At 48.8% G+C, this 138,391-nt stretch overlaps 9 protein-coding genes, 1 long non-coding RNA gene and 3 pseudogenes across 13 annotated transcripts; 7 read left to right on the forward strand and 6 right to left on the reverse strand.

Moving 5' to 3' along the window:
• Positions 1 to 2,991: 2,991 nt before the first annotated feature.
• On the reverse strand, positions 2,992 to 4,545 carry LOC110299362 (D-3-phosphoglycerate dehydrogenase pseudogene; annotated as a pseudogene).
• Positions 4,546 to 7,758: 3,213 nt separating this feature from the next.
• On the forward strand, positions 7,759 to 14,934 carry CUNH19orf85 (chromosome unknown C19orf85 homolog). Its single transcript, XM_029479053.1, has 2 exons — positions 7,759 to 7,931; positions 14,421 to 14,934. The coding sequence occupies exons 1-2, from the start codon at positions 7,759 to 7,761 to the stop codon at positions 14,932 to 14,934; spliced, it is 687 nt and encodes a 228-aa protein (XP_029334913.1).
• Positions 14,935 to 18,141: 3,207 nt separating this feature from the next.
• LOC110298127 (isochorismatase domain-containing protein 2A) lies at positions 18,142 to 33,122 on the reverse strand. Its single transcript, XM_021167155.3, has 6 exons — positions 32,978 to 33,122; positions 22,624 to 22,770; positions 22,287 to 22,496; positions 22,026 to 22,096; positions 21,816 to 21,933; positions 18,142 to 18,458 (listed from the first exon to the last, which is right to left on the reverse strand). The coding sequence occupies exons 2-6, from the start codon at positions 22,759 to 22,761 to the stop codon at positions 18,375 to 18,377; spliced, it is 621 nt and encodes a 206-aa protein (XP_021022814.1). The 5' UTR covers positions 22,762 to 22,770; positions 32,978 to 33,122; the 3' UTR covers positions 18,142 to 18,374.
• A 1,979-nt stretch (positions 33,123 to 35,101) lies between these two features.
• On the reverse strand, positions 35,102 to 44,906 carry LOC147003747 (uncharacterized). The gene is made up of 3 exons (XR_015048039.1): positions 44,723 to 44,906; positions 39,321 to 39,539; positions 35,102 to 35,551 (listed from the first exon to the last, which is right to left on the reverse strand). It is a non-coding gene; the product is annotated as an uncharacterized LOC147003747 (long non-coding RNA).
• Positions 44,907 to 45,053: 147 nt separating this feature from the next.
• Positions 45,054 to 66,132, forward strand: LOC110298780 (isochorismatase domain-containing protein 2B). The gene is made up of 6 exons (XM_021168226.3): positions 45,054 to 45,195; positions 59,538 to 59,678; positions 59,837 to 60,046; positions 60,245 to 60,315; positions 61,519 to 61,636; positions 65,726 to 66,132. The coding sequence occupies exons 2-6, from the start codon at positions 59,541 to 59,543 to the stop codon at positions 65,819 to 65,821; spliced, it is 633 nt and encodes a 210-aa protein (XP_021023885.1). The 5' UTR covers positions 45,054 to 45,195; positions 59,538 to 59,540; the 3' UTR covers positions 65,822 to 66,132.
• Positions 52,520 to 52,864, reverse strand: LOC110298782 (large ribosomal subunit protein eL36 pseudogene; annotated as a pseudogene).
• Positions 65,866 to 66,490, forward strand: LOC147003748 (uncharacterized; annotated as a pseudogene).
• On the forward strand, positions 66,368 to 85,836 carry Shisa7 (shisa family member 7). 3 transcript variants are annotated; one of them, XM_021168224.3, is made up of 6 exons: positions 66,368 to 66,486; positions 74,708 to 75,408; positions 77,060 to 77,214; positions 79,638 to 79,688; positions 80,464 to 80,613; positions 81,108 to 85,836. In XM_021168224.3, exons 2-6 carry the CDS (start codon positions 74,729 to 74,731, stop codon positions 81,746 to 81,748), a joined length of 1,677 nt encoding a protein of 558 aa, XP_021023883.1. In that variant the 5' UTR covers positions 66,368 to 66,486; positions 74,708 to 74,728; the 3' UTR covers positions 81,749 to 85,836. The 3 variants fall into 3 exon arrangements, with proteins under 3 accessions (XP_021023883.1, XP_021023884.1, XP_085698532.1); XM_085842406.1 differs by lacking the exon at positions 66,368 to 66,486 and adding an exon at positions 68,111 to 68,296; XM_021168225.3 differs by lacking the exon at positions 79,638 to 79,688.
• Positions 85,837 to 99,869: 14,033 nt separating this feature from the next.
• Ube2s (ubiquitin conjugating enzyme E2 S) lies at positions 99,870 to 104,275 on the forward strand. 2 transcript variants are annotated; one of them, XM_021168473.3, is made up of 4 exons: positions 99,870 to 100,126; positions 100,735 to 100,882; positions 101,680 to 101,870; positions 103,806 to 104,275. In XM_021168473.3, exons 1-4 carry the CDS (start codon positions 100,124 to 100,126, stop codon positions 104,133 to 104,135), a joined length of 672 nt encoding a protein of 223 aa, XP_021024132.1. In that variant the 5' UTR covers positions 99,870 to 100,123; the 3' UTR covers positions 104,136 to 104,275. The 2 variants fall into 2 exon arrangements, with proteins under 2 accessions (XP_021024132.1, XP_085698533.1); XM_085842407.1 differs by lacking the exon at positions 99,870 to 100,126 and adding an exon at positions 100,158 to 100,280.
• Positions 104,276 to 116,473: 12,198 nt separating this feature from the next.
• On the reverse strand, positions 116,474 to 118,129 carry Rpl28 (ribosomal protein L28). The gene is made up of 5 exons (XM_021168471.3): positions 117,998 to 118,129; positions 117,597 to 117,685; positions 117,388 to 117,511; positions 116,830 to 116,948; positions 116,474 to 116,604 (listed from the first exon to the last, which is right to left on the reverse strand). The coding sequence occupies exons 1-5, from the start codon at positions 118,071 to 118,073 to the stop codon at positions 116,515 to 116,517; spliced, it is 498 nt and encodes a 165-aa protein (XP_021024130.1). The 5' UTR covers positions 118,074 to 118,129; the 3' UTR covers positions 116,474 to 116,514.
• Positions 118,130 to 121,351: 3,222 nt separating this feature from the next.
• Tmem238 (transmembrane protein 238) lies at positions 121,352 to 126,152 on the forward strand. Its single transcript, XM_021166998.2, has 2 exons — positions 121,352 to 121,984; positions 126,045 to 126,152. Exon 1 carries the CDS (start codon positions 121,447 to 121,449, stop codon positions 121,975 to 121,977), a length of 531 nt encoding a protein of 176 aa, XP_021022657.1. The 5' UTR covers positions 121,352 to 121,446; the 3' UTR covers positions 121,978 to 121,984; positions 126,045 to 126,152.
• Positions 126,153 to 127,019: 867 nt separating this feature from the next.
• Tmem190 (transmembrane protein 190) lies at positions 127,020 to 128,321 on the reverse strand. The gene is made up of 5 exons (XM_021166997.3): positions 128,260 to 128,321; positions 128,108 to 128,143; positions 127,467 to 127,592; positions 127,295 to 127,379; positions 127,020 to 127,209 (listed from the first exon to the last, which is right to left on the reverse strand). The coding sequence occupies exons 1-5, from the start codon at positions 128,315 to 128,317 to the stop codon at positions 127,020 to 127,022; spliced, it is 495 nt and encodes a 164-aa protein (XP_021022656.1). The 5' UTR covers positions 128,318 to 128,321.
• A 6,763-nt stretch (positions 128,322 to 135,084) lies between these two features.
• Il11 (interleukin 11) lies at positions 135,085 to 138,343 on the forward strand. Its single transcript, XM_021167000.3, has 4 exons — positions 135,085 to 135,202; positions 135,311 to 135,397; positions 135,489 to 135,650; positions 137,986 to 138,343. Exons 1-4 carry the CDS (start codon positions 135,200 to 135,202, stop codon positions 138,154 to 138,156), a joined length of 423 nt encoding a protein of 140 aa, XP_021022659.1. The 5' UTR covers positions 135,085 to 135,199; the 3' UTR covers positions 138,157 to 138,343.
• The last annotated feature ends 48 nt before the right edge of the window (positions 138,344 to 138,391 follow it).

The following is a 138,391-nucleotide window of genomic DNA, read 5'->3' on the forward strand; positions in this document are numbered from 1 at the left end:
GCACAAAATAGGTAATATGTATGAGAGAGAGAGAGAGAGAGAGAGAGATCCAGAGAACCCGCCTTTGATTTCTAGAATTCACAACAGTGGCTCACAACTGTAACTCCAGTCCCACAGAACTCTCCCTAGACAACGTGGACACAGGCACAGACATGAGTGTGGTAAAACACATACACATAAAAAGAAATGTATTATTTAAGTTCAAAGTCTCGCCTGAGATTCAAGGCAGCCCTTAGCTCTGAGGCCCTGCAAAGTCAAAAAGAAAGTTCCATGATTCTGATATACAGTGACACAATAAACACCCTGTAGGGTCCGAAAGTCGCTGAAGACTTCAGACTCAGTTAGTATGCAAAGACAGTTTATTCTAGAGAAACAACCAGCATGCAGAAGTCAAATATTTTTCAAAACATTGACCCCAGACAAAGGTGCATAGGCTTCCTTCTTATAGGGGGACTGTCAGGAAGGATCAGGTAATCTAAAATTTCATTGGTGAGTGCTAGGTTGGGGGGTCACGGGTGGTCAGTGGCCTGCATTCCTATGTCATGAACGTTTAACTATAGGATGAGGTAGGGCTGCCCAGTGCGGATGGCCCATTCTGAGATAAAGTATTTCCCCATTTTTGTGGTTATCCCCAGGTCTTCTTTGGGAAGAGTTTTATGACCTTGTTTCTGTATTTTATGGTCTGTTCCTGGAGCTGGTGCCTAATTGCTTTCTTTTCAAAGTCAGGCCTGGTCCTTAAATGAAGACAAATGGGGTTTATGTTGCCCTTTCAATTCCCATTCCAAAATGGGGGAGTGGGAAGATAGGAAAAACCAAAACAAAACACCCAAACCCAGCAGGGCAAACATTAGACCCTGTACTTCCACTGCCGCAGCAGGGCACATGACATCCTGTGGGCTTTGTTGCAGCATGCATGGCCTCCGTGGACGCTCTACATTCTTGGTTTCTCCAGCGTCCTCAGGTTCCCATCTTGTGGAAGACATCACTTCCACAACTTCATACATGGTCCACTCAAGGTCTTTGTAGTGATTTGAAACAAAATGGCCTCCATAGGCTCATAGGGAGTGACAGTATTAGGAGGTGTGGCCTTGGAGGAGGTGTGGCTTTGTTGGAGGAAGTGTGTCACTAGGGGGTGGGCTTCAAGGTCTTCAAAGCTCAAGCCAGTTCACTTCCTGAATGCAGAACGCTGAGTTCCTCCACCACCATGAATGTCTGCATGCTACCATGTTTCCTAAGATGATAATGGACTAAACCTCTGAACCTGTAAGCCAGCCCCAATTAAATGTTCTCCTTTGTAAGAGTTGCCGGGATCGTGGTATCTGTTCACAGCAATAGAAACTCCACTCTTAGCAGGTAAAATAAGGTTTTCTGGAATACAAGCACTCTGGTACTGGTTAACTGAGATGGGGCCTTAAGTGGTTACCGAGCGTGGGTGGGGGTGGGAGGGGTAGCATATACAGCGTGGATACACTAGACACAGGATTTGTTTTCTAATTGCAGTGGATGGCATACTGTTCCATACTGTTCAGAACAGAATGTAAATTAAGATGATGAATGATTTAATTCTGGAATTTTCCACGTGGTATTTGAAGACCAAGATTGATTGTCTAAAACTAGAGAGACCTCAGATTACACGAGGCTGCGGGGGGTGGGGTGACGGGGTTCCAGGAATTCTCACACAAATGGAAACAAGAAAAGGGGGCCTGGGACCTTGAGCTGGACCACCCAACATCAGTATAGATATTTTTGCGCCCCCTGGCGGAGCATCCCCAAGTTGCAAGCTGTGTGCTCAGGCTGGACATGGCTTGGAAACAGAGGAGCTCGTGGATGTTTCTCTTGGCTGCTACGAACAAGGAATCCAGGTCAACTTCTGGAGCTGAGCTAGCAAAAATGCTGTATTAGCTACAGCAGTGGTGGCCCCTGGCTGGCCCTGGAAGTGTGAGCCTTTCATTCGACTCTGGAGAGATCTGAGAGTACACTTCTAGCAACTCTGGACCAAGGAATTCCAGCCTTCCCCCACCTACCAAGATTTGTAAAAAATAGACTTTATCTGGACGTGGAGACAAGCCTCCCTAAGGAACCACCCATAGGACCTAGGTGTTAACAGCTCTGAGGGGAAAGGTTTCCTTGACACAGTGTTGCAGTTCCGCTATCCTGGAAGTTAGGCACCAAGAAATACCACAAAGTCGCACTATACATCAAATCTTACACAAGAGATTTACTGGGAAAGACACAAGAGGGTGGCTGCCTCTGCTCAGGTGAGAAGCAGCAAAGAACTGGACAGGAAGCGGGCTTCATATAGAATTTCCTGGGTGGGAGGGTCAGAACTTTCTAAGTCTGGGCTTGATGGGATTCTCTGGTCTCTTCTTGGGCTTGTTTGTTTGTTTGTTTGACCTTTCCTTTCCTCTGTAGGACAGAGCTTGGCTGCTTGCATCTCTATGGGCTGGAAATGGCCTTTATGGTTGTTAGTCTAGGGGCAGGGCCTGGCCACTGGCTCTCCTCCAGGGACTTATACTCAAAAGGGTGGTTCACTTTAAGATAATATACTTTTTCTTCCCTGAATTCTCTCCCACTGATGCAGTCTCAGGTTCAGCTGGGTCTGTGTGCTTCCTTAGAAAGGAATAAATAACTGTTTTTCCTTTCTTCTTTTTCCTTCAGATTCTAGCCAGAGCCTGAGTGTGCTCTTAAACTTCCTCACCATGGCTTTGGACTTCCTTGCTCTGCTGTGTGGCTTGGCTACCTGCTGTCTTGTGGCTGACTTCCCAGTTCATCTTCTCCCTCCCTTCTCCTCCTCTTCCTCCTCCTGACAACTGTGAGCTTTACAGCTTGCCTGCTCTGGGACTTCTTTTCTTTTCTTTTTTTGAGTTAGATTCTTTACTAGGTATTAGTGCAGGCAGATGCCCTGGTTCTGCGATCCCCTCTCCCTTTTAGGTCAGGGTGAGCAGGTTTCTTCAGAAGAGCCTGTGGGGCTAAGACTTCTGAACCCCATGGTCAGAAGCAGAACTGGAAAGCTTCAAATACATGCTGCTTCCATGCTTCCAGGCTGGGCAGCAGGGAGGAGAGGCCAGGGCTCTCCATCAGACACCTTGGAGGCTTGGTAGGACAGCAGCTGTACACCCGCCTCTGCCGGGAGGCCGATCACAGTGGGCAGCATCACAGGGTTGGAGGGCTGAGCTGGGAACATGAGCAGGGGTTGGCCCCTGCATAGTGGCACCTCTGGTCTGAAAACAGTTCCGTTGAGCACCTGCAGCATTTGTGTGGTGCCCTAGACCAAGCCCACAGCTTGGTAGGAAGTACCTGTCAGGGCCACAGTCAGGAGGCATTCCCCGCAGCCCTGCTCCCCTGGAACCCCAGGGTTGTGGAAGATGGTGACATTGAGGCCAGTCTCTTTCACCAGTAGCTTAGCGTTCACCAAGTTCATGTCTGCCTGCTTGGATGCTTCTCTCAGAAGGCCGACAATGACTACAGGGCTTCAGAGATGTTCCTTGTGTAACCATCTGGATGGTCCCTTTAGGGGAGCCAGCCCAGGCGTGCATCAGCGTGCCCAATGCTTCTGCCAGACTAATCCAAGGCTTAGTGTGTAGAGAGAAGGCACTGGTAAAGGGCCTGAGCGTTCACGACCCCTGTTAGAGATTTCCCCTTCACCATGTCCACAAACTGGACTGCGATTTCCTCCCCACAGCGGCTCTGGGCCTCCTTGGTGCTGGCACCCAGGTGGGGACAGCTGATGATGTTCTCGTGGTCCACTAAGGCCCGGTAGTGGCTCTTCTGTAAATATATCCAGTGCAGCCCCAGCACACTGACCAGACTGCAGGGCACCTTCATCCACAATGCCTCCTCGAGCACAGTTCACCACTCGCACGCCTTTCTTGCACTGAGCAAAGGTGCTGTCATTCAGCAAGCCTGTGGTGCAAGGCAGGAGAGGGGTAGGGACAGTTATGAAGTCACAGAGAGGCCAGATCTCCTCCAGCGGCAGCTGCTGAACACCAAAGGAGGCCGCGACTTCAGGAGAAATGATGGGGTCATATCCTACAGTCTTCATTCCAAAGGACTGCATTCAGGTGGCCACCTCTCTTCTGATTCTGCCTAGGCCAAGAATTCCCAGTATCTTCCCATTCAGTTCTGTTCTATGACCTTCTTCTGGTCCCATTTGCCATCTTTAATTGAAGCCGTTGCCTGGAGAATCTGCCTGGCCAGGCACATGATCATCCCACAGGTGAGCTCCGCAGCACTGAGGCTGTTCCCATTAGGGTTGTTCATGACTAGGATGCCCTTCCTCGTGGCAGCCTACAGATCCACATTGTCCACGCCTGTGCCAGCCCTGCCCACCACCTGGAGCTTCTCTGCTGCATTGATGACAATAGCAGTGACCTTAGTAGCTGACCGGACAATAATGCCTTCACAGTCCTGCAGCTCGGCTGTCAGCTCCTTCTTGCTCAAGTTCTGCTTCTCCACCACCTGCAGCCCTCCATCTTACAGGATCTTCCGGCAGCAGGGCTCCAGGCTGTCACTGATGAGTACTTTGCGCAGATTTGCGAAGGCCATTGCTAGAGTCAAGCCTTACAATCAGTTGCTCTGGGTGGGCAGAAGCACTTAGTTCAGGAAACTGCAGGCAAGGGCTGGCTCCGGTGACTGGGCAGGAATTTTCTTTTCTTTTTTTTTTTTTTTTAAGAAAGATCTATTTAGCTGGGCGTGACGGCACACGCCTTTAATCCCAGCACTTGGGAGGCAGAGGCAGGTGGATTTCTGAGTTCGAGGCCAGCCTGGTCTACAGAGTGAGTTCCAGGACAGCCAGGGCTACACAGAGAAATCCTGTCTTGAAAAACAAAACAAAACAAAAAAACCAAAAACAACAACAGCAAAAAAAAAAGACCTATTTATTATTATATGTAAGTACACTGTAGCTGTCTTCAGACACACCAGAAGAGGCCATCAGATCTCATTACGGATGGTTGTGAGCCACCATGTGGTTGCTGGGATTTGAACTCAGGACCTTCAAAGAGCAGTCGATGCTCTTAACCGCTGAGCCATCTTGCCAGCCCCCAGGGATTTTCTTTTTAAGCTCTAATAAATTGTCCTTGTGTTTCCATCTGGATCCTTCCTTCCCCCCCCCCCCACTCCCCCGACAGGGTTTCTCTGTATAGCCCTGGCTGTCCTGGAACTCACTTTGTAGACCAGGCTGGCCTCGAACTCAGAAACCCGCCTGCCTCTGCCTCCCAAGTGCTGGGATTAAAGGCGTGCGCCACCATCGCCCGGCAATCTAGGTCTTTTCTTAATTCTTTTTTTTTTTTTTAAGAGATTAGCTATTTTATGTATGTATGCGTGTATTTTATGTATTGTATGTACATGAGTGTTCATGAACACCAGTAGAGAGCATCAGATCCCATTATTGGTGGTTGCGAGCCACTGTGTGGTTGCTGGGAATTGAACTCAGGACCTCTGGAAGAGCAGTCAGTGCTATTAATGGCTGAGCCACCTCTCTAGGCCCTTCTTAATTCTTTTATTAATGAAACTAAGGACTTCATGAGGGGACCCTGATTTCCCCTTCCCTGAATCATATGATAGCTCTGCTGAGGTACCTCAAGAGACCTGGTAGTATGTCTGTTCTGCCTTTAAATTCTTTAAATCAGCAGAGAAAATGAACCTGTATCATCTTCATCACTATATGGTAACACACACTCGCGCACACACACACACACTCGCACACTCACACGCGCACGCACACACACACGCACACACATACACACACACGCACACACACACTCGCACACTCACACGCGCACGCACACACACACACACGCACACACACACACGCACACATGCACACACACACTCGCACACTCACACGCGCACGCACACACACACTCACACACGCACACACACTCGCACACACACACACACACTCGCACACTCACACGCGCACGCACACACACACTCACACACGCACACACACATACACACACACGCACACATGCACACACACACTCGCACACTCACACGCGCACGCACACACACACTCACGCACACACACTCGCACACACACACACACACACTCGCACGCACACACACACTCACACACGCACACACACATACACACACACACGCACACATGCACACACACACATACACATGCAGAGAGAGAGAGAGAGAGAGAGAGAGAGAGAGAGAGAGGGAGAGAGAGGGAGAGAGGGAGAGAGAGGCCCCAGCAGGAGTGAGGAACTTCAGGGCCATTCCCAGCCACACACTGAATGAAAATGAGGACCTGAGGACCTGACTGTTCCTTAATGTGGTTGAAGAGAAGGTCTTATGGCAGATATCAGGGAGAGCACAGCCAGAGGCATCTGGAAGAGTCCAGACTAAACAGGGCCATGGGGCTCAGGGGAGGAAGAGAAGGAAAGATAGAGGGGACAGGGAGAGCCCATGGAAACCGAGAGAGCTTGTGGACCAGGGGGGTGCCAAAATGGCTGAGTTATATAGGAATAGGAAGCTGGGGAAAGAGAAGTGAAGCCCAGGCCCTGGGCTGGAGAGGTTTAGGGGTGCGGGAGGAGTGAGAGGTGCTGGGGGGAGCCACAGGGATTGTGGGAGACTTGCCCTGGGTTTCTTTGGGACCTGACATTTTAAGTTGAAAGCCAGCCTTGACAACATAAGAATTACATAAGACCCTGTCTCAAAAATGAAATGAAATAAAGCCCAAGAGACACAAGGAGTCTAAGAGACCCTGAGAGGAGCCAAAAAAGGCCAACATGGTGAAAGACAGGATCAGAGACACTAGAGAAGAGGGAAGGACAGGCGAGATACACAGGAAGGGACAGTATAAGAATGAAGAAGATTGACAGCCATGAAGCTAGTGAGAATTCAGGAACTTTTAGAGGTGGGAGAGATGGAGGGACCTAATTCAGGAAGAATTTCAAGGAACTAGAGGCACCAGGGTGTTTGGAGACCCTGACTATCCCCAAATAGACACTTGTCACAGAGGCTGGTCCTGTCTCTCAACAGCAGAAGCCAAGCCACGTTTGGCTCACAGCCTCTCCTTCAGCCAGGGCTCCAGTACCCTCCATCCGAAATGGCACTCACATATACACACCCTCACACAGACATACACTTATATAATTATTTAAACAACCCAGAATCCCTTGCGGGAGAACCTCGGAGGTGTTCAGTTCTCCCCACCCCTGGAGTCTGAAACCTGGCTCCCTCATGGTTCTCAGGATTCAGACGCTAGAGTCTGGTCCCCTCACAAAGAAGTAGGCCTTGGGGTGGGGTAGTCTGAGGGTGATGGGCTTATGTGGGGTGCTTGACCCACCCCGGATCCTTCTTCCAGCCACCAGCGATCCCCTCCCCGCGTCTCCTTTTCAAAGGCACTCAACATTAATCGCTGAGGTTGACTCTGTGCCTAGCCCTGCCTTGCTAAAGAGGCTTTTGTCCCCTTAATTGGCTATCTCTAAGAGCCTTTCTCCGCCTCAGCACCCACGCGCCCCTGCTTTATATCCCAGGCCCAACTATGTGTTAATTGGGCATGTAAGACATGTGCGGAACACCCCCTCCCCTCCCTGCCCCTGGCCTTCCTATATGAGCCCCTCACCTGCAGTCATCCGAGTCCAGCATCTGCAGTGGGACAGGCACATCGGGAGGGCTCACCTTAATTACCAGGGTGGTTTTCCATTCTGTAACGCCAGACCTTGAGGCCATATGCTCCTGTCCCATCTTGGGTTTTTGGGGTGATTTCTGATCTGCATTGTGACTCCTAAGCAACCGGCCATGCACCCTGGATCCCCTGCAGCCCCTGGGGTCTCTGAGCCTGGACCCCGAGAGCTGTGTGCCTTTGTGAGCGGGGCTTCGGCCCACATGCTGCGGGCCCTGCAACCCAGGCGTATTCGGCCTTCCAAACGCAGACCCAACCACCGGAGGTTTCTACACAACCAGATCTGCAGGTAAGGGGTGCTGGGAAGAGGCACAGGGTGGACACCGGGAAAACCTCAGGCTGATTTTAGCACCATTTTGCGTGCATTACTGTGTGCTTTCTGTGCTGAGTCAACACCCATCGCTCAGCAAAGCCAGTGAAAGCTTTACAGAGCCTGAGTCCAGGTGTGGGGGGGACAGAAGGTAAGAATGGCTCGAGTAAATAAGTGTAGCCAGGCACTGTGGCACGGGACTGTAATCGTAACACTCCCGAGGACGAGGCAGAGGGACTGCTGCGAGTTTGCCTAGCATGTGAGAGGCCAGCCAGGTTAGGTAACAAGATTCTGCCTCAAAAATAAATAAATAAATAAATAAATAAATAAATAAATAAATGAGAGGGCATGGCACCACCATGTGGATAAGCATTGAAAAGAAGATTTCAGACAAAGTAGGTCTCAGCTGTTCAGCCAGAACCCATAAATTGAGAAGTCCAACAAAGCTGCCAGGCAGGAACCGGCAGAGAGGCTGTGGCTAACAGGGAAGAGGCTCCCTCTGGAGAGGATGAAAGCCCTAGAGCTAATTAGAGGCCTTGGTTGTACAAGATAGTGAACACTGGTCAGATGTGGCAACACACGCCTATAACCCCAACAGGCTGAGGCAGGAGGATTGCTGCTCATTCCATCCCAGCCATTCTCGGCTACAGGGTGAGAGGGTAGGTGTAAGGGGACTGATGGATTTTGGGAAGGTAAGTGTGTGTTATAGATTAGTAGGAAAGGAGCTGCAGTTTTGAACTATGTATTTTAAATTGTTATAAGTAGGCTCATCAAACATCTGAGTTTCAAAAGTGGAATGAGTTGGACTGTGAGGTTTTTCCCTCATCAGCCATATTTACCCGGCCTCTGGACAGTTCACTTTCTCACGTGGCACCGTATATCAATGGTCCTCAACTTGTAGATCCAGACCCATTTGGGGTTCACATATAAGCTATTCTGCATATCAGATATTGACATTAGAAAATTTTCCATTATGAAATAGCAAGGAAATAGTTTTATGGTTGGTTGGGGGCCAGCATGACATGAGGAACTGCATTAAAGGACTGTAGCATCAGGAAGTTTGAGAACCACTGCCATATATGGTATGTTAAGGTTTCTTTGTAATTGGCATATGCTGTGTATGTGCAAAACAAAATACCTTTTAAATTAAAACAGGAATCATAACAATCGACACATTTTTCCCAGAGAGAAGTCATGGTTCTTATTATTCCTGTAGTATAATAATTTAAGCTGGACAGACAGACAGCTCAGTGGTTAACAGCACTGATGCTCTTCCAGAGGCCCTGGGTTCAGTTCCTAACACCCACATGGCAGCTCACAAGTATAACTCCGGTTCTGGAGGGTGGGAGGATCTGATGCCCTCATATCTATGCACATAAAATAAAATTGAAATAAATTATTTTTAAAAAATTCAAGCTCGGAGAAGCTAGAGAGATGGTTCAGGGCTAGAGGGGTGACTGCTCTCCCATACATTCCCTGCACATATGCATGTCAGGGGGCTCACAGCTACTGCAGTTCCAGGAGTTCTGAAGCCCTCTTCTGGTTTTCACGGGCAACTACACTCACACGCACATATCGCCTGCACCCTCCCACATACAGACAGACCATATATCTAATTAAAGAGAAATCTTTTTAAATGCCATATATGGAGCCCCTTGAAAAAGTGTCAGTCAGTTGTCCAGAGGTCAGGTGAATATGGCCAACAAGGCAAAGCCTCATAGCCCAATTCCTTCCACTTTTGAAAATCGGATACTTCACGAGAAGTCCAGTAGTGCCACGGAAAAGAGGTGGGCCTTTTCTGCTGGCCAGTGCCAGCTGCAAGAGTCGACGTTTTGGGTGCATCTCATGGATCTGCTGAGCATGTTTCTCAGATGTAATGGTTTTGCTGGGATTGAAAAAGCTTAGGGGGTCAGACTGGCTGCAGATCACTTAACAGTGAGTGACCTGTGATCTTTTTTTTCTCCACGTTAGCTTTGGGATGTGCTGAACTGGCCACTGCCTGTTGTTGTGTAGAACACACTTTTCATTGCATGCCACAGTCCAAAGAAACAGTTCTTGGGCCCGGTGTGGTATTCCTTGCCTTTAATTCCAGCATTTGTGAGGCAGAGGCAGGGGGAGTTCTATGAGTAGAGGCCAGCCTGGTCTACAGAGTGAGTTCCAGGACAGCCAAGGCTACATGGTGAGACCTTGTCTCAAACAAAAACAACAACAAATCTTTCTATGTTGTATAGAAGGACATGGTTTTACAAAAAAAATATTTATTTATTTGTATTTATACAAGTACACTGTTGCTGTCTTCAGACACCCCAGAAGACTGCATTGAACCCCATTACAGATGGTTGTGAGCCATCATGTGGTTGCTAGGGATTGAACTCAGAATCTCTGGAAGAGCAATCAGCGTTCTTAACTGCTGAAACATCTCTCCAGCCCCTAAAACTTCTTGAAAAACAACAACAAAAGAAAGAAAGAGAGAAAGAAAGAAGGAAGAAAGAAAGAAAGAAAGAAATGAAACAACTTTTTATTTTCGAGACAGGGTTTCTCAGTGTAGCCCTGGCTGTCCTGGAACTCACTCTGTAAACCAGGCTGGCGTCGAACTCAGAGATGTGCCTGCCACCCTCCTGAGAGCTGGGATCAGAGCTTTGTGCCACCACACCTTGCAAACCCAACGTCTGGAGTCACCATGGTTCTGTTTGTTCCTTACCAGTTCCTGGGCCAGATGCATGATTGCGGTGACAAGTTGTCTCCTCTGCTTCTCTGCTTTGTTTGTTTGTTGTTTGTTTTTGTACTCGAATTTTAAAAAAATCACTCAGGCCAGGCATCTAAACCCAGCACTTGGAGGGGAGAGGCAGGCAAATCTCTTAAGTTCGAGGCCAGCCTGATTTACAGAGTGAGTTCCAGGACAGCCTGAACTACACAGAGAAACCCTGTCTCAAAAAAAGACAAAACAAACAAATTTTTAAAAATCAAAAACAAGAAATCACTGATGTTTACTGTTTATTCATTGCCATTTCCATAGTACAAGAGCTACAAATAATAAACTAGCAAAGCGACATAAAGTGAGAAATCTGAGTTGAAATGATGTTTTAACGTATCAACATTTATTAACAATGTATTCCAATATCAAACCTCAAGTTGAAATAATACTAAGCAGAAACTATTTTGCACCAACCTTGGAGCAGCGTGAATGAAGTTCAGGTTTCATCTTCATTGTAGTATAAATGTAAGCAAGGTAGTACAGCCTGTAATTATAGTGCCCAGCGGGTGGAGGCACAAAGATGGGGAGCTCAAAAATAAAAGATCTGGGATATCCCAAGTGCCATTGAGTTCACTGAACACTTCTTTTCTCCCTAAAAACAAAGGGTTTGTGTGTTCCAGGCAGGCCTCAAACACAATTATATAACAAAGAATGACCTTGCACTCCTGATCCAACTGCTTCGACCTCCTGGAATTACAGGTGTACTTCATGTCAGCTCAATGAGCCTAGAGGATCGGGAACTCAAGGTCCTCCTCTGCTACACAAGGACTTTACGTCTAACCTGGGCTATACACAAGACACTATCAAAACAAACAAAAAATGGCAAATTTTGCTGTTATGTAAAATATATGATGAGTACACTACACTGTTGCTGTCTTCAGACACACACCAGATAGAGGGCATGGGATCCCATTACAGATGGTTGTGAGCCATCATGTGGTTGCTGAGGATTGAACTCAGGACCTTTGGAAGAGCAGTCAGTGCTCTTAACCTCTGAGGCATCTCTCCAGTCCCCATGATAAAGTATTTCTATGTCCTGGTACTCACTATGTCAGCCAGATTGGTATCAACCACCCACCAATCTTCCTGCTTCAGCCTCCAAGAGAATCGACATTATATATGTGGAGCTTCGTGCCCAGCTTATAATTTAATATTCTCTCTCTCTCTCTCTCTCTCTCTCTCTCTCTCTCTCTCTCTGTCTGTCTGTCTCCCTCCCTCTATTTCCTGTTCTGTCTCTGGAATCTTTACTTTACTAACATGGGATCTCCAGGCTGTTTTCAAATCCAGTATGTGGCCAAGGATGGCATTGAACTCCATTTTCAAGTGCTGGGACTACAGCTGTGTGCTGTTGCACCGGCCATGAACGGCCATTAAGGGAAATAAAGCTAGCCTGAGAAGACTTGCCTCTAATTCTCCTGCATTCTAGTCGATTATGTGTAGACTTAATCACAGGTTTGGCTTTTCCCAGGCTTTAAAATTTCAATTTCAGAAATTAGTATACAAAGTACCTGGTTTCCTTATGGGATTTTCTTTCTCCCTTTCTTTTCTTTTCTTTTTGGTTTTTTGTTTGTTTGTTTGTTTGTTTTTTTGTGTTTTTTGTTTTTGTTTTATGAGACAGGGTTTCTCTATGTAGCCCTGGCTGTCCTGGAACTCACTCTGTAGGCCAGGCTGGCCTCGAACTCAGAGATCTGCCTGCCTCTGCCTCCCGAGTGCTGGGATTAAAGGCGTGCGCCACCATGCCCCGCTGTCCTTATGGGATTTTCTTACCTTTTCTAAAAGGCAGGCGGATTTCTGAGTTCGATGCCAGCCTGGTCTACAGAGTGAGTTCCAGGACAGCCAGGGCTATACAGAGAAACCCTGTCTCGAAAAACCAAAAAAAAAAAAAAAAAAAAAAAAAAAAGATTTATTTATTTTATGTGAATGTTTTTGCCTGTCTGTATGTGGGTCTGTGCACCACATGGGTGCAGTGCCCCCAGAGACCAGAAGAGGGCGTCAGGTCCATTGGCACTGGAGCTACAGATGCTTGTAAACCTCCCAGTGCTTGCTGTGAATGGAATCTGGGCCCTCTGCAAGAGCAGCCTGTGCTGTTAACCACTGAGCCATCTCTCCAGCCCCACCTCTGGCATTTTCACACACAGTTGGGATACCCTGTGTGCAGTTTGACGTTGACTGCTGTACCATCAGAGAGCTGAGTGCTGGCTGGATTTGGGTACTGTTAATCTGGATCATTACCTGCCTCCGTATTTTGTCAACATCCTTCTCTCCCTGGCCTGTTGATTGGTTTAGTAAAGTGCTGACGGCAATAGTTGAAGCGGGGGCGGAACTTCCAGGCAGAGAGAACTAGCCACACGGGTGGTGGGCTAAGATTAAATTAGATGAGCTAGCTGGGAGGTAGCCCAAGCTAAAGGCCTAAGTTCTTGTAGATATTAATAAGTGTCTGCGTCATTATTTAACCACTGGCAGGTCCAGAAATTCTCGGATCAACCCAAGGTGGGTGGGATCAACCCAATCTACACACGTAGATCCCACCCACCTTTGTCTCCCTGCGCTACCCTCACTTGTACCCTTCCGCCCATAGTCTTCCTCTTCCCCCTCTGCATCACAGGCGTTCTACTACCCCCTCCATCTGCATCTTCTGCCCTTGGAGCTTCATTGGTCCCGCCTTGTGCCTTTTCAAGTTTCCTGGTCTCGACACACGCTCACTCCCACAGAAATATACATATATACAGATTAGCAGCTATGGGACAGCTAGATGGCTCAGCAGGTAAAGGTACTTGCAACCAAGCCTGACTTACTGAGTAAAGTTCCAGGAACAGGGCTGAAGAGATAGCAGTAGTTAACTTGCTGCTCTTCCAGCGAGCCAGAAATCAGTTCTCAGCACACATGCCCTGTGGCTCACAACTGTCTATATCCCTCCCCTGGCCTCCACAGTCACCCAGATACACTCACACAAATACATAGACATTAAAAAAACAAACAAAAACCCCCAGAAACTCACATAAAGCTGTCCTCTAACTTTCACGTGTGGTGTGGAGAGAGGGGGAGGGAGGAGGTAGAGGGAGCATACACACACACACAAATAAATGTAAAAAAGTTATTTAAGATAATAACAAAAATTAATTTTTAGAAATAAAAGAATTCGGGGAAACACAATTCAGCCCCAGCTGTTTGTGAAATCCATCCACGTGACCGCTAGGGAGGTGGGAGTGCGAGGAGTGTTGGAGCTTCTGGCAAGAGACAGGTGGGCGTGGGCAGAATTGAAGAAAGCTCGCTTAACAATACGGCGGTGCACCGCTGGCCCACGGCTCCCGTTTGCGATTATTGATTGGAAAGGCTCTCTTTCCCCGAGACATTAAATTTTCATATACTGGAATAGGGTTATGATAAATCTTCACTGTCAAGACGTGCCCAGGATTGGGCTAAAGGAACTTCCTTGTGCGGTGCACAACCCTACAGCAATCAGAACTTCCCAGGGAAGACGTATTAACCTGTCAGACTCAAGGAAATGAAGGCGGGGCCAGGAAAATAACGGGTAATGGGGGTTGGGGGAATGGGCCTGAAAAGAAGAGACTCTTCTCCAGATGAAGCACAGGGCAGGGAAGGGAGAGCCGGGAGGGCGGAGCTAAGAAGAGGGTCTTTGTAGGCGTACAACTGAATACAACTGAATCTCTCCTCCTCTCCTCCCTCCCTCGCTCCTCCCCCTCCCTCTCCAGGGAGTTTGCCAAGATTGAAGCCGCCACCCAGCACCTGGCTCTGACCATCCTGTCTCAAAAAGCCCCTGCCCAGAGACCACCGTTCCGAAGGCCACCTCCGCCGCCTCCGTCCCCCTTCCTGGGGGTGGCGTGTGCAGAGGCTCCCATGGAAGCGCCCCACGGCAGCCCCAGCCTGAGCCCAGTTGCCCTAGACACCTCAACCCTTGATCTCTTTGATGACATTCTGCTCACTCCTAACCGCCCCTTGGTGACTCCTGACAGCTTCTGCCAGACTCTCGCTGCTGGTAACCCCCAGGTGGCATCCGATTTCATCTCTCATGCTCTGGGCCCAGGAGACCAGGGACAGCCAACCCCAATACAGGCTCCAAGGTTCTCCAATCTTCTGCTCCCTCCCCAGAATGCCCAAGGGGGCATCTTGGAGCCTGCAGCTCTAGGCTGTGGTTGGGTAGACAGTTGGGAGGCACCTTATGCCTGTGATCCTCAGGGAATCCTGGACAGCTGGGGAACCCTTTGAAACCCAATCAACACAGGCCAAATCCGTCTCAGGCCCAGCCAACCTCCCTGCTCCTGACAGATGTAAGAATATTGCGCAGTTGGTAGAGTGCCTGGCTAACATGCAAGAAGCCAGGATTCCATGCCCAGAACCCTATACATGTGTAAAATAAACCAAGCCCAGGCTCCCACTGTGAACCACAATCCAGAGCTCCCAGACCCACGGCCATCTCTCTCCACTTTGAGACTAACCCCTGCATATCTCCTGCATATCACATAGGAACAGGATGGAGAACTCTGGGAGGATCTCTGGCCATTCATTTTCCTTTTCCCTTCTTCCTTCCCAGTGGATGGGTCCCCCACCCCACCCTCTCTCTCCCTCTCTCTCTCTCTCTCTCACACACACACACACACACACACACCTGTTCTTTGCTTGGCGTCTGCTCTGTCTCGACAGTTTCTCAATTCCACAGAGCATTGCTATGGATCAGGCCCAGGCCTTGGTGTCAAGACTCTGCAGACAAGATCCCGGTCTCTGTGGGTACATCAAGCACACGAACCTGCAGAGAGCTTCAGACAGCAAGATCAATTTCCAGTTTTTGATTGGAATGAGCATTAGGACACAAAATATGTGGCTGACCGAGAGAGAGGACTATTGGACATTGCATGATCAGAGAAGGTGGGGAACGCTAAGCAGAATCAGGCTGTAGGAAGGCATGGATCCTGGGGCAGGAACTGCACAGCCAAGACCCTGAGGTGGGACTCTGAGGCCACTAAGACAGGTCGATGTAGCTGGAGAGTTCTGAGTTTGTAAGAGGTGTGAATTGGAGAAAAACCTAGTTTTTATGGTAGGTTATTAGGTTTTTTGTTTGTTTTCTTTTTAGACAGTGCTGGGATTGTGGGCCTGTGATATGCCTCCCTCCCCTCTCTTAGGATTTCCCCAAAATGCTCTAGTCTGTCTATCCTGACCAGGGCAGGTCTCACCTTCCTATGTGTACTTGTGTCCTGTGTCCTTGGGGTGGGGTGGGAGTGCTGCCCCGTCCTTCTCCAGCTCTCAGATCCAGAGGGAGACCTGGGATTCCTCAGTAAGGAGCTGCAGGGGTTGGGCTCCAGGCCTCTCAGACTCAGAGCTGGCAAGCGGTGGCTACTGCCAGTGGCTAGGAGAGCCAGCCCAGCCCCAGCCGCTGGTTAGCAAGCCAGGCAGGACCTGCGCACAAGCTTGTGGTTTGAGAATGCTCCACCAGGGGGCTCCGGTGTCTCTAAATCACGCCGGCTGGGTGCTGGCTTTATGGTTTGAGGGCTGAAAGTCATAGAGCAGTCTCCCTTTCCCTGTCCTGAGTTCCCATGATGCACTTATGTGTAGAGTCTGGGAGTGTAGCAGCCAGCAAGATTATACCTGGAAGACCTGGGGAGGAAGATCTCCACAAACAAGCAAATGAGAAAATGCCAGCTCAGGAGAGGCATTGGGGGCCCCGAAATACAGTGATATGGAGGTGGGGGAGGGGTTGCCTCAATGAGAACACCCTCTTTGAGGGTGTCACACATCCATGAAATCCGAGGTGGTCTTTGGTTTTCAAGGCCAGCATTTCTGACCTGCAGACCCAGTCCTAAGAGGCTTGAGATAAGATCTATGCTGGGCTGTGTTTCCTGTATCAGGTTCCCGGGGGCTGGGAGACATGAGGAGGAGGATCGAGTGCTTCTCCTTCAGTCAGCTGACTCATCATCCTACAAAGACATCAATGGATAGACAAGGGCCGTCCACCGAATCAGCTCGCGCTCTCTCCAGAAAGCGATTACAAAGAACTTGGACTTGGAATCTGAGATGTCCCAGGAAATGCAGTGATTCCCTCCCTCCCTCCCTCCCTCCCTCCCTCCCTCTCTCCCGCCCTCCCTCATGTAATCCACAGTCTCTCTAGTTTTAGTTCAATTGGTGTTGGTCTTCAAATACCGCACAGAAGATTCCAGAAATAAAGCATTCGTCTTAATTTACATTCTGTTCTGAACAGTATGGAACAGTATGCCATCCACTGGCAAATATTATGCTGTTAGAAAACAAATCCTGGGGGCTAGAGAGATGGCTCAGTGGTTAAGAGCACTGATTGCTCTTCCGAAGGTCCAGAGTTCAAATCCCAGCAACCACATGGTGGTTCACAACCATTTGTAATTGGATCTGATGCTCTCTTCTGGTGTATGTGTGAAGATAGCTGCAGTGTACTCATATAAATAATAAAAAAATAAATCTTAAGGAAAAAAAAAGGAAAGAAAACAAATCCTGTGTCTAGTGTATCCACACTGTATATGCTATCCCCCAGGTAATCACTTAGGCACCATCTCAGTTAACAGAAGGGCTGTCCCAGTTCCACGGTGCTTGTGTTCCAGGCACCCTTATTTTACCTGCTGAGAGTGGTGACCGGTATAAAAAGGCAAACTCACTTGGAAGACTTTCTCCTGAGAAGTGCATCTGTCTCTTCAATGGCATCTCCGACACCCGGGTGACTCCACTTCACCCTAAGCTTCCTCTCCATAGCTTTATGGACCGCCCGTGCAAGGGCTTCATGAGGGAAACCTGTCCCTGCCACACTGTCTGGTCTTCCAGGCCCTTCTCTGGCACCTCGGTGCAAACCTGCACAACTTGGATGTGAGGGCCTGCCTCGTGGAGAGGGGCCAGCGGGGTTGTACTATCTGAGATGGGGTGTATGGCTGGTTTTGTGTGTCAATTGGACACAAGCTAGACTCATCCGAGAGAAAACAGCCTCAGGTGAGGGACCGTCTGCATGAGATCCAGCTATAAAGCATTTCTCAGTTAGTGATCAGTGTGGAAGGTCATAGCCCATTGTGGGGTTGCCAGGCAGTTCTGGACTCTATAAGAAAGCAGGCTGAGCAAACCATGGGACGCAAGGCAGTAAATAGCACACTTCCGTGACCTCTGCATCAGCTCCTGCTTCTGGTTCCAGCTATGATCTGGTAAGTGTATGCCAAGTAAACCCTTTCCTCCCCAACCTGCTTTTTCATCATCGTGCTTTGTCTCAGCAGCCGAAACCCTAAGACAAGGGGACAGCCAGAAACTCTTCAAGACGCACACACTGCCTGTCATGCAGATGTGGCCTCTGTTGGCCCAGCCTGGAGGTGGGAAGAGGCACCCCCCTCTCCTCAACCTCCAAAGACCCATCTCCTTCTCTCACCTGCACACCCCCAGTAGCCCCTGGGACACCCCACAAACGCAATAGTGTTTCAGTTCACAGCAACATCAATGTTTACTCAGAATATGGGTCCCAGTCTGTGACACTTTTTTGCCCTTTGCTTATGAGGTAGACCTCTCTTCAGTCAACCCCCGCCCCCACCCCTTCTAGCACTCAGGAGTCTCATTTGCTTTTCAGGACCAGCAGTTCACCCCTCCTCTCCCGTAGGGCAGATGCTCCCACCGATGACAGAGTAAGTCTTGTCTCAGTCATGGCCTGGAGTTCAGCAAGAGGTGAGGGGGTTCTGGCCTTGGAAGAGGCCCAGCAGCCCGCTGTCTGGGACCGGCTCCTTAATGATCTTCTGAATCTGTGGAGAGAGGTCAAGAAGTTAAGAAGCCTCACGTCTCTCATCCTCCTGGCAGCCTCTCGCCCCAAGCCAATCACTCTGCTAAAACGTTCTCCCGGAGGCTGGAGAGCCGGCTTGGCCGTTCAGAGCATCTTCCGTTCTTGCAGAAGGTCTGGGTTCAGTTCCCACCTCCCACATGGCTGCCTGCAACTCTAACTCCAGTCCCAAAGGATCCAGGGCCGTGCTCTGGACTCCTTGGGCACTGCACACATGATTTGCAAAACACATATACAGGCAAAGCCTCCACATACATAAAGTAAACTAGAAACAGTTTTAATGTATCCTGAGGCTAGACATGGAGGGGCATACCTTCAACGTAGAGCTTAGGAGGCAGAAGCAAGCAATAGCTCTGATGTTGAAGCCAGCCTGATCTACAATTAGAGTTTCAGAGCAGCCATGGTTATATAGTAAAAGCCCCTGTCCTAAAAAGTGGGGGATCCCCTGGGAATGGACTGGGGATAAGATTCAGTGAATGAGACATGTGTGCAAGTGTTAAGACTCAAGTTCTGATGCCCAGAACCCACATAAACGCTCGCTGGGCAGGGCCTGCTGTAATGCCAGCCTCTAAATCCCAGAGCAAGCTGGCTAGTGAGAAGCTACCCACATCCTCAGGCTCCAGGTTCGACAGTCAGGCCTTGCCTGTATGTATACGGCAGAAGAGCGGTCAAGGAAGGTTCCAGACGTGAACCTCACGCCTCGTCACGCATACACATCTCACCACATGCATGCAAATGTTCACGTACACCCACTCTGCACACAGGCCCACAAAAATGGAAGAAAAGAAAAATGGCGTTTTAATCTACTTCTTGAAGTACCTGCCTGGTTGAGCTAATTGCCCGCCATCTTGGTCTGCTCTGTTGCCCTGGACCATTAGTGGTGGACAGCTCTCTCTTGGGGTCTCTTCCTCTTCTTCATTAATCTTATCTTCCCCATCATTCCATTAGGCCCTCAGCTCCTGCACAGGGCCAAACTGTGCCCAAAACCCTTGACTCATTTACAACAACTCCCTCTTGGACAGGAGTAATGAAGCACATTAGCCATTGGTTAATCTCCAGAAATCCAAAGTGTGTATGTCCACGGCCTCCACTCTGGCTGCCACACCATCTCCAGTAGGATCTGTGTGACAAGTTCCACAGGCTGAGGCCATTGACCTCAAAAGGGGGAGGCCTCCTAGAACCAGTTGTGGAACTCTTCACTGGAGAAAAATTATTGAGCTGTGGTTCTCATGGCAATCTATCTGTTTTGTTTTCTCTTATTCCTTTTCTTTTCTTTCCTTTTCTTTTTTAGATTTATTTATTTATTTATTTAATGTATATGAGTACACTGTAGCTGTCTTCAGACACACCAGAAGAGGGCATCAGATCCCATTACAGATGGTTATGAGCCACCATGTGGTTTCTGGGAGTTGAACTCAGGACCTCTGTGAAGAGCAGTAGGTACTCTTAACTGCTTAGCCATTTCTCCAGCCATCTCTCCAGCCCCCTCTTATTCCTTTTCTTATTTAAATGTTCCTGGTAGCCTAGGCCAAGATCTTAAATAAGAATAATGGGTAAGAAACCATCCCTAGAGATGGGGCCACTAACATGACCTTATCCCCAGGGAAACCAACGCTTTACTTTCTAAATCATTTACAAAACTATTATGATAAAAATTTTCCCAACAATAAAATTTCATATGGCTACACTTGTGTGTCATCGAAGGTGGATTTTGGTACATGGTAAAGAAAGCCTTAATTAGAAAGAATTAAAATAGCTGAAATTTATACATTGAAGATTATAAAAAAATCAGGCATTAGATGTTAAATAATAATTGATCATGGGGCTGGAGAGTTAGTTCAGCGGTTAAGAGCACTGACCATAAAAGATTTATTAACCTGCTCCTGGAAATATGTCACTAGCCTTGGATGACAGCCCCCACTGAATACATCCTTTTAGAATTATTATATTTTGATGATTTTTTTTTCTTTTAAGATTTATTTATTTATTATATGTAAGTGCATTGTAGCTGTCTTCAGACACTCCAGAAAAGGGAGTCAGATCTCGTTACGGATGGTTGTGAGCCACTATGTGGTTCCTGGGATTTGAACTCCAGACCTTTGGAAGAGCAGTCAGGTGCTCTTAGCCACTGAGCCATCTCTCCAGCCCTTGATGATTTATAATGATGTTACCTGTTCTGTTTGTGATTCACTGAATACATAGTTTCAGAGTTGTAATACTTGGATGATGTTTGTGTTTTACTGTGCCAAATGATTTTGTTGGTATCTGTGATTGTTTCACTGGATACAGTTCCTAAGAGATGTACTGTTTGGTTTTTTAATGTATAAAATCCCCTGCTTGAGAGCTGCAGAATACACTCAGATTCAAACTGCCTCTGTGTTTGTTTCTGTTTGTCACCGCCGAATCCTTACCCACCTAGCTTCAAGGACCCTCATTCCAGGGACCCCCATACCTGACTGGGGTGGTCCATGACACTGGTGAAGGCCCACTACTGCTTTCAGGATCCTGAAGGGGCCTTCCGGCTGGTCACACTGCTCCATTCTGCCTAATGTAACGCTGTTGTTTCAGCCTGCCTGGCCCCTGGATGTTTCAGAAGCCTACAGAAGTTTTATTCCTCAGTAAAGCATGATGGTGCATATTTGTCATCCCAGTTTTCAGAAGGCTGAGGCAGGAGAATTGCCATGAGTTTGAGGCCAGCCTGAGCTACAGAGTAAGACTGTCTCAAAGAGGAAAAAAAACAAACAAACAAAAAGCAAAAAAAAAAAAAAAAAAAAAACCAACAACAACAACAAAACAAAAAGGCCAGGGCCAACAACATGGCTCAGCGAGCACAGATTTGTCTTCAGGGAAGACCTGTGTTCTGTCCTGGGAACCCATGTGGGTGACTCCTTCAAGTGAGCTTGTGCACATAAACACACAAACACACACACACACAAAGACACACACGCATGCACGCATGCACACACATGCTACAGTGTGAATAAAATAAATGAAGAAACCACCCTGGGTAGTGTTGGTATGCTTGGGAGGCAGAGACGGGTGGATCTGAGCTGGAGACCAGCTTGATCTACAGAACCAGTTCCAGGACATCCAGAGACACCCTGTCTCAAAAGAACCAAACCAAACCAACAAAAACAACAAGAAGCCAGCTGGGTGTAGTGGTGAGTGCCTGAAATCACCAGGGAGGCAGAGGCAGGAAGAGCAGAAGTTTAAACTCACCCTTGACTACACAGTGTGTCCAAGGCTAGCCTGGCACACAGGAAACCCTATATCAAAAGGAGGGGTATTTCTTCTATTCACAGAAGCCCAAAGGGCCCAGTACCTTCTTGAACTGGGGGTGGGAGGCATCCCTCACAAGCTGCAGAATGAGCGATTCGCTGGTGGCGAGGAAAGCTCCACTCTGTCTCATCCGGGCCAGTGCCACCAGCCGGTCAACCTGGCTGCAGGAGAGAGGGAGAGAGGACGGGTGTGCACGCTGTGGTGCACCCGACGACACACATGGCAGGCGCCATCCCCACAGAGACCCTCTCACCTTCGAGAAGAACAGGCGTCCACCACTACATGAACCTGCAGTCCCCGGTGAAGTAGGTCCAGAGCCGTGTTCTAAGGGCAGAGAGATCAGGTCCAGCCCCAGAGCACAAACAGGGCTCCCAGTGAGGGATTGGGGAGTCCAAGTCAGAACTGGGTACTACTGGGAATGAGGATGAGGAAGGCTCAGCCAGGGCCCCAGAGCAGGAGGGAGGGCCAGGAGGTGAGGATGGGGAATCGAGGGGACAGGCAAGGAGGGTCTCACCAAGATGCAGGCTTGGGTCTCGATGCCACAGAGTAGCACAGACTGAAGCTGGGACCTGCCATCTAGCTCCTTCTGTAAGGCGGGTACCATACTGAAGCACGTCTTACTCACTGGCCGAATGCCCTGAGCGCCCAGCTCAGGAACTGTGGGGCCCAGGCCTTCTGGGTACTGCTCTGTCAGCACAATGGGGACATCTAGCAGCCGGGCCACCTACGTGGGGAAAGAGACAAAAGGCTGGATCTCAGGGATGAGGGCTGGGGACTGGATTCCTGTGGTCTGAGGGGAGAGGGCTTGGGCTTGGACCCCTGGGTCTTGAAAAGAAGAGGGCGCTACATACCTTAAGCATCCGAGCAGCCACTGACACGATCTGTGGGAAGTAGGCTATGCTAGGACGAAACTTCTCCTGTAAGTCACACAGGAACAGGATGGAGGACTCTGGGAGGATCCGGCCCAGGCTAGCCCTGGCTGCTGCCATTTCCTAGGGCTGGACAGAGGGACAGTGGGCAGGGTCAGGTGAGGACTCCAGAGATTCCGAGAAGTGCTTAGTAAATGTGTGGTTTTGACACAGCACGGCCACGTCAAGAGCCAAACCCTCAGAACAATGAATGCTGAAATGGGCAAAGCCTTCACCAAATCTGAGCATGAATATTGACAATGTGTGCAGGAAACGTCCACCAAAGCTTTCTCCCTACCCCTGGTGTTTGTGGCCTGCAGACTGCCCTCTACAGAGACTGCTCCTACTGAGATCAGCTAGCCTGCCTCCTTGTTTATCCACATGTAGGAAGTCTACCTCCCTGCTCAACTGTGTGGTGGTGGTGTGAATGGGCTTGGCCCCCATAGATTCATGTGTTTGAATGCTTGGCCTATAGGGAGTGTCACAATTGGGAATACAGCCCTGTTGGAGTAGGTGTGGCCTTATTGGAGGAAGTGTGTCACTGTGGAGGTGGGCTTTGAGACCTTCCTCCTGGCTGCCTGGAAGTAAAGTCTTCTGGAGGCCTTCTGATCAAGATGCAGAACTCTCAGCTCCTCCTGCTTCTTGCCTGCCTGGATGCTGCCTTGTTTCTCACCTTGATGATAATGGACTGAACCTCTGAACCTGTAAGCCAGCCCTAATTAAATGTCCTTTATAAGACTTGCCTCGGTCATGGTGTCTCTTTACAGCAATGGAAACCTTAACTAAGACACCATGGATAAAACCACTGTTGCCTTCTGGGACTTGGGAAGATTCTCACACATGGCAGATTACCCAGTTATAGAAACTAAGGAAAACCTAGTAGGCGTTACAACGCTGGTGAACCCCAAAAGGACTATATTCAGGAAAAGGGCCCATAACAAAGGCCATGACTGTAACTTCCACACTCAGGAGGCTGAGCCAGGGGGATCACTGAGTGTTCAAGGCCAGCCTGTGGCTAAAAAGAGAGTTCCAAGTCTACCAGGAATATGGAATAAGACCTTGTCTTTAAAAGCCAATGAAGGAGCTGGAGAGATGGCTCAGCAGTTACAAGCACTGGCTGCTCTTGCAGAGGACCTGGGTATGATTCCCAGCAACCTCCCGGCAGCTCACAACCATCTGTAACTTTAGTACCAGGGCACTCGGTGACCTCTTCTGGCCTCTGAAATGCCAGGCAATGATGTGGTCCACTGATATACATGAGGGTAAAATACCCATACACATAAAATAATTAAATTTTTTAAGAGAAAGATGTTGAAAATAGGAAATCAATAAAACAATGTTAAAATAAAATAAAGTTTAAATGTGCAGAGGGCATATTCATGTGTGTACCACATCATGTGTGTAACATTGTTAACCTCGGAACAGAGCGTTTTCACCACGGCAAGTAGAAACCCTGCATCCATTAACAGTCACCTTAAATCCCTTCCTCCCTATCCCCTGGCTGTCTGTATCTGTGGCTTTGCTTGTTTTGGCCATTTATTTTTTAATTTGTGTGTGTGTGTGTGTGTGTGTCCTTGCTCCTGTGTACACATGCACTCATGGGCACATGTGCATGCATGTGTAGTCACAGGAGGATGGCCAGTATCTTTTTCTCTTGCTCTCCACCTTATTACCTTGGGCAAGGTCCTCACTAAACCAGCGTCACTCCGCACACCATGGCTGAGGTCACAAAGCACATACAACCATGCCCAGCTTTTACATCAGCACTGGGAATCTGAACATACACTGACTTTCTATGCAGTGTTCACGCATCTATGACACGTACTTCACTGAATGAGCCATCTCCCCACACAGGCTAGTGAAGACACCTGCCCAGTAACACTTTTGCAAGAGGAAAACCTGTGTTCCAAAGGGGCCAGGACGTTTGTCCTCACTTCCCCTGAATGGAGTCTGTCCACCCACAGGATCTGAGGCTTCACAGACAGTGGCATGTGTCAGCTAGTGTTCTTAGGAGGCTGTGCTGTTGCAGAGTCCTCAGACTGCTGCACGACTCAGGGCTCCTGCTGGCCTTTCCCACTGTGTGTGTGGACTTGTTTGTGCTCATTCACCATTGATTCATTCAGAGGGATATGGAGACGCAGGCACTTAAGGAGGGGGAGACAATGAAAGAGGTGCACACCCAACAGAGGGGACACTGAGGGAGGTGCATACCCAACAAAGGGGACACTAGGGAGGTGCACACCCAACAGAGGGGACACTGAGGGAGGTGCATACCCAACAAAGGGGACACTAGGGAGGTGCACATCCAACAGGGGGAACACTGAGGGAGGTGCACACACAACAGAGGGAACACTAGGGAGGTGGTGGTAAGCAACAGACTTTTTTAAAAGCTAAGTTGTAAGGACACCAATATTTATTATTACCAAAACTCAGGCCAGGCACAGTGGCACAGGCCTTTGATCCCAGCACTCAGAAAGTAGAGACAGGCAGATCTCACTGAGTTCAATATTAGCCTGTTCTATGTAGCAAGTTCTAGGGCAATCAGCTCCATAGAGCTTCATAGAGAGACTGTCTTAGTTAGGGTGTTATCACTGTGAAGAGACACCATGACCAAGGCAACTCTTATAAAGGACAATATTTCACTGGGGCTGGCTTACAGGTTCAGAGATTCAGTCCATTATTATCATGTCGGGAAGCATGGCAGCAGCCAGACAGGCGTGGTGCTGGAGGAGGAGCTGAGAGTTCTACATATTTTTCCAAAGGCCACCAGGAGAAGACTGTGTTCCAGGCAGTGAGGAGGAGGGTCTCAAAGCCCACCCCCACAGTGACACACTTCCTCCATCAAGGCCACACCTCCAACAGGATCACTCCTTTATGGGTCAAGCATGTTTAAAAACAACAGTTGGGGAGGGCGATGTAGCTCACTTGATGGAGTGCTGGCCTATCATACACAAAACCCTGGACTCAGTCCCCAAACCTGTACAAACTGGGCATGGTGGTACATGCTTTCATCCTGGCACTATGGAGATGGAGGCAGAGATGGGAAGACATGAATTGTCGTCAGTTACATATTGAGTTTAAGGCCAGCCTGGATTCCATCAGACCCACTCTCACCTGACCTCCCAATCCCACCCTCCAACCCATCAATGCGTCTATCGTAAGAAATACATTTTCTTGCCAAGCCTGGTGCTGCACAAAGCACGCATAGAAACATACTGACTGCTACAGGCTTCTGGCATGAGTACTGGGAATTCCAACTTCCTCACACTTGTGTGCAGGCACGTTCCCTCCTGAGCGATCTCCCAGCCTTAGGTAATGTATTCTATCTGTAAAGGTGGCAGTGGTAGTAATGTGGACAGCAGTAGAGGACAGCAACTTAAAGGTGTGCGCCAGCACTGCCTGGCTTTGTGGAATAGTGTTTGTTTGTTTGTTTTTGAGACAGGGTTTCTCTGGGTAGCCCTGGCTGTCCTGGAACTCATTTTGTAGACCAGGCTGGCCTTGACCTCAGAAATCTGCCTGCCTCTGCCTCCCAAGTGCTGGGATTAAAGGTATGTGCCACCACCTGGTGCTATTTATTTATTTTAAATACAAAGTCTCACTATGTGAGTCTGGCAGGCCTCCAATGCTTGGCTCAGTCTCCTGAGTCCTGAGAAACAACCACGGACTACCACATCCTGCACAGTTACTCTAATTTTGCAGCAGCGTTCCTCTCTCTCTCTCTCTCTCTCTCTCTCTCTCTCTCTCTCTTCCTTTCTTCCTCTCTCCCTCCTTCCCCCCTTTCTCTTTCTTTCTTTCTTTCTTTCTTTCTTTCTTTCTTTCTTTCTTTCTCTCTTTCTTTCTCTCTTTCTTTCTTTCTTTCTTTCTTTCTCTCTCTCTCTCTCTCTCTCTCTTTCTCTCTCTCTCTCTCTTTCTTTCTTTCTTTCTTTCTTTCTTTCTTTCTTTCTTTCTTTCTTTCTTTCTTTCTTTCTTTCTTTCTTTCCTTTCTTCAGATCAGCACTGCTCTACTAGAGGCCATGCTACCTCTCAGAACCGCAGAGGTCACTCCGGCCACCAAAATACCAGCCGAGACCTGAGGACTTGCAGGCCACCAGAACCACAAGCCACTCCAGCCTGAAGATCAGAAAGGAAACAGCAAGCCGGGTGGTGGTGGCGCACGCCTTTAATCCCAGCACTTGGGAGGCAGAGGCAGGAGGATTTCTGAGTTCGAGGCCAGCCTGGTCTACAGAGTGGGTTCCAGGACAGCCAGGGCTACACAGAGAAACCCTGTCTCAAAAAACAAAACAAAACAAAACAAAAAAACAAAAAAAACCCAAAAACCAAAAAACCCAAACAAACAAAAACCAAATATCAAGGAAACCTGAGACAATATGAAAAGGCCAAACCTAAGAATAGGAACAGAAAATAGTTTCAACAAAACCATAGGGAAAAATCCCAACCTAAAGAAAAAGATGCCCAGCTGGGCGTGGTGGTGCATGTCTTTAATCCCAGCACTCGGGAGGCCGAGGCAGGCGGATTTCTGAGTTCGAGGCCAGCCTGGTCTACAAAGTGAGTTCCAGGACAGCCAGGGCTATACAGAGAAACCCTGTCTTGAAAAACCAAAAAAAAAAAAAAAAAAAAAAGAAAAGAAAAGAAAAGAAAAGAAAAAGATGCCCATAAAAGCACAAGAAGCTTACAGAATTACAGAAGACTAAAGAGATTGGACCAGAAAAGTAAGTCCCCCATCACATAATAATCAAAACACTACATGTACAGAACTAAGAAAGAACATTGAAAGCTCCAAGGGATAAAGGCCAAGTAGCATAGAAAGGTAGACTCTAAGAGCCAGAAGGGCCTTGACCCCAAGAGACCACAGATGCCAGCCCATACTACTACACACAGCAAAACTTTCAATCACTATACATGGAGAAAACAAGATCTTCCACAACAAAGCCAAAAATAAACAATATCTATCCACACATGCAGCCCTACAGAAGATACTAGAAAAAAACTCCAACTGAAGAACGTTAAGAAGCACAGGAAATAATTTCTCAGTAGCAAAACTAAAGAAAGGAAACACACACACACCACCATCACCACCACCATCACCACCACCACCACCATCACCACCACCACCATCACCACCACCATCACCACCATCACCACCACCACCATCACCACCACCACCACCACCATCACCATCATCACCACCATCACCACCATCACCACCACCACCACCATCACCATCACCACCACCATCACCACCACCATCACCACCACCACCACCACCACCACCATCACCACCATCACCACCACCATCACCAACATCACCACCACCACCACCACCATCACCACCACCACCATCACCATCACCACCACCATCACCACCACCATCACCACCACCACCACCACCACCACCACCATCACCACCATCACCACCACCATCACCAACATCACCACCACCACCACCACCACCACCATCACCACCACCACCACCACCACCATCACCACCACCACCACCACCACCACCATTACCACCACCACCACCACCATCACCACCACCACCACCACCATCACAACCACAACCAATAATAAAATGAACAATCACTAGTCACTAATCTCTCAATATCAATAGACTTAATTCCCCAGTAAAAAGACACAGACAACAGAAGAGATGAAACGGACCTGCCTGCCTCCTTCTGAATATAGAACACATCTCAGGAACAAACATAGTCATCACCTCACAGTCACGGGTTGAAAAAAAGTTGTTTCCAATCAAATGGAGACAAGAAACAGGCTGGTGTAATGATTCTAATATTTAACAAAATAGATTACAAACCAAAAGTAATCAAAAGAAATGGTGAAAGACATTTCATACTCATCAAACGGAAAAACCCACCAATATGATAACTCGATTCTGGACATCTATGCCCTAAACGAGCACCTTCATCTGTAAAAAAAAAATAATAATAAAAAAATTACTGAAGCTTAAATCACACATCGAACCCCACACATTAATAGTAGGAGACCTCAATTCATGATAAAAGACTTGGAGAGATTAGAGATACAAGGCACATACCTAAACAAATAACAGTAGTTTACAGCAAGTATAGCCAACATCAAATTAGGTTGAGAAAAACACAAAGCTCTTCCACTAAAATCAGGAATAAGGACAAGGCTGTCCACTCTTGACATATCTACTTAATATATTACTTTAAGTTCTAGGTAGAGCAATAGACAACTAAAGGGAATCAAGGGGATACAAATTGGAAAGGAAGAATTCAAAGTATCACTATTTGCAGATGATATGATAGTATACATAAGTGACCCCAAGAATTCTATCAGGGAACGCCTACACTTGCTACACCTTCAGCAAGGTGGCTGGATACAAGCTTAACTAAAATAAAAAAACAATTCAGTAGCCCCCTTTATACAAATGATAAATGGCCTGAGAGAAAAAGAAATCAGGGGAAACAACAGCCTTCACAATAGTCGCAAATAATATAAAATATCTCAGTGTAGCTCTAACCAAGCAAGTGAAAGATCTATAGGACAAGAACTTCAAATCTTTGAAAAAAGAAATTGAAGAAGATATCAGAAGATGGAAAGATCTCCCATGCAGATGGATTGGCAGAATTAACACAATAACAATGGCCATCCTACCAAAGGCAATCTATAGAATCAATGCAACCCTCACCAAAATGCCAACACAATTCTTTACAGACCTTAAAAGAGTAAGTCTCAACTTTATATGGAAAAACAAAAAAGCCCAGGAGAGCCCAAACAATCCTAAACAATAAAAGAACTTCTGGAGGAATCCCTCTCCCTGATCTCAAGCTGCACCACAGAACAACAGTGATGAAAACCACAGTGTTGTCATAAAAACAGACAACTTCAGCAATGGAGTGGAACTGAAGACCCACATTTAAAACCACACACCTGGGCTGGAGAGATGGCTCAGCAGTTAAGAGCACTGACTGCTCTTCCAAAGGTCCTGAGTTCAAATCCCAGCAACCACATGGTGGCTCACAACCATCCATAATGAGATCTGATGCCCTCTTCTGGTGTGTCAGAAGACAGCTACAGTGTACTTACATATAATAAAAATAAATAAATCTAAAAAAAAAAAAAGTTCGAAGCCAGCCTGATCTACAGAGTGAGTTCCAGGACAGCCAGAGCTACACAGAGAAACCCTGTCTCAAAACAAAACAAAACAAACAAACAAACAAACAAAACCCTATGGAAACTTGATTTTTTTTTTTGTTTGTTTTTTGTTTTTTGTTTTTCGAGACAGGGTTTCTCTGTATAGCCCTGGCTGTCCTGGTACTCACTTTGTAGACCAGGCTGGCCTCGAACTCAGAAATCCGCCTGCCTCTGCCTCCCGAGTGCTGGGATTAAAGGCATGCGCCACCACGCCCGGCGAAACTTGATTTTTGACAAAGCCAAAAACCATGCAGTGCGAAAAGAAAACATCTTCAACAAATGGTGCAGGTCTAATTGAATGTCTCCATGTTGAAGAATGCAAATAGATATCACCATATCTATCCATATCTATCACCCTGCACAAAACTCAAGTCCTGCTCAATATAAAACCAGGTACACTACATCTAAGAGAAGAGAAAGTGGGAAATACCCTAGCACACATTGGCAGTGGAGACAGCTCCCTGAACAGAACCCCAATGGCTACTGGTGTAGATCAACAGTCGACAAATGGGGCCTCATGAAAGCTTCTGTGAGGCGAAGGGCACTGGCAATAGGACAAATCAGTAGCCTGCAGACTGGGAAAAGATCTTCACCAACTCCACATGTGATAGAGGGCTAATATCCAAAATGTATAAAGAACTCAACAGACACCAACACACCAAATAACCCAATTAAAAAATGGAGTACAAATCCAAACAGAATTCTCAACAGAGGAATCTCAAATGGCTGAGAAGCACTTAAAGAAATGTTCAATACCCTTAGTCATCAGGCAAACGTAAATCAAAACAACCCTGAGATTACATTTTACACCCTTCAGAATAGCTACGATCAAAAACATCAAGGGACAGTACACGCTGGCAAGGATGCACACCAAGGGAAACACTCCTCTATTGCTGCAGCGTGCACACTTGTACAACACCTTAGAAATCAATATGGTGCTTTCCTGGAAAATTTAGAATCAATCTGTGGTGGTTTGTACATGCTTGGCCCAGGGAGTAGCACTATTAGGAGATGTAGCCTTGTTGGAGTAGGTGTGTCACTGTGTGTGTGTGGGGGGGGGGCTTTGAGACCCCCATCTTAGCTGCCTGGAAGCCAGTATCCTGCTAGCAGCCTTCAGATGAAGATGTAGAACTCTCAGCTTCTCCTGCACCATGCCTGCCTGGATACTGCCATGCTTCTGCCTTGATGATAATGGACTGAACCTCTGAACCTGTAAGCCAGCCCCAATTAAATGTTGTTCTTTATAAGAGTTGCCTTGGTCATGGTGTCTGTTCACAGCAGTGAAACCCTGACTAAGACACAATGTACCTCAATACCCAACTATACCATTCCTGGGCATATACCCAAGGGATGGTACATCCCGGTCATGGATGGATCTTGAACACACGGATGGAACTAGAAAAATATCTTCCTTAGAGAGGCAACTCAGGTCCAGAAAGACAAACATAGTATGTACTTACTTATAGGTGGACATTAGTAAAGGACAACCATGCTACAATCCACAAACCCAGAGAAGCTACGTAACAAGGAGGGCTCAAGGGGAGGCAAAATATCAAGGGGGAGACTGGAGGTGGGCAGGGACAGGAACAGGGATCAGGTGGGGAAGGACACAGGGACAGAGCATTGGGAGAGACAACTGGAACTGGGGGCATCTCAGGAACAAGCTAGAAGCCTCGTGTAATGGAAACTCCCAGCAATCTAGAAGGTTGACCCTAGCTAAGACTCCTAGCAAGGGGGTGGGGATATGGAGCCTGAACCAGCCATCTCCTGTAATCAGACAAGACTCCCAGTGGAGGGATTAGAATAACAACCCAGCCACAAAACCTCTGACCTACAACTTGTCCTGCCCACAAGATGTGTTGGGGTAAAGGTGGCCCAGAAATGATGGGAGTAGCCAACCAATGACTGGCCCAGCTTGAGACCCAAGCCACCAGAGGGAGCCCACCCCACTACCTGGGAGGCTAGATAGCCCAGAGACCTAGGATAGAACCAAACACTCCTGGCAGCAATAAATAAATATTTTTAAAAATTGAGATTCCTAATGGTATAGATTGGTGCTTGGCCCAGCTGTCTTCAGAGACACTTTATCCAGCAACTTATGGAAAGAGATGAAGAGAACCACAACCAAAACATTAGGAAGAACTTGGGGAGTCCTGCAGAAAAGAAGGGGAGATTGCAGGAGTCAGAGAGGTCAAGGACAACAAGACAACCCACAGAATCAACTAACCTGGGCTCATAGGGGCTCACAGGGACTGAACCAGCAACCAGGGAGCCTGCATGGGACTGATATAGGCCCTCTACATATGTGTTTGGGCTGTGCAGCTTGGTCTTCTAGTGGAACTCCTAACAGTGGGAGAGGGGCTGTCTCTGACTCTTTCCTGCTCTTGGGACCCTTTCCTCATCCTGAGCGGCCTTCTCCAGCCTTAATACTAGGGGAGGTGCCCAGTCTTACTGCAATTTGATATGCTATGTTTGGTTGGTGTCTGAGGGCAGGCATGCCCTTTTCGAAAAGAAAGATCAGTGGAGGGGAGGAGGGTTGTTGTGGAGGGAAGGAGGGGAAACTGCAGTCGAGATGTAGTATCTGAGAGAATAAAAGAGAAAGAAAAAGATCAGGCCAGCTAGATATGATCTGCAGACAAAACGGAACCTGGGTGAGAGCTGGGACAGAGAATAACCAATCTAAGAGAGACAATGAAAGAGTGGAGGTGGGGCGCATATGTGAAAAGGGAAGAGGGTGTCTAGACTGGAGAGAGATTTAGGGACATCGTGGGGGTCCTGGAAGGAGGCCTCAGCTCAGTAAAGGAAACCTGTCTTAGGCTGGGGTAAGTGACCTCCTGTGGACAGAGTGAGGATGAGGCTGCTTAATTGGGCAAGTGGTTACTGCACACCACTACAGGAACCCAGATTTCTAAGCTGTGTGTCTCTGGGTCGCTTTTCTTCTTGGAAGAAATAGGCGTGAGAATCGCCCACTCCTGGGGCTGATACAAAACTTAGCTCTGGAGAAGCCTGAAGTTCCCCCATGATGATCAACCCTGAGACCAACTGGAGCCCCTCCTCAGCTGGACACCCCGCAAACCTTCCGTTTCCTCCGTCTGTAAGGATGGGCAGTTGGACTTACCCGGCGGTACCAGGTTCGAATCTAGCAAGCCCCTCCACTAGGTCCCTTCAGCGCACTCTCCCCCACTGGACTGTCACTGGTTCCGGGCTGGGTCACCGTTTCGCCCACTTTGGACACGAGGTCTGCTCCCATTACGTATCTACCCCTCCCTCCCGAGCAGGCCAATCAGCTCGCGCCTCGGCTGCGCCCTGTAAGGGGAGGGGCGGCTAAGGCGGGTCAGTCATGAGAATCTGATTGGTCCGCAGAGGCCTAAGGGGTGGAGAGATAGCGCACAGAACCAATGAAGAGCCGATGAGGGCTTGAGTGGCGGCCCCTGCCGAGCGCTCAGATTCTAACTGGGAATGAAGGTAGAGGTTATCAGGTTGCACCTTGTCTTATTGCTGCGCCTCACAAATATGGAGTTACAACCTGGCTCTCTTATCTGAGCACCATCATGGGCTACACAGTGAAAGCCTGCTCCCTGAACCCCACTAAAAGACTGGCTTGCAGGGTTCAGCAAGGTCTGGACCTGATTTCTGTAGAAATCTCTAGGACCCTTATTTTGGAAGAAGAGAACTGAGTCCTGCAACTTGTCTTCTGACCTCTGCAGACCTGATGTGGCGCAGGCACGTATGCAAAGACAGAAACACACACACCACAGAATAAATAGATGGAAAAAATTAAGTAGATACAACTCAGGGAAAGCCAGACAAAACTTCCTTGGCCTCTGCTCATGCCATTGCATGAATCTCTGGATTCTATGAATTCTGCACAGGCCAGGCTTCCTGTTCCCGGGAGTCATTTGGGCCTCAATTTCACCCCTCTGGAGGGAGCCCTGGAGTAGGGTGTGAGCCTGGAGGTGAAGTGATTGACCTGTGGCCTGGAGGTGCTGGCACCCCTCTGAGACAGGGTCCCTCTCTTTCCAGCCAATGCAACCCCTCCCACGTCTCCATTTAAAAGCCCTCAACATTAATCGCTGAGGTTGACTCTGTGCCTAGTCTGGCCTTGCTAAAGAGGCTTTTGTTCCCCTAATTGGCTATCTATCTCCAGGCACTTTCCTCTGCCTCTGCACCCACACACTGTCCATTTTATACTCAGGCCCAGTTATGTGTTAATTGGTCATGTAGGAGACGCCCAAAGAGCACCCTCCCCTCTTGTCTGCACTTTGTCTTTCTGTATCAGTTCTTAACCAGCAAGCCACAGGCTCCAGAGTCTACCCATCTACCCTATAAGACAGGCACGGTATTAGGGCTCACCTGCACTCCCAGGCTGACCTCTCATTCTGGAACCATCAGCCATCCAGTCCTTTGCACACTTGAGGAGTGTGCTCTGATCTGTACTTCTCCTTCAGAACATTCAGCCGTGCATCCTAGAGCCCGTGCAGTCCCTCGCGGTCTCTCAACTGGGCCCTGAGATCTGTATGCAGTGAGACTTCTGTTCACATTCCATGGGGCTGCAGCCCAGGGACACCTGGTCCCCACAGCTGGAGGCCCGACTGCTGGAGGTTCCTATACAGCCAGATTTTCAGAGTAGCTGGCAGGAGGCCCCAAGGCGAGGCTCCAGCACTACTAGCATGCATTTATTGTATAACTACTGTATACAAGGCCCCAGAACTCAACACTGAGCAAAGTCAACGAAAGCTCCAGAGGCTGTCTCTAGGGCAGTGATTCTCAACCTGTGGGTCGAAACCCCTTTGGGGAGGAGTCAATGACCTTTCCACTGGGGTTACATGTCAGATATCCTGCAAACCAGATATTTACATTACAAATCATAACAGGAGAGAATTACATTTATGAAGTAGCAATGAAAATAATTTTATGGTTGTGGATCACCACAACGTGATGAACTGTATTAAAGGGTTGCAGCATTAAGAAGGCTGAGGACCACTGATATATGTATGGGCTAGTAGGAGGTAAAAAGTGGCCCAATTAACTCTCTTTTAAGATTATTTTTAAGTCAATTTATTTATTCATTTTACATCCCAATATCAGCCCCCTCCTCCCAGTAACCCCTCAAGCAAGTCCTCCCCCCATTCCATCTTCCACCCCCCCACCCTGTCATCCCTCACTAGCCCCCCTCCCTGCACACCAGGTTGCTGTGGGACTAGGTGCATCCTCTCCCACTGAGGCCAGCTAAGGTGGTCCATTTAGGAGTACAAGACCCACAGGCAGGCAGGTAACAGGCTCAGGGAAGCCCCCACGCCAGTCGTTGGGGGATCCGCATGAAGGACAAGCTTTTTGTATGCTACATATGTGCAGAGGGCCTAGGCCCAGCCAGTGCTCAGTCTGTGGTTGGTGATTCAGTCTCCGGGAACAGTGATGCACAACTTTAATCCCAGCATGCTGCATATTTTTATTGGGTAGGACATGAACACCTGCTCCCCTTCCCCACAAAGGGCTCCAAAGCAAGACTGCATAACAAGAAGATTCAACTTGGCAAGTCAATGAGATTATTGGGCCTACTTGTAGAGCAGAGGGAGGAATCACTTAAAGGAGCTTGGGTGATCCCAAAACAGCCTCACCACTGTCAAAGTCTCACTAAGCACCAAGGATGACTTTCATTCTTATGTGCACTGGTGTGAAGGCGTCAGATCCCCTGGAAATGGAGTTACAGACAGGTGTGAGCTGGGAATTGAACCTAGGTCCTTTGGGAGAGCCACCAGTGCTCTTCACCACTGAGCCATCTCTCCAGCCCCTCCTCTTTACACTACATTCCATGGGTATACTCTGCCATCTCCTGAGACCGCAAGACAACGTCGTGAAGCTGTGGCGGAAATACAACTAAGACAGACGCACGGGAACAAGTGGTTGGAAACTCAGAGGAGTGTCTAACAGTCCTCCCACCTCCTTCTGTGTGGGAGCACCGCTGAACACAATGTCAATCAGCTCCCAGAAGTGGCCACAGCCACTCCGACGAATACGGCAATGACTGCTAGGCTCAAAGGACAGCATTCCACTACAGTGATGGCAATGATGGTGGTGGTACTAATGATGGTGGCAGGGTGCAGGGATATGGTGGTGATAATGGTGATGGCCATGACATAATACTGATTAGTGTAATGTTGGTGGTGATCGTGGTGACATAGTGTACTGGCTGGTTTTGGGTGTCAACTTGACACAGGCTGGAGTTATCACAGAGAAAGGAGCTTCAGTTTGGGAAGTGCCTCCACGAGACCCAGCTGTAAGGCATTTTCTCAATTAGTGATCAAGGGGGAAGGGCCCCTTGTGGGTGGGACCATCTCTGGGCTGGTAGTCTTGGGTTCTAGAAGAGAGCAGGCTGAGCAAGCCAAGGGGAAGCAAGCCAGTAAGGAACATCCCTCCATGGCCTCTGCATCAGCTCCTGCTTCCTGACCTGTTTGAGTTCCAGTCCTGACTTCCTTCAGTGATGAACAGCAATGTGGAAGTGTAAGCTGAATAAACCCTTTCCTCCCCAACTTGCTTCTTGGTCATGATGTTTGTGCAGGAATAGAAACCCTGACTAAGACACATAGTGATGGCATCTACAGTTGTGTGACATTTATCATGAGTCAGAGCTAAGCAATTCAATATGGACTCACAGTGAGTTAGTACTCCCTCATATTGGGTGCTAACTTGTTCAGCTCCGCACCAATCCCAGAAGGTGGATGCTAATTAACCCTCACTTTAGATGGGGAGATTTAGGGGGCAGAGAAGTAAAGGGCTTGACCAAGGACCTACTTTTCTATAAAGAGGGGACTCACCTAGATACCCCAAATCTTAGGCCCCAAGTTTGAGTAAATGGGAGCCCAATACCCCAGGCCTTGCTTCTTCCAGGACTTCCAGTCATCATCTACTGCCAAAGAAGAAACCAGTTTCCTGGAACAGCTCAGAGCTAAACTCTTAGCTTGCAGAGTCTCTCAGCAACCTCTTTGGATGTTCCTCTCAATCCAGTCCCCAGCGACATGAGGGTGCCTTTTGCAGGTTCTTGGTCTCGATTATTAATAAATAAATAAGTAAATAATAGACTCGGAGAGGCTGTCACTACATAGTGGTGAGAGAGCTCTTGGGGCATAAAGTACATTTTTATCAAGAGGATTATTCTATTTTGTTTTGTTTGAGACTGGGTCTCATGGATCCCAGGGTGGCCTCCAATTCACTAAATATTTGAGGATAACCTTGAACTCTTGACCCTTTGGCTTCTGCTTCTGACTCCCAAGTTCTGAAATTACAGGCATATGCCACCAGGGAACCTAGGGTCCTGAGCATGCTACATAAAAAGTTAAAAAACAGCTAAAGGGGGAACACTAAATGGCTTGCCAGATAAAAGCGATTGCCAGAAGCTGGAAAGAACCCAGATGCCCCTCAACAGAGGAATGGATACAAAAAAATGTGGTACATTTACACAATGGAGTACCACTCAGCTATCAAAAAGAATGAATTTATGAAATTCCTAGGCAAATGGTTGGACCTGGAGGGCATCATCCTGAGTGAGGTAACACAATCACAAAAGAACTCAAATGATATGTACTCACTGATAAGTGGATATTAGCCCAGAAACTTAGTATACCCGAGATATAAGAGACAATTTGTAAAACACATGAAACTGAAGAAGATCGAAGACCAAAGTGTGGACACTTTGCCCCTTCTTCGAATTGGAAACAATCACCCATGGAAGGAGTTACAGAGACAAAGTTTGGAGCTGAGACAAAAGGATGGACCATGTAGAGACTGCCATATCCAGGGATCCATCCCATAATTAGCCTCCAAACGATGACACCATTGCATACACTAGCAAGCATTTGCTGAAAGGACCCTGATATAGCTGTCTCTTGTGAGACTATGCCGGGGCCTACAGAAGTGGATGCTCACAGTCAGCTATTGGATGGATCACAAGGCCCCCAGTGGAGGAGCTAGAGAAAGTATCCAAGGAGCTAATGAGATCTGCAACCCTGTAGGTGCAACAACATTATGAACTAACCAGTACCCCGGAGCTCTTGACTCTAGCTGCATATGTATCAAAAGATGGCCTAGTTGGCCATCACTAGAAAGAGAGGCCCATTGGACATGCAAACTTTATATGCCCCAGTACAGGGGAACGCCAGGGCCAAAAATGGGAATGGGGGGGTATGCAAGTAGGAGGGAGGGTATGGGGGACTTTTGGGATAGCATTGGAAATGTAATTGAGGAAAATATGTAATAAAAAAATATTAATTAAAAAAAACTGAAAAAAAAAAAAAAGCGATTGCCACAAACCCTGATGACCTGAGGTCAATCCCCATGACCCACATGAAGGTGGAAAGAAGAGCAGCAACTTCACAAAGTTGTCGCCTGATCTCCACATATGCACACAGTTGGTCGCAAGCACACAGTTAGGCACACGCACCCACCCATACACAATAATAATAACTCATTTTTTAAAGAACTCTATGTCCTAGGATGATAAGCATACCCGCCCCATGCCAGCTTCTGTCTCTGCTCCCCAGGGTCCCAGGCCTCCCACACACAAGCCTTTAGGCACAGGTAGCAAAACTCGCTTTCCCATGGGCTCTGTCTCAGACTAAAAATATCAAGGTCAGAAGTGGCTATCCGGCTATCCTCAGCATTTTCCCCAGGTCCGCCCTCAGGCCCTGCTTCCCCGGGGATTACCCGGTATTTCTGCTATAAATTTTCATCATCTTATTATAAAACATTTCAAACTTGCAGAAAAGTTCAGGCCATTGTCTGATGGAGTGATGGAGTGGGTGTCATAAACAAACAATATATATTTGTACATAATGTCTTAGTCAGGGTTTCTATTCCTGCACAAACATCATGACCAAGAAGCAAGTTGGGGAGGAAAGGGTTTATTCAGCTTACACTTCCACATTGCTGTTCATCACTGAAGGAAGTCAGGACTGGAACTCAAACAGGTCAGGAAGCAGGAGCTGACGCAGAGGCCATGGAGGGATGTTCCTTACTGGCTTGCTTCCCCTGGCTTGCTCAGCCTGCTCTCTTCTAGAACCCAAGACTACCAGCCCAGAGATGGTCCCACCCACAAGGGGCCCTTCCCCCTTGATCACTAATTGAGAAAATGCCTTACAGCTGGATCTCATGGAGGCACTTCCCCAAATGAAGCTCCTTTCTCTGTGATAACCCCAGCCTGTGTCAATTTGACACATAAAACCAGCCAGTACACATATATATTTGATGTGTGTGTGTGTCAGTGCGTCAGCACACATATATATTTGATGTGTGTGTGTGTGTGTGTGTGTGTGTGTGTGTGTGAGTGCCAGGCAAGAGGATCAGGAGTTCAAGGTCATCCTTGACTACATATGGAGTTTCAGGGCAACCCAAACTACATGAAATCCTGTCAGACAGACAGACAGACAGACAGACAGACAGACAGACAGACAGACAGACAGACAGACCTAGGCCAGCAGCAGCAGCAGCAACTCAGCTTCACCTGGGAACTTGTTAGGAACATGCATTCTCAGGCCCGCAGACCCAGAAGTTGTGGTGCCAGCTAGGACCTCTGATGTGTGCCCAGGTCTTGTCAGTGGCAGAGGATCCTGGGAACTCAGCTCTATCCTGCCTCCTGCTGCAGACTGAGTTCTTTTCTGAGACTGCACTTGATTAAGCTGGGATTCCTGCCATTGCAACAGAAAAGAATTTCAGGGGAAGTCAGAGTTTATTGGGGAGAGATGTTTAAGCATGGATGTTAATAGAAAGGAAAGTTCTGGAAAAGGATAGTCCTCACCCACGTATAAGTGTGGGATTCTCAGAGAACCCAGTGTGAATGCCCAGCCCTCCTCCCTCCCTTCCTTATTTTCTTCCTTTCCTTCTATTTTATGTGACTGAGTTTCATGATTCTGGTGGCTTGTGAAGTTACATTGTTTAAAGGGTCTGATGTATTATTGCAGGCTGGCCTCAAACTCACTGTGTGGCTGAGGATGGCCTTGAACTTCTGACTCTCCGGCCTCCGCGTCCCAAGCCCTGGGATTACCATACACACTATCACATCTGGCCTTGTGCTGACACGTATGGAACACAGGCATTCATGAGTGCTAGTCAAGCCAACATAGCTACATCCTAGAACAACAGAGCTACTTCCTAGAACAGAGCTACTTCCTAAAACAGAGCTACTTCCTATAATGGCTCAAGGGACTATTTATTTATTTGTATTATTTTCTAGACAAGGTTTCTCTGTGTAACCTTGGCAGTCCTAGAACTTGCTCTATAGACCAGGCTAGCCTCTAAATCAGAGATCACCCTGCCTCTGACTCCTGAGTGCTGGGATTAAAGGCGTGAGCTACTACTGCATGGCTCAAAGGTCTTTTAAAATTACATTTATTGTTCTGTGGTGGGGTGGGGGTGGGTACACTATAGGCATGCCACAGCCTGTATATGGAGATAAGATGATCTGGGAGTTTTGTTTCTGTCCTACCATGTGTGCCCTGGGAATCGAACTCAGGTCATTCACCTTGGTAGCAAACACCTGTACCTGCTGAGACATCTCTACATCCCCTTCTCATCTACTTGTAGAAATTTTGTATGTGAATACACATGTGAACCACTGGAAAGACCAGAAGAGGCATCAAAATGCGTGAAAGTCAAGATACAGGTGGTTATGAGCCATCACGTGGGTTCTGGGAACTTAATTCAGGTCCTCTGCAAGAGCAGTACTTGCTCTAACCACTGACCCATCCCTCTAGCCTCCCACCACATCTCTTTCAAGGCAAGGCTGGCTGACTGGAGGAAGCTTTTGAACTTCTGATCCTCCCTCATTTACTCGCAGAGTCTGAGATTCCAGGTGTGGCTCATCATGCTGGGTGTTATTCAGTGCTGTGGAGTTCAGCCCAGTGTGTAGTGGTTTAAATGAGCTGTCCCCCATGGTGTTGGACATTTGAACACTCTGTCTCCAGCTGATGGCGCTGTTTGGGAGGTCTGGAACGTGTAGCCTTAATTGCCAGAAGTATATTCACTAGAGGTGAGCTTTGAGGGTTTTAAAACCTTGAATTTCTAGTTTGCTCTCTCTATCTGCATGCTTACAGTAAAGGGTGTAACCTCTCAGCCTGCTGCCTGCTGCCTGCTGCGTCTGCTCTGCCATCATGGATTATCATCCCACTGGGGCCGGAAGCAAGAATAACCCTTTCTTTTATAAATTGTTTTGGTGGTGGCATTTTTATCATCACAACAGAAATGTAGCTAGCATAGAGGTTTTGTACACTCTCTGCTCCTGTTTTGTTGTTGTAGTTGTTTTTTTTTTTTTTTTTTAAATAAGTCTCCCAGGCTGGCCTTGAATTTGTAATCCTCCTACCTGTTACTGGGATTCCCAAGGGAGGGAGGAGCCTCTAAACCTGGAGGCAAGAAGATCCAGAGCTCAAGGTCAGCAGCAACTACATAGTGAATTTGAAGCCAGCCTAGGCTCAGGAAGGAAGGAAGGAAGGAAGGAAGGAAGGAAGGAAGGAAGGAAGGAGGGAGGGAGGGAGGAGGGAGGGAAGGAGGGAGGGAGGGAGGGAGGGAAGGAGGGAGGGAAGGAGGGAAGAACACACTATAGTGTGTTTTGATTTCTTTTAAAAACACAGGAACAGTATAAGAATGTGCTTTTGGTTTGCTCCCGGGAGTGGGATGTGGGCTGCTTTGGACTGCCCACAGCAGCTGACTGTGATTTGCCTCCTGTTCTAGCTAAGGCGTGGTTTTGCCCCCTGCAGATAGTTTCTGTGATGAGTTATGGAGTTCTGGGGACTTTTCAGAGAGTGTATAAATGCTAGGCTCCCCCAAGAGGCAGTGTGGGTTTTATGGGAGTTGTTTGTTGGTTGTTGTTGGTCACTGTCTGTTAAGTAGTCGTGTACAAAGAAGAAAGAACAAGAAGACAGATATTAGATATCCTCACAGCAAAGATCAAACTTGCCCCCAAGGAACTTGATGCCCCTAATCAGCAACAAATCGTCTAATTAACGATGTTGCCCCCTTTCTGTATAGCACTGGCTGTCCCAGAACTCACTTTGTAGACCAGGCTGGCCTTGAACTCAGAAATCCACCTGCCTCTGCCTCCCAAGTGCTGGGATTAAAGGTGTGCGCCACCACGCCCGGCTGTTGCCCCCTTTCTGACCCCTGACTTTATGCAGGGAATTCTTTCTTCCCTGTCCTTTTCCCTCTCTTGTCCAGTGTTAGGAGGCTGAAAGGGTGGAAGAAAAAGGGTGGAAAAGCATGGGAGGAAGGAGAATCCACAAAGCAGCAAAAGGCACACAAGCTACAACACACACACAGCACACAAGCTACAACACACACAGCACATAAGCTACAACACACACAGCACACAAGCTACAACACACACACACAGCACACAAGCTACAACACACACACACAGCACACAAGCTATAACACACACACACAGCACACAAGCTACAACACACACACAGCACACAAGCTACAACACACACACACAGCACACAAGCTATAACACACACACACAGCACACAAGCTACAACACACACACAGCACACAAGCTACAACACACACACACAGCACACAAGCTACAACACACACACACAGCACACAAGCTACAACACACACACAGCACACAAGCTACAACACACACACACAGCACACAAGCTACAACACACACACAAATCAAAGCAAATACTTCCTTTTGAAACAGGGAGGGGCAGCTAGAGACATGGTTCAGCATTAAGAGAAGTGACTGCTCTTTCATGATGAGGAGGTTTGAACACCACAGTCAGGGGGCTCACAAACACCCCCTGTGACTCCAGCCTCAGGGGATCCAAAGTCCATTCAGGCCACCATGGATAAACACACACAGTGAGACACGGCATGTAATACATAAATAAGATAAAAATAAATCTGTTTTCTTTCTTTTTTTGGTTTTTGGCTTTTCGAGACAAGGTTTCTCTGTATAGCTCTGGCTGTCCTGGAACTCACTCTGTAGACCAGACTGGCCTTGAACTCAGAAATCCACCTGCCTCTGCCTCCTATGCTGGGATTAAAGGCGTGCGCCACCATGCCCAGCATAAATCTGTTTTCTTAAAGACAGGAAAATAGATGGAACTGGAAAGTATATTAAACAACCACAGGAGAGAAAGTACAAGGAGTCCCAAAAAGGACCAGAGGTGGACCCTGAGTCTAGAAGGCTTTGGGCTGTGGTCCAAGAAAGGGGCCTGGGCTTGATTTATTTATATTATGCAGATTCTATTTTTGCACAGATTTGCATGGCACTGTAATTGAATTTGGAGCTTCATGCATGCTGGGCAAGTGCCCCACCACCTGAGTTATAGCCACAGCTGTGCCAGGGGCGGAACACAAGGGTGGGAACTCCGGAGGGGTTGCCTTTGGCTTTGGGGGTGGGGAGGGGAGAGCCTGTGTTATTTATGGGTTTCACAGGCTCTCCCACTTCCCACGGATCTCCTGAAATGCCAGGCACAGGTACCTCCAAGTTGTGCATTCTACGATAGGCGAGAGCCACAGGCTCAGTGTCGGCACTAACGTACATGGTATGAATAGCTTAAGGGAACTGAAGCCAGCACTGAAGCCAATTAACTTTATAAACTCTAACACAAGAGTGATGGCATTTGCCCTTTCTTTTCTTTTTCTTTTTACCAATCCCTACCCCTACCCACACACCTGCCCAGGGTTTCACTATGTAGCTCTGGGAAGTCCTGGAACTCTGTAGACTAGGCTGACATCCTAACTCACAAAGATCTGCCTGCATCTGCCTTCAGAAGACTTGGATTAAAGGTGTGTACCACCATGACTGGCTCTTTTCTTCGTGTGTGTGTTTGGGTGTGTGCCTGCCCATGTGTCTGCTTACCACATGCATTCAGTGCCAAAGTGGACAGAAGAAGGTGTCTGAGCCCCTGGAAGTAGAGTTACAGACGACTATGAACCTTCACCACTGTCCGGCTTGTTTTGTTTTTAATCTTTGTTCATCTCATTTTGTTTTTGAGGCTCAGTTTCAGGATGCACTTGAGTTCACTGTTCTGGGGAGACCAACTTTGAACCTATGCCGGTTGCCTTCCCAGTCCCACCCCACCCCCATGCATACAGTGCTGGATACTAAAGCGAAGGCTTTATTCATGCCAGGCAAGGACTCTGCCACCTCAGCTACATTTTCAGCCTTATTTCTTTTTCTTTGTTCGACAGTGTCACACTCTGCGGCCCAGGCTAACCTGGAACTCTGTGTATACATAGCTCTCCCCCGACAGATCCTCACCACCCTCAGCCTCCCAAGTGCTGGGTACGAGTCTTCATTAGCCACCATGCCTAGCCCTTTTCTCATAACTTCAAGGTGAAGAAATCCTCCTGTCTCCACTTCTGAGTACTTGGGGTCATGGATATTAAGCCACCGTAATCAGCTTTTGTTTTCTTATTCATTGAACTCAAGGCCTCAGCTTCTAGAATGCTGGGATTACCGGCCTGAGCCACCATACCAGGTTTATATACCTGGATGGAGTAATCCTATCTCTCTTAATCCCCACTTCTAAGTACAGAGTCAGTTTACTATTTAGACCACCCAAGGAGACAAGTCCTGAATTCCTGGAGAAAGAACTAACTGGCAAGCAGGGGGAGAAAATGTCTTACGAGGCTTGTTTTTTTGTTTTCTTAGTTTGATTTTCGGGTTTTCGAGACAGGGTTTACTTCCGTGTTGTACTGGCTATTCTGGAATTTACGTTGTACAGTCAGAATTATGCCTGCCTCTGCCTCCTGAGTACTGGAACTAAACCATTAACTAAATCATCGGTTTATGATGATTACTGGAACTAAACATTAGCGCCACCATGCCCGGCTGTTGTTTTAGTTGACAGGTTCTCACCATGTAGTCCCGGCTAGTCTCGAACTGGCGATCCTCGTGCTTCAGCCTTCTTAGAGCTAGGTTACAGAAAGCATCACCTCTGCCCGGTCGCCCGGGATGGAGTGGATGGTGCCATGAACCTTACACTAGCCAAGATTGAGCCTCTAGCTCTCTGGTCGTTCTTCACCCTCCTTCCGGGTTAGAAGCGGAGCTCTCAGCCAAGGCCCTCCCTCCGTGGATTTTCATTGGTCCTACCCTCTGTCTCTCCGCCTGCTCCAGTTTCTACAGACCAATCGAGTTAACAGAATGGAGTAGAACAGAGTGAGGCGAACGCCGATTGGGTGGCTCGGCGCGGGGGCGCAGACCCGCGGCTCTGACTACGTGTCTACAAAGGGCAAAAAGGAGGCCCAGTACAGGGTCAGTGGGAATCAAGCGGGGAAACGGTCACAGGACTTCTTGGAAAAGGGGCCCGAACTCGAACCTGGGACCTTCGAGTAAGTCCGGTTCGTTACTTGCTGGCTGTTTGCAAACCCACCATCCCACCATTCAGACCGGGAAAGGGAAGCTTTGCAGGGTGTCGGGTTCGGGGGTTGGAATGGCATTCCATTTGGTCTCAGGATAGACCCGCGGGGAGAGTCCCCAACACTCTCTAGAGACAACTTTTGCATCAACCCCGCCAGTGAGCTAACCCTGGAGAAAAAAGAGGCCCAGAGAGGAAGGGAAACTCACCCAGGGACACATAGCCTGGAATTCCTGGTTCCAGGAGTTGTGATTCTTGATCCCTGCTTCTCTCACAATTACGGGCTCCTCTGTATCGCTCTCCCTAAAGCATCGTGGATCCTCTCCCATCTGTGTCCCCAGTTCATCTCGATCAAATCTGGCGAACTGAGCCTGGGTGTCATGAAAGCCAGGCAAATCAAGTGCTCTCTACCACTGAACTACAGCCCCCTTGTTCATTTCCTTCATACTGTGCCTCCCAAAAATGGGTTCCCAAGCCAAGAGCCCAGCCCTTGGGACATAAGCCTTAAAAACCTATGAGGGGAATAGAGAAGGGGGCCGAATAGACATGGCTTAGTGGCTAAGAACTCTGGTTTCTCTTGTAGAGGACCTGGGTTTGGTACTCAGCACCCAGACGGTGGTTTACAACCGTCTTTAAATCTAGTCCCAGGGGATATGACTATGACTACCTCTTCCAGCCTCCACAGACACTACTTGCATGTGGCTATGCCGTCTCAGGTCAAACACTCATATAATAACACTCCAGTCCGGGCTGGAGAGACGGCTCAGCAGTTAAGAGCAGTGGCTCCTCATCCAACCACACGATGGCTCACAACCATCTGTAATGGGACCTGATGCCCTCGTCTGGCATGCAGGCATACATGTAGACAGAGCACTCCAATACAGGGAATAGATAAATAAATATGTTTTAAAACTTAAAAGTAAATCTGATCAACACACACATTTGGGATCCAGAGAGAAATGACCTCCACATATGCCCCATAGCATGGATACTCCCTCCCATATAGAAACTAAATAAATAAATAAATAGAAAATTTTAAGGAAAAAAAATCTACATTTGCCATTCAGGGAGCACAGATGGGAGTTTGCCATACCGTTCTTCCTGCTTTTCATTTCACTGGTGTACTTTTTATCTGTGTTGGAGACCTCCCTTGCAGGTTTGTTTGTTTGTTTGTTTGTGGGGTTTTGTTTGTTTTTTGTTTTTGTTTTGCTTTGTTTTTTAAATGTCTGTGTTGGAGACCTCCCTTGCAGTTGTTTTTGGCTACAAAGAATCCACAGTGAGAATTTGGCCAGCTGCAGTTTTTGTAATCCCAGCTACTCCTTCCGGAAGCTTCGGCAGGAGAGTTGCACTTTGAATTCCAGGTGCCCTTGGGCAACTTAGCAAGATTCTGTCTCAAACAGTGTTGACTCTGATCTCCAGAACTTCGTGAATAACTTGTATGGTTATAAATTCCTGCACTAGGGTGTGGAGGCTAGAGGGTCACCCCAAACCACAAAGTAGAGAACTTAAAAAAGAAAGAGAGAGAGAGAGGAAGGAAGGAAGGAAGGAAGGAAGGAAGGAAGGAAGGAAGGGTATGTATCTATCACAGCTCAGTGACTCCATACCGAGAGAGAGAGAGAGAGAGAGAGAGAGAGAGAGAGAGAGAGAGAAAGGAAGGAAGTGTATGTATCTATCACAGCTCAGTGACTCCATACCTAGACTCCCAAGATTTAAACAGCTCACACAGGACGGTTGACTTGAGTCCATGAAAAGCTCTCTGGTGTACACAGTGGTTGAGAGTGGATATGATGCCATGGGCCATTATACATTATTAGTCTCTGGTATGTAAGGCATTATGGGTCACCAGGTGGCCAGACTGCAAGTGTCTGTAGTCTAACTGGCTACATTTGGGAATGTCCATATTGGGAATTTGTGGTCCTTTATCACTAGAGCCCTGTCAAAGAGTCTTGGGATTAACAATAACCTGGTCCCTGTCAGATAAATACTTAGGGACAGATTTCTGGATCAGAGGGTTTGTGTCTCCGTCATTTTGAGGATGGTGACCCATGCCTGTCAGTGTCCCATGCCTGTCAGGCTATGAGACGTTCTGAGCCTCTAGTCTGGACCCTCGGGAGCTCCCTGCTGCCTTCAGCAGATTGCTAGGTCTTTGTGATCCTCCGTGTGTCTCTCTAGCTCATCCACCCCTCAGAAATGTCTCGTGGTGCCTCCGTGTCCCTTGTGCTCAGAACCAGAAGATAGCCCCAGGAGTGGGAAGGAACCCTCTGGGCACTGGGTAGATTGCTCAGCGGGTTAGGTATTTGCCACTCAAGTCTGAGGACTTAGGTTTGGTTCCTTGATACTGGTGTAAAGCTAGACACAGTAACATGTAACTGTAATCCCAGTGGCCATACTGGGACATGGGAGACAGAAATGGGGGACTCCCCCAGAAGTGTCCTGGCCAGCTAGCTTGGCTTGTACAGCAAACAGGAAACTTTATCTCAGTGTGGAAGGTTACCGCCAACACACGAGGCTGGGCTCTGATCTCCACATGTGCTTCCATGTATATGCTCCTACTTACACACACACACACACACACACACACGACACTCACTGGCCCTCCAGGAAATGGGCAGCAGGGGCCTTGAGATGGGACATGACTGGGCTGAGGCTAAGGGGGAGTCTAGAGGCTGTGGTCATGTGGGCAGCGCTTGTATCTCGGTTTTCAGGTCTGGGAGAAGATGTTGGGTCAAAGGGAGGTGTCTGTCAGTTTTGAACCTTATCCCCACAGGCTGTTTTTGTTAGCTGTTGACTTTATTCCAAAGCTTGTATTCATTCTTCACTGGACAATCTGTTACACATTATGCAATCTTAGATTTCGTCTTGGTTAGCTTTTTTAAGGCAAGGTCACTATGCAGTCCTGGCTGGCCTCCAACTCTTGGCACACCACCCAGATAAACCTCCAAAGTGCTGGGATTTTAAGCATGCTCACCATACCCAACACATTTATTCTGATTTTATAGCTCGCTCTTTCTTCCTTCCTTTCTTCCTTTCTTTCTTCCTTTCTTTCTTTCTTTCTTTCTTTCTTTCTTTCTTTCTTTCTTTCTTTCTTTCTTTCTTTCTTTCTTTTTGAGACAGGGTTTCTCTCTGTAACAGTAGCAATGACTGTCCTGGAACTCCCTTTATAGATCAGCCTGGCTTCAAACTCACAGAGATCCTCCTGCCTCTGCCTCCAAATTACTGTGATAAAAGGTGTGCCAGCACTCTCTGCTTCAGTGTTTTTGAAAGAAGAGGGAAGCTGGCACCTACATGTTGGCTAATAGCTCTCTGTAAGTCCAGCTCCAGGTAATTTGACGCCCTCTTCTGGACTCTCTCACCATGCCATCCATGTGTTTCACAGACATACATGCAGGCACAAGACCAATCAATACACATAAAGTAAAAATCAATCAATCAATCAATCAGTCAATCAATCTTGGAACCTTAGACCTGGAAGTGGAGGCAGAAGGATCCGAAGTTCAGTCATATTGTGATTCACAAGTTTTGTTTTTTTGAGACAGGGTGTTTGTTTGTTTGTTTTGTTTTGTTTGAGCCTTGGTCAATCTGGCCTCAAACTCAGAGTTGTGCCTGCCTCTGCCTCCCAGAGTACTGAGATTAAAGGTGTGTTGAAGCAGAATTTTAGCAGAGCCATGGTATCTGGCGTTAACCCAGAGCAATGGCACCCAGGCTCTGAAGGAACCTTTTGCACACAGTCAATGGTTGTTACTCTAGACTTGTTTCTTTGAAGGAGTCTCAGAGCCTTTGCACAGCCTGGTCCAGAGACATACCGGGCAAACCTGGAAGTCTCTATGGCTGAGAAAAGCTCAGGTAATGGTCCCAACAGCACCTAGATGAGTAAGAGGTTTTGGCCTGCAGAAACTGACTTGCTAAAGGTACCCTTTGTGTGACAAGAAAGGGGTTCTGCCAAGTGGTTCAGACTTTGGACCTTAAGAGGCTGATCCCCTGCAGCTAAGAAGCCTAAGCTCATCCTGCAGTGTCTCCTTCTTCATTCAATGGTCCTGCTTAACCCAGTGCGTATCCCCAGTGACCTTAGTCAATGAGTCAAATGATGGACTCATCCTGTTTTAGTTTAAGATGCAAGGCCTCAATGTTAGTCCAATCAGAATGAGAATTAAAGGGCCAGCCAATGCTCATAGCAGAGTGGCTAACCAGGGAACCAAGAGAACAGAGACCAATTATTTCCCGATCCATGGCAAAAAAACAAACAAACAAACAAACAAACAAAACAGAAAACTTTTAATTATTCCTGATCAATTAGCCCAGAAACAACAGGTTTCTTCCAAAGCCATACATAGGGGTTTTTGTTATTGCTGTTGTTGTTGTTGTTGTTGTTGTTATTGTTGTTCTTGTTTTATTTTGTGTTTATCATGAGAAATCTAAGCCTTTCCAATTTTGTAGGACCATTTTTGTAAGGGAATCTAACTTATTTTATTCAGAAACTGAAACTTTTAACACCTCTAAGTCCTGATCAACCTCTGTACTTAGTTTGAAAAGCATTGTAAGAGGCACATTTAGTCAAACCTCTAGTACATGCCCACCAAGTGGTCTCAGAGGCCCAGTAATATTGTTGTTATCCATATGAATGAACCCATAAGGCACAATAGCAAACATCAGAATAAGGGGATGTGCCTAGGTTAAAGGTTTCAGGATAGTAGACAAGTTTTAACTTCTTGTAAATCTTCTAAAGTTAATTTTGGCTGCCCCCAGTCTCAGAGTTTTGTCTGGCAATAGGCTGACAGTCTGGTTCGTTTCTATTGTACAGTGTCTGGGAGTCTAAGCAAAACCAGCAATCCTGGCCGATTTCTGGCTGGGAATGATCCCTTAGGATCCCTTCCTGTGGCACAGTCTGATTCCTGAGGATTTTCAGGAAGCCTCGGTTTCACAAACCCAATTTTTGCACTGGAAATTTCTCCCTTCTGCCTGGCAACTAGGGGGCCCAGCTGCAGGGCATGCTTAGAAATGTAAACTCTGAATTCCTTTCTAAAAAATGAACCCCATATTTTCTCTTTCTCCAGTACAAGACATTTAAAGTGGGCATCACTGTACAAAGGCCAAGATGGAGATGAGTTGCTGGTTTATGGACACATCAGCTAATACTTGCCTATTTCTGTCTGCCTTAGTTTCTAGGTCCAGGCCTGAGGACCATGGGGGTTGGACCATAGCCCCCATTCATACTGAACACAAGTTTCAGGAGGAGGTAGAGGGAGGGAGTGGAAGGATCTAGACCTTCACAAAACCTTACCCTCAGTGTGTCCCTAGTCTGGAGACAGTCCATTTGGGAACAGCATCCGTGGCTTCTACTTTCTTGACCTGGGTGTGGTGGATCCATGGCTTAATGCCAGCTACCTTCACTGCCTTCCGGTCCAATTGGAGAGAATCGCCTTGTAGGATACTTTCCAGGTTAGTTTCAGCGCCCCTTTGGCTATTCGCTTGACTCAGATGGCGCACCCACCACTGGACTCCAACATGGGGAAACTGGTGGTGGACTCAGAGGTTGGCTGGGCCTTTCAGATAGTTCAATGAATAGCCTGTACGGAGGACTGGAGGCCCCATAGTGACTTGAAAAAGGAATGATTAGAGAGTTCTGCCAACTGCTGGTCTCTGAGCTTGGGAAGCAGTGGGGAAGCTCTTCTAAACATAACCTCTCCCTGGGCGTGCCGTGGGCCCCAAAACAAAGCAAAGCAAGGAGGTCTGTCCATCCTCCTCTGACCGCCAATGAGACTTTTGTTAAGTTTTTTTTTCTTTTTTTCTTTCTTATATCTGTCTCGCTACCTACCTCTCTTTGTACCTGCCCAGAACTCTGAGGTCTATACACACAGTGAAGTTTTCAATCTACATCTAAAGCTTGAGATTTGTTGAGAGGTTTGGGTTGTTAAATCCGGGCCGTGGTCAGACCCTATGGCTGAGGGGAGGCCATATTTGGGGACTAGTTCCTGAAGGAGCATTTTAGCTACTATTTGAGCAGTTTCAGTCAGATTGGGAAGGGATCCTCCCCCAGCAGGCTGCATCTTGCAGAAGTCAGTTCTCCCAGAGTCTGCCAGGGTGTTGGTCTCTCATTTGGACCCCTTCCTGGGTAAGGGCTCTCTGATTTGGATTCATTTGAGCACAAACCTGGTATCTGACTGAGACATCTGTACTAGGCTATCCAGTCTCAGTATAATATACCAGAGTCTGAGCAGCTCAGAAAATGTTGTGGGCCCCAGGTGCAGCCTGGTGAAGATTATAGTTCCCAGCAGCCCTGCTGGCTGTTTCTGAATGAACCTTTTCCCTGGTGTCCTCTGTCAACCTGTGGGTTTGAGCTGTCCATTTCTTCTTTACCATGGAGTCTAAGGCAGTACCGGGTTGTGGCATGCCATCAAAATATCAATAGGCCTCACTGGTCTTAGGGCCCATTGTCAGACAGCCAGGTCAGCAGCCCAGCAGTGGAAGACAGCAATTTATAGGAGAAGCGGAACAGGCTATAGGAGGGCCAAGTTTGGGGTTTTGCTTGTTTGTTTGTTTGTTTGTTTGTTTTGGTTTTTCGAGACAGGGTTTCTCTGTATAGTCCTGGCTGTCCTGGAACTCACTTTGTAGACCAGGCTGGCCTCGAACTCTGTTTGTTTGTTTTAAATGTCCTTTTTTTCCCCAGTGGTGAGAAGTGCTCTTTCAATGGAGATCATGCAGTGGCACGCCCAGTAGTAAAAGCTCACTAACTGAGAACCCATGTACATGGTGGTGGGATTTTCTTTTTTCCTATCTGAGAGCCTGGGTCAGATCAATCATTTCTGTTGTCTGAGTTAAGACACCTGGCTTGGGCCCAAATCATTTCAGTTAAAGTAACTCCTGGGCGGCTCCCATGTACTTGGTTTCACCTTTCATCTCCTGACAGTGATGGAGGAGCACCTGCATCGTTGGGCAATAGGGCAGCCAAGTTGATGACTTTGGGTTTCTCAAATCAGACTCGAGGATGGGCCAGGAGTAGGGTCTGGCACTGGGTCACACAGTCATTAGACAGCCAGCATTCTGGTGTGAGAGGAGGGCCTCAACTATGCCATGGGTGCTGTGAATATAAAGCGTGTCTTCATCCAGAGTTAACCTGTTTGCTTTCTTTTATTAAGCAATCATCAGTAGCTGCCACAGATCTTAAGAAGGTGGGCCATCCTGTGGCTGCAGGGTCCAGTTGTTTACACATGTATGGCACAGGGCATTTCCATGGCCCCAAAGTTTGGATTAAAACCCCTCTTTTTTTTTGTAGGAACCATCTTTTATTGGGGGAGGGTTCATCAATCCTTCTCGGCTGCCGCCTTCCTCATGGCTGCCAGCACGTTGCTCAGCTCCTCCCGCTTTCTCTTGGCGCGGATGTGCGCGCCCATCCTCTTCTTGATGAACTTGAGTGCGCGCTTGTCCTTGGACACTTTGAGCAACTCCATGGCTCGCCGCTCGTAGGGCGCGAAGCCGCACACCTCCCGGATCATGTCCCGCACGAACTTGGTGTGTTTGGTGAGGCGCCCGCGTCGCCGGCTGTGTCTCGGCTTGCTGACGTTTTTCATCACTTTGTGGCCCTTGTTGAGGCCCACGGCCATGGGGTAGCACAGAGCCATGGCTGCTGCTCTCCGATGGCGGCCGGGACAGGAAGAAGCTGAAACCCCTTTTGTCTTTTGTTTAGTCTCAGTACAGATAAGGAATTTAGTGCCCCCGTCCCTTTGTGTATATAGAGAAGCTTTGCTATTTCCACAGACTCTAGTATCCAAAGGTACCAATACCCAGCCGCATCTAGGAACTCTTGAACCTGTCTCTTGATCCTTAGAACTGGGAACTGGAGGACAGTAGCCATCCTACTCTGAGACAGGCTCCTTTTGCCTCCCCTCAGCTGGTAGCCAAGATAGGCAGCCTCTGAAGTACAAAGTTGGGCTTTCTTAGTCCACATTCTGTAGCCCAAGGTCTGCAACTCTGGCTGCAGTCCCTCCGTGGCCCTTTTATAGTCTATTTTTCTGGGAAGCGTGACAGATGGGCAGGAAGTCTGGATCTTTAAATCCTGGGGCAACCTGGTCCAGGTATATTGCCTGCTGTAACCTCCCGCTGGATCTGTCCATTTGAAGGCGAAATGGGTTGAATCACCTCTGCCAATGGGAGGCTGAAGAAACATATCTTTCAGGTCAAAGAGTGTATAGCCAAATTGTTTCTCTGGAGGAATCAGACCCATGAGAGTCAGAGGTCCCAGGTTTCTTCACAGGCAGGAGAGATGTGAGTCAGGGTGACTGACAGGGCCCCAGGATGCCTGTCTCTTCAAGTCAGGCAGTATGGATTACAATGTCCCCTTTTGTTTCTGAGGTCATTGGGTATTGTTTAATCATGACAGATATAGCTGAACTTGTTAGTTGAACAATTTAGGCGCTTGGGGTTGGACCAGTTCTGTGGAGCTGGGTTCTGCCCATACCCCTGGGAGTCTCTGTTGCCAGTCTGAGAGACTCTCCAACTGTATCTTTTGATTGGAGGCAGAACTTTCAGTGAGGAGATCTCCTTCTGACAGATGGTAAGTCACTAAATCTGTAAATGTAATTGCATCTCATCGTCAGAGAAGGGGATAGTGGCTTTAGTCTATGCAGAAGGTCTCGTCCTAATCAGTTTTCTGTTGTTAAACACCTTCGAGCTACTTCCAGAAACTGGGACCTGCTTATATCTTTTTTTTTTCTTAACTTTTATAACTTTCTTTTAATATCTGAGACCAACTAAGGGTGACAAAGGAAATCTTTTTAGTCTCTAATCTTTCTAAAGAGTACTTAGTGAAAATTGCTTAAGGTCTTTTTGGACCAAAGGGAAAAATCTACTCTGTCCAGGCTGTGCTGTCCAGCAGCAAGCCCCTGCCCAGCCCAAGGCAGTGTTTTCATTCCATTCTGAGAAAGGTAATTTATAAATTGTGAAAAAGGAAGACATGAGCTTTCTCCTTTCCCTCCCGCTCAGCCCAGGGGCTCTTTTCACCTTCCCTAGGGATGGTTAAAGCAGGAACAGACTGGAAGGAATGGTGATCTGGGGAAAGTATTTCCCCCGCCCCTGCTTAGATTGGGGGGGGCTATGCAGGTGGATGTGAGGCCTGGCCTCTCCCCACCTCCACACAGGGACCAACCCTGACTGTGAGCAGAAGTCAAGCAACAAGACAAGCACTCCTGTTCCTTATTGGGACAAGAGGAGGATTTTGGGGAGGGGAGGGGAGGGTCTGGGGGGGGGGCGGCGCGTGGAGAGGGTGTCTCTGGGTGACCTGGCCAAGACTAAAGGATTTTGGTTCCCCAACAGAAGGGAGCACAGATCTTAAACGGGGTGGAGAGGGGGGCCTTATACCAGAGAAAGCAAAGGGTTAATGCAGGGAAAGAAAACTGAATGAGCTGGGCAGTGGTGGCACACACCTTTAATCCCAGCACTCAGGAGGCAAAGGCAGGTAGATTTCTGAGTTTGAGGCCAGCCTGGTCTACAGAGTGAGTTCCAGGACAGCCAGGGCTACACAGAGAAACCCTGTTTCGGAAAAAAAAGAAAAGAGAAGAGGAGGGGAGGGGAGGGGAGGGGAGGGGAGGGGAGGGGAGGGGAGGGGAGGGGAGGGGAGGGGAGAGGAGAGAAGGAAAGGAAGGAAAGGAAGGAAAAGAAAAAGAAAACTGATTGAAACACATAGAAAGACACACAGACAGACAGACAGACAGACAGACAGACAGACAGACATAGAGTAAAAACAACCAGGAGTGGCCACCATACACTCACACACCTTGAACAGACTAGAGATCCATTGGTGTCACATGTGGTTCCTGGACACTGGATCAGCAGCCGCGTTTGACCTTTCCTATGTGTCCAGACAGAAGGTGTCTTAATCCGATTTACCTCCAGAGGTGACAGACCTTTTGGGGTGGAGGTGTCAGAGCCCTCTGAAGTGTTAGGCAGTGATTGATCAGAGTGAGGACTGCGGACCTGGAGCATCTCAGGTTGTGCACCCCTAGGGGCTCCTGACCACCACACTCTTTTGTGGCGGTGAGTTTTGGCTATACCGCTTTGTGCTCCTGGTGGATCGCACCCACCAGAAGCTATCTTTGAATCCGAGAATGAAAGACACACTTTACACATTAGCTCATTTTTAAAATTTCTTCGCTACCTCAAAGGCTGGGCACCCCTAAACCTTCCCCTGCTATCCCAGGCCAATTGAGGAAGTGACCAGTGGCCACATATCAGAAATCTCATATGGATGTTTGGCTTTATCTCCTGCGTCCCATGCTTCTACCCCAAGATCGATCAAAAACCAACTGGGGACAAGGAACTTTAGCGTTTGGACACGGAGATTCCCGATTGAATCGAAGCATAAGAGCCAATCTCCAACACTCTTCCTTGCTCCAAAGGGTTGAGACCCCAGTGTCTTGATGTTCGGAATCCCAGTGTAGCCCTGAGCCTTTCTCAGGATGAACTTTTAAGCACAAAAATCATGTCCTGGGCTGACACAGTTCTGTTAACAAGGACAGTTAGCCTGAAGCAGAACTACAGAAGGCAAAAGGCAAGGTACTCAGACAGAGTGGCAAAGGGATTCAGGCATGCCTGGGTCTCACCAGGCATGAGCCACAGGTTATTTTGGGACTCACTTTTCTCCCTTGTAAAAGTGGACCCTTAAAATAAATGGGGGGCAGAGTTTACTGGGCAGGTGAATTTACCAGCCCCTCTCTCTCTCTCTCTCTCTCTCTCTCTCTCTCTCTCTCTCTCTCTCTCTCTCTTTTTTTTTTTTTTTTTGTCTTTTTGAGACAGAGTTTCTCTGTGCGGTCCTAGCTGTACTGCAACTCTCTGTAGACCAGGCTGGCCTGTAACTTCGAGATCTGCCTGCCTCTGCTTCCCAAGTGCTGGAATTAAAGGTGTGTAACACCCTTGCCTGGCTCATTTTTTTCTTTTTCTTTTTCTTTTTCTTTCTTTTTTCTTTTTTAAAAGATTTATTTATTTATTATATATGAGTACACCTTAGCTGTCTTTAGACACACCAGAAGAGGGCATCAGATCTCATTACAAATGGCTGTGAGACACCACATGGTTGCTGGGATTTGAACTCAGGACCTCTGGAAGAGCAGTCACTGCTCTTAACCGCTGAGCCATCTCTCCAGCCCTCTTTTTTTTTTTTAACTGCGGTAAAATATATGCAAAGTTTACTATCTTGGGACTCAGGCTCAATTTTGAGCACCCACATGGTAACTCACAACCATAGGAAACTCTATTTCTAGCAATCTGACACACTTCTCTGTCCTTTGTTGGCACTGCACATATGTGCAGCCAAAGCATCCATATACATACAATTAATATGTGTGTGTGTTGTAAATAATGTAAATCATATTATAATGTTATATAATATGTAATATTAGATATCATATAAAATGTGTATTATATACATTTTATATATTATATAATATAATTTATAGATTATGTTATACATTTTAATATAGATATAAAATATACAATATATTATTATGTAATATGTATTAGAATATGTGTAAATTTATGCACTCAGGTTGGAGAAATGGCTCATTTAGTAAGAGGACCTGAGTTCTATGCTGAGCACCTGCATAGAAAGTCAGGATTGGGTCTGTGACCACTGGAAAGGAATAGGCAAGAGTGTCCCTGGGGCTCTCTGTCCTGCCAGTCTAGCCAAATGTGGGAGCCCCATTTCTCAGGGAGAGACCCTGTCTCATAAGGCAGAGTACATGGCTTCTGAACAAAGACTCCCAGGTTTGACCTCTGTCCTCCACACATGTGTGTATCAGAAAGCAGGGGTGGAGGGGAGATTACCTTTTAAAAAGTTAGTTTGAGAGGACTGGTGAGATGACTCAGTGGTTAAGAGCACTGGCTACCTATTGAAAGGACCTGGGTTCAATTTCCAGCACCCACATGGTTGCTCACAACTGACTGCAACTCCACTTCCAAGGAATTTGATTCGCTTCTGGCGCCTTCGTGGGCACTGTATGTACATGGTACATAAATGCACACGCACACAAAACACACACATATGAAAATAATAATCAAAAATGAAATACTGGGGGCTGGAGAGATGGCTCAGCAGTTAAGAGCACCGACTGCTCTTCCAGGTCCTGAGTTCAATTTCCAGCAACCACATGGTGGCTCACAACCATCTGTAATGGAATCTGGTGCCCTCTTCTGGTGTGTCTGAAGAGAGCAATGGTGTACTCATATACATAAAGTAAATAAATCTTTTTTAAAAAATTAAATAATGGCTGGGCAGTAGTGGCACACACCTTTGATCTCAGCACTCGGGAGGCAGAGGCAGGCGGATCTCTGAGTTTGAGGCCAGCCTGGTCCACAGAGCAAGTTCCAGGACAGCCAGGGCTGCACAGAGAAACCCTGTCTCGGAACAACAACCATAACAAAACTTGGTTTTTGGAAGAAGAGTCTCGAGTAGCTGAAGTCGGCCTTGAAGTCAGCTGTGTTGCCGTAGGTGACCTTGGTGCCTGCTGATCTGGGCTGGTTGGAATTTCACATCTGTGCCACCTCAGTGGTTTATGTGGTGCTGAGCTGAGCGGTCTATCAACTGAGCCACATCCCCAGGCTTCTTCCCTGGGTGACCTTTAGCATGTGAATGATGTGTGTAGCCATCACTGTTAATCTAGGTCCCAAACACTTTTATTCCCCTAAATGGAAATCATTAACAGTCACATAAATTCTCCCTTCTCCCTTTTCCATCCCCTGGCAGTCCTGTTATTGACTATTCTGTATATTTCTTGTTTTGTTTTATTGGTTTTGTTATTGTCATTATTTCTGGCTTTTTGTTTTTAGTGTGTGTGTGTGTGTGTGTGTGTGTGTGTGTGTGTACCACATGAATGTCTGGTGCCTAGAGAATTCAGAAAGGGCATTGGGTCCCCTGGAACTAGGGTGACAGACAGTCACCACATGGGTTCTGAGAATCAAACCCTGGTCCTGTGCAAGAACAGCAGTGCCTTTAACCATTGAGCCATCTCCCCCAGCCCTATATGTACTTATTTTATAAGGGGCTGAGGAGGGAGGGAGAGAAGAAGTGTGTCACATAGGGAGGCCAGAGTTTACAACCTATGGGTGTTGGTTTTCTCCTTTGACCGAGTCTCATCAGCCATGCGTTCTCGGGTTGTTGGCAGGCGCTTTTACCACTGAGCCACCGTGCCAGATCTGTTTTAGCTTCGTGAGACTCCACAGACTGACTTGGAACTCAGGGAGCTCAAGCCACACTCAAACTCAGCAATTCTTGCTGTCCTGGGCTCGAGGCGACAGTGTGAACCACCACACTTGGCTTATTCTGGTCGTCTCATATGAATAGATCATGAACATGCATTGGTCTCTTTAACTGATCATGCACATGCATTGGTCTCTTTAAGCATAACATTTGGGGGTGGGTCCTCCTATGATGTAGCTCATGTTGGGCTTTTGTTACTTTCTATAGCAAATTAGTATCCATCCTGTGGGGACCAGTCTTTCTTTTCAAGACCCCAAAAGAGGTTCAGCAAGGCTAGAGGGAAGTATTGGCCAAGCTGGGCATTAAAGGAGCTCAAAGAACCTGACAGGGTGGCACATGCTTGCTACCCCAGAACTCAGGAGGCTGAGGCAAGAAGATTGTAAGTTTCTGTGTAAGCCCAGCCTGGGCTACATAGACAATCCCTGCGGCACTTTTTCTTATATTTTTGGTTGTGATCCTAGCTTTTAATGGCTGAGCCATCTCTCCACCTCCATCCCCAACCCTGGCACTTTTTATCTCAAAGACAGTGTCCAAGATCTGTATGTCCCTGAGCAGGTCACCTTATTGCTTAGACTCAGTTTCCACAGGGGGTGGAAGCCTGAGTGAGCTCCATTAGGTATAGGTAGAAAGAGGACACAGAATTATTTGCCAGCATTGTACAGCCTTCGGGGAGGAGAAAGGGGATACAGTCTGAGGGGCTGACACTGGTAACAGAGTGGACATGCTCAGAGAAAGCTTTTGGGGGGAAGTGGCCTCACCTATGAGCTGGGCGGGAGAGAGGAAGAAAAGGAGGGGGAGAAAGAGAGGGAAGAAGGGGGAAGAAGGAGGGAGAGGGAAGAAGGACATGAGGAAGGGAGGGAGAGAAGGGGAGGGGGAAAGAGGGAAGAAGGGAGAGGGAGGGAGGGAGGTAGAAGGAGGAATTCCTAGCCAATAACAATTGGTGAAAAGGCCTAGAGGCATGTGCAGGAAGACAAGGTGCACAGGCCACAGAGCCAAGTGCGCAGGCTGTCAACGAGTCCCTGTACTTTTGTCCCTACCTGACCCTGTTTACTGTCCCTTTGTCCACCCCGCAGACAATGGCAGCAGCCAAAGCTAGCCTCGGCCGGATCCTTCCAGAGTCCTCCATCCTGCTTCTATGTGACATGCAGGAGAAACTTCGAGATAGAATCCTGTACTTCCCACAGATCGTGTCAATGGCCGCTCGGATGCTTAAGGTACAAGACAACCTTGCGTTCCAGAGCCAAAGCGTGCCGACTGAAACCTTCGTCACTCAAACACAGGATGCCAAGCCCGCTCTCATCTCTCAGACTCAGGAATCTGCTCGTCAGCCTGCATCCTTGGGTTCTAGCACATTGTCTTCCCTCCCACACAGGTGGCCCGGATACTAGAAATCCCCGTCTTGCTGACAGAGCATTACCCACAAGGCCTGGGCCCCACAGTTCCCGAGCTGGGTGCTCAGGGTCTGCGAACCATGAGCAAAACGTCCTTCAGCATGGTGCCCCCGCTTCAACAGGAGTTGGACAAACTGCCCCAGCTGCAGTCCGTGCTACTCTGTGGCATTGAGACCCAAGGCTGCATCCTGGTGAGACTCCTTGTCCTCAGGGATATCTAATCTTCTTGCCCTCCCTTCTGTCTTTTCTTCTATCCTGAGGCCCTAGCCTTGACCTGAGACTTCCTCATCTGCTATTTCAGTTTCCACTTCTGGCCTAGGATCCTTGCCTCCCCCTGTGGGGCCATAGTTCTGCTCTGAGTCTCACCTTGACTCCTCTCTACGCCTTAGCACACAGCTCTGGACCTCCTGGACCGTGGGCTACAGGTTCATATAGCGGTGGATGCCTGTTCTTCTCAAAGGTGAGAAGGTCACCTTGTGGTGGGTATATGTTGGGGACACCTGGGGCACTGGTCGTGTGTGTCCTATTGTTGTAACAGATATTTCCTTGGGAATCCCAACACACAGACACCTACTTACCCAGGAAGGGGATAGACTACAGACCAAAGTAGCCATTGCACTAGTGTTGAACTCAATGACACAATGAATTATTTTCTTTTTTTTTTTTACATTTTTTTTAGGATTTATTGATTTATATGAGTACACTGTAGCTGTCTTCAGACACCCCAGAAGAGGCCATCAGATCCCATTACAGATGGTTGTGAGCCACTATGTGGTTGCTGGGAATTGAACTCAGGACCTCTGGAAGAACAGTCAGTGCTCTTAACCACTGAGCCATCTCTCTAGCCCTATTTTTTTTTTTTTAATTTTAAGAATATTTTATTTTATGTACTTTGGCGTGAGGGTGTCATATTCCCCTGGAATTTGTTGTTAGTGATACTTGTGAGCTGCCATGTGGGTGCTGGAGATTGAACTCGGGTCCTCTGGAAGAGCAGCCAGCGCTCTTAATTAACCACACTGGGCCCATGAGTTTTTCATGGGATCACTCACAGGAGTATGGGTGAGGGATGGCCTTTTATAAAGCAGGATAACTAAGAGCCTTTGCAACTCTTCCTAGTTTCTTCTTTCCTGGGCATGTAGCCTTTTACATTTTTATGTTATGTGTATGATTTTTTTTGTTTACATCTATGTAAACAAGTCCACAGGCATTCCTGCAGAAGTCAGAAGAGAGCCCCAGATCCTCTAGACTCATGACCATCAACTGCCATGTGGGTGCTGGGAATTGAACCCATGGCTTTTGCAAGAGCAGCCAGTGTTCTTTTTTTGTTTTTTGTTTTTCGAGACAGGGTTTCTCTGTATAGCCCTGGCTGTCCTGGAACTCACTTTGTAGACCAGGCTGGCTTCAAACTCAGAAATCCGCCTGCCTCTGCCTCCCAAGTGCTGGGATTAAAGGCGTGCACCACCACCGCCCGGCTGCAGCCAGTGTTCTTAACCCCTGAGCCATCTCCCTAGCCCTGCACATGGCCTCTTGTTTTCCTCCTGAGTCTCGAGCCTCTCCCTCTTCCCTGGAGAGAAGGTTCCAGTTGAGAGGAAACTCCTCTACAACACAGATGTGATACAATGTAGACAGTCTGCCTCTCTTCCTCCTGCTCTGCCCTCCGCAGTGAGATGAACCGGCTGGTAGCACTGGCCCGAATGCAGCAGAGTGGTGTCTTTCTGTCCACGAGCGAGGTGCTGATTCTCCAGCTGGTGAAGGACGCTGCCCATCCACAGTTCAAGGAGGTGAGGCCTCCTCTGTCACCCAGGCACAGGAGACATATTTCTCTTCCTCTTGTCATTTTTATTTTTACTTTGACTTTGTTTTATTATGTTTTCCCTGTATGTATGTATGTATGTATGTATGTATGTATGTATGATGTATGTATGTATGTATTGTATGTATGTGCACCACTTGTGTGCCTGGTGTCTGGGTGCCCTCAAAGGCCAGAAGAGGGTATTAGATTTCCTGAAGAGAAGTTATAGACAGTTGTGAGCCATAATGTGGGAACTAGGAGTCAAATTCAAATCTGGGTCCTCTGGGAGGACAGCCACTACTCTTAACTGCTGAGCAATTTCTCCAACCCCACTTTGTTGTTGTTGGGGTTTTTTTTGTTTGTTTGTTTTTTGTTTGTTTGTTTGTTTTTGAGACAAGGCTGACCTCAGGCTCCCTCTGTATCTAAGGATGACTTAGCACTTATGATCCTCCTACATCTACCTTCTGTGTGCTGGAATTACAGCTGAATACACATATATAGTATACATATATAGTAATATATACATATATAGTAATCTATGTTTATCTTATAGTATATGGGTTTTACCTGCATGTATATATGGGGACAGAATTCACACAGATCCTACAAAGGCCAGAAAAGGATATCAGATCCCGACAGAACTGGAATGATAGTCAGTTTAGAGGCACCAAGTGTGTGCTGGGAACCCAACCCAGGCTCTCTGGGAAATAGGCCAGTGTTCTTAACAGGTAAGCCTTCTCTAGCCCCCACATGTTTAAAGATTTGTGTTTCTATTTATGTGTATGTGTGTGCATGTATGTCCAGATATGCACCCCAGAAGACTGCATCAGAGCACCTGGAGCTGGGGTTACAGCGAAACACCTGATATGCTGAGAACTATATTTTGGGTTACAGGGGAATGTGAGACACCTGATACGCTGAGAACTATATTTCGGTCTTCTGTAAGAGCAGCGAGCATCCTTAACAATTGAACTGTCTCTCTGGCCCCGTGCTGGTGACAGACCCCAGGACTCTGTGTCTGCTAGGGAAAAACCTTAGTGACTTGAACTGTATCTCCAACCCTCCTTTAAAAAAAAAAAAGGACGTGCATGAGTGTGGGCCCTGCAGTGCATGTGCAAGTGTGAGATCAGAGAACAACTTTTGGGAGTCAGTTCTCTCCCACCTGGGAAACTGAATTCAGTTGGCTGGGCTGGTATCAGAAGTATTTTCACCTGTTGAGAAATTTTTGCTGAGCCTCCTCTTCCTCCTCCTCCTCCTCCTCCTCCTCCTCCTCCTCCTCCTCTTCTTCTTCTTCTTCTTCTTCTTCTTCTTCTTCTTCTTCTTCTTCTTCTTCTTCTTTCTTTACTACTTTTTTGTTTTGTTTTGTTTTGTTCCGTTCTGTTTTGGTAGGTTAGTTTGTTCTGTATTTTGAAACAAGGTTTCTCTGTGTAACCCTGGCCATCCTGGAACTCACTCTGTAGACTAGGCTGGCCTCAAACTCAGAGTACTGGGATTAAAGGTATGTGCCACCACAGCCTGGCTTTTATTATTTTTAACCAGGATCTTGATCCATAGCCCAAACTGACCTCTAACTCCTGATAATCCTCCCGACTCAGCCTCCATATTTTTCCTTTCTAAGCTTGCTACGCTTGTTCAAAATGTTCTTCATGAGACTTAACCAGAGGACAAAGTCTCTGCTGGGCTTTTTTGAGACTTCCTTTGTCAATGCAATTAATATAAATCTCTTTACCTTAGCCTCAGGCAGACTCTTCAGAGAAGGGCAAAAAGTAGCCACATTCTTCACCAAAATATCATAAGAACAGTCTCTCGGCCACATACTAAAATTCTTCTCTTCTCAGACCTCTAGAGCCAGGCTTCCACAGTTCAAATCACCCTCTGCAACAAAGTCTTCCATATTCCTACTAGGATGGCCCACTAAGTTGCACTTAAAACATTCCACTGCCTTCAAATCCAAAGTCCCAAAATTCACATTCTTTCAAATAAAAGCATGGTCAGGCCTATCACAGCAATACCCCACTCCCAGTACCAACTTCTGTCTTAGTTAGGGTTTTGCTGCTGTGAACAGACACCATGACCAAGGCAACTCTTATAAGAACATTTCATTGGGACTGGCTTACAGGTTCAGAGGTTCAGCCCATTGTCATCAAGGTGGGAATATTACAGAGTCCAGGCAGACGTGGGGCTGGAGGAGCTGAGAGTTCTACCTCTTGTTCCAAAGACACCTAGAAGATTGGCTTCCAGGCAGCTAGGATGAGGGTCTTAAAGCCCACACCCACAGTGACACACCTACTCCAACGAGGCCACATCTCCTAATGGTGCCACTCCCTGGGCCAAGCCTATACAAACCATCAAAGGTCCAAGGCCCCTATGCTGAGTCCATGAACCCTCAAAATGATGGGGAAACCCCAGAGCTGAACATTCAGGTCACCTTCCCTTCCCTTCATACAGTTCTATTGGTGTCTGTCCTGCCAGCCCACGTGGCACACTCAGGACAGGGATAGTGTCCAGCCTTCCTGGAGTTTGCATCACAGCATGGAGATACAAAGCCAACCCTATGGACAGTTGACAGCTTCTGGAGACAGCTGTCTTTAAGGGTGTGGTCTCACACTCCAAAGTATATGAGCAGCACATATTGGAATCAGTTGGTTATTAAAAGTAAAAAACACAGCTACCATTAACGGGGATGGGGAGGTGGGTTTATCTGGGAGGAGCTTAGGAAAGGAGTTGAGGATGAGTACTGTCTTAGTCAGGGTTTTACTGCTGTGAACAGACACCATGACCAAGGCAACTCTTAGAAAGAACAACATTTAAATGAGGCTGGCTTACAGGTTCAGAGGTTCAGTCCATTATCGTCAAGGCAGGAGCATGGCAGCATCCAGGCAGGCATGGTGCAGGAGGAACTGAGAGTTCTACATCTTCATCTTAAGGCTGCTAGGAGAATACTGCTTCCAGGAAGCTAGGGCTGTGTTTCCCTCAGTCCAATAATTGTAGCTGAGTGTGACCAATACTGTCAGGTTGGGGAGGAGAGGGAGGAGGGAGCCTGGGCCATATCTTAGGAAAGATTTGTCGTTTCACAATAACCCAGCCATTGTCTCTTTCTCTCTCACATACATCTACATACCCACATAAGCATGTACACACACACACACACACACACACACACACGGCAGTCTGCAGACAACTACTGCAGAGTACTTGTCTAGCTTTAGCAAGGCCCTGGGTTCTATCCCAACCAAATCAACATCAACAAAGAAATAAAACTCATGTGGGGAGAGTGCTCTCCTCCACCACAGACCCTGCGCACACAGGTTAGGAGTCAGCTCCCTTTTAGAGAAGTCTACATCCATGGTTTGGTGTTTATCTTCTTACCAGGAAATTCCAGAGACTACTGGGGCCACAAGCAAGAGAAAAAGCACCTCTCTTTGTTCCTAACCTCTATATTAAAATATCCTTAATAAACCTCAACTATGCTTCATTGAGAAAGAACGAGTACAGGAGCTGGCCACCATCAAATTGGTGAATAGTCAAAAGATGGTATTATGTGGCCTGGGACAAAGAAGGGAAACCAACAAATCCTATAAACAGCGGTGGGGTTTAACCGGGGAAGAGAAGTGGAGGTGCAGGATTTGCATTTTTTGGTATAATTTTCTGGAGATAAACTTGGCTGGACTGTTTGATTGCCAGTAACGTGGTTGATTATTCTTGTTCCACCAAGAGAGAGTTGTGTAAATTCGTTGAGAGTTCGTGAGTTCATTGGGTCTGTGTATGGGAGAGCTGAGAGCTAAAGGAATGGCCCAGGAAAGATGAGACTAGTGAAGAAGATGGACATGAAGGTAGACAAGAGAACCCAAACCATCTGCTCTTAGTGGTCCCAAGGCAAGAGCATACCAAGATGGCGGGGATCAGCTCAACCAGGCAAGTGTGAGGGAGAGGTCACCTGGAAAACAGGAAAAAGAAGTAGTTGACTGGAGAAGCGATGCAGTCCGAATAATAAGGAAGATCAAGATGAAGAGGTTCTCCTCAGATTCTGTATTACGGAGATAGGGCTTCTTCACTTCTTCATCTCCTTTGCCTGCAGATTCAGAAGATCCTCAAGGAGCCAGTCGCAGACATCGGACTGTTAGGCTTCTTCCAAGGCAAGAAAAACTCCCTGTTGCCCAACTCCAGGACCTGACTTGAAGGAAGCACCCACCCTCCTTGTCACCCAGACGTTGATGGATGACTTTTCCTTCATCTGTGGATCCCAAGAGTGGTGCAGTCCGCCTGGAGAACCGCCCCCGTGGGAGAGGAGGCGTGGTTCTGTCTTCCGATTGGGCAGCTGGTTCCGGAAATGCAAATGAAATTCCTTGATGCTGGGTGGGAATTGGTTTAGAGAAAGGTGGAGGTGGGGCTGGGCCCCGGGCCACTTCACGAAGCGGGAAAAGGAGGGGGAACAAATGTCACAACTGGGACCCTGTCTCGGAGAATAAACATTTATGTGACTGAGGACCGAACCATTATTGGGTTTAGGGGGCATCACGGGGGCTACAGGGGTCTGTGGGAGGAAGAAAGTGGGGTCTCCTCCAGGTGGGGTGGGGGAGGCGCCTCTCCAAGCTCCAAGCCGGCGCGAGACACAGGCGAGGGCTGGCAGCGGCCACATCTGCACTGGGGCCGGTGCGCATCTGCAAAAGAAAGAGCTGCCGGCCAGGGTCCCCACCACGCAGCCTGCCGCCCCCACCCCCATCAGCGCGCGCGCGCCCAGCCCCGCTGGCTGGCAGACACGCGCTCGCTCTGCCTACCCTGGCTGGCCCCCACGCTGCCACCCCCGATTCCCTGAAGGTCCCGCATCCGGAAAGTGAGGTGAGCGCATCCGTACCTGGTGAGGAGGGGTAAACTGAGGCACGGGGAAAAAGAGGGATGGGGAGGAATGGACAAGTATGTGAATGGATGGGATGGACAGTTGCTGCTCCGTGGTCCTTACTCGCCCAAGACGCAGAATTCTGCAGCCCCTTGGAGATCAGAGTGTTCAAACTCTACAGACGCCCCTCCGCCTCCACCGCGTCAAACCCTCACCCGAGATTCGCAGACTCCATCCCCAGCCTGGGGGCCTTTGAAGGCATCCCGTGTCCACCAGAGATGCAAGGACCAGTCCAACCCCATTGACAATCAAACTCACCCACCGCCGCCGCAGATCTTAGCAGCCCAGCCCCCTCCCACAAGTTACCTAGCCCAGTACACCCTCCCCGGGGACCTAGGAGTTCCATCCATCCTCCGGAGCCCCTTGGGACACGGGCGTCGGAGCCCCGGCCCCCGCGTTCCGGTTCCAGGTGTCCCCTCCGCACACCCAGCCCGAAGCCTGCGTCTCGAGGCCGCGCTCGCGTCGCCATGGCAACGGGAGTCTATTTTGCGCTGGGAACACACAGCTCCCTCCGCAGCGCCCCCCACCCACTCTGCTCAAGAGTGAGGGGCTCAAAGGGCGGGGAACAGTGCAGTGATGAGAATGAGACACTTAGAAGGGACAGAATCCCGGGACAAGACAAGCAGAGATTGAGAGAGCCCCTGACAGAGGAATTGGGTGTGGAAATTACAAGGAGGCTACAGATCCAGGCGGGGGAGGTTGGGGATGGAGGGCCCAGACAGAGATCCGGACAGAGCCCTAGACAGACGCAGAGATGCAGAGGAACAGAAACCCGACGGCAGAGCCAGGTTAGAAAGAGAGAAGACAGCCGGCTGGACGTAGGCAGGGGGCCTGAGAAGAGAATGGACGGAGTCTGTAGGCAGGGACCCCAGACAGCCCAGACAAAGTAGCGCTGCATGTGGTATCCACGCTATCCTTAGCAGGCAGGGATTTGGGGGCTCTTTCTCGGCGCCACAGTAGCCAGGACCTGCTCCTCTCCTCTCCCTCCTTCTACAGGTCCCCAATCTTGCCTGCTTTCCGCATTCCCATCTCAAACTGACTTCCTAATCCCTGAGATTCCTAGGAACCCCTTCCACATCCTGCTACCCCCTTCCCTGATCTGCGCCCCCACTACCACCTCCGCAGCCGCCACCTGCAGACCCCACTCGGGCCATTTTAGACCCCACTCCAGTCCTTTATTGGTTGTGCCTTCCCCATCTCTAGATCTCACTTCTCTCGCTCTCTTTTACTTCCCCTCCCAATCCCAGGGCCTCTGTTTCTCTCTCTGGGTCTCCTACTCTCTTTCTGTGTCTCAGCCTCTGTCTACTTTTCATCACATCCTTCCGGTACCACCTTCTGCGGGTTTCTGTCTCTTCCCTGACTGACTATCTCTGTCTTCCTCTTTTCGTCTGCGTTCCTCTCTTCCTGGATCCTGTTCCTCCGTCCCTTTCTCGGTTCTCAGGCGTCCTCACCACGCCTCCCCCCACCTGCTGCTGTTCTCTGCAAGGACCCTCGGGAGGCACTCCGATCCACCCAGCCCAGCCCACTTCTGACATCCTAGCCAGCATTCTCCACCCCCAGCTGGCAGGGATGGGATAGGACTTGTTGGGGGCTTCCTTTTCCGAGGCTGGCTCTTTTTCTCTGTAACACCTTGTGTCATTCAAGTCCTGAGCTGGATTTGAGAACCAAGCAAGGTGCGACCGAAGGAAGAACCTGGGTTTTGGGCCTCCTTTCCCACCCACCCCCTCAGGCTGTGGAGGAGGACATTGCCTTGTGAGTGAGAACTAGAGGTCGGGGGCGGTGTAGGACTGGGGCGGAGTAGGAGATGGGGCGGGGAGGGGGCGGGGCAGGAGTTCTCACATGCCAGTTGCAGATTCTGCGCAGCTGGGCCAGAGTGTGATTGCACCTATAGGGCTGCATGACAGAGCTAGGATGAGCGAGGACGCCTGCCTGCCTGCCTGCCCGCCAGCCCAGTGCAGGGAGCTGGTATAGAGATGTAATGTTTCTGGTATGCCTTAACATATGAGCCTTGAACACTGATGGTTAAAATATGTACAAATGTTTATATGTCCGTGTAGAGTGATTATATGTATGTGCGCGCACACACGCACTCACACATATGCTCTCGAAGGGTGTATAGGCGCATCACCAGGTTGACACTGAGTGTCCTTGCTTTGAGGTTGCAGTTTAGCTGCTCTGTGGTCTGTGTCAAGTATCAGTGCTGTTGTGAATCAGAGCAGTCCTGTGTGAAAAAAATAGAGAGTCCTGGTCCCCTTGTCTCCAGTGTCTGCACTGGCTGCTGCATCTGGTTGTCCTCTGTCAACTCACAGCCTTTGAGCAAGGGAGACAGCTGCCTTCCGCCCCATCAGCACAGATGGCTTCATTCTTCCAGCCAGATTCCCATTGTACTTGTCAGTACTCAAAGAATGAAGGGATCTCTATAGCTGTGTCTGCTACCCTCAGAAAACCTGGGTCTCTAGGTATCTCACCTCCCTTGTCTGTGTGTGGGAGAAAGCCATCTAGACTAGGTTTGCAGCCTAGCACAAGTCTGGTCACTGCGGGGCAATAAGCCCCCTTAGAGCTTTGTTCTCACCTGAGGGCTGGGGGTATGAATATCCACCTCTCATACTTGCTTCACCTTTTTGCAAGATGTAGATGTCTTCCTGAGCACTTACATGCATCACTCTGCTCTGAGGGCTGTGGAGAGGCAGCAAAGATGTAGCGCAAATCATCCGCCTCCATGGACATTCTAGTTCTAGTCTAAGCATGGAGAGGCGCACAGCAAGGCCGTGTGTGCATCCTGTGACAAACACACAAGAGCTTCAGAAGAAATCTAGCAGAGCAGAACCCCAACAGGTCAGGGGCTGCTTTGTGGCTTGCCGAGATAATAGGAGAGCGGTGCTGAAGGAAGCGGTGGAGGACTGCTAAGCTGAGATCTGCCAACCAAGGCAGCAGCAATTGCTAAGGGAAGGAAAGGAGAGAGTTCTTGGGCATGTCCCCAGAAAGGTCTAGAGCAGTGGTTCTCTCTCTCTCTCTCTCTCTCTCTTTCCTTTGGTTTTTCGAGACAGGGTTTCTCTGTGTAGCCCTGGCTGTCCTGGGACTCACTTTGTAGACCAGGCTGGCCTTGAACTCAGAAATCTGGCTGCCTCTGCCTCCCGAGTGCTGGGATTAAAGGCGTGCGCCACCACGGCCGGCGAGCAGTGGTTCTCAACCTGTGGGTCTCAAGCCCTTTGTCAGTCACCTAAGACACCCACAAAGCACAGACACCTTTACAACATTACAGATAAGAAGAAGGACCGGAAAGATGGCTCAGAGGTGAAGAGCACTGGCTGCTCTTCTGAGTTCAACTCCCAGCAACCACATGGCGGCTCATAGCCATTTATATGAGCTCTGATGCCTCTTCTGGCCTTCAGACACACACATGTATGAACATACATGCATACATACATATATACATACATTTTTTTTTTAAATAGCAAAAGAGGGCTGGAGAGATGGCTCAGTGGTTAAGAGCACTGATTGCTCTTCCAGAGGTCCTGAGTTCAAATCCCAGCAACATGGTAGCTCTCAACCATCTGTAATGGGATCTGACGCCCTCTTCTTGTGTGTCTGAAGACAGCTACCATGTACTCACATGCATAAAATAAATAATTTGTTTTTTAAAAAATACCATCACTTTATTAAAAAAAAATAGCAAAAGAAATAATTTTACTGTTGGGGGATGGGTCACCACAACATGAGGAACTTTTTAAAGTGTCGAAGCATTAGGAAGGTTGAAAATCATTGGCCTTGAGGAAAAGGAAAGAAAGGGTAGCCACTCAAAGGCATTCCAGGTAGAGCAAAGATTGGCTTAAGTGAGGCAAGAAGCTAAGGCATGGTCTGAACAGGGAAGCTGTGGATGTCATCTGCCCATATTTGTTTGATGTTTTGTTTTGTTTTAAAGATAGGGCTTCATGTAGCCAGGATTAAGCTTGCACTTGCTATGTAGCTAAGAATGACTCTAAATTCTTGCCCCTCCTGCCTCTGCCTCCCAAGTGCTAGGATATGAAGTGGGAGCCACAGTGCCTGCCTCCATTTTAAAAAGACTTGTAAAGCATGGTTGGATTTGGTGGCCCACACCTTTAATCTCAGTGCTTAGGATGCAGAGGCAGACAGATCTCTGAGTTCAAGCCAAGCTGGACTAGAGAATAAGTTCCAGGCCAGCCAAGGCTTCAGAGAGTGAGACAATGTCTCAAAAGTAAAATTTTAAAAATTCTGATAAAACATAGATAAAATTTACATTTAGCAGTGTTAATGTCTGGCATCTTCCCTATGTTCTGTGATGATCTCTATCTAGGTCCAGAACACTCTTCTAGTTTAAATCCATGTGTGTGTGTGTGTTGATGTGTATGTTACTCAGGCTGACTGATTAAAGAAAGAGAGATGGGGCAGGATGAATTTAGGCTTCTTAGCTGCAGGGGATCAGCCTCTTAAGGTCCAAAGTCTGAACCACTTGGCAGAACCCCTTTCTTGTTACACAAAGGGCACCTTTAGCAAGTCAGTTTCTGCAGGCCAAAACCTCTTACTCATCTAGGTGCTGTTGGGATCATTACCTGAGCTTTTCTCAGCCATAAGAGTCTTCCAGGTTTGCCCGGTATGTCTCTGGACCAGGCTGTGCAAAGGCTCTGAGACTCCTTCAAAGAAACAAGTCTAGAGTAACAACCATTGACTGTGTGCAAAAGGTTCCTTCAGAGCCTGGGTGCCATTGCTCTGGGTTAACGCCAGATACCATGGCTCTGCTAAAATTCTGCTACATTTGTGTGTGTGTGCGCACACCTGTGCCATGGTTCACATACAAACATGAGAAGACAACTTTGGGGAATCAGTTTTCCACCATCGACCATCTGGAACCCAGGGAATCCAGTAGAGCAAGCACCCTTACCCACTGAGCCATCTTGCCTGCTCTAGTTCCAGAACATTCTCCTCACTCCAAAATGAAGCCCTCTTTGTATGAACCCATCACTTTTATGTTCTTCCCTCCAGCTACAAGATATAAGTAATAAATAGGATTTCTCTCCGCGTGGGATTGACTACTGTGGCCCTTTCATATAAGTGGGATCATATACTGTGTAATGTTTTATGTCTGGCTTCTTCCTCTTAGAACAATGTCCTTAAGATTCACTTATGTTGTAGCATGCGTAGCATCAGTGTGACTCCTCCTCAAGGTTGAGTAATAGCCTGCTGTATGGATGCACCACATTTGTTTACCTGTTTATCTGTTTACCAAAATCTGCATCCTTTTCTGCTTTTAATCTAATAGGTATAGATATACTGTGGACTTTTGTGCATGCATTTTTGTGGTCACATGTATTTAGATCTTTGGAAGTAAACACAAAGGCGTGAATTTGCTGATTCCTATGGTAACAATTAATTTGTGTGTGGTACTGAGGGTTAAACCCCCAGCCTCAAGCATGCTGTGCAAATACTCTCCCACTGAGCTACATGTCTGGCTTTCTTTGTGAGTCAAGGTCTTTCTTGCTAAGCTAACTGGGCTGGCCTTGAACTCACTATATACTTGGGTGGGTCTTGAGCTTGTGATCTTCCTGCCTCAGCATCTCAGGCAGACAAGGATAACGAACTTATGCTACCATATCTGCCTTTAATTTTTTTATGAGTCATCAAAGTCTTCATGTGAGCTAAGCCCACTTCCAAGGTGCCCTTTAAATACCCGATGTGCACGCTCCCAGTAAGCACTGAAATATCCTTGGCTGGAGTTCTGGGAAGGGGGTCTAACCTAGGCCCAAAAGGGAAAGTTGAAGGCTAGGTGTGAACATATACTCAGGAGGTAGAGACAGAAGGGCAGAGGTCAATGTTGGCCTTAGTTACATAGTGAATTCGGGGCCAGCATCCGTTCAGCGGACTTTATTACAATAAAACCAAGCAAAAAGTAAAGAAGAGGGCAGAGGAAGAGAGAGGGATAGAAGGAAAGGGAAAGAGAGAGGGGAATAGAAGGAGAGAGAGAGGGAGAGGGAGAGGGAGAGGGAGAGGGAGAGAGAGAGAGAGAGAGAGAGAGAGAGAGAGGGAGAGGGAGAGAGGGAGAGGGAGAGAGAGAGAGAGAGAAAGAGAGAAGGAGAGAGAGAGAGAGGAAGAGGGAGAGGGAGAGAGAGAGAGAGAGAGAGAGAGAGAGAGAAAGAGAGAGAGAGAGAGAGAGAGGAAGAGGGAGAGGGAGAGAGAGAGAGAGGGAGAGAGCATCCAAACACCTGTGAGTCCACTTGGGAAGCTGAAGCAGGAGATTCAGTCATTCATCCATCTGAAGCTCACATGGGCTACATGGTGAGTTACAGGATTACAGAGTGAGACTCTGTTTAAAAAAAAAGTAGAGACTTCAAGTTATAAGAGGTGAAGCCAAATCTTGGGGGAACCCCAGCACCCAAAAGCTAGCTCCCTGCCTCAGCTTTCAAGCACTTTGCTTGGCAATCTCTCTCTCTCAATATCTCTCATTCTGTCTCTGCCTCTCTCTCTTTCTGTCTGTCTCTGTCTCTGTCTCTGTCTGTCTCTCTCTATCACACACACACACACAAACACACACACCAGACACATGTGCACAGTGGACAGAACAAATTTTAAAATCACCTAACAATGTTTACCTGAATACATCCCAACACCCCTCCTTCCTCCTCCTCTGCATTAGGTCCTTATGACTGTCACTACTCAATGTTCCTCCTCAGCAGTCTGAAGCATGTGTGACATGTTTGTCTAGCACCTCCCTCCTCTCCCTGGAAGGTCCACCCCAGACCCACAGGAATGTGTGGGCTTATTCAAGGCTGTATTCTTGATGTTCCTGACACCCCCCAGGTGGGATGTTCCTGACACCCCAAGGGTTGTTTCCAGAAGGAGTCCCTGTCCTATACACTGGGCACAGCCTTTGCTCCAAGCCTCTGGAAAGCTGAATCCCTGGGCCTTGTCAAGATGCCCTTTGAGAAGAGAGAGAGCCTCTGAGATGAAACCCTGAGTCTGCCTCTGCTTGCTGGCCCCAGTTCAGAACTGCTTATCCTGCCCAGTGGAGGGGGGTGGGCTCTGCTCTCCCGGGTCCCTGCCAGGCTGACTTTCCACCCCCATATCTTCTCCTGCCCACACTGGCCTGTTCCTGACCTGCCTGGACAGTTGCCATGGAGACAGCTAGAAAGCCTGCCCTTCTGACCCACCTACCCATGTCTCATCTCATCACCCCCACATAAAATGTTTCTTCCAAAACTGTGAACAGCAGTGACACTTGTATATGAGATTGTGTTTGTGCACATGTGTGTGTGCACATGTGCATGTGTACGAAAGAGGTAGGGCATCTTTGGAGACTTGTAAACCAAATAGCTGTAAGCCAGTAGTTCTTAACTATACTGCGTGCCCACCACCAAGAGAGCTTTCCTCTGTTTGTTTGTTTGTTTGTTTGTTTGTCTGCCTATGTATCTTTGGCTGCCCTGGAACTCAGTTATATACCTCAAGTTGGGCTCAAACTTGAGACAATCCTCCTGCCTCTGCCTTCAGAGTGCTAGGATTACAGAATGTGTCACCATGCCTGGCTTGTTTTGCTGTTGTTGTTTTGTTTCATTTTTTGTTTGTGCTTTTTTGTTTTTTTTTTTTAAAGCAGTACCAGGAGGCATCTTAGGTTGTCACACACAGGCATCACCTGCATGTTGGTCAGCTGTTCTACAGGTATATAGGACAAAAATGTGTGAGGACTCCTCATGTCAGTCAGTATCAGTACCCCTGCACCTATGTGGCTGAGCTCTCAACTAATTTTCATTCTCTCTCCTCCCCTTCCCTCTCCTCCCCGTCCCTTTCCACTCCTCTCCTCCCCTCCCCTCCCCTTCTCTTCTCTCTTCTCTCCTTCCTTCTCCTCCCTCCCCTACTACCGGGCTGCCCCACACCCCACATCTCTCTTCCCTATCCCTCCTTTCTTCCCTTCCTCATCTTTCCCTCCTTCTTGGGCTCCTTGGGTCTTTGGCTGCGGCTCACCCCCCTCCCACATATCTTCCTCAATTCCCCCCTCTGCCTTCTGCCTTCACACCTTCCTTCTCCGTCATGTCCTCCCTTCGTAAAAACTTCTGTATCCCCTCCTCCGTCCCCGCCGATCCTTTCTTTTCTCCTGCTGGGCCCCTCTCTCGTCGCTCCCTTTGTCCTCCCCTCCCACTGCTCCGGGATCCTCAGCCTGGCGTCCCGGGGTGCACCATGCCGGCCCTGCTGCTGCTCGGGACCGTCGCGCTGCTAGCCTCCGCAGCCGGCCCGGCGGGGGCGCGCCCATCCAACGACACGAGCTCAGTGGCCCCGGGCCCGCTGCCCGCGCTACTTGCGCACCTGCGGCGCTTGACCGGGGCTCTGGCGGGCGGCGGGAGCGCGGCAGGTACCAGCGCCAACGCCACCAAGACCAGCCCCGCGAGTAGCACGGGTGCAGCGGCACGGGCGCCTCCTCCGGCCGAGCTCTGCCATGGCTACTACGATGTCATGGGCCAGTACGACGCCACCTTCAACTGCAGCACCGGCTCCTACCGCTTCTGCTGTGGCACCTGCCACTACCGTTTCTGCTGCGAGCACCGCCACATGCGCCTGGCGCAGGCCTCCTGCTCCAACTACGACACGCCACGCTGGGCCACCACGCCCCCGCCGCTGGCTGGAGGCGCCGGGGGCGCTGGGGGTGCGGGTGGGGGACCAGGGCCGGGCCAGGCAGGGTGGCTGGAAGGGGGCCGGGCCGGGGGCGCTGGGGGACGTGGGGGAGAGGGCCCAGGGGGCAGCACAGCCTACGTGGTGTGCGGAGTCATCAGTTTCGCCTTGGCGGTGGGCGTCGGTGCCAAGGTGGCCTTCAGCAAGGCGTCACGTGCACCCAGGGCGCACCGGGAGATCAACGTGCCCAGGTAAGTGTGAATTGGGATTGGAGGGACAGGAGGGAGCCTGGAACCCGGCACTGGGGAACAGACAATCCGATGGAGGCGGTTTCTTGGTACTGGGAAGTGGAGCAACTGATTAAGGGGCAGGGCTTACTCTGTGAGAGGTCAACCGGCTTGGGGATGTGGTCTGGGCAATAAGGGTGGCTTGGTGGGGGACAGGGCCTGCGCCACAGAATACGGACCCTGTTGGGGCGTGGCCACACGGATGGCTGAGGTCCACGTTAGTTGTGGGAAGTAACTAAAGCCCAGTGACAGAAGCAACAAAAGGACCTGGCTGTAGAAAAGAATTGGTATAGAGAGTTCATACATTCAACCAGTATTTCTTTTTTTCTTTTTGGGTTTTTTGAGACAGGGTTTCTCTGTGTAGCTCTTACTGTCCTGGAACTCATTCTGTAGACCAGGCTGGCCTTGAATTTAGGAATCTGCCTGCCTCTGCCTCCCAAGTGCTGGGATTAAAGGTGTGCACCACCACTGCCAGGTTCAACCAGTATTTCTTAAGCACTTTCTGTGGGCTAGGGGCTAGGGATACAAAATAGAACAAAAGTCCCGCCTTTCTGGATAAGCCTGTTTTCCTAAGTCCAAGAATTCTGCCTGTGATCTGTGTGATGCTGGGCATAGACAGTAGGGCTAAGAATTGACCCCGCTTATTTGGAGTTTAAAGGAGATTAACTGAGCTGATTCATGTAGAGTCCTAGCTGAGTGAGTGCTCATTAAATACTTGTGGTGGGGGCTGGTGAGATGGCTCAGCCTTTAAGAGCACTGACTTCTCTTCCTGAGTTCAAATACTTTTGGTGGATCCAGCAAGCCTATATGCAACGTAACTCTAGATATTGACAAGTGCCGTGAAGAAAACAAACCAATGTAAAAAGTTAACAGGAGTGTTGGTTTGGGGAGGAATTTAGTTGAAGGTTTAGTTGAAGATCAGAAAGAGTCTGTCTGAGCATGACCCTGGAGGAAATAAGAGGCAGAGCCATCCAGGTATCTGTGTGAGGGTCATTTCAGGCAGAGGGAAACTACAACACTGGGGAGGCATCCTGTTCCTACTGTGTGTCTGAGGAGGAGCAGGCAGGGGTTGCATTTCTTCTGTGTGTTATGAAGAGCCACTAGAGATAGATATAACCAAGCAAAACACCTTTGAGGCTATGTATGAGGGCAGACAAAAGGCAAGGACTACAGCTGCACACCAGGAGAGAGCAGCTGTGATTTCCAGATGGGAAACTTGCTGAGCAGTGACCTGATCAGCAATGTATTGAGGAGGTCTGTTGTGAAAGATTACAAGGAGGGAAATGTTCAGAAAGGTCTAAGTGAACAAGTAGGACATCTTTTATTGCAACCAGGAAGGCTGCCCAAGGAACAGTTATAAGGTCTTAGCTCATGGTGGGGCAAGGCCACACAGGTGACTGTGGAGAGACCTCAGAAGAGGTTCCAGAAAGAATTCATCAAGCAAGAAATGTGGCCTGGAAAGGTTGACATTAAAAGGTGCATAGCCAAAACTGGACCACATCTCTGCACTGTGGATGCCCTAAAGAAGAGGATAGGGAGGAAAAGTCCTGGACCCTTACCCATCTCCCTCCCATCCCAGTCCTTGACTGCCCACCCGTCCATCTGCCATTTTTAGAGCTCTGGTGGATATTCTCAGGCATCAAGCAGGACCTGCAACCCGCCCGGACCGGGCCAGAAGCAGTTCTCTGACCCCAGGGCTGGGAGGCCCAGACAGCATGGCCCCAAGGACGCCCAAGAACCTTTACAACACCATGAAGCCCTCCAACCTCGGTGAGTGCAAGTGACATGGTGCCTCATCTCTGGTCATGCCCTCATCCCTGTGGCTCTGTCCTCCTCATGTGACACCCCTCAACCCTGATGTCCTGGCCCCATTCCAGTCTCCATCCATCCGCTGTGGACATTTCTTCTTCCAACACGCATCCTGCTCTTCCCAAGAGATCTCCCTGAGGTCATAGTAGGCAGGAAAAGTTCTGGTCTTATTTGAGCCAGGAAATGGGGGAGTGGCGTGGTGGGGCTTTTCCCAGTGAGCAGAGCAACTTCAGCTGCAGGAACCCTGGGTGGCTGAAGAAGAGCTTATGAGGCTCTCAGACCTGAGACCACAGACAGCTTAGAGTTCTAAAGGCTTCTTCAGGCTAAGCTCAGATTCTTCGTTCTGAAGTCAATGGGACACCATTGAGCTTTGAGCAGGGAGCAGACAGGACATGAGTGGGAGATAGATAGATGATGATGCACACAGCTATAATCCCAAAATTCTGAATGAAGGCTGAGGTAGGAAGATCAAGAGTTGGAGGCCAGCCTGGGTTAAATAGCAAGATCCTGTCTCAGGAAACCAGAGCGGTAGGAGCTCATGAGTTTAATCCCAGCAGTCAGGAGGCAGAGGAAGGCAGATGTGTGACTTCAAGACCAGTCTGGTCTACAGAGTTCCAGGACAGCTAGGTAGGGCCACACAGAGAAACCCTATCTCAAAAAACCAAAAAGAAGGAGGAGGAAAAGGAAGAGAGAGAGAGAGAGAGAGAGAGAGAGAGAGAGAGAGAGAGAGAGAGAGAGAGAGAGAGAGAGAGAGAGAGAGGAAAAAAGGAAGAGACAAACAGAGAAGAAAACCAAGGGGTAAGGATGCAGCTTAGGTAGAGTCATCAGTGAGGAGCTGGAGGGGAGGTGGGCCTCATGGGTCCACTCGCCTAGAATCCAACAGTAAGGACCTTGGGATGGAGTTTAGTGTTAGGGTGCTTACCTAACATGCATAAGACCCTGGGTTCTATCTCCAGCCTGGCAAAAGTTTGGAAGGAAGCCAGGCTTGGTGGCTTGTGCCTCTAACCCCCAGCACTTGGGAAGTAGAGAAAGACAGATCTCAGTGAATTCCAGGCCAGCCAGTTCACACTGGTACCCTGTCCAGAAACAAAAACAAAAAACAAAAACACTAGGCTGGAGAAATGTCTCAGTGGTTAAGAGCATTGACTGCTCTTCCAGAGGTCCTGAGTTCAAATCCCAGCAACCACATGGTGGCTCACAACCATCCGTAATTAGATCTGATGCTCTCTTCTGGGGTGTCTGAAGACAGCTACAGAGTACTTACATATAATAAATAAATTAATTAAATGTTAAAAAATCACCACCACCACCACCACAACAACAAGAAAAAACCCATGTTCTGGAATACGCAAGCTATGTTAGAAGAAGAGATGAGAGAAGAGAGGCTCAGGGGGCCTGTGCAATAACAGAAGAACTGGGTCTAAACTGGATGGGGTAGAAGGGGGGGGATGTTCAATGATAATAATGAGGGGACATTCAAAGTAGGTCTTTGTGGAATTTGGCTTGTTTTTTGTTTGTTTGTTTTCAGATCAGGTCTCATCACACTGGGCTTCAAACTATGTAGTCGAACTTGAACTACTGAACCTCCTTCTCAAGTGCTAGAGATTCCACAGTGTCAGGCTTTAATCTGTCTGTCTCTCTCTCTCTCTCTCTCTCTCTCTCTCTCTTCCCAAGACAGAGTTTCTCTGTGTAGCTCTGGCTGTCTTGGAACTCACCTTGTAGACCAGACTGGCCTCAAACTTAGAAATCTACCTGCCTCCGTCTTCCATGTGCTAGAGTTGCAGGCATGACCCACTGTGTGAAGCCTCAAGCTAGATCCTGAGAGAGATTTCATTCAAATAGGGAAAGGAAGAGGTTCAAGGCATTGAGACCAGCATTGCAGAATGTGCAAAGGCCCTGTGGCAAGCCTCAGATACCACCCCCATATTCTACTTTTCCTGTAGGGGATAGTGAACCATGGAAGGCATCATCTGAGTGCTGAGGGGCCGGGGGAGGAGCCACTGTGATTGGCTTCTCACCTTAATGTGGACTGGGAAGATGACAAAAAGGGCATATTTGGTGATTCAGAGGGAGAGTGCCAGGCAAGGCAAAGATGTGAGGTCAGGAGGGGCCACCAGGCTTGAGTGGAAAGAAGGAAAGAGGTGGCATGGAGACCACCAGACTTCTGGCTTGGGTATCGGGGTGAATGTGGAAAAGGGACATCTCACCCCCCAACCATGATCATGAGCACCGATCCTCTGTTTCCCCAAAGGGCCAATAGAATAACTCCTAATGAGGGGGTGGGGGTTGTACTGAACTGAGAGCCAGAAGTGACACACTTCCAGGCTGGAGTGCCTGCTGGGATGGCGATGACAGTGACGTCACCTCCCTTCTCGGTCCCTCAGATAACCTGCACTACAACGTCAACAGCCCCAAGCACCACGCCGCCACACTGGGTACGCAGAGGGCCGAGGCGCCCTGGGAGTCGGGGGTCCTCGAGCCCCACTGTGGGTAGCCCCAGCCTGGTGCTGGGTGGAGCCCCAGTCAGACCCCCGTGAGCTGGTGCTCATGTGGGGCTGGCCCCACCAAGGCAGCTGCAGTGTCCTCAAGAGGACACCGGAAGTGGTGGATCTCCTTCCTGTCAAGTTTTGGGAAGATGCGCGGAATGCATCCCCAGCTGAGACCAGGATTCAGTGGGTGCTGACAAATGCCAGCGGTCCCCGACCTGGAATGTGATTTCATCCTCAACCACAATCCTGTCCAATGTGATGGGAAAGGAGGGGCTCCCAAAGGTTGAAGCTTTCACAGGCTAGAACTCCAGATCCCACCTCCCAAACCCTAGGCTTCGGAAGGAGGTCTGGAGCCTGAAATCTTAGATCCATGGAAGGATGGTTAGAGCATGGACCCCTGAGTTTGAAAAAGGAGGGCTGGGATCTTCACCCCTGTGGCTGTGGGAGGAGGGTTGGGGTCTGAAATCCTAGGTCTAAGGGAGGAGGGTGGGAGCTTAGACTGGAGTCCGAGGGAAGAAAGCTGAGGCCCAGACTCCTGGGTCTGACGGAAAAGGGCAAAGATTAACATCTGGGTTCCTGAATCGGAGGGAGGGATGGAATCTGGATATTCCGGCTTGAGAATGAAAGGGTATGGAACCCTGGGTCTGAGGGGGAGGGCTGGGCTCTGGTCCATGGGTCTGAAGGAGGAGGGCTGCACTGACTGGGTCTTCCCCGGCCACAGACTGGCGTGCTATGCCGCCGCCCAGCCCCTCCCTGCACTACTCCACGCTATCCTGCTCCCGATCCTTCCACAACCTCTCTCATCTTCCCCCGTCCTATGAGGCTGCTGTGAAATCAGAACTGAATCGATACTCTTCCCTCAAGAGACTGGGTGAGTAAGCCTGAGGAAGGGGAACTCAGTCAATGGCCTTGGGATTTGCGGGGGGGGCGGGGGGGGTCGTCGTCATCCTCCTCCAGTACCATGGACAGCGGGTGGCCGTGATGGGCGGCGCCAAAGGTTTCCGTCTTCTTACCAGCTTTTTTCCTAGTTGGTTCCATATTACCTGAGATATTTTGGATTGGATCGGGGTTTTTGGTTTTGTTTGTGTTTAATTTTGCTTTTCTGAGCCAAAGACTTGCTTTGTAACCCACATTGTCCTGGAACTAACTATGTAGCCCAGACTGACCTCAAACCCATGGTGACCCTCCTGTTTCAGCTTCCCCAGTATTGGGATTGCAGGTGTGACACACCATGTCCTGTTTAGCTTGGTGACTTTTGTTGGTCAAACTTTCAGGTCTCCTGGGTGCTGCCTGGGGTTTCGGTAAGGAGGCTAGAGGAGGAAGGCTCTGAGTTGTCAAGGGATCTTTCTGTCTTTTCTCCCCCAGCTGAGAAAGATCTGGATGAAGCCTACCTGAAGCGCAGGCAACTGGAGATGCCGCGCGGAACGCTGCCCTTGCATGCACTCCGGCGGCCTGGCACTGGAGGTGGCTACCGTATGGATGGCTGGGGTGGCCCTGAGGAGCTGGGTCTGGCACCAGCACCCAACCCCCGTCGGGTTATGTCCCAGGAGCACCTTCTGGGTGATGGCAGCCGAGCTTCCCGCTATGAGTTCACGTTGCCTCGAGCGCGCCTGGTGTCTCAGGAACACCTGCTGCTGTCCTCACCTGAGGCGCTTCGCCAGAGTCGCGAGCACCTGCTGTCACCCCCACGAAGTCCTGCACTGCCCCCAGATCCCACCACTCGGGCCAGCCTGGCTGCCTCACACTCCAACCTGCTGCTAGGGCCTGGGGGCCCCCCCACACCCATGCATGGGTTGCCTCCGTCAGGTCTGCATGCCCACCATCACCATGCCCTTCATGGCTCTCCTCAGCCAGCCTGGATGTCTGATGCGGGCGGGGGTGGGGGCACACTGGCCCGCAGGCCACCCTTCCAGCGCCAGGGCACCCTGGAGCAGCTGCAGTTCATTCCTGGGCACCACCTGCCCCAGCACCTGCGCACTGCCAGCAAGAACGAAGTGACTGTCTGAGGCCGGGTGGAGTGCTGGGGGCTGTGGCTTCTGAGGCCCCCTTCTCCCAGCCCAGATCTCCATTACAAGGCTTATCATACACACCAAGGCTCTGAGACCAGATGGGCCCTTGGACCGGAGACCACGCCTCCTTTTGGGATGTTACAGTAGATGAGATCTCTCCTCCTACTTTGTCACTGTTTGAACCAAGGCCTCCCTCCCATGATGTCATCCCAGAGGAAGGAGGCCTGTACATGAGGTCATTGCTAGCAAATATGTCTGTGTTTTATGATGTTGTTTGCAGGGACTAAACCTCCTTCCTATGAGGTCACCACAGAGGAAGAGTCCTGCCTATGAGGTCATCACTAGAGGCTATATCCATTTTGCATGACATCACCACAGAAACTCCTTTCCTGTGATGTCACTACAGACAATGCCTTGTCCCATCCCATCATCCCTAGAAACAAAAATTTCTTCCTGCAGTGTCACTACAGAGACAAGTCTCACACTTCTTGACACTTGTTGACATTATCCTGACTGAGCACCAAGGCCTCTTGCAATTATCATCACAGGAAAAATGTTTCTCTGCCATGGAGAAGATAGCTCCATTCCATGATGCCACCACTACAGACAAAGCCATTTTCCTGGGACACATCGCAGTGGACCACGTCCTGCCACTTATGTCCTCACTAATGATTAGGCCTCCTTTCCACAATACTGTCACAGGACTTTGCCTCCCTCCTGTGATGCCATCACCAGAATAGGTGCCTTGCCCAATGGCGCCATCACAGGGACTGTGCCTCTTCGTGTGATGTCATTACCAGAAATGACCACCTGTTCTTGGGACTTCTCCAGGGTGAGGCCCTTCTGTGGTGTGACCACCAGTTACCACCCACTTGGAAATGACACCAGGAGACACCTCTATCGCTGTGCCATGTCGTGAGAAAGTTGGGCATGTGTAGCCCAAGGCCACCTGGGAAGAGGCCAGAGAAAGTAACCTGTCCTGAGATGTAATATGAGGGGCGTCAGCACTAGGGATGCTAGGGTCTTTCTATAGGATGCTGGGGGTGATGCCCTCTATTGCTTGGACATCATCATAGAGTGCTTCCTTCTCAGAGGTGGTCCCCACTCTAGATGACCAACAGTAGTGACTGCATAATGATTGTGTCATCAGAGTCCTTATCTTAAGCCCCTATAGCTGAGCTCTGTGCTTCTTTCTTCGCGTGACCCCAGGGGCATAGTCAACAGGATGTCTGCTAGCCCCAGTAAAGGCAGGCTGGGCCTGTGCAGTGAGCCCTGGGGATGCAGTGAGCCCTGGGGATGGCACCCATGGATGAGCTTCAGCTCCACAGCGGCTCTGATCCACAGGGCTGCTAAAGTCCTGGGACTCATGGGTGAGCCAAAGGATGACATCACTTCTTTCTGCCATATCTAAAGACATCAGCTCTCAACACAGTCCCCATCTCTATTGGAGGGGAAGGGTTAGGGTATATGTGCTGTTGACCTTGCCAATGATATCATCAATGCCACCCAGTGTCCTCCTTTCATGATGGCATAGCAGTTGGGGTCCAATGTTATTTCCCAGAAATGTGTCATTTCCCAAAATTCCATGACTCACCTCAATTACCATATCAACTTCCAGGCATTATCACCATTAATGGCGTCATCATTGCCTCCCAAGATCCCTCCCAACCATGGTGTCATCATTTCCCAGGGTCCAAACAACACATCGTCATGATGTCCCAGGATCCACTATGTCCTCATTGCTTCCCAGAATCCTTCACAACATGCTCACCTCATCACCTCCCAGCATCCATCACAGCCAGGGGGTCTTCATCATCTCCCAGCAATCACAACCATACAGTCCTCACCATCTCCCAGATGGTGAGATCCATCAGAACCACACTGTCCTCATCTCTCAGTACTTGTTAGGACTGATAGAGCCAGAGTTTCTTGTGACTCCATATAATTGCAGTGTCATCTCCCAGGACCCACTTTAGCCATGTCTTCATGCCTCAGTAGCCACCATAGCTATGATGTCACCACTTCATAAAATCCACTCCAACTGTGGTGTCCTTGGATTCTTGTGACCATGTATCATCACATCCCAGTATCTACCTAATAGTGTCACGAGTATCATATACAATGAGCATCTATGAGGACCATCATTCTGTCACCTCCCTAGATAGTCATGTCCTATCACGACTCATCAGGATTTACTGTAACCGTGGTGCCATCACCTCCAAGCAGCCATAATAGCCAACAGTGTCTTCATTTCCCAGGACCTACTTCAACCCCAGTGTCTCCATGGCTTAGGGTCTACCATAATCACAGTTGTCACCACCCCCCGGACCCATGACAACAATAATGTCGTCATTTCCAGAGTGTGCTTCAGTGATGGTGCCATCGTCCTCTCTCAGAATCCATGTAAAACCATGTGTCCTCATCTTCCAGGACCCGTGGCAATTGTGTGCCATCTACCAGGACCCATCATCTTAGGGTCCAAATGTTGTGACAGGCTATATTTCAGTTGTCCTCTGGGGTCTCATGGCATTTACAGTTCCTCCCTTTAGGGGAACCAGCACAACAGGCCATTTCCCATTTCCTCCAATGGACTCGGGTGGAGCCAGCTGCCTCCCTCTGATAATGTCACCCCACTCTGTCCTTTCTTAATGTGTCACTGCCTCATTCCTGATCCGAATAGATACCTGGATCAGCTTCACCTACAGACTTGGCCTTGGCGAGCCTCCTTCCACTCACTGGTGAGTGCATCCAAACTCTTCTTGGATTATCACTGTCCCTTGCCCAGCCGTCTGATCGGTGACAGGGTCATCTTGGTGACCTCTCCACAGCAGCAGCAGAGGGGGAGCTTCCCAGCCCTTAGATGGCATCACTGCCCTAACCCACTCCATCCCTGGTACTTGGTCCCAACCAGGATCAGAACTTGCTGGCTTGGGCCATGCTCTGTCTAGAGAGGATGTAGGAGATGCCACAGCTGATAAACCACCTGCTGGCCTATTCCTGGAGTATGTATATCTGAGAGCAATGCCCCCTGCTACCTTCATCTGAAAAGGCCAAGGGTGCTCCTTTGCCTCTTTCCCTAATATACCAGGGAGTGAGTACCCAGGGGCTTCAGGGATTCCCTGACACCCAGTGCACAATCTTTTCCTGCCACACCCAGTTCTCTGTACATATAGCCATGTTTCAGGGGGGCGGCCATTCCCCACTCTTAAAGGGCTACATGCCCCCCTCCCAGCCCCTATGGCAAGGAGGGGGGCTCTTCTCCCTCCTCTGGGCCGCCCTCTCCCTCTTATGTCTCCCTCCCCCACCAAATATTGGCCCCTATGGCCATCCCTTCTTGCCCAGAGCCTGGATGGGATGAGAGATGATAACAGGCTCTCACCATGCTGAGGAAAGTAGGGGGTTACCACCAATCTTCCTAAATGCCAGCACCAGGTTTTCGGCCTCCCAAGTAATAGATGTTCCATGGGCTCTGCATCCATTCTAGGGCCTCCCTTCAAGTGTGCTTAACACTCCCATGGAACACACAGTTTTCTTCAACCCCCAAGCCCTGAAGAGGTTCAGGGGCTTTCAGCTTTTGTTTGCCCACTCTCTCCTTCCCCTTCATCCCTCCCCAAACCTGAATTTCTTCCTGGGATCTGCCCTCACCCCAGCCTCCACCCTCCACCTGCCCGACCCTGAAGTCTTGACCTCTTATTTCAATAAAGCCATAGTGGGGAGAGGTCTTGAGGGTGGGCCAGCAGACCCTGTTCTGCTCATCCCCCACCATCACCACGATGCTTCCAGAGCTGGGACCTGGCCTTCTGAGTCTTCCCCTCCCCACCCCCACCCCTGCTCCCCAATAAACACAAATACACATAGGCAGGGTGTACCCATGCAGGAAAGCTCCCTTCTGGCTGGGGGCTGCAGAGGGGGTGTCAGAGACAAGATCAAAGTGCCACAGCAGAGGTTCCTCGTGCCTCTGAGCCCCATTCTTACTCCCCTCCCCACATTTCCTTCCAATGCTGGACTCACCTTCATCTTCCTGGTGAGGACAGCAAAAGGAGCAGGCACTTGGCTGGGGGTGGGGTGTTGGTTTTTGTTTTGGAATAAACAGCTGTTTTCCTGATCTTCAGTCTCAAGGTTTTCTTCTCACCTGTTCACTTGTAAATCGGGGACCTCCCCCTCTCTGTGTAGTGGAGTAACACTGGCCAAGGGCATACTATCATTTGTCAGGGGAGGAACTTCTAAAACTGTTTCCTCGAAGGCTCAGCGTGATCCCTAAAGCTGAGGAGTCAGGGAAGGGACATTTTAATGTAATTTTTAATTCTTGGTTTTGTTTTCTTTTTAAATTTTATATATATATGTTTTTTTAAGATTTATTTATTGTTATATCTAAGTCACTGTAGCTGTCTTCAGATGCACCAGAAGAGGACATCAGATCTCATTACGGATGGTTGTGAGCCATCATGTGGTTGCTGGGATTTGAACTCAGGACCTTCGGAGGAGCAGTCAGTGCTCTTAACCACTGAGCCATCTCTCTAGCCATATGTGTGTGTGTGTGTGTGTGTGTGTGTGTGTGTGTGTTAGTTAAGGTTTCCATTGCTGTAGGGAGACACCATGATCAAGGCAATCCTTATAAAGGACAACACACACACATATAGATATAGACATATACACATACATACATGAGTGTTTTGCCTGAATGGATGTCTGTGTGCCACATGTATGCCTAGTGCAGGAAGAAGGCATCAGATCCTCTAGAACTGGAGTTACAGACAGCTGTGAGCCGCCATATGGGTGCTTAGTAACAAACTTGGTCCTCTTCAAGATCAACTACTGCTCTTAACAACTCCACCTCTCCAACTCCTTTAATTTATAATATTATATTTATCTACTGTGTGTGTTCCTGTGTGTGCAGCAGTAAGAATTGGATGGAGGGCCTCATGAATGTTAAACGGGTATTGTACCAGTGAGCTATATTTCCAGGCCCCCTTTCCAACCAAGCCTACACAGAGAAACCCTGTCTGGAAAAAAACAAAAATAAATAGATAAATAAAAATTTTTTTTTAATTTTGAGCCAGGCATTCACTAAGTTGCCCAGGTTGGCTTTGAACTTGCTCTTCAGCCCAAGCAGACCTTGAACTTTCCACCCACTGCATCATCCTCTGACTAGCTGGAATGACAGGCCTGACACCAACATGTCTCTTGAAGGTTGCTATTCAGAGGGGAGTGAGAAGGTGGGATGCTTTGAGGTGCCTGTTTGTATGACAACCGGGGAGCACTTGCCCTGCCTTTGTCTCCCTCTCATCCAATGCATTGGACTAAGTTCTAGTTGACTTCTCTTGCTGTGATCAACACTAACTTGGAGAGGAAAGGAGTTGTTTCAGCGTATACCTCCCACTCTCATTGCTGAGGGTATAGTCACAGCAGGAACCCAGGGCAGGAGGCTGGAGGCACGATGAAGGAAGCAGAGGCCGTGAAGGCACTGCTACTGGCTTACTGCTATGCTTAGCATACCTCTTCTTCTTTTTTTAAGATTATTTATTTTATGTATATGAGTGTTCTATCTCATGTACATCAGCATGCCAGAAGAAGGCATCAGATTACATCATAGATGGTCATGAGCCACCATGGTTGCTGGGAATTGAACTTAGGACCTCTACAAGAGCAGCCAGTGTTCTTAACTTCTGAGCCATCCAGCTCCCTCAGCATGCTTTCTTTTATACCCCAGACTTAAGGATTCTTTGGAAAGTCAGTTGTGTTAGATGGTGTTTTGCTGGGCAAACACATGTTTTCCTGAAGTGGACGCAGGTGAAAGGCTAAGGCAGACTTATGAAGGAACGTTTTGCTAAAGCAGACACAGGAAGAGGATGTTCTGCTAAAGCAAGCACGTTTCCAGGTGGTGGTGGCACAACACCTTTAGTGCCAGCACTAGGGAGGCAGAGGCAGGTGGATTTCTGAGTTTGAGGACAGCCTGGTTTACAAAGTGAGTTCCAGGACAGCCAGGGCTACACAGAGAAACCCTGTCTCAGAGGGAAAAAAAAAAAAGCAAGCACGTGAAAGGACCTGTGATGAGGGGTTCTTTGCTAATGACTCGCACGAATTGATACTCCTTACAATGCACAGTTGAGCTTCATTCGTCAGGACTCCATAGAGAGAAATGCACCAAAGCGGTGTGCTGTAGTTTCTTCTCACTTCCGAGGACCAGGACCAATTGGCACAGTGATGTCAGCTGAGACAGATGTATGTGCTGAGGCAAGACTCGTGGAGGACACGCGATGTTTGGTGAGCTTATACCAAGGACTGGGTGGGCAGTGACGGAGGCAGAGCTGGCTTGCTTATAAAGTTCGCTGTGCGACGTTTGTGGGTCTTGAGCCTTTGCTGATCCTTCACTTCACTAAGAGAGGCGCAGCTGAGACCTTCTCCTGGAGTCCCTTCTGGTTCCCCCTGCTGACTCACTCCTGCTGAAGCTGAGGCCTGGCTGTCTCTAATTAGCAATTAAGAAATACCGCACAGATCTAGCGAGCCACAGGCCAGGCCCGTGGAGGCAAATTCACAACTGAGGTTTCCTCATCCTAAGTTGTCAAGATGACAACTGAAGCTAACGATGACCAAATGTTTGTGTGGACACGTGTGGCGATAGCCGATATTATATCTCTTGCCTGCAGGCCACGCGGCGGGAGAGGCAGCTCCCATGCATCTACTTGTGAACTCTGAGAAAGGTTTAGGGCCAGTGAGGTAGCTCAGCAAGTCAAGTCCCTTTGCTGTCGAGCCTGATGACTGGAACGTGATCCCTGGGATCCGCATGGTGGAAGGACAGAGCCAACATTTGCAAACTGTCACACACACACACACACACACACACTAGTTAATTACTAGATTAGAAAAACGTAAGAAAGTTCTCTCCTAAGTGTTTGCCTCTGCAGAGTCTTTGTTTGCTAAAGACCCTGGAAGAAGCTGGAGGGAGAGAGGCAGAGGCAGGACCGGCCTCACTGCACATGCCTAGAATTCCATCACTAGGGAGCAAAAGGGCAAGGCCCAGTCAAGTGCAACACATGCCTTTAATTTCAGCACTTATGAAGTGGAGATGAAAAGATCAGGGGTACAACAGAGGCCTATGCTTCACGAGACCCTGTCTTAATAAAATATAATAAAGTCAGCTGAGGATATGGCACTATCAGTAAGGTGCTCAGGACCCAAGCTTGGTGACCCGAGTTGACTCTGCAACATCAGTACACAGAGCCAGGTGCAGGGAGACTGGAAAAATAGGAACAGGTGGATCCCAGGGGCATGCTGACTAGCTTAACCCCCAACCTCCAGTGGACAGCTCCTGAGGAAGCTCCTGAGGGGTTGAGAGCTGGCTTCCCCACACACACAAACACAGACACCGTAAGAAGCATATGAATGATCAAAGCCAGCTTAGGCTACATAGTGTTACTATGCCACCAGGCCAGTTGTGGCTACATAGCAAGTCTCTGTCTTAAACCCTCCCCCAACACGCGCCCCCCCCCCAAAGAAGCAGATAGAAATGAACAGAGACAAAAGAGAGGGAAGGAGGAAAAAAAGGAATATGAACTCCTGGGTGAAGTAAGAAAGTGGCTGAGATGGTATGAAGGCAGTAACTACCTAGCCCTAGCTAGGGACTCTAAGGAGCTGGCTTGGATTCATATTTTTGTTATGCTAACCCACAGATTTATTCAACAAAATTGAGCAAACAGAACAAATAAGTCCTTGTTCTTGAGGAGTAAATGGCCCTCGGAAGTCCCTGAATTCTCCCACAAGCCTCTCTTGATTGGGCTCCCGTTCCTGGCAGCCAAATGCACCCTGACAATGATGGTGATTGTGAGAGGAACAGATGAGAGGATCCAGAGAAGGGAGAAGAGGGCCAAGTGAACATCAGCCAGTCAGTCAAGTGCCATTTGCATTTTCACGCTTCCTTCCAGAATTTTCCTCATGCAAATACATTTCCCCCAACAAAGCAGTCTTCCTATATATAGGCCACTCTGTAACCTGCCTCTCCTCATCTAAGAATGCAAGAGTGTCCTGCAGACATATATTTAACTTGGACATACCCAACTCTCTGAGCTTGGTACAGAGTGAAAGAAAGAAGAAATGAACAGTCAAAGTCATCTGGAGGGAAATAATGTAGATGGTATTTTTGTGACCCGTACACATGACAGGGATCACCTCAGGATGATGTTGTTAGGTAAGAAGCAGTAGGCAGGCCAGTGAGGCAGTTCTGTGGACAGAGGCTCATGCCGCCAAACCTGATAACCTGAGTTTGATCCCTGGAGCCTTCATGGTGAAATGAAGAAGCTAACACCCAAAGGTTATAGTCAGACCTCCACACATGCAGTGGCACACTACACACACACACACACACACACACACACACATATACTATGATTAAATTTAGAAAAACAAAGAAAGCGTGGAAATGTGAGCATGTCAACCTGGTATTTGGGAGGTGGATGCCAGAGGATCAGAAGTTCCAGGTCAGTCCCACAAGTCATGGCCCATACCTCTAATGCCAGCATTCAGGAGGCAGAGGAAGAGGGACTTCAGGCCAGCCTGCTCTACACAGTGGTTACAGGCCAGCCAAGAGTACATAACAAAACCCTGTCTCCAAAACAACAGTGCATAAAAGGTCAAGGTCATTCTTAGCTACACATGGAATTCTAGACAAAAGAAAAGGATGGATGGATGGAGTGGGGCTGCAGGTAAGGGGGATTATTGCTCTTCACAGGACACCCTCAACCCCTCCCCATGGCTTGGCTCCAGCAGCTCACAAAAATCTTTTCTCCAGGATCTAATACCCTCTTTTGGCTTACCAGAGCACCCGTCCTTGTACATGTTCATGCACACAAACAATTCAAAATAAAATAAATCTTTCATTTTTTAATTTTTTTGGTGGGTGGGGTGGGGTAGGGGAGAAGACAGGGTTTCTCTGTGTAGTCTTGATTTGTAGACCAGGCTGTTTTTTAATTCAGCAGAGATCTGCCTGCCTCTGCCTCCCAGGTACTTGACCTAAATGTGCATCTTTCCTTTCCTTTCCTTTCCTTTTTCCTTTCCTTTCCTTTCCTCTCCTCTCCCTCTCCCTCTCCCTCTCCTCCCTCTCCCTCTCCTCCCTCTCCCTCTCCTCCCTCTCCCTCTCCTCCCTCTCCCTCTCCTCCCTCTCCCTCTCCTCCCTCTCCCTCTCCTCCCTCTCCTCCCTCTCCCTCTTCTCCCTCTCCCTCTTCTCCCTCTCCCTTTCCCTCTCCTCCCTCTCCCTTTCCTCCCTCTCTCTCTCCCTCTCCTCCCTCTCCCTCTCCCTCTCCTCCCTCTCCCTCTCCTCCCTCTCCCTCTCCCTCTCCTCCCTCTTCCTCTCCTCCCTCTCCTCCCTCTCCCTCTCCTCCCTCTCCCTCTCCTCCCTCTCCCTCTCCTCCCTCTCCCTCTCCTCCCTCTCCCTCTCCCTCTCCCTCTCCCTCTCCCTCTCCCTCTCCCTCTCCCTCTCCCTCTCCCTCTCCCTCTCCCTCTCCCTCTCCCTCTCCCTCTCCCTCTCCCTCTCCCTCTCCCTCTCCTCCCTCTCCCTCTCCCTCTCCCTCTCCCTCTCCCTCTCCCTCTCCCTCTCCCTCTCCTCCCTCTCCCTCTCCTCCCTCTCCCTCTCCTCCCTCTCCCTCTCCCTCTCCCTCTCCCTCTCCCTCTCCCTCTCCCTCTCCCTCTCCCTCTCCCTCTCCCTCTCCCTCTCCCTCTCCCTCTCCCTCTCCTCCCTCTCCCTCTCCCTCTCCCTCTCCCTCTCCCTCTCCCTCTCCTCCCTCTCCCTCTCCCTCTCCCTCTCCCTCTCCCTCTCCCTCTCCTCCCTCTCCCTCTCCCTCTCCCTCTCCCTCTCCCTCTCCCTCTCCCTCTCCCTCTCCCTCTCCCTCTCCTCCCTCTCCCTCTCCCTCTCCCTCTCCCTCTCCTCCCTCTCCCTCTCCTCCCTCTCCCTCTCCCTCTCCCTCTCCCTCTCCCTCTCCCTCTCCCTCTCCCTCTCCCTCTCCCTCTCCCTCTCCCTCTCCCTCTCCCTCTCCTCCCTCTCCCTCTCCTCCCTCTCCCTCTCCTCCCTCTCCCTCTCCCTCTCCTCCCTCTCCCTCTCCTCCCTCTCCCTCTCCTCCCTCTCCCTCTCCTCCCTCTCCCTCTCCTCCCTCTCCCTCTCCCTCTCCTCCCTCTCCCTCTCCTCCCTCTCCCTCTCCTCCCTCTCCCTCTCCCTCTCCTCCCTCTCCCTCTCCTCCCTCTCCCTCTCCTCCCTCTCCCTCTCCCTCTCCCTCTCCTCCCTCTCCCTCTCCTCCCTCTCCCTCTCCCTCTCCTCCCTCTCCCTCTCCTCCCTCTCCTCCCTCTTCCTCTCCTCCCTCTCCCTCTCCTCCCTCTCCCTCTCCTCCCTCTACCTCTCCTCCCTCTCCTCCCTCTCCCTCTCCTCCCTCTCCCTCTCTCCCTCTCCTCCCTCTCCCTCTCCTCCCTCTCCCTCTCTCCCTCTCCTCCCTCTCCCTCTCCTCCCTCTCCCTCTTCCCCTCCCCCTCTCCTCTCCTCTCCTTTCCTTTCCTTTCCTTTTTAAAGGTGAGAAGAGGGAGGAAGGGAGAGGGGCAGGGGAAAGAGGGAGAGAGACAGGGAGGGAGGGAGGGAAGAAGGGAGGGAGGGAGAGAGGGAGGGAAAGGAAGACAGATTGCCACTAAAACCAGAACTCTGGAGACAAGGCATGAGGCCTGCACACCAGTTCCAGGTCAATCAGGGATGCATAGTGAGAGTTTATCTCAAGAAATGGGGGTCAGGATGAGTGGAGCTGGAGAGACAGCTCACTGGCTAAAAGCGCTGACTGCTCATCCAGAGAACCCGGGTTCTGTTTCCAACACCACATGGTGGCTCACAACCATCTATAACTCCAGTCCCAGGGGATCCAACATCCTCTTCTAGCCTCTAAGGTTACTGCATGTATGTGCTGCACAAGCAATGCAAGCAGGCAAGACATTCATACCCGTAAAATAAGATTAAGTTCTGTTTGTTTATTTTTAAAAAACCAGAGGAGGGGTGAAGAATGGAAGGAAGAGGATGGAGGGAAAGAAAAAGGAAGAAAAGAAGATGGATCAGCTGTTAAAGATAGTGGCCACTGAGTGGGCAGTAGTGGTGCACACCTTAATACCGGCACTCAGGAGGCCAGCCTGTTGTACTGAGTGAGTTCCAGGACAGCCAGAGCTACATAATGAAACCCTGTCTTGGGAACACACACACACACACACACACACACACACACACACACACACACACACGATGACACCCGCCAAGCCTGAGGAGCCCCTGAGCTGGACTCTCAGTACCCATAGAGTGAAGATGATAGCCTGCTCCTGAAAGCTGTCCTCTGACCTCTACATGGATGCTGGGATGTATGAAACTATATACATACATACAGGAATGTAATGAAAATTATATAGAGAAGAAAGAAAAAGAGAAAGCAGTGGGAAGGAGAGGGGGAAAGAGCTGCTTCCCCTTCTACACTGCATTCTAAAAGGGCAGAAAGAGAAGTCTGCTGTAGCTTGCGGTTCCGACTCTGTAACCTAACACCTTTCCTTCCAAGTTCCCCACTCCACAGTGGCACTAACACAGTCTTTGAGCAGCTATTCTTAACCTATTGTCTTGTGGACCTCTAAAATCTACACCTTTTAATTTTGCCTTTTATTTATTTATAATTTTATTTTTAATTATTCTGTGTATATGTAAGTTTCTGAGTGTGGACTGGGCAACAGGAATTCAGTACTTGAGGAGGTCAGAAGAGGGTGGAAGATCCCCTAGAGCTGGAGTGGTTGTGAGCTGCTCAATGTGGGTGCTGGGTCTTGCAAGTGGCCCAGGATGTCCTCCTGCCTAAGTGCTGGACATGCCAAAAGGTTCATCATTCAAATAATTTTTCCCTTGTCTTCTTTCTTAAAAAAAAAAAGTTTTATTAACAGGGGATAGTAATATATTCTTTCTTTCTTTCTTTCTTTCTTTCTTTCTTTCTTATATGTAAGTACACTGTAGCTGTCTTCAGACACCCCAGAAGAGGACATCAGATCTCATTTTGGATGGTTGTGAACCACCATGTGGTTGCTGGGATTTGAACTCAGTACCTTTGGAAGAGCAGTCAGTGCTCTTAACTGCTGAGCCATCTCTCCAGCCCAGTAGTAATATATACCTTTAATCCCAGCACTTTCAAGGCAGAGAGGCAGGAGGAATCTCTATGAGTTCAAGGCCAGCCTGGTTTACAGAGTGAGTTCCAGGATAGCAAGGGCCACATAGAGAAACCCTGTCAAGAATAAACAAAAGCAAAAAACCAATCAAACATACAAACAAAAAACTATCATATTTTTTTGGAGTCAGGGTCTTACATAACCCAGGCTAGTCTCAAACTGACCATGTAGCCGAAGGTGACCATGAACTCCAGACCACTTGCCTCTACCATCTGAATGTTCGGGTTACACCTGTGTACCACCACAGCAGGGTTTATTTTACTTTTTGGTTTGTTTGCTTTTTGAAACAGGGTTTTTCTGTGTAACCCTGGCTGTCCAGACTGTAAACTAGACTGTCCTCAAGCTCAGGGACCCACTGCTCTCTGCCTCCGGGGCCTCCTGAAAGCTGAGCACCACCACGCCCAGCTTTTACAACTGCTTTTATGTGGTGCTAAAGAGTGAATCCAGGGCTTCAGATATGATTGGCCAGCATCCCACCCACTGAGCTAAATCCCCTGCCTGGGTTGTCAGAGCCAGGCTGACTCCATGACAGGCTGCAAACTAGCAGTTTGGGAGACTAGGCCCAAGTTTCTGTTTTCCAGAACTGCAAAAGTCCAAAACAAGTCAATTCCCAAAAACAAACAAACAAACAAAAAAACCCACCCTTCACAGGCAGCCAGTCAGGAAGCTGCCCCACCACCTAGCTTGAGCCAAGTATATTTAATCAGCAAAAGTCCCCCAAGTCTCCCAGAGCCCTAACCAATCACAAAGGCACCCACACCCCTGGAGAAAGAGCAAACTAAGCAAGGGAAAGAAAGGCAAAAGTCACCCACTCCTACCCTAACAGGCTTTAAACTGACTCTGCAAAGCCCACACTTCTGCCTTCCATTCTGGGACCCCTGCATGCAGTGGTGTTAGGTTACAGAGGCAGAACTGCAAAGCTGTAGCAGACTGCTTTTTCTTCCCTTCCAGAAGGCTCTGTAGAAGGAGAGGGCTCTTTTCCCTCCCTCCTTCCCACTGCTTTCTCTTTTTCTTTGAGCAGCTGTTGTCTTGTGAACCTCTAAAAGCTACACCTCTTTACACCTCTGTAAGTTCTCTGCAGAATAAACGCTCTTGGCCTTTGCTTACTATTTGAGTCTTGGGTATCATTCCTCTTGACTAAATCACAGACCTTTACCGTTGGACAGTGCCAACTTTAACTCAGAAGGCCTGTGTCAAGTCCATGTGTGAGAATAAATTTGCTCCCATTCTTGTTGATTCTAGGCATTCCACTGCAAATCCTGTGAGTGTGTGTGTATAGCATTCCATTGTACGTATATGCATGTGTATAGAGGTCAATGGTCAATTTTAGATAATTTGATTCCCTAGTACTGGTACCAAACATGAGTGCCACCTTTTCTGGCTTTTTACCTGAGTGCTGGGGAGTCAAACTCTGGTTTCTCATACTTGCATGGTAAACATTGTACTGCCTGAGCCTTACCCCTAGTCCCTTGGTTACTTTTGGTTTGCATCAGAGACACTGTTTTTACAGCTCTGAAAGAAAGCCTCAATGCTTGGTACCGACGCTCACCTTTAATCCTAGCACTCGGGAGGCAGAGGCAGGCAGATTTCTGAGTTCAAGGCCAGCCTGGTCTACAGAGTGAGTTCCAGGACAGCCAGGGCTGCACAAAGAAACCTTGTCTTGAAGGGGAAAAAAAAAAAAGTGTTACCAAATGCAGACCCTCTGCTCTGTGCTCTGGGTTTGTCACTAGAGGAGGCACCTAGTCCACTGACATATTGATAAATCACTAGATCCCCTCCACCCAGGATGACAAGAGCTTCCTGTCTATTTCCTACCCAGGGTTGCAGGCACAGATGGAAAGACAATAAGTGACTGCTTAGAGAGACTCAGGCTGCTATAGTGCAGAGAATCTTCTAGAATCCACACAGCACATAAAAGGATATGCAGCCTCCCTGAGAAGACAGGAAATAGAAAAGAACATAGTGTACAGGATTGCTACATACTTTGAAGACTGCTAATATCCAGGCCCACTCCTGTTTTCTTTGCCATCAAAGTCTTTCTATAGACTCTTATACAACTTCCTCCCTTGGTTCTCTTAACTCTGAAATCAAATGGCATCTTGTTCTTGTTTTGGTTTGGTTTATTTTGGTTTGTTTTGATACAGGGTTTCTCTGTGTAGAGCTGGCTATCTGGAACTCACTCTGTAGACCAGGCTAGCCTCGAACTCATAGAGATCCAACTGCCTCTGCCTTCCAAGTGCTGAGATTAAAGGTATGTACCACCACCACCTGACAATGTCACCTTCTTTTTGAAAAAATTGTGTGTGTGCCTGCATAAATATATGTATATTAAGTGTGTGCTGGTACCTGAGGAAGCCAGAGAGGGCACTGGATCCCCTGGACCTGGAGCAACTGGCAGTTGTGGGCAGCTTGATGTGGGTGCTGAGAACTCAACCTGGGGCGTCTGCGAGAGCAGTAAGTGTTTCAATTCCGAGCGCTCTGTCCAGTTTGAACTGTTACCTTGTCGGTGAGGCCCACCCTACTACAGCACCTTGCCGGCATTCCCAAACCTCCAATTTTGACAGCAATTCATAACCTCTGCATTACTTACTTTTGTTGCTTTTCTCATTTATGTAACAAAATGCCAGATGGAAACAAGGTCTTTCTTTGTGTGTGTGTGTGCGCGCGCGCACATGTGTGTGTGTGTGATGTATGTTCACATGTCCATGCTCTGTGTTTGAGCACAGGCTTTTGTGTGCATGTTCTATAAGTGGGTCAGCCCTCACCTACACCTTGTTTGCAGCAGGGCCCCTCTTTGCTGCTGTATACACAGACCAGCTGACCTCCCAGCTCCTGGGATTTCTTATCTTTTTCCTGGAATTATAGATGCATGCTACTGTAACTGGCTTTTATGTGGATTCTGGGAATTTAAGATCAATTCCTTCTTGTAAGGCAAGTACTTTAATCCTCACCTTGTTTGGTTTGGCTTTTTCAAACAGTCTCATGTAGCCCAGGCTGCTGGACTGTAGGCAGACCATCTACCACTGAGCCATACTTCTAATCCTTCACTGGCAGAGTCTAGGCAGGTGCTCTACCACTGAGCCATACCCCACCCCATATCTTTTCACTTTGGTCCTCTGAACGTGAACTTTTTTAGTTTTGATGAAGTGGGATTTATTTGTTTTGATTTGGCTGTTGTTGGCATTAGGTGTAGGAAACCATTGCCTAATCCAAAGTCATGAATAGTTATCCCTATGTAAGTTTGTTTCTTTTGCTTACTAGTCATGCTGGAGTCAAACAGGATTGACTGGTTCTGTCATCTTGAAGCCTGTAGATCATCTCCATAGGAGAAAACCTTAAGACAAAAATTTGTAAAATAAGGGGGCTGGACTGTAACTACTCTAAAGGCAGTGGGACCTGGGAGAATGGAACCAATAAATCAGGCAGACTAAAGTTTCATGCAATAGTCTACTTTATTCATAGTCTCAGAAAATTTATACCGGTGGTTCTCACCTTCCGAATGCTGCAACCCTTTAACACAGTTCCTCAGGTTGTGATGACCCCAACCACAGTTATTTTCATTGCTACTTCATAACTGTAGTTTTGTTACTGTTATGAATCATAATGTAAGTATATGTGTTTCCAATGGCCTTAGGCAACCCCTGTAAAACGGTTCTTCAACCCCCAACTCAAAGGAGTCAAGACCCACATGTTGAGAAATGGAGATTTATAATACCCTGAGGGTTAAGAAAGGTCACAGGAGTAAAGGTCTCATGAATTCAGACTGTCTACAATCACAAGAACAAGCCACACAAAACAAAAACCTGTTTTCCATAGAGGCATATAAAGTACAGTTTAAACATTTAACTGAATAACATCAGCAAACAACAGGGGTAATCTGAAGCAAATCCACTCCTAGCTGCTACATCTTGGAGGAGCACAGGAGTACAAAACACATTCCAAGAACAATTCCATGTTTTGATGAAACAGAGGTCACAAGACTCTTGTCTCACAAGCACTCAAAATTCTCCTGACATGACTCCATTTCTGGACACTGTTCTCAAATAGAACAGATAGCTTGGTGGTTAAGAACACTTGTTGCTCTTACAGAGGACCTGAGTTCAGTTCCCAGTACCCACATGGTGGCTCAAGCCATCAGTTATTCCACTTCCAGAGGATATGATACTCTTCTAAACTCCCTGAGCACCAGGTATGCATACTGTGAACCTACATATATACAGGCAAAACACGTATATGTTCATAATAAATAGATTAAAAAAGAATTGGTGAAAGGAAATGATTTTCCTAAGAACTATAGCCAGATCTTGTCAGGGAAGAGGGGTTTTTGTTTCTTTCTGCTTCCCCTCTAGCAAAGCTACAATTTTACAGGAAACACGAAACAAGACTCAAGATACGTGCTTGTGCAGATTTAGCTGAGACAGGTTGTCAGAACTGTGAAATCTCTTCCTGGGAGATGAGGTCCTACTCCTCTGGAGTCAAAGCTTCAGTCGGTTCTCTCCCCAGCATGGGATTACTGGAGATAGTTTAATTCTCTCTAGATCTCTGCCATGCTGTCATAATTGGATTAACACTTCATGGTTAGTAAGAGCCTCTGGGAGTATATGTAAGGACAGGTCCAGGAGGTTAATTAAGGGTGAGGGAAGAGATGACCTAAATGTGGGCAGCACTATCCCATAGGCTAGAGGATGGATATAAAAGGAACAAGGCCAGGGTATGGTGGCATACACTTTTAATCTCAGCATTCAGGAAGTAGAGGCAGGTGATCTCTGTGAGTTCAGGCCAGCCTGGTCTATAGCTCGAGAGTTTCAGGAAGGTCAGCCAGGCCTGCACAGAAAAACCCTGGCTTGAAAAGCCAAAACAAGGGCTGAAGAGATGGCTCAGCGGTTAAAGATCACTGACTGCTCTTCTGAAGGCTCTGAATTCAAATCCCAGCAACCACATGGTGGCTCACAACCATCTGAAAACAGCTACAGTGTACTTACATAAAACAATAAATAAATCTAAAAAAAAAAAAAAAAAAAAAAAGAAAGAAGAAAAGACAAAACAACAACCCCCGACCCCGGGGAAAAAAGGAGTTCCAGGCCAGTAATGAAATTCTATCTCTCAAAAAGTTAAATAAAGTCTATGAGGTCTAGATGTCAGTCACAAAGCCCTCAATAAGGACGTGAGACTTCCCTGACTTCTTCCTCTGGCACCCCTATAGAAACAAGGGTGGCAAAGGCCACAAGTCATACTCTAGAGGATAAGGAAGTCCAAGCCCTCGGAGTCATCCAACCTGATTTTGAGGGCTTCCTAACACAACAGGAGCGCAGAACAAAATGGAGCCACATAGACAAAAATTATGTCTACACATCCGCCCTTCCATGGCTTCCAGGCGAGGTCGCCACAGCCTCCCAGCGTAACATTTGCATACACAAAAGAAATTGAGACATTTCATTGGTCGAGGTTGGAGTCTATCACCCTGAGCTGGCTTCCCATTAGTAGCTCTCAATTCCTACCTGCCCCACAAGTCCAGATCACGACCGCCCCTCTTTATTGGTCAAGGCCCCTTCCGTCATCCCTTAAACCCCTCCAGTCCCGTCTTCCCTCGCTCCGCCCCTTCCCCTGCTTAACCGTTAGTCGCGTGCGCGTCTTTCTCTAGGCCGGAGCGCGCGCGCGCACCCCAAGTCGTGACGGCGTCTCATTCAAACGGTCCAATCAGCGGCCGCGTCGCCTCGGCGGGTACCCCCTTTCTCTCGGCTCTAGGTTTTTAGCCGCTTGGTTGTCCCAGGTCAACTCCTCAGCCGGCGTGAGCCCTCATTGTGATAGCACTCCTCACAAACTGGGTTCGAACTTCTGCTACTATTCTGACAAGAGCAGGGAAAAGAGCGTTGACCGCCCAGCAACGTGCGCGTTGACGTACGCGGTCGAGACGTGCCGTGAGGGGGCGGGGCCTGCGAGTAGCTATAAAAGTGCGGTGTTGGGCGCGCGTCCGGTTCTACCGTGGAGCAGACGTAACGTTGTGAGCGTTTCGTAGCGGACGTCGGAATTAGTGGGAGCGGAGTGGGGCCTCGGGGGCCTCGCTAGGGCCACAGCGGCCGGCAGTTGGGCCCCCCGCCCCGGCCGGCGGTCCGAGGAGTGCAGGAAGGGGGCCGGGGGGACCCGCCCCCGGCCGGCTGAAGTCATGGTGAGTGACGCGGGAGGCCCGAGGGGCCGTTGGGGACTCTGGCAGAGGAGGCGACTGCGGCGTCCCAAGTGTTTTCTGGCCAGCTTCTGAGTGCTTTGGTGGCATGACTGGACTTCCGGAGCCAGGAGTCGGCCCCAGGGCCTTTCAGCAAACGGTGCGGGAGCCCAGGCAGCCCTCGGAACCTTGGGGAGGGCTTCGGGCGCCTTGCGGCCCGCCCATAGGTGTTTTCAGGAGCAAGACATCCCGCCGCCATTTCGTCCAGCCTTTTTCTTTTTTGATTTTATTTTGGGGGGGGGGCGGCGGTTGATGGGGGTGTTTCAAGCCTAAGTAGGGGAAGGGCTCCGGCTAGGCCTCAGGCCCACCTGGAACCAATAGTGGACCCATGCGCGTCTTAACGAGCGCTTTGGGGAGGTTCGGGTACGATGAGCCACGTAGAAGCTTTTTCTGAGACACCGTCCGGGTCAGCCATGAGGCAAAAGCCAGAAGCATCTTAGGTACAGTTGACAGGCAGTGATTGACAACCTCGGACCTCTAAAGTCTGGATTCTGGTATCCACCCACCTTAATCCTATTTCAAGCTGCTCACTCTCCTTTTCCCTCCGTACCTAGAACTCCAATGTAGAGAATCTGCCGCCCCACATCATCCGCCTAGTGTACAAGGAGGTGACAACACTGACGGCAGACCCACCTGATGGCATTAAAGTCTTCCCCAATGAGGAGGATCTCACAGACCTGCAGGTTACCATCGAGGGCCCTGGTGAGTGTGAGCACGGAAGGGAGGGGCCACTTGACCAGATTTCTTCTGTCGTGTGGCTTGGGACAAATAGGATTCAACCTGTCGGGTGCTGATGACAAAATGTGGGCTTTTGCTTAGGCTTGCATTAAGGCTGTCAAGTGTTACTTTCCAGAGACCTGAGGATGCATATAAATTAAGCAGAAATAGAAAGTGTAGCCGAGCGTGGTGGCGCACGCCTTTAATCCCAGCACTCGGGAGGCAGAGGCAGGTGGATTTCTGAGTTCGAGGCCAACCTGGTCTACAGAGTGAGTTCCAGGACAGTCAGGGCTACACAGAGAAACCCTGTCTCGAAGAGAAAAAAAAAATGTATACCAAGGGATCTGAAACATGAATCAATCCAATGTCACAAGACTAAACACAAAGCATTGTGAGGGGAAAACTGGTGGTAATAAACTGATTGGCATATTTTAAGCAAACCAGTTAATTTTTCAGACCTCATTTGTCAACTGAATTTCTATATAGTCAGCTAAAATCAGTTTCAAAATCAGGTGACTGGTCTATAATGCTGAGGGTGTGAAAGATGTCTGCCTGGTCTAGTGTTAGCTAGTGTAGCAACTGCCAGGTGTAGACCATCTTTGATTACCACTTGACCCAAGCAAGTAGGTAAATGAAAACACACCTCTCATGAGGATAGGGAAAGGCTTGGAAAATAAATGGTTTACAGGAAAAGTTGGTGGGTTGGGTCCCTTTGTCCTGTAGAGTGGCAATGTTGAAGGATGTTAGGATATAATAAAGCAGCCCCTTTTCCTCTTCTTCAGAAGGGACTCCCTATGCTGGAGGTCTGTTCCGGATGAAGCTCCTACTGGGGAAGGACTTCCCTGCCTCCCCACCCAAGGGCTACTTCCTGACTAAAATCTTCCACCCAAATGTGGGCCCCAATGGCGAGATCTGTGTCAATGTGCTCAAGAGGGACTGGACGGCTGAATTGGGCATACGACATGTGCTGCTGGTGAGTTTCAGCCATGGTACTTCGTTTAGTGTTGTTTAAAAATAAACTGGAGTAGTAGGAGACAAGAGTCAGATAGAAGTTTCCAGCCTTTCTGGGAAATAATGGAAGGACTGCATTATGGCCTAAGTACTGTATTGTAGTGTCAAAGTAGAGACCTGACAACTAATAGGGTGGTTTTATAGAAGGTAGAGAGCAGTGTGTGGTTTAGAGACTCTTTTTTACATAAGTTTCAATTTAAAAGTGAGCTTTTTAAAAGCTCAAACTGGCCATGAACTTAACCTCCAGCCATGGCTATTATATTTTTTGACCCAAGCAAGTGGGTTAATGAGACAAATTCCTCAGAAGCTGGATTTCTAGGATTGTGCCACCCTACCCAGCTGAATGGATTTCTTGTGGGTTTTGTTGTTTGTTGCACTGTAACCATCACCACTATTTTTAATTCAAAATTGTTTTCCTGTACTACTGTTTTTTAACTTGGGGGTAATTACACTGCCTGAGACATTTTTGGGGACACTATTCAGCATCGTCTGTGTACAAAACTGTGTCACAATTCTCCTTAGTCAGTTGAGGTGGAGGTAACTGATCTAGGCTCCGAGGTCTCTAAAGGCCACTTAAAGTAGTTAGGTCACCTGGTGCCTCCTTCGCACTTTTCCCCCTAATGAGCCTCTAGAGCTGACGTTGTGAAGATAGAGGGTTGGGGTTTCCTTCAGGGCACTTGGGAAGGATTAACCTCTAAGGTAAACAACCCCAAAAATCTTCCCTGTTTTGCCTTCCTTTCTGGATGTTGGTTGAGGTTTTGCTTGGTTCTATCCAAAGCACTGGAAATGCTAGATGGCTATTGGCTCTGCTTTGGGGCCTGTTAAAAGAGGGACATCCAGGCATTGGAGGTACAGTAGTAAAAGTTGAGGAGATATCCCATATTCCTTTTCAGCATTGGTAACATCTGTGGGTCAGGTCAGAAACTCAGAGAAGTGCCTGTTAACCAACCAACTTAGCTCAGGACTGTTTAATTCATGGGACCTTCTGAACTAACCTTTAGAATGAACTGGATTAGATAGTGTACTGGCTAGGTTTGTGTCAACTTGACACAGTTGGAGTTATCACAGAGAAACAGTTGGGGGAAGTGCCTCCACGAGATCCAGCTGTAAGGCATTTTCTCAATTAGTGATCAAGGGGGAAGGGCCCCTTGTGGGTAGTATCATCTCTGGGCTGGTAGTCTCGGTTCTATAAGAGAACAGGCTGAGCAAGCCAGGGGAAGCAAGCCAGTAAGGAACATCTCTCCATGGCCTCTACATCAGCTCCTGCTTTCTGACCTGCTTGAGTTCCAGTCCTGACTTCCTTTGGTGATGAACAGCAATGTGGAAGTGTAAGCTGAATAAACCCTTTCCTTCCCAACTTGCTTCTTGGTCATGTTTGTGCAGGAATAGAAACCCTGACTACGACAGATGGATATATATATATATATATATAAAATTATTTAAGGCCTGTGGTCAGTGGCTCCAAACTTGGCATTCACTTTTAGGTTTCTGTATCTTGTATAGTAGTATAAAACACATAGGAAAACCAAATACAAGTTCTCCAATGCTAAATGCCCTTGAGTAATTTCTCACCTGATTAGGAAGGACCTCTGAACTCTTGTTCACCTGTAGAAACAAGGTCAAAGCCACATTAGCTACAGAAAACTGGTTGGAGCAGATAATGAGCTTCCTTAGGAAAGGGCCTCTGGCAACATCAGGCTGCACTTAACATGGCATTGGTCCCTTGAAGTGTTTGTAGTAACAGGAAAGCAGCCTTTGAGGGTGACTTTAAATGAATAAGGATGCTAGCAGGCTGGTCCTGATCTGAGGGAGCTGATTTGGGGCTGAAAAAGAAGAGCCAGTGTGGTGACCATTAAAGCTAGACAAGCCTCCCTGACCTTAGACCCTTTCTTCACAGACCATCAAGTGCCTGCTGATCCACCCTAACCCAGAGTCTGCACTCAATGAAGAGGCAGGCCGCCTGCTTTTGGAGAATTATGAAGAGTATGCTGCCCGGGCCCGTCTGCTCACAGAAATCCATGGGGGTGCATGCAGCACCAGCAGCGGGAGGGCTGAGGCTACCCAAGACCTGGCCAGTGGGGCTTCAGCCTCCTCTGCTGACCCTATGATCCCAGGGGTCCTAGGGGGAGCTGAGGGTCCCATGGCCAAGAAACATGCAGGTGAGCGAGATAAGAAGCTGGCAGCCAAGAAAAAGTTGGACAAGAAGCGAGCACTGAGGCGACTGTAGTGGGGCTCTTTCTCCTTCCCTCCCTTCTGTCCCCTCCCACTCTGTCTCTAAGTTATTTAAATTATGGCTGGGGAGGGGGAGGGAGTTGGGGGGGCACCAGAACCTGGATTTGGTTTTCTAAATAAAAAGTTGGAAAAGCAGTTCTCTGCCTGAAGTGTCTAGAACCTCTGCCTGTATTGTGGCTTAGAGTAGCTGGCATTCTGACTTGCTCCAATTAGGACTTGAGTCACCTTTGCCCTGTGGAGTGGGGCTTTGAATCTTAAGCTGCAGCAGAAACCCACTGTCTATTCCTCTAGACCAGTGGTTCTAACTAATTTTGTTGCTATGAAATATTTTTGGAGACAAGTTTGCCTAAAGGTCAAAGAGCCATAGGTTTAAGAACCTGCTGCTCAGCCGGGCGTGGTGGCGCACGCCTTTAATCCCAGCACTCGGGAGGCAGAGGCAGGCGGATTTCTGAGTTCGAGGCCAGCCTGGTCTACAAAGTGAGTTCCAGGACAGCCAGGACTATACAGAGAAACCCTGTCTCGAAAAAAAACAAAACAAAAAAAAAAAAAAAAAAAGAACCTGCTGCTCTAGAACTGTCTTAATCTGATCCTGAATTGGGGCAAAGTTACATCTCATCCCAGCTCTGACTTTAAATTCCCTCCTCCCTTGTATTAGTCTGTTCCATGTGGGCTTTTTGTTTGTTTTGTTTTAAACTGTAAAAGCCTTGAAAGACATGCATAAGTTTTGTCTCCTTAGGGGTCTACAGGGCAAAATGAAGTGTCTACTGGCCTTCTTGGGAGGTTAGTCTATTGCAATATTGTTTTTTTATTTTTGTTTTTGTTTTTGCCCAGAACTTGAGTATATAGGTCAGGTTGGCCTTGACCTCAGACACCTGCTTTGGCTCTGCCTTTGGTTGCTGAGATTAAAGGCATGCTCCACTATGCCCATTTAAATACAGTTCATGTAGCACTAGGACTCTTGAAGGAGCCTACCCTACCACATTAGTCTATCAGGACTGAATCTTGCCTCTTGTTAGTCAAAATTCCAGATGCTAAGAGGCTAGGGAAATGACTCAGAAGTTAAGAGCTATGGTTGGCTCTGGCAAAGGACCTGGGTTTGACTGTCAGCACCCATATAACAGTTTACAACTATCTGTAACTTCAGTTTCAGGAACTCCAGCCACCTCTTCTGACCTTCGTCAGCACGAGGCACATACATGGTGCACAGGACATACGATCAATTGAAACATGTGAACATTAAAAAAAAAAGCCAGCGTGGTGGCGCACACCTTTAATCCCAGCACAAGAGCCAGTTCCAGGGCAGGCAGAGCTACACAGAGAAAACAAAAAATTGTTTGCAAAGCTAGTTGTGGACCAACAAGATAGCTTAGTGAAAGCAGGGCGTGGTGGCTAATGGGAGTGATAACCTGTGAGTCTTGAGTTCTGTCGTAAACTAAGTGGAAGAGATTCTAGGTCTGTGCACCAGGGGGCAGTATATGCTTCTGTTAATGTCCTTAGGTTATTTGAACTAGCTTTGTCATTAAGGGTGTGTGTGTGTGTGTGTGTGTGTGTGTGTGTAGAGATAGGTCAAGTGTTGAAGAGTATATGGGGCTCTTTTCAGAGGTACTAGGTTCCTAGCACAACAACTGCCCAAAATGCCAGCTCTAGAGGATTTAACACACACACACACACGCACACAAAAAAGAAAACCTTCAAAAAGGGGAGGATGGTTGAGATGGCTCATGGGTAAAGGTGTGAAGCCTGAAGCCCTGATTGAACCCACATATTCAAAGGAAAAACCAACTTCCATGAGTTGTGCTCCCAACTACAAGAAACTATATGCTGTTTAAAGTTATTTTAAGGGAAGGGATGTATTAAATAGTAGAGCAAGTGTGACACCAACCTGGGTTCCATAGTAAAGACCCTGCCTCCAAAAGAATGAAAGAATATGACCCTTAATTAAAGGGGAAGCTTGCTTTTATCTTCTATTGTCTGGGGTCTTCGTCTTATGTAAGAAAAATAATGAACAAGAGCTTTGACCTGAGGGTTCCTACTGAGATTGAACTGGGTTTCCTACCCCAGTCATGTCCCTGGGGAGCGAGGGCCATCAGAACTAAGTCTATACCTCTTAACCTATAGAGGTGTGACAAACCAAGCAAATCAAAGGACTTCAATGGAAACTTGTAGTTTCTTTGGAAAGTTTTGTCAAATAATGTTTTGCTGGGACACAAAAGTGAAGGGGTGTCTTGCTTAAAGCTGACAGAGGAAAGGATGTTTTGATATAGCAAATTCACAAAAGGATATGTGATGGAGTATAAAAATCTGACCCCACAGACAGTGGGAGATGAGTACCGAGCCTTGGTTTGCTCTGCTCTGCCTCGCTGTTTTCCAATAAGACACATACATGCCGGTTCACCTTAAGTGGTGGTGTCCATCTCCACTAGTGGTGATGGCATAGAGCACTGCTCCCAAGAACTACTTGCACCTTTTGAGACCTTGCCTCAGTCCAGTTGGCAAACCCTGTGGTTTGTTCAGAATTGAACCTATAGCTTGTGGTTTGTGCCTGGTGTCTACCTGCTGGAAGGACCGGTCTGTCTGCAGCTGTCAGCCTAGAGGACCGGTCTGTCTGCAGCTGATGATAGTGACTGGGTGTTTTCTATGGCACTGATCAAGCTTGCCCCCCCCCAAAAGAAGTATTGCTGAAGAGGTCCACTTCCCCCATATGCTAGTAACTCTTCCACGACCTCTGCTGCGTGGTGGGCTAGCGGAGAGGGTGAACCCTTATTCAAAGTAGACTTGCAATCCCAGCACTCGGGAGGCAGAGGCAGGCGGATTTCTGAGTTCGAGGCCAGCCTGGTCTACAAAGTGAGTTCCAGGACAGCCAGGGCTACACAGAGAAACCCTGCCTAAACACCCCCCCGCCCTCCCCCAAAAAGAGTATAGACTGCAAAAAATGTATGCCTACAAAGGACTATAAGGAAATATTTTCAGGAGCTGGAGAGGTCCTGAGTTCAATTCCCAGCAACCACATGGTGGCTCACAACCATCTATAATAGAATATGATGCTCTCTTATGGTGTGTCTGAAGACAGGGACAGTGTACTCACATAAATAAAAATAAAATTTTAAATCTTAAAAAATATATTCATATACCAAATTCATACGACTGATCTAGGAAATCTCAAGCCCAAGTTTAGTGTAAAGTGCCCATAAGAGAAGCAGGCATTCTGAAAGAATACATTCAATTTAATGGGAAATTTCAAGCACCGCATGTTGGGGAAATATAGGTCTTTATATAGGATCTCACAATGTAGCCTTGGATGGCCTTCACCTTGGTAAGTCTCCCATCTTAGCACTAATATTGGGATTATAAGCATGTGCCACCATGTCCTGCTGCTTCTGGGTGGGGTTCTTGGGCAATTGGCTTTTGAGACAATATCACTGAAATCCTGGCTGGCCTGGAACTTGCTGTATAGACCAAGATGGCCTCAGATTCAGAGATCTACTTGACTTTGCCCAGCTGGTTGTGTTTTATATCTAATAAGCCACTAATAAACTTCTTTACTGAGTTCTTTGAGCTAGGACAGCAAATCACTGAGCATCAGGATTGCTTTCTGAAGTCAGATGGTCTTGTGGAATATCAGTCCTTGACCAGGCCTATGCTATTTCTAGGCAGTGCTAGAGTTGAATTATAAGATAACCAAGTGGTGGGGAAAATCAGGGGATTAGGTAAAACCCAGGTTCAAATGCCAAGATGCACATGTGTTCACAACTAATTCCAGTTCCAGGGATCTGACACCCTCAGACATACATGGAGACATTACCAATGCAAATACAATTTAAAAGAAAAAATGGATGTAGCACAGTGGTAGAATGCTTGATTAACATGTATGAGGCTTTGTGTTCAATCCTCAGTTCTTGGGGCGAGGGAGGGGACAGGTAGGAATACAACTGCATGTTGTAAAGTTACATCATGTATAGGAATGTACAGTACTCGGGTGCAACATTAGCACAGCACAGGGAAGCCTGGGTTCAATCCCTAGCACTTGAAAACCCCTTATTGGGCTGACAAGGTAACTTAGTGGGTAAAGACAATTGTTGCCAGTCTGGACAACCTTGAGTTTGAACCAGTTCAGTCCCAGAACCCACAAGGTAGAAGGAGAAAATGAACTCCTACAGGTTGTTCTCTGACTTCCACTCACATACAAACAACAAATAAATGTAATTTAAAAGTTAAGGGCCAGGTGTGCTGACACATATCTTTAATCTCAGGACTCTGTTGGCAGAGGCAGTTGTGTCTCTTTGAGTTCCAGGACAGCCAAAGATATATATTAGAGAACATTTCAGAGAGGCCTCTGAACTCCTTAGACTATTTAACCAACAGCCTGAGTCCCATCTACTAATGCCACTTTAATGATTTAGTATTGATATATGTTTTTATTTTTTAAAAATTTTGAGGGGGTGGGGGCAATCGTAGTGACACCTTTAATCCCAGCACTTAGAGGGCAGAGGCAGGCAAATCTCTGAGTTTGAGGCCAACCTGGTCTACACAGTTCCAGGACAGCTAGAGCTACATATTGAGACCCTGTCTAAAAAGAATTATTCTAGCCGGGCGTGGTGGCGCACGCCTTTAATCCCAGTACTCAGGAGGCAGAGGCAGGCGGATTTCTGAGTTCAAGGCCAGCCTGGTGAGTTCCAGGACAGCCAGGACTATACAGAGAAACCCTGTCTCGAAAAATTGAAAAACAAAACAAACAAAAATAAAGAATTATTTTAGATTTTACTTTTATGGTGTGGGTCTGCTGTCGGAAGATGCCAGTGCAGGGTGTTGGATTCCGAGACCAACGGTTGTGAGCTGTCATGTAGGTGACAGAATTTAACCCAGGTCCTCTGGGAACACAGCTGGAGTTCTTAACCACTGAGCCATGTCTACAGCCCCAGATTTAATTTTTATTTTATGTATGTGAATATTGTGCCTGCATTTATGCTTGTACATGTTCATACAGGTCAGCAGAGTGTGTCAGATCCCCTACAACTGGAGTGACAGACTGGACACACATACTTTTTTTAAAAAATGAAAAGGCTTGCTGGGCTCTGGTACATGCCTTTAATACCAGCACTTGGGCAGAAGAAGGAAGCAGATCTCTGAGTTCCAGGCTATCCCTGTCTACAGAGTGAGTTTTAGGACAGAAAGGGCTACACAGAGAAACCCTGTCTAGAAAAACAACAGAAGTGTAATAGTGCACATTTCCCATTCCAGCATTCAGGAACTGGAAGTCTAAGGCCAGTCTGGTCTATATATGGAGCTTGAGGATGGGCAGGGCGATAGAGAGAGATCCTGTCTCTAAAAACAACTTAAAAAGCTTGGGCCTAGTGAATCATCCTTGTGATCCCTTCTACTGGGACAGGAAAATGCTAAGTTCAAGGCGGACCTGGGCTATATAGCCCAGCAAACCTTTTCATTTTGCCACAGGGCACCTTAGCAAAATCCTGTCTCAAACCATGAAAAAGAGGCAGACTTAGTGGCATACACTTCCCAGTGCCAGAGAAGCATTAGCAAGCAAATCTCTGAAGTTTGAGAGATAATTGGTCTATATGGTGAGGTTCTAGGCACTTGGATGACACTCTCAAAGCCCCGGATTCAATCTCCAGCTAGAATTGCAAGAAAAGCATTTAGAAAGTATACTTGAAAATAAATGAAGCAATAGCTAGAGATGCAATGCTGACAAAGGGCTTGCCTCCTATTGAAAGGCCCTAGAGGTTCAAGCCCAATACTGTATGAAACTGGGTGTAGTGCTACATTCCTGTAATGCCAGCACTCCAGAGGTGGAGGCAGTAGGGTCAGAAGTTCAAAGACTTAATAAATAAATCATACATATGTTGAGTCAGCAAATTGGTTCAGCTGGTATAGGCGCTTGTCATCAAGCCTGACTATGAGTTGTATCCCTGGGATCCAATATGATAAAGAATACTTAATTCCAGTAATTTGTCCTTTATCCTCTACATATGTATCCTGGCATGCACACAAACATATATATACAAATAAATGGAGAGGTTTGTTGTTGTTTGTGGTTGGGCTTTTATTTTCTGGGGGTGGGGTGGGGGTGTTCTTTGTATAGTCCTGGCTGTCCTGGAACTCACTTTGTAAATCAGACTGGCCTTGAACTCAGAAATCTGCCTGCCTCTGCCTCCCAAGTGCTGGGACTAAAGGCGTGGGCCACCACCGCCTGGCTGGGGTTGGGCTTTTTTGTTTGTTTGGTTTTTGGTGTTTCAAGACGGCAACCCTGGTTGCCCTGGAAATCACTCTGCAGACTAGTCTGGCCTTGAATTTAAGAGATCCACCTGCCTCTGACTCTCAGGATGCTGGGACACAACCATCAAGCATATTCAATGATTTTCTTTCTTTTTTTTTTTTTTTTTTTTGGTTTTTTGAGACAGGGTTTCTCTGTGTGGCCCTGGCTGTCCACCACGCCCGGCTGATTTTCTTTTTTTTTTTTCCAGCGGCATTTTTTTTTTTTTAAAGATTTATTTATTTATTATATGTAAGTACACTGTAGCTGTCTTCAGACACTCCAGAAGAGGGTGCCAGATCTCGTTACGGATGGTTGTGAGCCACCATGTGGTTGCTGGGATTTGAACTCTGGACCTTTGGAAGAGCAGTCGGGTGCTCTTACCCACTGAGCCATCTCACCAGCCCCCGGCTGATTTTCTAAGCATATATACTTAAGCATAAAAGTCACATCAGGGGACTGGAAGGAGAGCATTTAAGAACACTGGTTTTTTCCTCCAGAGGATTCAGGTTCAATTCCCAGAACTCACATGGCAACTTACAACCATCTCCAGCTCCAGTTCCAGATGTCCAATGCCCTTTCCCTCTCAGGTACTGGGTGTGTGCACATTGCACAGACGGATGTAGACACTCATCGTCTGAATTGTCTTCAGACTATGTCAGCATTTTTGCTTTGGCTTCCCAAGTACTGGGATTATAGGTATGTACCAATCCATGAAACCTGATTGTTCTCTTAAAAGGTATAAATATCACCATAATGGTGTACACACCTATAATCCCAGAATTCATCAGATTGATGACAAGAGGATCTCAAGTTGAAGGCTAGCACGGATGACAAACGGTACAGATTGTTTCAAGGAGGAAGGAAGGAAGAGGGAGGAGTGCAGGAGAGAGAAAAGAGAATATGATACTTGTTATACTCTTTTTAAAATGTTTTTGGTGGGGCTGGAGAGATGGCTCAGCGGTTAAGAGCACTGACTGCTCTTCCAAAGGTCCTGAGTTCAAATCCCAGCAACCACATGGTGGGTCACAACCATCTGTAATGAGATCTGACTCCCTCTTTTGGAGTGTCTGAAGATAGCAACAGTGTATTTACATATAATAAATAAATAAAAAAATCTTTTAAAAAATGTTATTGGTATTTTGCCTTCATGTATGTCTGTTTAGCACTTTTTTGCCTGATGCCTTCAGGAGCCAGAAGAGGGTTATCAGATTCTCTGGGCCTGGAATTATAGGTGGTTGTGAGGTGCCATGTGACTGACGGAAATCCAAACTGGATCCTCTGGAAGAACAACCAGTCTCATTCTCTCTCTCTCTCGTGCGCCACCATGCCCGGCTTCTACGTGCTCGTCTGTTCAGAGCTTTTCCAGACTATGTAAAATCAAAACAAAACAAAAAGCAAGGCCACATGCATTATACATGACACGCTGCTGTTTCTGCCAGCTTCAGATGTCCCAAAGGAGAGGTGTAAACACCATATAAATATGACCCATTCAAAACTGCAAAAACTACAACCGGCAAGATGTTTCCCTCGGTTTCAAATGCTTGCTGCCCAGGCCTGAGAACTTGAATTTGTTCCCAAAGCCCACATTAATGTGGAAGAACTGACTCCATAGGGTTGTCACACATTTGCTGTGCCCACACAACATTTCACACACATACACACTAAATATTTTAAAGGTATTTTTAGAAGACAGATGACATATTTGTTACTGTGTGTATGTAGGTCAGGGGACAACTTAAGAAAGTCAGCTCTCTCCTTTAATCATGTGGGCTCCATGGATTGAACTCAGATTGTCATGGAGAGCAAAAGCCCCTACTACTAGATAGATGAACTATCAAGCCCTGCTCCCCAACCTCCATTTTAAGACAGGGTCTCACTATGTAGCCCTGGCTGGCCTGGAATACATTATGTAGATCAGGCCTCCAACTCAGAGATTAACTTGCTTCATCTCATGGGATTAAATGCATGTGCCACCAAACCATGTCTCTCATCCTATTTTTAATGCAAAAATGTGGTGGTGGAGGAGGAGCTGGAATGATGGCTCCGTGGTTAAGAGGACTTGAGTTCAATTCCCAGTACCCACATGGTAGCTCATAGTAGTCTGTTAACTCTGGTACAGCGAATATGAACCCTTTTGACCTCCACAGGTACCAAGCACATTACATGGTACACATGAATATAGGCAAAACCCTCATATATGTAAAACTAAATCTTTTAAAATACCTTAGCCTGGGGAGATAGTTCACAGGATAGTGTACTTGCCACACAAGGGTGAAGATCTGAGTTCAGATCCTCACAAGCCTTATAAATTTGCTTAAGTACTCACACTATTGTTAGGTCTCAAAGAGATCCAGAACATGTCTCACCCCTACCCTAAACCCCTCCTCCAGCCTGTCATCTCTATATAGGTGCCATTCTGGATACAAGCCTCTTTGGTCTCTCTGTCCATGTCTCTTGCCAGGATCCATACACACATCAAATGCAAAATGTTCACATGTACTGTTTTGTGTGCATTTGAAGCAATGTGCATTGGAGGTTGGAGGACAGCCTGCAGGAGCTGCTTCTCTCCTACATATGCTTTCCAGGGATAGAATTCAGGTCCTCAGCCTTGGAGCCAAGCTCCCTTACTTCCTGAGCCATCTTGCCAGCCCAAATATTTTAAGTTTCAAAGATTGCTGTAATAAGTCCTGGGTCACCGAGACTACACAGAGAAATCCTATCTTAAAAACAAACAAATTGCTGTAGTTCTGCATTGGAGTAATTCCTTCTCATCCTATCTCTTGGGCACCCAGTTCCTTAATCAGAGAAATGTCACCAGGAATCTTGGGGATTGGGGAGGAAAGCCTGTATGAATGCAAAGTTTAAACATGCCGGCTTGCTGAGACGGCTCAAGGACAGGATTACTTGGGTTGTTTTGTTCTTGGTTTTTTGAGACAGGGTTTCTCTGTGTAGCCCTGGCTGTCCTGGAACTCACTCTGTAAACCAGGCTGGCCTCGAACTCAAAACCCCGCCTGCCTCTGCCTCCTGAGTGGTGGGATTAAAGGCGTGTGCCACCACACCCAGCTTTAGGACAGTTTTGCATGTACAGAAAAATTGTGAAAGTTGCTAGGCACACTCAGCCCATACTAGTCTGAGACACAATTTAAAAACAATTTTGTTTATAGATCACATTCCTACAGTTGGATCTCTGTATATGCTCAGCATAGGTAAGGCAAGGACTGTGGGTAGGCTGTACAGTATAATTGAACTCAGCTGAGCTGGCTCAAACACTGCTCATGCCAAAAAGACTTGTCATTAGCTCTAGCCCTTGACCTCCTGGAGATATCTGAGGCCTTGGATTGTCCTGCTGGTAAATGTTATCCATCTGCCTGATTAATGAGCATACTCACTGTATCAATTTGACTTCTGGAGAGGGAAACTCCTCTGTGTGTGTGCTCTCTGCTTACCAACTGGCTCCCAACCCTAAGCAACTCTGGTATTTTGATGTATTATATACAGATGCTGGGAATTGTTTCCTATGTGATTCCACTGGGAGTCAGTGGTGTAGTTAATAGAAACGAGGAAACGCTATTGAAGACAATCTGTCTTTTGCTCATTCCATGACAAGCATTTACTGAGCACCTCTTTGGATGCAGTGCAGAAGTTACAAGGTTGGTTCCCTCACGTTACATATATATGAAACACACACAAACATACATACATAGTTGTGTATCTGTGAGAATGTCTGTGGAGCCCAATGGCAATGATTCTCTGGAGTTACAGAAGCCTGACATGGGTTCTTGGGAAAGGAACTGGGTCCTTTGAAGGAGCAAGTGGTCTTTACTAAGCCATCCCTCCAAGTGCTCATGAGCATTCTAAGTGTGCAGGCTGTTGTTGAACTAATTAGTAAACTACAGATCAACAAGGAAATGCAAGTGGGCCTCTTGACCAGTTCTAGTTGCACAAAAACCTACCTCCATTCCCAAAGACTTACAGCTGAGCCTACTCAGCCATGCAAGGAAACACAGGTAGGTACGCCAAGTAACCTACAGGACATTAAACATGGTGGAAAAGACTTTTTTTTTTTCCGGTTTTTCGAGACAGGGTTTCTCTGTATAGCCCTGGCTGTCCTGGAAAAAAGACTGACTTTTATGTGATGGTGCAAACTGTATTTCCAACACAGAGGCAGCCTGTTATACTACACTGCTATCCAGGCCAGTGAGGGAAGGGACAGCAGAGTTCAAATCCTTAGCACCCACATTAGAAAGCCAGTCATAGCTGAGAGCTGGATCAGCACATGCCTTTAATCCCAGGACACAGGAGGATCTCTGAGTTCCAGGCCAGCCTGGTCTGCATAGTGAGTTTCAGGACAGCCAGGGCAACATACACTGAACCTGTCACATTAAAATAGATAAAATTAAGTTCAATAGTGGCAGCATATGCCTTAAATCCCAGCACAAGAGCCAGTTCCAGGACAGGCAGAGCTACATTGAGAAAACAAAACATTGTTTACAAAGCTAGTCATGGACCAACAAGATAGCTTAGTGAAAGCAGGGTGTGGTGGCACACGCCTTTAATCCCAGCACTTGGGAGGCAGAGGCAGGCGGATTTCTGAGTTCGAGGCCAACCTGGTCTACAAAGTGAGTTCCAGGACAGCCAGGGCTGCACAGAGAAACCCTGTCTTGAAAAACAAACAAACAAAAAAAAGCTTAGTAAAAGGAGCTTGCCCTGCAAGGCTGGCAACCTGAGTTTGACCTCCAGAATCCACCGAATGACATCATCCTCTGACTTCCATGCATGTACCACATATGCTTTTTAATATTCATTTGAGTCCTAAGTCTGTATGTACACCTGTGTGCCAGAAGAGGGCATCAGATCCCATCATAGATGGTGTGATCCAAAGTTGAATGCTGGCAAGACAAAGTCAGAACTCTGGAAGAGCAGCCAGTGCTTAACTGCTGAGCCTTCTCTCCAGCCCCTACACATGCTTTTGCAAAGAGGGCAAATTCACCTTATTTACACCCCAATAAAAATGAGTATAAGTTTAAAAATTATTTTCCCGTCGATAGGTCAACAGGGTGGACTGCTGCCAAGAACGCTATGCTCACCAGCATCTCAAAACATAAGGGACTCAGTTCACTTCAGTGAGCAGAGCTAGGGTCTATCAATGGGGAGAGAGAAGGTGCCATGAGTTAAACTTGGGTTGAAAATAGTTCAAGTCGGACTGGGATGGACAGTGATCCAGTAGGGACCAAAGCCCAGGCAGCTCTTTGGCCTGAGTTGTGTAGCAGCGACAAAAATCCAGCAAAAATGGTATGGGTACTATTTTGCATGTGAGCCTCAAGTTTCCAGGAAATGCTAGTACTGGCTGGAAGGGGCAAGAAATGGCCACTGAGTCCCTCAGTACACCTGTGTACTCACTTTACCTGCCCTCCCAGATAGACTTACAATGGCTGATTTCTGAGACATGGTCGTCTCTATAGCCCTGGGTATCCTCGGAGTTGCTTTGTAAAGAAGGCTGGCCTTAAATATTCACCTGCTTCAGCCTACCAGAATGCTGAGATTACAAATATAAAGGACATGCATTTGGTAAACACTAGACTTCGTTGACATTTTCTAAGGTCAGCAACTCACACTAATATTCTCCTGCAGCAGCACAGTCCCAGCTGAGACCCACCAGAATGTTTCATTAGGATTATCACTGTTTCACACATCAGAACATCTGTTAACTGAGGACTTCACTGAAACCCAGTATTGAACCATTTCCTTCTTATAAGGAGGCTAGTCAACTCAAGGGTGGGGGCCAGTGGACTAAGACCTGGTGAGACAGCCTCAAGCTCAGGGTATCTGACAGCGTCAGCAGCTAAGAACCCTGAAGTCATTTACCCTCACTCCTGTTTCCACAGGAATCAACAGAATGCCCTCCACAAGCTGCTCTCACTCCTGTTGGTACCCAGATGGCCCTGAACAGCTTCTATCCCCAACGACCCTCACTCCAAATGAACAAGTTCTAGTAGCTTTGATAGCACAACTAAAGACAATGCAGAGCCACAGCTCAACGAGCCACAAAACAGTAGGCCTAATGGAAGTCAGTGGACTCTTTATTGCTTCGGGGGTGCGGGGCTCAGGAGCTCTTGGTGGGGCGGGTCCGTTTCCTCTTCACCACCACAGGCTTCTGGCTTCGAAGGATGGCACTGGCCCTGCGGATGGCCGCCTGAGGACAGGATAAGGAACTTAGCTCACAAACTCAAAAGACACTCACACTCCCATTTACTGCTGCTTGTATCCTAGGACCCCGGGGAGGCTGTCCTAAGGCGGTGTGTGTCAAAAGTTTCCAGTCTAGCTCCAGCTAGGCAGAGCCAAGCACCCAGGCCTGCATGCAGCCCCTCAGGTTTAGTACCAGCTGCCCCCCTGCCTTAAGTACCCATCCATTACTCACCATACGAAGGTCAGGGCGGTACTTGTTCTTTCGGATCATGTGTCTGATGCTGCTGAGGGTAGCCCGAGCATTCTTGTTGATGGTGGTCCTCACATAAGAAGTGGCAGGTTTTCGCTGGCCTGGTAAGGAAAGCCTAGGAATCAGTCCATCTGCATGGGCCCTTCAGAGCATCTGCCTGATGGAACACACAGCCTCTCTGAAGAACATGCTCACCCCATCTTCCCTCCAGCCCATTCAGTACATCCCCTAGGTGATTGTCACAGGTAAGTCTTAAAGCCCGGGAAAATCTCAGCCCTCTTTAGGAATCTCCCAGATACAGGAGGGACATAGCAGCACACGCGTTTAATCCAGCACTCAGGAAGCAGAGGCAGGTGGATCTCTGAGTTCTAGACCAACCTGGTGTAGAGTTCCAGGACATTGAAGTCTACAAAGAGAAACTGTATTTAAGTTTCTCTTTACACTTCTTAATTTAAAGATCACCTTACACATCCGGGAAGTCAGAGGAAGGGCAGTTCTGGACCCTGGTAAAAGGGAGAGCTATCGTGTGCAAAGGCTCACCGGATCTGCGTTTCATAACTACCACGACCCCTTTGCCATCGGCCGCCGGCTCCACTCCGACGGTCTTGCGGTGAATTAGCCCGTTGTAGCGGAAAGAGTTTCGGGCCTTCAGATTATTTGGCTCCTGGGGAATAGGTGTACACAATGGTAAGTTAAGGCCCGGATACGCGAAAGAGTCACAGTGCCCCTCCCACGCGGACCCGACTCACCGTGCTGTACGTCTGCTTATTCCTCTTGATCAAGAAACTGGAGCAGTTCCGGACGACCATCCACTGCAGATGCGCGGACATGGCGGCGGCTGGGGAGAAGCCGGGGGCGTGAAAGATGTCAGAAAGAAGCAGGCCGTGGACAGGCGGCTGGGTAAGCGGCAGTACCGTTGGGAAAGAGCGAGCAAGAGCTTTACAAGGCCGAGAAAGGGTGGGCAAAGGAGACAGGCCGAGCTAACACCGCGGAGACTTAGGAGGGGGAAGGGACGCTGAGACCCCACTTCCGGCGGGGAATGAGGGCAGCGAATGGTGCTTGGGTACAAGGAGAGAAAGCCCAGGCAGGAGACGGAGGCCGTGGGAGCGAGATGGCGGCCACGCGGGACGGACAGAGGCCTCACACTCACCTCCTCTCCCGACGGCGGCCGGAGACGGAAAGAGAGACACGAGAGGCGGGACGACACCTTTAAAATGGCAACGCATTTCCGCTTCCTCCCGTGGCGCGCCTGAACTCGGCTACCCAGCTTCCTCCGGGCCTTGGGTTCCGCCTCCGAGTCCTTTTGACTCGGGAGTCTTCGGAGCTCTTCGTCTGAAGGTCCCGGCGAGTTCTCGCGGTGCGTGCCGTGATGGGGCGCCGGGGTCGGGTAGGAAGTTTTCGGAACTCGGTGACTCGGTTTTTCATGAGGATCCAAAAGCAGAGAGAGTTCCTAGAGCTATGTTCCCATCGCATCTGCACTTAGCGCATGGTGGGCACTAATAAATATTTTGAAAAAAAAAAAAAACAAAACAAAACAGGTTTTGCGCCCTTGTCTAGTAGATTTCGAGCTGGGATCCTCCGGCCTCAGCCTGTGGATGCAAATATTGAGGATTCCAGATCTCACATTAAGTGGAGCTTAATTGATTTTAAGATTTATTTATTTTTGCAGGGCGATGGTGGCGCACGCCTTCAATCCCAGCACTCGGGAGGCAGAGGCAGGCAGATTTCTTGAGTTCGAGGCCAGCCTGCTCTACAAAGTGAGTTCCAGGACAGCCAGGGCTATACAGAGAAACCCTGTCTCGAAAAAAAAATTATTTGTGTTTTGCCTTCAAGTAGGTCTGTGTGAGGATGTTGGATACTCTGAAACTAAAGTTAGGGATAGTGGCTACTGAGAATTGAACCACTGTTGTCTGCTCTGAGCCGTCTTTCTCTCCAGTCCCAACTTAATTCTTTTTTTTTTTTTTTTTGTAATATGTATGAGGGCTTTTATAATTTCCCTTCTTTTTAAGCCTGGATATATGTATGAATGCTATGTGCCTGCCTGGTGCCTGGATTCAGTTAGACAGTTTTTGGGCCACCATGTGGGTGCTGGGAATAGAACCTGGGTCCTCTGGAAGAGCAGCCAGAACTCTTAACCACTAAGTCATCTCTGCAACTCCTTTTTGGTTTTTTTATTTTTTTGAGACAGGGCTTCTCTGTATATCCCTGGCTGTCCCTGAACTCACTTTGTAGACCAGTCTGGCCTCCAACTCAGAAATCCTCCTGCCTCTGCCTCCTGAGCGCTGGGATTAAAGGCGTGCTCCACCACGCCCGACTCAGATTTATTAATTTTAATTATGATGTATGGGGGTGTTGTGTTAACATGTAAAATGCAAGTCCAAAAGAAACCGTTGATGCCGAGGAACTAGAGTTTCAGGCAGTTGTGAGCTGCCTCATGCGAGCTGGTAACCAAACCCAGGTCCTCTGCGAGAGCAGCAAGTGCTCTTAACCGCTGAGTCCTCAAGACTTGTTGTTTAAATGGATGCATGAACTATTTTAAAGATTTGCTCTGGCGTGAAGTCTTCAGATAGCAGATGGTTCCATTACTCTTCTTGACTGTCCCCCACACAAACACCAGTGCCCAATGGACCATTTTCAGACCTCTCTAAAAATGTACTGCTGCAGTGTTAAATAACTATTCTTTCATGCCTGGTTCTGTCTATGCAGAAACATTCCATGTCTGTCCTCGGCAATACCTGGCCAATCCCAGCAGCCCTCTGGCAATTTGCACCACTTTTTTTTTTTTTTTTTAATAAGTACACTGTAGCTGTCTTCAGACACTAGAAGAGGGCACTGGATCCTATTACAGATGGTTGTGAGCCACCAAGTGGTTGCTGGGAACTGAACTCAGGACCTCTGGAAGAGCAATCAGTGCTCTTAACCGCTGAACCTTCTCTCCAGCCCACCACAGTCATTCTTAATGTTTTATTAGCATTTAATCATGCATAAAGTAGGTTTACATAACATTTTCGTATGTGTATATAATGTTTTGGGCCATACTCACATACTGCAGCTAGTCTGTGTGTGAGTGTCCAAGTGTGTATCCTTTATGCTATTCACAGGCTCACGGGTGGTTTGTTTACAGGCTACCAATGGCTGCATCACAGTGGAAAATATGATTTTTCTCCTCCATCATCCTCAGTTTTCTCCAACTCTGAAACTAGATAGAGTCTTGGGAGAACCTAGACAGAACTGTCTCGAAGTTTCCCACCCCAGGGAGAATGACTCATTTAAGGGGTAGATGTGTGGAAGATCAGGACTTCCCTATAACAGCTGTTGGGTCCTCCTAGTGTGGACCATGGCTTGGCCCAACCATTTGCCTGTGCCATGATGCCTCTCAGCTCCCATTAAATTCTCTCTAAGTTGGAGCTGGTGAGATGGCTCAGTGGATAAGAACACTGACTGTTCTTCTCTGAAGGTCCCGAGTTCAAATTCCAAACAGCCACATGGTGGCTCACAATCATCCCTAACGGAATCTATATCTTTAAAAAATAATAGCCGGGCGTGGTGGTGCACGCCTTTAATCCCAGCACTCGGGAGGCAGAGGCAGGCTGATTTCTGAGTTCGAGGCCAGCCTGGTCTACAAAGTGAGTGCCAGGACAGCCAGGGCTACACAGAGAAACCCTGTCTCGAAAAAACCAAAAAAATAAAATAAAATAAAATAAAAAATAATAGCAAAAAGGCCACAGTTTTGGTTTGGTCTGACTTGAGTCAGGATTTCTCTGTGTGGCCCTGGCTGTCCTGGAACTCATTCTGTAGACCAGGCTGGCCTCAAACTCAAGAGATCTGCCTCTCAAGTGCTGGGACTAAGGGCATGGGTCACCACTGTCAGGCTAAAGCTACAATTTCTATGCCATCTCCTCAGGGACACCTTTCCTGAGCACTTCGGGAATTGTGGCTAGGAACTGGAAAACAGGGCTTGTCAGGCTAACATCTGAGCACTAACAGAGCCCTGAGCTTAGTATATTGTGTTCACAAGGTGTCAGCTGGCACCTGGGAGATGGGTTCATTGTATTCCCAGGTTGGGTTAACAAGGCCCTACACTCACAAGAGATCTCAAAAGACAAGCATGGAGACAGCTTCAGGGCTCTGGCTGCTGATTCTGTGCTCCAGAGAATGTTGTTGTTGTTGGATTTTATGCTGTACAGGGCATGAAATCAAGAACTTCGAGCATGGTAGGCAAACACTCCACCAAGCGAGCTACATCCCAACATGCCCGGTTTTTTGTTTCTGATCTCCATTTTGGTTCATTATGGGCTTGGTGGCACAGGTGGCCCTCGGGAGGCGGACACTAAGTAGAAACACTATCTAGCTACATTATGCCACCCTGAAGTTTGGCCCTAGTCACCTGGCGCTGCTTAATGGACAGGGTCGTGCGCCGCTGATCCTCCCAGACCTCTGAGCCACACAAGAGACTCATTCGGGCCACCAGGTCCAGGCTGTGAGCTCAGGTGACCATGCAGGCACTGGGCACACCTGGCGCCGGGCCCTAACTCCGCCCCGGGCAGCCGCACCCCGGGACGCTGTCGGGGAGCAGGCGGCGGCGGGCCACCGAGGGCCATGGCGGCAGCGTCACCGGTGTGCGGCTCGCAGGCGTCCGCGGTCGGCGCCTCGACCCCACCCGCGCCCGCACCGGCTCCAGCGGCCGGCCTGGGCCGCTGCCGCATGGCGCTGCTGCTGGCCGTGGCCTTGGACGTGGCGGGCATGGCGGCGCTGCTGACCGGCGTGTTCGCGCAGCTGCAGGTGCGCGGCCGCGACTTCGGGGACCTGCTCATCTACTCTGGGGCGCTGCTGGTGTTCTTGAGCCTGTTGGGCTGGATTCTCTGGTACACCGGCAACATCGAGATCTCGCGCCAGGAGCTGGAGCGCGACTACGGCCTGCGACCCTCGGCGATTGCCCGCCTGGCGCGCAAGCTGTCCCGTCGCTGGTCGGCGCCCGCCACCGCCAGTCCCCGGACCACAGCCGGTCTCCGCTCAGCGCGCAGAGCGAACCGCGCGCCCCAGCCCTCCTCCTCCGGCTCCCGCCGCGTGCGCCTGCAGCTCGCCACGCTTGAGGCGGGGTCCGGGGCGGCAGGCACCGGCAGCGAGTGAGCCCCAGGTGAGGACACCAGAAAGAGTGAGATGTGGTGGGGAGACAGACACGTCGCTGGAAGGGGAAACTGCAGGAGAGTGAGTCTCAGAGCAGAGACTCAGACGGATGGGTGGGACAAAGTTGGGAGTCACAGTACGCCCTGCTCCTTTTGCTCCACGTGCACCAGGCCTCGTGCCATCCTCCCTGTAGCCAGTTCTCTGAGCTCATTACTGTTACTGTACAAGAAGCTCCGAAAGTAGGTGACACTCTTGTCCGGACCACACAAATGTACAAATGAAAGAGTGCCATTCATCCAGACAGGTAGTCCTAATGTGAAGTCAGAGGCAAAGAAGAACCAGGGGCACAGAGAGGGAAAGCACCCTTGTACCTTTCCCTTTCTCTGATATTTAAGACAAGGTTTCACGGCTGTCCTGGAACTTGATATGTAGACCAGGCTGCCCTTGAACTGAGATCAGCTTGTCTCTGCCTCCGGAGTTCTGGAATTAAAGGCATCTGCCACCACTCTTGGCCCTTTATTAGTGTGTGTGTGTGTGCGCGCGTGTGCGCATATTTGTGACACAATGTTTTTGTTGTTTTTGTGGCATCTATTCTCTCTTTCCAGCATGTAGGCCTTGGAGATCAAACTCAGGTCAGCAGTTTGGTGGCAAGCACCTTTACCCAATGCGCCATTTTTTTTTTTTTTGAGGCCCCTATATTTTCTTTCTTAAATTCTCTCCAGCTTTCCTGCTTCTACTTTCTTGCCGTCTCATCAAACCCAGGCCATTGGCTGATGTGTAAAACCTCTGCTTTTATTTATTTTTTATTTTTTTATTTTTTAATTTTTGGTTTTTCAAGACAGGGTTTCTCTGTATAGTCCTGGCTGTCCCGGAACTCACTCTGTAGACTAGGCTGGCCTCGAACTCAGAAATCCTCCTGCCTCTGCCTCCCAAGTACTGGGATTAAATGCGTGCACTACCACGCCCAGCTTTTTTTTTTTTTTTAATTAAAAAGATTTATTTATTTATTTATTTAATGTATATGGGTACACTGTAACTGAACACATGGTTGTGAGCCTTCATGTGGTTGTTGGGGATTGAATTTTTAGGACCTCTGCTTGCTCTGGTTGGCCCTACTTGCTCCAGATGCACCAGAAGAGGGCGTCAGATCTCATTAGGGGTGGTTGTGAACCACCACGTGGTTGCTGGGATTTGAACTCAGGACCTTCAGATGAGCAGTCTTTGCTCTTACCCACTGAGCCATCTCACCAGCCCCCACCCCCAGCTTTAAACCTCTGTTTTTAAGTTCTTTTTCCCACATTTTATTTGTATTTAATTCAGACCAAAGACGGACAGACGTCTTCCATAACAAGGAGGGCCATTGCTATCTGCAGTCCAACCAGAAAACTTCCAGAATGCTCTTTAGGCACCAGCGCACTCCTCTGAGTATTCATATTGTCTGAGCCTATTCCTATCACTGTTTGACTAGCCATATGGTATATCTCTGTGGGAGCTGGTTACCACATCTGACAGAGAGCCCCAGACAGGTAAAGCTGGGGTCTCTGGTGTCTTTGTTACTAATACTACCCAGCAAAAAGTGTGAGCTCAGGAAAGGGTAATTAATGGATAGGATGGATGGATCCTTAAGTAGATGTGATAAATGTATTACATACAGATTGATGGACAAATGGATACATTTTAGTTGATAGATGGGTGGATGGAGAACTGGTGAGTTAGTTGGCTGATGGATGGATTGGTAAATGGTTTGTAGAAGAGTGTGCTGGTGAACTGGGTGAGTGGGAGCAGATAGAATGAATGGATGGATGGATGGATGGGTGAGATGGTTTGACAGGACTAGTGGATAGATGAATGAGTTTGTGCTTTGTTTCTGAGACAGAGTCTTGCTGGGTGTCCCCAGGTTCACCTTGAACACAGTCCTCCTGGTTCAGCGCCAGATTAGCTGTTTACTACACGTAACGGATGAATTGGTGGGTGAGTTCATAGCGCTAGATGAAGAGAGGCGTAAGCGGACAGTTAGATGGATAGTTTGGGCAGGCAGATATGCAAATAAATGGATGGGTTTGATTTTGGATGGATGGGAATGACTGAATCCATTTCCTAGGTGGGATTTCTGTAAGAGGATTAAACTCTAAAACGGTGGGGGGGGGGTGTGTGTGTGCATGTGTGTACATTTGTAGAGAGGTCAGAGAATTAATTTTTGTGTCATTCCTCAGGAACTAGCAATCTTTGCTTTTTGGGACAGGATCTCTGGTTGGCCTGGAGCTCACTGATTAAGCTAGACTGACTTGCCAATCAGCCCCAGGCATTTAAGAGTCTCTGCCTCCACAGCACTGGGCTTACAAGCACCATGGAGCCTGGCACTCTTTATGTAGCGCACACTAGTGAGGGCACCATGGTACATCTGTGAAGGTCAGAGAATATCTTTCATGAGCAGATTCTCTCCTTCCACCATTGAATTTAGGGTGTTGGGATTACATGGCAAGTGTGTTTACCCAATGAGATATCTCACCAGCCCAAGACATTTTTACTTTTCTCCTGGGATCCAAAGAAATTCTGTGCTTCATGAGAACTAAGAATATGATTCTATGTTCTGTGGTTCAAATGAGGAAACAGTTAGGGCTAGGGGTGTGGCTCAGTTGTAAAGAGAACTAACTTAGCATGCCTGTGTCAAGCCCTGGGTTCAATTTCCAGCACCACAAAACAGAAGACATGGTTGGTAACCCCTATAATCCCAACACTCAGGCAGATCGCAGCAGATTCAAGACCAGCCCAATGTGTGAAGGATGTTCCAGGCCAAGCCAGGACTGTAATAGTGAGACTCTGTTTCAAAACAGCAAAACAGGGTCTGGAGAGTGGCTCAGCAGTAAGAGGACTGGCTGCTCTTCCAGAGGACCTAAATTCCATTCCTAGCACCCATATGTCAGCTCACAAGTGTCTAATTCCAGTTTCAGGAGATCTGATGCCCCCTTCTGGCCTCCATAGGCACCAGGCACAAAACATTCCTATGCATAAAATAAAACATAAATCTTAAAAAAAAAAATCACACACACAAAATATTTAAAGGCTAAGTAACCACGTATATGTGAAGCATGGACAAATATTGGAGTACAACACTAGACATATGCCAAAATATCCACCTGTGGTAAACTTGGCTCCTGAAGACCCTTGACATTTACGCAGAAATGGACATTTGAGTGGGCCTCAAAGAACTTGAATTTTGACAAGCGGGCATGCTCTAGGAATGCCAACTCCGCTGGGACCAAAATTCTCCCATGGGGCAAATCATCTTTTCCCTCTTCTGCCTTTCCTTAACACGGCCTCCTTATATGACATAGGCTGGCCTGGCACTTCCTACATAGACTAGGCTGGACTTTAATATGTACTACACTCCTGACTTTTAATACTGGGGCTACAGATGTGAGCCACCTTGTCTGCCTTGGTTCTTTCTGGTTCCATTTTCTTTCTTTTTTTTTTTTTTTTATTTTGTTTTTAAGTACATCTCTTTATTTTTAGTATGTGTGTATCTTGGTGTGCTCTGGATTATGTGTGTGTAGAAATCTGAGGGTAACCCGTGGAAGTGGGTTCTTCCCTTCCACCATGAGGGTCCTTTTGGTTTGATTTTTTTTTTTTTTTTTTTTTTTTTTTTGAGACAGGATCTCACACTCCGTAGCCCAGTCTGGACTCAAACTATGCATCCCAGACTGACTTTGAAGATCCTTTTTGCCAGCCTTCCAGGTGTTGGAATGCCCCAACTGTTTCATTGTCTATTTTTCCGTCTCTGTTTATCTTGCCATCTTTGTGACTCCCCAGGTCTGTCTCCGTGCCTCTGTCTCTTTGCTTTCTCCTGTCATAAACTCATTATCAGTGGATTCTGGTGAGTTAGAAGCACATTTTCAGACACATCCCCTGGGGGTTCTACAGCAAGCAGAGGGAGGGGGTCGGGGGAAGCTTGAGTGTCCATCAGTGAGTAAGGGTCTCCCTGGCCTTCCATGGGCTAGGGAACCTCAGAATGAAAGGACAGAACCGGAGCAAACCTACCTAGCCACTAACCCCACCTTGCCTTCCCACAGACCACCTCATCCTCCGGACCTGACTGAGACACGCAGCTTCCCTGTGCATCACTAGGCCACCAGGATACCCACCTGTCGCCTCACTTGGATAAATGTTTCTGTTTTGGAGCAGTGCTTGACTGTCTGGTGAAGGGGACTGATATGCCAGGCCAAGACACCGTTGATCTTGGGGTCCCTAGGGATATAGGATTTCAACTGCTTACTAGCCCTTCACTAGGGACACCAGGGAGGTGAGAAGAAGGATCCCCAGTGCATGCAGAGCCACCCACCCAGCCAGGCTTCCCTAGGGTAGTTTAGATCTTCCAAGAAGAACAGACACAGGGGCACACTGAACTTGCAAGATATTTACTGCGGGTTGGTCCTTATATAGAAGATGGCATTGATGCAGGATGCCTGCAAGACGAGGAGGAGAGAGAGCTAACTGAACTGAATGTGGGCAGACTGAATCTGAGTGTAGACAACACACTTTCAAGAAAAGGTCTGGCAGTGGAGACTCTGGGAGCTCAAGCCCTTGCTGGATGTTTTGCACTTCTGTAGCCACTCGGGCATTGTGCTGAGGGGCAGGAGAGCTTTGAGAGCTGGAGATTCGTCAGTCCATGGTGCTTCCTAAAGCAGCACGGCTTAGCACACGTTCCCATGGCCATGTGTGTCCCTAATACTCCAAATCCCCCTATTGGCAGCTCACCTCATTGTAGGCCCCTACACAAGCTCCCACCCCAGAGCCACCTCCAGTTCCTTCCTTGATTTAGACCCACACTGCTTATTCCCAGAACTCACTCCTAACAAACTCCTCTACACTAAGCTCACAGTCCCTAATCAGACCCAGTGCCCACATTCAGTCCTCACCCTTAATCTCCCTCAAAGTACACATGCACACTGTGCAAGGCTCCCATAGGGCTCCCTGCTCCCCACAGATCTCAAAAAAGACACACATTTATATGCTATATCTGTATTAAGGGCACCTCTAGGGTTGCCCTATTCTTCACCTCCTGTGTCCTCCCCGGAAACTACAGCTGCAAGTTCTGCTTCAGTGCCTCCTGGGGATTGGAGAACGGTAGTTGACTTGCTGACCGATCGTCGGTCCTTAGACAGGGTCTTTGACAGTCTACTACATTTCCTATGTAGAAAGCTTGGTAGGTGCAGCATGTCTTGGCGCCTGGCCCACCTGGTGGGGAGAGCATATGTTCAGCCTGAACCGCCCACACCTTCTGTGGAGAACCATGCCTCCTGGCCTCCCCAGCCACACTCACCAGAAGAGACAGATACTGGTGATCAGGAAGAGTAGGCTGCCACAGGTCCAGCCCAGTGCCCACATATGCTTCCTCCGCATATTTTCTAGAAAAGGGGAGGAGGAAGCTCCAGGGATCCACCCTCTGGAACCCTCACCCTCTGAAACATCCAGTCTGCAGTCAGGTCACTCACCATCTGGCCGCTGATGATAGCATACACCGTCCCGGTAGCAGCATCGCAGGCGTAGGCAGAGGTTGGGGTTCTCAATTGCTGCCTGACCCCCACAGCTCTCTCGGTCCCACACATCTCCCTCACAACCTAAGGGCCACCACAGTAGGTGCTAAGTAACAACAGAACTGTCCCTGGAAGCTACAGGCACAAGAGTGCCAAGGCCAGGCTGTGGGGCTGCGGTACTGTGTATTTGGCAGTATTTAGAGGACCCAAGAGTCCAGACCCAGCCCTCCTCCCTCAGACTTAGGGGGTTCAGCTTCCATCCCTCCTCCCACAAACCTAGACATTCCAACCCCAGCCCTCTTCCTTCAGAGAGTCGATTACACAAACCTTCTCCCTCAAGTTCAGGAGTCAATGTTGCAGGCATCTCTCCAGACCCCAGACCCAAGGACCAAGGTCCAGCTCTTCTCCCTCAGACTTCAGCCCTCCTTGAGTCCCAGAGGTTGAGTTCCTAGCCCTCCTTCCTCAGACCCAAGGGTCTACCCCCCAGCTCTTCTCCTTTGGACCCAGGGGTCAATCCCCCAGCCTCTCTCACACATCCTACAATCTTAATTTGGGATCCCCCCACCCCCCAGGGCCCCAGGATTTTGGCTCTTACTTACTCCATGGGTAGAAAAATCCCTGGATTCCATTCGCATCTGTGGGAAAGAAAGGGTGATGTTGGGAGATTGTGTGGCAGCCAACGTGGTGGCCCTGTCCACAGCCCCCAATGGCCCTGTCCATAGCCCCCTGATGTCCTCCTCAGTACCCTCACCTACTGAGCCCTGCATCAGCAGGAGAAGGCCCAAAGCTGAGATCCCAGACCCCACCATGTTACCTCCCCAGACCTCTGGGGCCTCTGCAAAGTAACCTTAAACAACATCAGCCCTAGCAACAGCTGGGCTCCGCCCCAAAAGCTTCAGCCCCAAAATTCTTAGTTCTGTTGCTAAGGAATCCCCTCAGCAAGGGGTTCACAAGAAGGGGCGCCCCGTCCCATCAATTCTACCTAGGAGAAGAGGTGGGTGGGCATTGGGAGATTTCAAATTTAGCGCCTTCTCAGCAAGGGAAGAGGAAAAGAGAAAGCAGGACAAAGCACAGGGCTGGAGAGGTCTCTCCATTTTCATCCGGAACCTGACAGGATAAGGATATGGGACTGGGGAAATCTTTGAGTTGCAGACTCCATTTCTTTCCTAACCCAATGTCTAAAGAGGCAGCCTCAAGAGACCCAAGTTCAGAAATCCTCATTGCTAGGGTATTATTCCTTTTAGCAACCAGGAAAAAGGGGAGGGGGGAGGACCCTAGAATAGTGGGGTCTCACTGAGCCCCATTGTTAGAGAAGGTTTCCTCAGCAACCAGATGAGAGGAAGAAGGGACAGTGAGGGCTGGTGGGTTGGCCTTGGGTTTCACATCACAGGCTCCAGCAGGCACCTGCTTTAGGGAACACAGACCAGGGGTGGGACTGACTGCGTGGCCCTGCTGAGACTGAGGTGTGGTCCCTGTTAGAGGCTGTGATGGTGACTCCTGCCAAAAGTTTCAGGTCCGCAAAGAGACTCAGCTTCCCTTTTGTTCATGAGGGAACACAAGCGAGAGCAACTCGAGTTGTCTTGTGTTTGTTTTACCCAAGATTGCCCTCCTGGCTTCCAGCGAGCCAGACTGGAGACCATGTCACTATGGCTCCTCATTCAGCCGAGCTCAATATTCCCCTGGCATAGTGAGAAGTGTTCCTTGGTTCCTCATGGAGGTCCTGGGTTGGCCCTGGGCTCATGGGATGGCTGGGGCACCCATGGCTTGGGTCTGAGGGGATGAAGATGTCTGGAGAAGGGAATCCTTGAGACTGAAAACTTATGACCCTAGAGGCTGAGGGAGGCAGGGTTTGGGAACATGAGTCTGAGCAGGAAGAACTGGGTCCTGAACTACTGAGGCTTTTAGGGGAAGAACTGGGTCCTGAACTACTGAGGCTTTTAGGGGAAGAAGCTAGATCCAAGACTCTGGGATCTGAAGAAGGAAGGCTCTCGCGGTCTGCGGGAGGAGTGTTGGGGTCTAGACCCTTGATTCTGAGGAACCCCGGGCCTATTTCAGATCTGGGGGGTGGAGGGAGGTTCTGGGGCCTGGATTGTCCCTTCCGTGGGAGGGAGGGGTCTGAACTCAGACCCCTGTTTCCCAAGAAGCTTAGGAGGGTGACTCTCTTTCATCCCTAGGTCCTACTGTAAACATCCTAGAGGGTGCTGAGTGGGCCCTGGGCTGTCTCCGTCAGAGATGACACAGGTCCAGGGGGCTCGGCAGGGGGCCTGGGGGTGGGGGTCAGAGGGGTTGCTGGGCTGAGACTGGGCAGCTGCTGACCATTTCCTGTGTCAACACCATCTGGACCCACTTCCCAATTCCCTGGATTCCTCAGGGATCAAGGAGGGGGTGGAGGTGGAGCTGCCTGGCCCTGGACCGCTGCGGATTGGGATTGGGGAGGGGGGGGTGCGCCGTCAAGGCCCTCACCACTAATGACAGGTTTGGGCTGCCTCTGTGGCTGACCTGCCTCGTCACCCCCAGAGGCCAGACAGGACCCCCCAGGGACAGACAGACGGACACACACAGCCTGGGATGTGCTGACATCATGCCCGGCCAGCACCAGCTCACCCCAGGGGCCAGCACACCATCAAGGAAGGCCCCCCTGGCTAGATCCCCACATCCTAGGGACAGCTCGTGATATGCTTCAGAGACCTCCTACCTCTGTGCTTGAGGACTCAAGCTGGCCTCCTAGCACTCTTTTGCCTCTGTCTTCTCGTCATGGGGCTGTGAGATCCTGTTTGTATTTGTTTATTTCTGCTGTCTTCCGTCATTTTGGGGGGATTCCCAAAAGCCTCCCACCTCATCTGTCTCTCTGTCTCATTTCCATAGACCTGGTATCCCAACCCTCACCCAGGGAAGACCCAGGCAGGACTCCCAAGTCCACTCTTCCGTCCTTCTGTGGTCACTGGGGAAGACAAGTCTCCCCCACAATCCCCAGGTTGGAAAGTGAAGCAGGACTGAGAACAAGCAAGGAGCCCACCGCCCAGACTCACAAACTTCCTCAAACGCAGCGCTCTCCCATTGTAGGACATCACATATGCTTTCCACCTACATAAAAATGAGGGTTTAGTGGCCTGGATCCCAGGAAGAAGGGCTTGCAGGGGTCTGTTCCCTGGGTCTGAGGGAAGAGGGCTGGGATCTAGAACCCTGGTTCTGAAAAGAGCAAGGGTCTGTACTCTGGGTATGACAGAAGAGGGTTGGTTGGCCAAGTACCTGAGAGCCTGGATCAGAGGGAGGAGGGCTAGGGTTTGTACCCAGGGTTTGAGTTTAACCCTCTCAGGAGGGTTAAATACCTGAGAACCTGGGCCTGAGGGAAGAGGGCTGGGTTCTGTACCCTGAGTTTAAGGAATATGGGGAGATGAGGAGGTCGGGGGATGGTATGAGTTCTTCAATCTCAGTTGGGGGAAGGGGCTGGCATTTGCAGTCCCTGGTATTGGCCAGGTCTGGCTACAAGCCCAGTCCCTTGTCCCCTCAGGCCAGTCCATTCCCCAGGCTGGTGGCCTGAGTCACCTTGGCTAGCCCCCATGGTCTGGGGGGGTGTGTGCTACGTCAGCTCTCCCCTCACTGACGCAGCCTTGGGCCCCCCACGATGACTCAGCCGGAAACAGGCCCCCTGAGGGGCGGAGACCCAGTGGTCAGAAGCCTGGGTCCCAGCAGAAGCAGGGGCTGAGGAGGGCCCCTGGGGGGCCTTTCAAAGGGGTGGTGTGACAAACCAAGAAAGGGAGAGAAAGAGCTCTTACCTGAGGTGATGAGGTCATATCCCACCATTGGGTTGGGAGTGGGGGCTGTGACCTCACCCCCTGGGGGATCTGAGCAGTTCTTCCCCCCCTAGTGGTGAAAGATGGGGAGGGGAAGCCTCTGGCTGCCAGTCAGTCCAGAGCCAGCCCTCACCCTACTCCCCCATCTCCAGCCAATGCAATGGGCCCAAAAGATGGGCATGGGTGGTCTACAAAGAGATTTTTTGCAGTTCATGTAACTGTCCTGTGTTCAGAGCTATCCCATTTCCCTCTTGAGGAGGCTTCTGGGAATATATGTGAGCTGGTTTTGGTGTTGCCATCCCTTAAGGGCCTGTGAATTCTGAACCAATGGTAGTCACCTGTTGAACACAGAATGTGGGTATTGCTGCAGTCACTGAACTGGTGTGTTTGGCTCTTTCCTGGAGAGACTACTACATCCCCTTCTCTGAATGCGGCTTTGTCTAAGTTTCTAGTACCCATCCACTCACCACTCATTTTGCCATCTCTCGCAGTGACTACCTGTGCCTCAGTACAGCTGATAAAGTGTAACCATGAGATCAATAACAGTTCTCTAGCAGTAGTTTGCACAAGACTCCTCACGTGGCATTTAGGGGTAGGACGGGACGTGTGTGTGTGTCTGGGAGTGTATGTATATGTGGGTAGATTATCTGTACTTACATGCACGTGTACAGAGGCCAGAGGGGGACACTGGGAAGTTTTAGCACTCTCAACGTTACGCTCTTGAGAAAGGGTCTCTCACTGAACCTGTGCTAGGCTGGAAGACAAGCCCTAGTGGCCCCGCCATCTCCACATCTCCACCCACCCACACGGCTGCAGTTACACATGCGCAGCTTTTTTTTTTTTAAAGCTTTTTTTTAAATGTTTTTTTAAAAGATTTTATTTATTTATTTATTTATTTATTTATTTATTTATTTATTACATGTAAGTACACTGTAGCTGTCTTCAGACACTCCAGAAGAGGGAGTCAGATCTCATTAGGGATGGTTGTGAGCCACCATGTGGTTGCTGGGATTTGAACTCCAGACCTTTGGAAGAGCAGTGGGGTGCTCTTACCCACTGAGCCATCTCACCAGCCCTCAGCTTTTTATATATGTGCTGTGGATTCAACTCAGCTCCTCATGTCTGTGCAGCAAGCACTCTTACCCCCTGGGTCATCTCCTTAGCCATAGAAGATAGTCTCAGCCCCATTTACAGAACTGGCAAGTGGGGTGGGGGGGGGAGGGCAGCAACACAGTCAGAGACACCTCTGTAGAAAGCCTTTATTCCTTTTTCTTTTGGTCCTCAGCTACCTCATCTAACCTCAGGTGACCTCATCTTTGGTACATTCTTCTGCAGCCTGGGTCTTCTCTTTCCATGTCTGTGGCCCCTTTCCCCTTGGGGATCGCTGCTTCTTTTTTAAAATGGGGTTTCAAGTAGCCCAGGTTAGCTTTAGTGTCACTGTTTAGCTAAGGATGACCTTGAACTAACCTCTGAACCTCCTGCTTTCGCCTCCCCAGCGCTGAGAGTGCAGGTGTGTACCATCACTCTGCCAATGGAGCCACATCCTCAGCTTCTCAGTTGCCAGTGTCTCTCCATCTCAGAGACTAGGTATCTATATATCCTGCTGTCCCCATCTCTGTGCATCTGTCAGCCATTCTGGGTTTAGAGGCTCCATCTCTGCCCCAGTGTTCTCTCTGTCGTCCAGATTCTCCCCCTCACCTCCAACTCCTCAGGCCCTGGACTTGCCTCTCCTACTGCCTCACCATCTCTCAGTACTAGTCCTGGTCCATGCAGACCACCACCCACAGCCAGGCTTCATAGAGCTCTTGAGCCTTGTGTGTCTGTCCCAGCCCGTGGAGGTGGAGGGAGGGGACGCCAATGACCTCACCGGCCCCTCTCAGACCACCCCCCCTTCACTTTTCAACTTTTCCAACTTTTCCTTCCGTGCCCTCCTCCAAGCAAGGCGGTGTGAGCCCTGCTAGGCAGCCGGCTCGTCTGAATGGAAAAGGCAGGAGGGAGGGTGAGTCAGGATGTGTCAGGCCGCCCTCCCCTGCTGCCTGCCCCCCGCCCGCCCGCCCCGGCCCCCTATATAACCCCCCAGGCGTACACACTCCCTCACTGCCTGGCCCTTGCTGCTCACACTCACAAACCTCCCCTCCCCAGGCCGAGGCCCAGCTGACCCTCTGGGCTCCCCCGGCAGCGGACAGGGAAGGGTTAAAGCCCCCCCCCAGGCTCCCTGCCCCCTGCCCTGGGGAACCCCTGGCCTGTGGGGACATGAACTGTAAGTTGGTTCCAGTTCATGGGTGAGGGGACAGGGTTGGGGGGGGAGGATTGAGGGAGTGGGGAGGATGCGAAGCAGAGTAGGGACAGAGGGATAGAAAAGAGGAGTCAAGGGTAGTCAGATTGAGAAAGAATAGTGAGAAAAGTGGGAACTTAAGAGAAGAGATGGACAGAGAAAGAGAACAAGGCAAGGGACAGCCAGACAAGGACAGAGGGACAGATGCTGGGAGGGAGGTGATCCTTAAGGGATCGGGTATCCCAGGGAGTCAGTGGGAATCTAGGAACAGAGACAACCACGAACTGCAACAGCTCAGGGTGGGAAACTGAGGCAGAGAATCCCAGATGACAGCAAGCCCCAGAGGACGGGAAACAGGCAGGGGAGGCAGACGAAAGAGAGGTGCGGACAGAGAGCTTAAAGAGCCAGACAGATGCGCCCCGGCTAGGGGACGGGTGCACCGACAGACGGCCCAGGAGGGGCTTGCGAAGGACTAGGCATAGCTAGAGGGGACCAGGGGGCGGGCTGGGGGTGTGATACTTGAGCTTGGTGGCCCGGGGGGCTCTGATTGGCTGGCTGTCTCAGAGGTGGGCGGGGCAGCTGGGGGATGGGCAGCCGGCAAAGGAGCTGTCCCTAGCCCCTGAGCCCCGAACGCGGCCCGACGGGTCTTCAGCTGCGTGCATCCCTGAGCGCCTCTCAGACCAGGTGCGCCCTGGTCCTCCCCGACCCAACGGCCCAGCCCTCTGCAGCCACCTTTGTGGGCATATGGGAATGGGTCCAGGCACCTTCCTGGAGAGGAATCCGTGTGTTCGGGTGTCAGCTTCAGTCTCTGACTCCTACCACTGTTCCCAGGCCGGCTAGGGCTCCCGGGGCAGGGGAGGGGGGCAGGTTCTGGCCTGTACCTCCCCCCCGTCATGCCCCGCCCCGGGGCCCAGATTCCGGCGTCCGGGGGCGGACGGGAGACGCCCGGCCCGTCTACCCGCCCCGGGCCGCGTCTGCTCCGACGGGCGGGGCAGCCAGAGCCAGGGAGGGAGAGGGAAGCCCGCCCGGGCTCGGGCTTTGCGACCTGCCCCGGGGCGCCCCACCCTGAGACTCAAGACCTCCAGGTCCTCCTCCCTCAGATCCAGGCGTTCAGATTCCAGCCCTCCTCCCTCAGACCCAGGAGCCCAAACCTCAGCTCTTCTCCCTCAGAACCTGGAGTCCAGAGTCTAGCCCTCATTCTGCAGATCCAGGGTCCCGAGGCCCAGCCTGCCCTCCCTCAGACCCAGAATCCAGGCTCCATCCATCTCTCCTCCTCCAGACCGTAAAGTCTAGACCACAGTCCTTCAAAACCAAAATTCCGAACCCTAGCTTACCTCTCTCAGACCCAGGTTCTAGATTCTAGCCCTTCTTCCTCAGAGGCAGAAGAATCTAGACCCCAGTCCTACTCCCTCAGACCCAGAGTTTGGCCTGATTTCTCCCTTCTGTCCACAGGTGTTTGTCGCCTGGTCCTGGTGGTGCTGAGCCTCTGGCCAGATAGAGTCGTTGCCCCTGGGCCACCAGCTGGCTCCCCTCGAGTCTCTTCAGACCCTCGTGCAGATCTGGACAGCGCTGTTCTCCTAACCCGATCCCTCCTGGCAGACACACGGCAACTAGCTGCACAGATGGTAGGAGATTGGAGGGACAGGGAATATAGAATGACAGTCACTTCTCTCTCTTGGGCACTTGACGAAGGGGAGAGCTTGGGGTTCCCCTCACAGCTTCTTTCTCACCAGAGAGACAAATTCCCAGCTGATGGAGATCACAATCTGGACTCCCTGCCTACCTTGGCCATGAGCGCTGGGACATTGGGATCTTTGCAGGTGAGCGCTGGCTGATAGGGAGGGTTGAAAGACTGATGGCTGAGGGGATACGGGTGTTAACAGTTCCCTGGTTTCCATTCTTTGTCCCTAGCTTCCTGGTGTGATGACAAGGCTTCGAGTAGACTTGATGTCCTACCTCCGGCATGTACAATGGCTGCGCCGTGCAGGTGGTCCTTCCCTAAAGACTCTGGAGCCAGAGCTGGGTGCCCTGCAAGCCCGACTGGAACGGCTACTCCGTCGATTACAGCTCTTGGTATGCTCTGACTCCAAGACCTTTGACTTCCATTCTGATCCCTTTGACCCTAAGAAACAACAGCCTGAGATTTTGATTCCTCCATCCACCCAGACATGGTTTCTCTGTGTGGCCCTGGCTGTCCTGGAACTCACTCTGTAGACCAGGCTGGCCTCGAACTCAGAAATCTGCCTGCCTCTGCCTCCCAAGTGCTGGGATTAAAGGTGTGTGCCACCACTGCTGGGCTTCAGAGCAACTCTTTTTTTTTTTTTTTTTTTTAAAGATTTATTTATTTATTTCATGTATATGAGTACACTGTTGCTGTCTCCAGACACACAGAAGAGGGCATCATTGGATCCCATTACAGATGGTTGTGAGCCACCATGTGGTTGCTGGGATTTGAACTCAGGACCTCTGGAGGAACAGTCAGTGTTCCTAATCGCTGAGCCATCTCTCCAGCCCTCAGAGCAACTCTTAACCAATCCCCAAGGCTACAAGCCACCATAGACCATTGTTTTGTGTCCCCCAAATCCCAGCCCATGATAGTATCCCCAACCCTGACCACTTGTCTAAAAGTCTAGACCCTGAATCCCAAGATCCTTAGACCTAAGACCCCTTCTCTGAGTTAACAGGATCTAAATCTTCTCGTGAGAATTAGAGGCCTAGGTCTTAAGATGCCTAAAAAACCTCTAATACCCAAAGCCCCAGATCCAAGCCCCGCCCCCCCAGATCCTCACATCTCAAGGACCCAGCCCTAGTTCCTAAGAGACAAGATCATGACTGAACCAGCCTTGACACTCTACAATGCCAGATCTCAAGTGTAGTCCCTAGCGGAGTACAGTGGCAGTTGCCTGTAAGTCTCAGCACTTAGGAGGCACAGGTGGGCGGTTGTCACAAGTGATTTCCAGCCTTGCTATAACGAAAAATATAGCAGAAACCTGTCTCAAACAAAGCAAAGCCAGGTATGGTAGCACCTGATTGTACTCCCAGTGTTTGGGAGGTGGTAAACGAAGAGATCAAGGCCATCTCAGTTGTGTAGTGAGATTGAAGCCAATCTGGGTTTATAAGATCTTGTTTCAAAATCCTCCCTCCCCACCAGCCCTATGTCTCATTTTCAATATTATAAGTTTTTAATATCAATACCCTAAATTCCAGAACCTCAGCCCGGTTGTCCAATAGACTTCAGTATTTGGTCCCTGCCTGTAAAGACCCTAGGTCTCAAATTCTTGCTCCTAACCCCAGTCCCTAGACATGGTCCCTAGACTCCAAGTTCTAAGACACTAGCTCTGACCTTCTGAGAAGACATGGCAAGCACCATTCATTCCCTAATCCTCATTCCTTAGTCCCTTAACCTGGTCCTTAGGACAGTGACCTGTGTGTGTGCGCGCATGTGCGTGCGTGTGTTCATTAAGACATGAACACACAGAAATGAGAGCCTAGAGTGCAGAGGTCAACATTGGGCATCTTTCTGTATTGATGCCCAATTTCCGCCTCGATTATGTTCCTGAGGTCTTTTTTGTTTTTATCTTTGAGAATTTTGAAACACGGTTTCTCTGTGTAACCTTGACTATCCTGGATGGAACTCACTCTGTAGACCAGGCTGGTCTCAAACTCAGAGGCTCTGCTTTGCTTTTTTGAGAAGAGGTTTCTCACTGAACTTGGAACTCACCAATTCAGCTAGACTGGATGGCTGGCAAATCCCCGAGAATCCTCCTACCTGTCCAATTTACTCAGCACTTAGATTACAGGCACGTGCTGGTGTGCCCAGCTTTTTTACATTAGGCCCAGAGGTTTGAACTCATGTCCTCTTGATTGTGCAGCAAGCACTTTACTACTTTATTAATTGTGCATTCTCCCAAGCCGCGGGGTTTGTTAATAATTATTTATTTTATTATTTATTTTAATTCCAGCACTTAGGAGGCAGAGGCAGGCAGATTTCTGAGTTCAAGACCTGAGTTTCTGGTCTACAGAGTGAGTTCCAGGATAGCCAGGGCTACACAGAGAAATCTTGTCTCGAAAAAAACAAAACAAAAAAAATTATTTTGTGTATATGAATATACTGTAGCTGTCTTCAGACGTACTCAAAGAGGGCATCAGATCCCATTACAGATGGTTGTGAGCCACCATGTGGTTGCTGGGAATTGAACTCAGGACCTCTGGAAGAACAGTCAGTACTCTTAACCACTGAGCCATCTCTCCAGCCCCCCAAACTGCCTTTCCTATGTATCCTTGAATCCTGATCCTTCCATTTCTGCTTCTCAAGTGCTGGGATTACAGGCGAGAACACCCAATACGGCTTCAGTTTTGTAAACCCCAGACCCTTGCCTTTAGCTAACCTTCTTTCTCTCTTCAACAGATGTCTCGCCTGGCCTTGCCCCAGGCAGCCCCAGACCAACCTGTGATCCCTCTGGGTCCTCCTGCCTCAGCCTGGGGAAACATCCGGGCAGCTCATGCCATCCTAGGAGGGCTGCACCTGACCTTGGACTGGGCCGTGCGGGGCCTGCTGTTGTTAAAGACTCGACTGTGACTCGGGACTGAAAGTCACCATCGATACCGCCCTTTAAAACCAGATCTTATTTATTTATTTATTTTGGTACTTGGAGGGGGGGCATGATGATCAGGGGCATGCCACACCCCAAACAACCGCCCCACACCCAGCTAGACAGTCTTTCCAGTAGACCTGGGTGAGGGGATCACCTGTGGCTTATTTATACTTATTTATTTAAACAACTGGGGTGGGTGGGGTGGGTGCATCTGAGACC

Source organism: Mus caroli, unplaced genomic scaffold (assembly GCF_978045245.1).
Source record: "Mus caroli unplaced genomic scaffold, Mus_caroli_1 scaffold_8, whole genome shotgun sequence".
Classification (NCBI taxonomy): domain Eukaryota; kingdom Metazoa; phylum Chordata; class Mammalia; order Rodentia; family Muridae; genus Mus; species Mus caroli.

What these genes read in the sequence shown, in the direction of transcription:
- CUNH19orf85 (XM_029479053.1), top strand. Translation starts at nt 7,759, where the DNA reads ATGCACCCTGGATCCCCTGCAGCCCCTGGGGTCTCTGAGCCTGGACCC. An exon ending in CTACACAACCAGATCTGCAG is followed by an intron (nt 7,932 to 14,420) that starts GTAAGGGGTGCT and finishes CTCCCTCTCCAG; the next exon opens with GGAGTTTGCCAAGATTGAAG.
- LOC110298127 (XM_021167155.3), bottom strand. Translation starts at nt 22,761, where the DNA reads ATGGCAGCAGCCAGGGCTAGCCTGGGCCGGATCCTCCCAGAGTCCTCC. An exon ending in AGACCCAAGCCTGCATCTTG is followed by an intron (nt 22,097 to 22,286) that starts GTGAGACCCTCC and finishes CTCTGCCCTTAG; the next exon opens with AACACGGCTCTGGACCTACT. An exon ending in CCCACCCCCAGTTCAAGAAG is followed by an intron (nt 18,459 to 21,815) that starts GTACTGGGCCCT and finishes CTCTCTCCACAG; the next exon opens with ATTCAGAAGATCATTAAGGA.
- LOC110298780 (XM_021168226.3), top strand. Translation starts at nt 59,541, where the DNA reads ATGGCAGCAGCCAAAGCTAGCCTCGGCCGGATCCTTCCAGAGTCCTCC. An exon ending in TGGCCGCTCGGATGCTTAAG is followed by an intron (nt 59,679 to 59,836) that starts GTACAAGACAAC and finishes CCTCCCACACAG; the next exon opens with GTGGCCCGGATACTAGAAAT. An exon ending in GATGCCTGTTCTTCTCAAAG is followed by an intron (nt 60,316 to 61,518) that starts GTGAGAAGGTCA and finishes TGCCCTCCGCAG; the next exon opens with TGAGATGAACCGGCTGGTAG.
- Shisa7 (XM_021168224.3), top strand. Translation starts at nt 74,729, where the DNA reads ATGCCGGCCCTGCTGCTGCTCGGGACCGTCGCGCTGCTAGCCTCCGCA. An exon ending in CATGAAGCCCTCCAACCTCG is followed by an intron (nt 77,215 to 79,637) that starts GTGAGTGCAAGT and finishes TCGGTCCCTCAG; the next exon opens with ATAACCTGCACTACAACGTC. An exon ending in GCACCACGCCGCCACACTGG is followed by an intron (nt 79,689 to 80,463) that starts GTACGCAGAGGG and finishes CCCCGGCCACAG; the next exon opens with ACTGGCGTGCTATGCCGCCG.
- Ube2s (XM_085842407.1), top strand. Translation starts at nt 100,230, where the DNA reads ATGACTGGACTTCCGGAGCCAGGAGTCGGCCCCAGGGCCTTTCAGCAA. An exon ending in CCAGGGCCTTTCAGCAAACG is followed by an intron (nt 100,281 to 100,734) that starts GTGCGGGAGCCC and finishes CTCCGTACCTAG; the next exon opens with AACTCCAATGTAGAGAATCT. An exon ending in GGTTACCATCGAGGGCCCTG is followed by an intron (nt 100,883 to 101,679) that starts GTGAGTGTGAGC and finishes CCTCTTCTTCAG; the next exon opens with AAGGGACTCCCTATGCTGGA.
- Rpl28 (XM_021168471.3), bottom strand. Translation starts at nt 118,073, where the DNA reads ATGCGTTGCCATTTTAAAGGTGTCGTCCCGCCTCTCGTGTCTCTCTTT. An exon ending in GGCCGCCGTCGGGAGAGGAG is followed by an intron (nt 117,686 to 117,997) that starts GTGAGTGTGAGG and finishes GCTTCTCCCCAG; the next exon opens with CCGCCGCCATGTCCGCGCAT. An exon ending in AGTTATGAAACGCAGATCCG is followed by an intron (nt 116,949 to 117,387) that starts GTGAGCCTTTGC and finishes TTTCCTTACCAG; the next exon opens with GCCAGCGAAAACCTGCCACT.
- Tmem238 (XM_021166998.2), top strand. Translation starts at nt 121,447, where the DNA reads ATGGCGGCAGCGTCACCGGTGTGCGGCTCGCAGGCGTCCGCGGTCGGC.
- Tmem190 (XM_021166997.3), bottom strand. Translation starts at nt 128,317, where the DNA reads ATGGTGGGGTCTGGGATCTCAGCTTTGGGCCTTCTCCTGCTGATGCAG. An exon ending in GCTGATGCAGGGCTCAGTAG is followed by an intron (nt 128,144 to 128,259) that starts GTGAGGGTACTG and finishes TCTTTCCCACAG; the next exon opens with ATGCGAATGGAATCCAGGGA. An exon ending in CTATCATCAGCGGCCAGATG is followed by an intron (nt 127,380 to 127,466) that starts GTGAGTGACCTG and finishes CCCCTTTTCTAG; the next exon opens with AAAATATGCGGAGGAAGCAT.
- Il11 (XM_021167000.3), top strand. An exon ending in GGACATTGGGATCTTTGCAG is followed by an intron (nt 135,398 to 135,488) that starts GTGAGCGCTGGC and finishes CTTTGTCCCTAG; the next exon opens with CTTCCTGGTGTGATGACAAG. An exon ending in TCCGTCGATTACAGCTCTTG is followed by an intron (nt 135,651 to 137,985) that starts GTATGCTCTGAC and finishes TCTCTTCAACAG; the next exon opens with ATGTCTCGCCTGGCCTTGCC.